Raw genomic sequence first — 107,500 nt, 5'->3', positions numbered from 1 at the left:
GTTAGTACGAACAGGGATCAGCTGTAATCTGCAAAAGGGAAGGCCATGCTATTTACAGATCTTAAACATTTGACAGATAAAAGTTGAGCAAAGAAATCCGAATGGAAGGGATCTGTGGAAGTAGAAGATGGGTTAAAGTCTGATCTCTGAATCTGGACCTCGTGAAAGAGGTAGCAAGTGGCAAGGTACTGTACTGGAGAAAACCTGCCTAAAGCATGCAAACCTGGAAACAAATGTAAAAGGATGGTAATGATCACAACCAAAAAATACAAAAAAGTATAACTCATCAATAATAAAATTATAAAATACAATTGTAATTGATTAGCTCAAATGGTGATTTGCTGACTGAAGGATCCAGATGTGCCAACCTAACTACAGGTATGTTTTTTTTTTTAATTTGCTTGTTGTATGATTGCCTATTTTAGCTGATCAGGCAACCATATACAAGGTGCTTGTGCCATATGAAGCAGGATTCAATTTTTTGTTTTGTCAAAATGTGTGTGTGTGTGTGTATACACACACATACCGACTTTATGATTAAGTGTTTAGCTGTGGAAAGGATTTCCCCTTCAACACCATCAGCTACATATTCATTTCCTATGCTGACATTAGTTACTCATTGTGTAGTTTCTTTCCATGAATCATGGTCTTGTGTCATTACTACATGAGGTTACTACCTTGTAAAGTTGACTGCTCAGACAGTTTACAAAAACACTGTAACACAAATTTTGTTCTTGGATAGCACCTGGTATTTCCTCTTTGCTTATCCCTAGAATCTATGGAAAATGGCTTACGTTTCCTTCAAACTTTGCTTTTGTTACATTTATTCAAATCCCAAAGAATCCCTCTCAACACATGGTTATGATGCTCCCCACTACTCCTCATTATCAGTGACACACATATTGTCAGTCACTAAGTGGTTAAGGTCAAGCAACTGACAAGCAGATCTGTGGTATTGAGCAGAATATTTGCTATAATGATATTTTTGCTTCAGCAACTCAACACTGGATCTGTCTGAAATCATCATCATCATCGTTTAACGTCCACTTTCCATGCTAGCATGGGTTGGACAATTTGACTGAAGGCTAGAAAGCCAGAAGGCTGCACCAGGCTCCAATCTGATCTGGCAGAGTTTCTACAGCTGGATGCCCTTCCTAACGCCAACCACTCCGAGAGTGTAGTGGGTGCTTTTATATGCCGGTCACAAAAGCAAAGTTTGAAAAGAATAGTAGTCATTTCCTTTGATTTCTAAATAGAAGCAAATAAGAAATAACACCTACTGACCAATGACAGATTAAAATGAAAAATTTTGTTACACAGTGTAATTATCTAACACATGCTTGCAAAGAAAAGTATTTTAAACACAGTTTTTAAAAACTTATCTAAATGTATTATTGGTTTCAATAGAGTGGCAGATAAAATGTGTAACAGCATTTCTTCTAGGTCTGTTACATTCTGAGTTCAAATTCCATCGAGGCCAACTTTACCTTTCATTTCAAGGCTGAGGGCAATAGATTGTAAAATTGTTAACAGAGCATGTGTAAAGAATGCTTTGCAGTATTTGTTCTGGCTCTTTATGTTCTGAGATAAAATCCCATTGGGATCAACTGACAACCTGTCTTCAAAATTGCTGAGCTAGCAGAACTGTTAAAGCAAAAAAAAAAAAAAAAAAAAAAAAGTTGTGTTGCGTTGTTTATTCTAGTTTTTCATCTTTCCTGGGTCAATAAAATAAAGTACCACACAAATAATGGGGTGGATGATATCAACTCCCTCTCCTAAAAATTGCTGGTCTTGCACCTAAATCAGAAATTATTATTATTATTATTATTATTAATAAGGCAAGGTGGCAGAATCATTAGCATGCTGGGTAAAATGCTTAGCAGCATTTCGTCTGTCTTTATGTTCTGAGTTCAAATTCCACTGAGGTCAACCTTGTCTTTCATCCTTTCAGGGTTGATGAAATAAGTGTAATCAACTTAGACTCTCCACTGAAATTGCTGGCTTATGCCTTTAGTAGAAAGGAATATTATTATTATTGTTCAGTAGTTTTATTTTTATAACGTGCTTTCACTTCACTACCGAGTGCAGCTCTGTGCGCCTTGGGTATGTGCTGTAGTTTGCTGTGGTGCTCTTATGGTTACTGTATTGAAAGTGTTTTGCGTAGGATGTGTGCTGTGCCCAGTAGTGCAATTTTCTGTATGTTATATATATTTGTAAGTCCTGGTGTTTTTGTTATGTATTTGTCTGAATATTTTTTTATTATACCTATGGCACCTACTATGATAGGAATTGTTTCTGTTTTTAGATTCCACATTCGAGTTACCTCTATTTCCAGGTCTTTGTATTTTGAAAGTTTTTCCATTTCTTTTAGAGAGATGTTGTTATCTGCTGGTATTGATACATCAATTAGAAAGCATTTTTTTTCTTCATGATCTTTGATATAGTTATATCTGGTCTATTTTCCTTAATTTCTCTATCTGTGTGTATTGGCATATCCCAGAGTATGGTTGCTTTCTCGTTTTCTGTGACCTTTTCTGGCATGTGTTTATACCATCTTTTTTCTGTTGTTATTCCATAGTGTTGGCATAGCTTCCAGTGTATATAGGTCCCAGTTCTGTCGTGTCTATGAATATATTCCTTAGCCAGGACTGGGCAGCCAGAGATAATATGATTTATTGTTTCTTGTCCATCTCCACAAATTCTACAGTTACTTGTTATGTTTCTTTTCATTATATGTTTTTGGTAATTTCTGGTGGGGAGGCTTTGGTCTTGTGCAGCAATTAAAAATCCTTCAGTCTCTGCTTTGAGTCCTGAGCTTCTCAACCATTGCTGGGATTTTTCTCTGTCTATTTCTTTTGCATTTAGTTTAGCCCAGTATTTACCATGTAGGGGCTTTTCTTGCCATCGTTTTATCATGGTCCGTTGCTGTTCTAGTTTTAGTTTGGATTTCATTTGTTTTATAGCTTTTGTTGTTTCTTCTTCTTCTTCTTCGTATTTGTTAGGTAGATTGATTTCTTGTTTGTATTTGTCAGCTTCCTTAAATACTGAAAACAGTTTTTTGTTTTGCTCGTGTTTTGTGGTTATTTGTATTAATTTTCCTTGCTTCTGGAGTAGGTATTTTTGCAGTCCTATGGTGGTTATTTTATAATAGTTTTCCAGCTGTATAAGACCCCTGCCACCTTCTGTGCGTTGTATATATAGCCTTTCTATGTCAGATTTTGGGTGGTGCATCCTATATCCTGTCATTATTTTTCTTGTTTTTCTGTCTATTTTAGATAGTTCGTTTAGTGTCCAGTTAAGGATGTTGTAGCTGTAGCTTATAACTGGGACAGCTAAAGTGTTGATACCCATTATCTTGTTTTTAGTATTGATCTAACTCGTCTATAGTACTCTTTCTTTATTTTTTCTTTCATTTGTGTATGTTGTATCCTATCTAGTTCATTGACTCCTAAATATTTATATGGTTGGCTTTCGTCTAGTTCTCTTATTTCATTGGCTTTATCTAGTGTCATATTGCTACTTTTAACTAATTTTCCTCTTTTCAGGGTTGCTTTGGCACATTTTTCTAATCCGAATTTCATATTTATTTCCTTGGTAAAGCCGTGTACTGTCTGTAGTAGTGTTTCTAGCTCTTTGTCATTTTTTGCATATAATTTTAGGTCATCCATATATAAAAGGTGGCTGACTGTTTTTCAGTAGCATTTGTAACCGCATCCAGTTCTATTTAGCAATTCAGTTAAAGGTGTGAGTGCCAGGCAGAACAGGAGTGGAGATAGCGTGTCTCCCTGGAATATTCCTCTTCTAATGGGGATGGCTTTCGTTTTCACAAGTCCCTCTTTTGTTTGGAGCTGTAGCACTGTCTGCCATTTGTTCATTGAGTGCCTTATGTATTTTATAATAATTGGTGCCACCTTGTTTATGGCTAGTGTTTCCAGAATCCACGTGTGGGGAACACTGTCGAAAGCCTTTTGGTAGTCCACCCAGGCCATACTGAGGCCTTTCTTCTTTCTGCGGCTGTCTTCAGTTATGGCTTTATTGATCAATAATTGGTCTTTACAGCCGTATGAGCCCTTGCAGCATCCCTTCTGCTCTTCTGGAAACAGGTTGTTATTTTCCAGGTGCTTACTCAATCTCTGCGATATTATTGCAATAAAGGCTTTGTAGATCGTAGGGAGACAGGTTATAGGTCTATAGTTTTGTGGTTTCTCCGTTTCTGTGGATTTAGGGATTAAGATGGTTTTCCCTTTCGTGAGCCATTCAGGCATTGTCTCTGGTTCTGCTAGTATGTTGTTAAAGTTTTCTGCCAGCTTTTTATGCATTCCTGGCAGGTGTTTTAACCAGAAGTTGGGGATCTTGTCGTGTCCAGGTGCCTTCCAGTTGCTTAGTCTTTGCAGTGTCTGGGTGACCTCTTCAGTTGTTATAGGGGCCCAGAGTTGCTCAGGTGCTAAGTTCGTTGTTTTAATGGTTCTTTTCTGGGGTTGTTGTTGCTTCACCGACCATATTTGTTTCCAGAACTCCTCCAGTTCTTCTGCTGTTGGTGCTGCAGTAATGTCTATTTTATTTTTACCCAGTTCTTGGTAGAGTTTTTGGGGGTTGGATTTGAACTGTTTGTTTTGTTCAAAGAAACCTTGGCGTTTCTCATACCGGCGGATCCTTTGTGCTTTGGCAAGGATGTCTTGCTTTAATTTTTCTTTTGCCTCAGGTAAGTCTTTTTCTGTAATGCTGTATTTGTACAGTATTTTTGTTTTCTTCTTGTTACTTAGTTGTGTTGATTGTCTACTAATTTCGTTGAGAATCGATAAATCTTTTCTCTTTTTTTAAATTTTGTTCTGGATGTTATTTATCCACAAGGTCTGTTTGGGTGGTAGAACTCCTGTTCGGATGGGTTTGAGTGAGTATCCTGCTTCTTTTGTGGCTGCAGTGGCTGCCGCATATATTATGTCATTTAGCTCAGTGATATTGCCTGTTGTTTCTGTGGTTGTTAGTTCCGTGACGGCCAGGTTTATGCTATTTATTATTGATGTTGTTTTATTGTCTATTTTGATTTTTGGGAGATATAATCTGTGGTCCATTCTAAGATCTGTGGTTTTCAGTTCTTCGGTTATTCTCATTTTCATAGTATCGTAATTATTAGGTTTCCCTTCGTTATTCCCAGGCTTTAAATTTGTTTTGCCTTCCTTTTCATTCATATGTTTGTCTGTGGTGTTCTGGATCGGTGCTTTTTGTACACTATTATACATCTCTACGGTCTGGGTTTGTTGTTTTTTGTTTACTTCGTTTTTGCTGGAAATGTTACGTTTGTCCTCGTGTTCTGCTATCTCAGTGTTTATATTATTATTTGGCATTGCTGTGCGACTATTATCTAGATTTTCCTGATGTATTTTTGCTTTCAATTGTTCTATTTCTATTTCTGATATCTTTTTTGCTTTTAGAATATATCTTCTTATGTTAGCTACTTTGTTAGGGTTCATTGTTTTATCGAGGTCTTTATTTACATTATTTTTCTTCCATATTTTATATGTATGTGTTGTTGCGTTTTCGTTTTTTGGGTAGAGCACTGCTGTGAAATAGGTGTGTAGGATCGAAATGTATTCCTCACGTGTCCATTTATGCCGTTTTGGTTTTGTTTGCGGGACATGAGGAACAACGTCAAGCCCTTTATTTTGACGGTCATCGTTTTCGTAGGGTACCGGATCGTTCATTTCTGTTGTCAGATTGTTTTGCACGTTCAGATCTTCGTACTTTTTGCGTAATAAGCTTACAGTACGCACTTCTCGGTTGTTATTCTTGGGTGGAATAATACCTGTGTTATTTAATCTGTTTGTAATTTTTTTGTACATGGTGTTTGGGTTTGGAGATGGTCTGAATTTTGATGTAACACGTGTGTTTACGATCGTTGTGCGGGTAGTGGAGGTATCAAGTTAAAATACATCATTATATTTGGAAAAATAGAAATAAATTTCAATGAGTATTACTTACTCGGATATAGTCCAACCCTTTGTCAGCTATTTTTTGGCTCCATGCGATGTCTTTATTTCCGATGTTTTTGGATAAATTTCGGAGCAGTGATTTATCGTTCTCACATGTTAAACTTCCCCACATGTTAAACTTATTATTATTATTATTATTATTATTATTGATGTAGTTCATATATATGGTAAATATTGAATGAACACAACAGAAAGCAAGATACACGATTCTTTTAACAATCTCCATTAATTTATCAAATCCTAACAAAAGTAGGCTAATCTTAATAGTTTATGACTAATACATAAAAATATTCTTTTCTACTCAAGGTACAAGGCCCGAAATTTTGGGGGAGGGGTGCAAGTCGATTAGATCGACCCAGTATGCAATTGGTACTTAATTTATCGGCCTTGAAAGGATGAAAGGCAAAGTTGACTTCGGCGGAATTTAAACTCAGAATGTAAAGACAGACGAAATATGATAGATAAAAATATTTATTTCTTTATTTCCCACAGGGGGCTAAACACAGAGGGGACAAACAAGGACAGACAAATAGATTAAGCTGATTACATCGATCCCAGTGTGTAACTGGTACTTATTTAATCGACCCTGAAAGGATGAAAGGCAAAGTCAACCTCAGTGGAATTTGAACTCAGAACGTAACGGCAGACGAAATATGATACATAGAAATATTACTACACTTCTACTTGTCCTCATTTCAATACCTTTAGCAGATTCCATTATGTTTGAACGAAATCTCTGATTTGAGTATAATTTGAATAATTGTTGCTTCCTTCCACTGGTCTGAAAGGCTTGTAAAAGGCCAGGGCATTCCTTTTGACACCTGCAACCCCTAATGTATGCAGTTAACTTATACCCTGCTTGACATTATATAATTGATGTCAAGTCCTTCTCTTTTTTTCACCTTTTTACTTGTTTCAGTCATTAGACTGTGGCCATGATGGAGTACTGCCTTGAGGAATTTTAGTTGAATGAACTGAATCCAGTACATTGTTTTTTAAAGCCTGGTACTTATTCTATCAGTCTCTTTGGTTGAACCACTAAGTTACAGGGACGTAAACACACCAACACTGGTTGTCAAGTGGTGATGAGGGACAAGCACATACACAAAGACACACATACATATATTATATATAGGCGCAGGAATGGCTGTGTGGTAAGTAGCTTGCTTACCAACCACATGGTTCCAGGTTCATTCCCACTGTATGGCACCTTGGGTAAGTGTCTTCTACTATAGCCTCGGGCCGACCAAAGCCTTGTGAGTGGATTTGGTAGACGGAAACTGAAAGAAGCCCGTCGTATATATATATATATATATATATATATATATATATATATATATATATGTATGTATGTGTATATGTTTGTGTGTCTGTGTTTGCCCCCCCAGCATCGCTTGACAACCGATGCTGGTGTGTTAATGTCCCCGTAACTTAGCGGTTCGGCAAAAGAGACCGATAGAATAAGTACTAGGCATCCAAAGAATAAGTCCAGGGGTCGATTTGCTCGACTAAAGGTGGTGCTCCAGCATGGCCGCAGTCAAATGACTGAAACAAGTAAAAGAGTAAAGAGAGAGAGTATATATATACATTATTAACCACATATACTTAATGTATATGCCCAGTGTATTTGTTGGTAGGCTACAGTGTAGCGTAGTGGAGAATACTCTCTGAAAGCACCAGGTGTTAAAACACATGAAAGTCATATATATATATATATATATATATATATATATATATATATATATATATATATATATATGCGAGTAAAAATAAATACAAAAAAAGGGGGGTTTTGTATGATTGTGTATAGAGGAATATATTATTTTGTTTAAAAGAGTTCCAACACTGTCTGTTTTGTATGTTTTATTTATATTCCTGCAAAACCAATGTGGGATATAGAATATGGAATATACAATATATCTTTCTATATATATAAAAATGAGAATGTGTGTCTGTGTGTGTGAATCCCTAAAACTCGAGAACTACGCAACCAATTTCATTCAAATTTTACAGATGCCTTACTTAGAGTTCCAGTTGTGTTTTAGTCAAAAATTTTTTATTTCTTGCAGAGTTCGAGCCCACGGCAACATAATATCTCCTCCACTATTTAAGTATTACGTGTCAAAAGTGAAACAAAAACACTCATGTCAAATACTTTCACTTTAAAATTGAAACTATTCCACTAACTGAAACAATCACATTTCGATACTGTAATGACAGATACTTTCAGAGAGAGAGAAAGAGAGAGAGAGATGTATATGTATACATATAGATGTATATGTACACGTTATTCTACTAACTGAAACAATCACATTTCGATACTGTAATGACAGATACTTTCAGAGAGAGAGAGATGTATATGTACACGTATATGTATAGATATATATATATAGATAGATATAGATCTATATGCATACATGTATATGTATACATATGTGTAGATGTATATATATATATATAGATGTACATGTAATATGTACACATATATACATATATAGACATGCATACAGATATCTATACATATATACACCCATCGCACACATACACATGCACACAAACACACACATTAGTCATTTGTTTTCTTATCCAAAACTATGTCAAAAGTACTGAATGGATCTTTATGAAATTTGGAAATTATATTCTATGCATAACGGCCATAACTCCCATGAAAATTCATATATTTTTGATGTTGATGAAATTTTAACCTGAACATAACAGATGAGCATTATTTGTAATTCAACGGTACAACAGTGTAAGACTACCCTTTCAGATATACTTACATTGTGATTTCTGCAACGTGGTGCATAAATTGTCAAGTAAATGAGACGCATCTTTGCCTCCACTGATTCACTTGCAAAGTGTTGAGTAAAATTATTTCGTTGCAGACCTCCTTTGAGTCTTGTTATTATCACTGCGACACACATAGTCCCCAGTTGGTAACATTGATTTCAAGGCTTTCCCAGATGAGAGACTGGTTGTTCTAAGACATGTATCGATTGTAAATTTTGTCTGCAATTTGGAAATTATATTCTATGCATAACGGCCATAACTCCCATGAAAATTCATATATTTTTGATGTTGATGAAATTTTAACCCGAACATAACAGATGAGCACTGTCTGTAGCTGGTCTTCTCTTGGAAGAGCCCTGCTTCTCACATGGACAACTGTATGTTGGCTGCTCAAGAGTGGGCAGCAAAAAAAACCTATTTGCATATGCTCCACAAGGGAAAACAAGGAACGTTGTTTACAACGAGGTGTTATAATCACAACAGCAAGAAAGTATGTACATGATCACCTTCTTTTACGAAACTTCATTGACTTTCATATATTTATATTGATATACATATATATACGTGTGTTTGGGTGCGTGTGTGTGTGTGTATATATATATATCTCTATATATAAAGATGAGAATGTGTGTCTGTCTGTCTGTGTGTCTGTGTGAATCCCTAAAACTCGAGAACTACACAACTCTCTTTTACAAACCCAGTGAAAATACATATATTTCATATGTCAAAGAAATTCAAGCAATACATATAACACCAAAGTTAAAAATATTCCCAACAATTCCACAATCCCCAACCTCCAGAGCTATTGAAGAAACTGTTATCATCAACTGACCAAGATTCCTAACATTTGCAAAACAAAATTAGACAATACGATGCTGTACTACAGATGACATCATTTGGAACCACAAGAGATTTAACTGAGGCAGCATTCATCCAAACTCTCAAGATCCAACCTCAGATTTATCATCGCATTGTCTCTCTACTACCTCTGTCAAATGAATCACCAAAATTGGCCTTTCATTATTTATAATCTGTACCTGTTTGTTTGGTTACGAAATAAAATACACAAAACGTGTTTCTGAATTACGTGTATTTACTTTATATACATATGAGTTGAAAACTTTCTTCTAGCATTCCACTTAATATCTATGTTCCATGCTGGCATGGATTGGAGAGTTATTAATGTAGAAATATGGTATCGTAGCTACTAACAGTTGAGGGTTGCGTAATCTAGACGGCGTTTTTAGATTTCATTATTCTCTTTAACCCGGGCAACGCCTGGTATTTCTGCTAGTATAATATACAATATATAATATAAAATAAAAATGGATGGTACTATGAAATAAAGTATTGAATGTCTTATTGAATATATGGAATATGTCTTATTGAATAGATGAAATATTGAGTGTTCAATATAAAGGATTAAATATATAAAGGCGAATATGTATTTTCTATACCTTGTGGTATTTCATATTTTCTATATATTTTATATATATATATATATATATATATATATATATATATATATATATATATATATATATATATAAAATACAAAAATGGGACAAGAGCGCAAAACATCCAGACAGTTAGATGAAACAAAAAAGGGATAACAAAATATCCAGACAGACGATACAAGGAAAACAAGGATGGTTCATTCGGAGTTTTCTTTCCTCAGTCGAGTTCCAGATTATCTTTGCAATTTTGGCTGGTTATACTCGAGATTGCTCCAATCTGGCCAGCCCCAAGGAAAAAATAAGCTAAGAGCATTACATTCCTTGGAAGAAAGCAGTGAATGTATATGAAAACAAGGATGGAAAAAAACCAGAGAAATGTTACACAAATACAAATAACAGGACATAACAACAGGTGTCTTTTGACTAAGGATGAATTTCTCAAATTTCTGAGCTTGTAAAATAATCTTTTTTTTTTAACTTTCTGAGCACAGTGCACAAGTAAGTTTTTATTTTATCTTCAGCGTATCATGAAATCAAAAAGCCTGAAAATACTGGTTTGAATTCTTAACCTAATAACAGAAATCATCCAGCCACATATAGACTCTGATGTTTTATATTTTGTATTCTTTTGTGTTTACAGAAGTTATCATCACCATCATCATCATTTAATGTCCATTTTCCATGTTGATATGGGTTGGATGGTTTGACAGCTGGGGAGCTGCCTGGGTTCCATTTGTCTTTTCTGGCATGTTCTCTATGACTGGATGCACTTCCTAACACTAACCAATTAACAGAGTGTACTGGATACTTTTATGTGACACCGGTATGGTTGCCTTTTATGTGGCACCAACATGGGTGCTTTTACATCGTACAAGCACAAGTGCTTTTATATGTAACCAGCATAGGGGCTTTTACATGACATTGGTACAGATGCTTTTACTTGGCTTCAGCACAGTGTTTTTGTGTGGCACTGGCACAGGTATAAGTTATTGAAATTTTGTGGTTTGTCTACTTATGAATTTATTTAATAGTTCTGACAATTTCCAACTTCTTCAATCATTAACTTAACAGTTGTTTCCATGTAGTCTGATAAAAGACTGCACTATCAAGGAATTCTCTACACGGTGATTTGTCCTGCTAGAAATAGCATCTAAAACTATCTCAGATCATACCTTGCAATCTTTAAAGAGAAAGATACCTTGTATAAAGTAACCCAGATAAACTGTTTCAGAAAGAAAACAAAAGCTGGGTGTTCCAGTTAGCTGTAATGTGGATGACTTGAGACTGAACTAGAAAGACTTATATGCCAAGTATTTATAGAATAAAGAAATAAATATTCTATTAATTGGAATTGGAACATTTTTATGAAACATAGGTTTATAAGTTTGTGGTCCTCAAACTTTTCCCTATGAAGGATCTTATTTGTTGTAAATCACCCCCCCCCCCACTAGATTTTTTGAAAGGTCTGTCTACTCATTTGCCAATTTTATTAACTAACGACAAATTCATTTTCCCAGCTTCATCGCATCATCATCATCAACACCTTCATTTAACGTCCGTTTTCCATGCTGGCATGGATTTCATCTCTCAGTTGAAAAATATATGTGACTGATTTATTAAACATTTTTACACTGCAGCTTTTAAAATTTTGAATCTCTTTCATGACTATATTTCTACTGAAATCCTCCTCCTTTTGTTTCAATTAATATTTAAAATAATTAAGAATTTTGTAAAATAATTTTGCTGGTGCTTGGAACTTAAATTAGCATGAAATTTTGTTGGGAGATTTTAATTTAGATCATTTTAAAACAGGATGCTTGTGTCCTAGAATTAGGGATGGTCTCAAGCAAACTAGTTATCTCAGATTCTAATTTCAATCTTTGTATACTGTAACTTAATGTTAATAATTGGTATAGGGCCTAGTGCATTGATTTGCCTGGTGGCCTATAATACTGCTAATGTCCTGTCAGTCCTACTTTAGTAGTACACCTGGTTTAGATCAAACTATTCACATTGTGTTGTGTCATAGAACAAGGCAGTAACATAGTTTGCTTGACTGAGCACAGAACAATGTCTGCACTCCTCATAGTAGGATGGTTATCAGTTATTGCTGTGTAACCCAATAGATTTTTGATCAATGACATTCCAGTGTGTCTTCCTTTACCCAAATGATTTCTAATGTGTCAACCCTTTAGCATTCAGATTATTCTGTCGAATGTTATGATTATTTATTCACATTGCTTTGAATTAACCATACATTATCTTGTACCTTCAAGATTTCAAAGATATGATTGTTTATTTTTATAATGACATTGTAGGGCAGGTATGAGAGGCCAGATCTAGCCAGTTCAAACATAAAATATGTAGAATATTTGGGCCAGATATGCTTGATTTAAATCCTATTCTGTGTGTAGACAAACATTTTATACAATATTTTCTTAGAATAAAAAGTATCAGCCAAACTGATTTTGATCTTTTGTGTGACTAAATTCCCTTTTTAACCGTCTATGAAGACGCTGCTTATAAAGCTATTTTTACTAAGGCTTTCAATTAATCAAATAGATGCATTTTTATAACTAATATATATAGGCGCAGGAGTGGCTGTGTGGTAAGTAGCTTGCTTACCAACCACATGGTTCCGGGTTCAGTCCCACTGCATGGCACCTTGGGCAAGTGTCTTCTACTATAGCCTCGGGCCGACCAAAGCCTTGTGAGTGGATTTGGTAGACGGAAACTGAAAGAAGCCCGTCGTATATATGTATATATATATATGCGTGTGTGTGTGTGTTTGTGTGTCTGTGTTTGTCCCCCCCACCATCACTTGACAACCGATGCTGGTGTATTTATGTCCCCATAACTTAGCGGTTCAGCAAAAAGAGACCGATAGAATAAGTACTAGGCATCCAAAGAATAAGTCCTGGGGTTGATTTTCTCGACTAAAGGTGGTGCTCCAGCATGGCCGCAGTCAAATGACTGAAACAAGTAAAAAGAGTAAGAGTAATGTATTCTTGGCAAGTTAGTCTTAAAAGCAGGATCTTTGTGGACAGTTAAGAGGGTACTTCATCACTGACAAAATCCCAACAATGGATTGTCTTTTCTTCCTATCTATGAAGATATTGTATACAAGAAAAAATTGCTTACTTCTGTCTACATCTACAAGTACAATGTTGGTTAAAATCTACATTCTGCAATACAGTATAGCAATGTATTTGAGTACATCATCCTATACTTCATTTGTTTTTAGATGGTAGGTTGCAATTTGAGGGAAATTTGGTTACTATTTCTTGTGTGTCAAGTGACCACATAGAGGCTTCCTCACTGGCTGGTAGCATTAGAAAGGACATGTAGTTATATATATATATATATATATATATATATATATATATATATATATTATTATAAGATCTGGTAATTAGTCATATATTAATATATTAATTAATATTGATTAATTATCAGGGGGCCAGCACATTTAAAGAATCATGTGCTGGCCCCCTGATAATATATATATATATATATATATATATATATATATGTGTGTGTGAGAAAGTTGGTATGTGAAAGCACGTGGTTGGATGTATAAAAGATAATAAGAGTGAAAAAACTACAGAAGGCTTGTGTTACATGGTTAAAGTATATATTTAAATTATGTCAGAAAAATGTTAGAAAAATGTTATAAAATCTTTTTGGTATATAAACATTGTATTTTGAGAAATAACCGGTTTCATGTTGTCTTTTCAAATTTCTCTACTTCATTGTGTCATGTTCGTTCCAGTCTGAGAAAGAAGAGTTCTGGATAGGGGGAGGTAATTAGGGATTTCTTCCGGTATAGGGGAGATAATCGAAATCTAGGAGGTGTTAGAATTTGATTAATTTACCATGGTTTTGTTCTATATTTTTTTCCCCTTTTTTTCTCGGTGGGGTGATGAATTTCCTTATTTAAATGTGTTAGCAATGGTTAAGTTTGGGTTTGTATTTTTGAATGAAAAAGGTTTCCTTATTTAATCTAATCTGTGTTGGTGTTTTAATGGCACATTGATAAAAAGGAAAGATTATAAATTGTGGTAGCATTTGTTTTGCGCATTTCTCAATATGATCACTAAAAGGTATCATTCGGTATTCTGGGTGTGCAATCTGCTGGCGGTGCAGAGTGCATCTACGTCTGAGCGATAATCCTGTGGACCCTATGTAGTTCTCGTGGCAGCCCGAACATCTTATTACATAAATAAGATTTTCTGAGGCACAAGTAAAGTTAGATTTAACTTTGAATTTGTGTCCCTCTTTGAAGAGGAATTCTGAACCTTCTAGAATGTTTGGGCATGTTGCACAATTTGGTCGACCACATTTGTTTACTTTCGCATCTGTTGTTTCGGAAAATAATTTTGCCTTTGTGAGGATCTTTTTCAGTGATTTTGGTTGTTTGTGGCTTTTGATGATTTTGTGTGTGTGTAAAATTTCCTTTAATTTGGGGTCCTTATGTAGCATCGGTATGTTTTGGGTGATGATGGTGAAGGCTTCTTTGTTTCTGGGGTTGTATGTGGATATGTACGGCAGTATTTTCGGGGAATGTGTGTTGCTGTGTTTAACTTTTCTTAAGTTTTCTATGTTAATTTGCGATGCACGTCTAGAGGATGGAATCAGACGTGCATCACAAATTAGAATATAGGAGCCCACACGAGCAACTGATCTGCAAGTGAATCTCTCTCTCTCTCTCTCTCTCTCCCTCCCTCTCCCTCTCCCTCTCTCTCTCCCTCCCTCCCTCCCTCCCTCCCTCCCTCCCTCTCTCTCTCTCTCTCTCTCTGTGTAAACTTATAAACATCTAATTATTAAAGAGGTAATAGTTATCAGAAAAGTCATTTCTGTTCATTTTTTCAAATATATATTATTCTAAGGACTTTATACTTCTTTTTCTACTATATATATATATATATATATATATATAAAGAGAGAGAGAGAGCTACACACACAATGCACATACATACATATCTTCATGCAGGATGTATACCAAAACCATCAGAAGTATATAAATTTCTCTCATTCTCTCCGTGATTTGGAACAAAATATGAAAACAAAGCAACAGCTGGTAGCATCCTGTTTGTTCAGTATTAATATCAGGTGGCATTAGCTCAATGGACTTCATTGAGCTAATGCCACCTGGCTGTCCTAATAAGAAAATATGAAATATGTTAATTGCCAATGTGGGAGCCTCTACATAGCCATTTGACCTGCTAGAAATAACAACTAAATCTGCCTCAAATCACACACTACCATTTTGAAAGAGACACTGGATAATGTAGTCTTAAATATGCAGAAAGATGGAACAGTCATGGTTGAAAGGTTTTAAGACATAAATCTGTTCATTTAGGACTGGCCTGTTTTTTTTGTGTGTGCTTTACATAATTATCAGTCTCTTTATTTTGGGTGTTTATTTATTTTGTTTATTTAAAACATCTGCATAAACCATTGTCACATATATTCTTGATAATATATACTTACATACATAACTTTAGAAATAATGCATATCTGTCTGTCTGTCTGTCTGCCTGTCTGTCTGCATGATTGTGTGCATGTATGTGTGTGTGTGTGTGCACGTGTTGTAATTGTTTAAGCAGCAGGCCAGACCTGATCAAGGAACCTGTGTCACATAGATACTAAGCCAAACAACTATTTTTGATTAGATGTATAGGTTGTGTGTGTGTGTGTGTGTGCGTGCACTTATGTAATAGCTACTTATTATCATCTAATGTCCACTTTTCCATGCCCGCATGAATCAGATGGAATTTGTTGAGACATTTTTTATAGCTGAATACCCTTTCTGGTGACAGTCCCCACCTGTTTCCAAACAAGGTTATATTTTCCATGGCCAGACATGTTTTTCACAGAAAACTGGAAATAGACATCTCTTGTATGATGGTGGCAGGGTACAAAATACGTACATACACACATGATGGACTTCTTTCAGTTTCTGTCTATCAAATCCACTCACAAGGCATCGGTTGGCCCAGAGCTATAGTAGAAGACACTTGCTCAAGGTGCCATACAGTGGGACTGAACCTCAAACCATGTGGTTAGGAAGCAAGTTTCTTAACCTCACATAGCCATGTACACACACACACACCCAAGTCAAGCACAAAACATAAGTGTTTGATATATGAGTGTGAGCTATCCCTACTACTCCACAAATTCTTTTGAAAAGGTATCAAGATAGATTAAGGTGCCCCAGCAAAACAATAGAAGAAACAAAGTTAACAAACCCAATTAATTACAGTCTCTCAACCAGTCACTCAATGTAGAGTTCACTGGTCAACAATTTTTTCCACTGCAGAAGATTTAGGGCGAACAAAAAAAAAAAAATTTTTTATGCTGATTTCAAAACTGTCTTCAGTTTTTCTGTAGCATTTTGAGATTTTGCTATGAAATCCATTTTATTTTTGTAATTATTATTTGAAATATTTTCTGTTTTTCAGAGTATTTATTCAACTCATTATCATTTAACCTTTAGCGCACTGTGGGTGCATCATGTCACTGTATGAGTTTTCTCCTCTGTAGTGACAGGGGAAACTTTTCTAGAGAAAATGCAATGTGCTTAAAGGTTAATTAACGTGACTTGTGAATGTAAAAATTGTCATACCTTTTCTGATATTTCATATAACTAAAATACAATAACAAGATTTTCTATAGGTCATCAGTGATGTTTCCTAAGGTCATTAGGTGTTTTAGGTCTTTCAACAACTAGATAGCCTCAGCCAGGTGGTCCAGCTGGGGTTGATCAAGTCCCAGCTCATGTCCAGCTTGCACCACCCTGGTAGTATTTCTTTTTCCAGGGCTTGCCTCTCCTGATCCATAGCCACCTTTAGGCAACCTTTGATGCCTCATCAGCCAATTTGATGGCCTTCTGCCTACTGGCCCCTATCAAAATTTATGTAAATGTGCCAGATATATTTTGGTTATCACATAGGTGACCGAGATAGCTGTGGGCACTATATTCAATATGTTCTGTTTGTTCAAACAGACAATGATTGGTTGAACAAAAAGAAGCCATCGATGATGTGGAGAGGATAAAGAGATCATCACATCAACTGTTAATTTTGTAGTTTTCATATAACTGAACTTTCCACAAGGAGCAACTATATGATTGTGTTCAAACCTATGTTAGTCATAGACCAATCCAGCTTGATGAAACAATACCTATTCCCTTCCCCCAAACTAGCTTCTGCAGATGATCAAATGGACAGTGATAAAGTTGCAACTAGTGGAGGTGCTAGACCTCTTAAAGAGTCTGAATACTTAGCTGAAGAAAAATTTGAGCCGATATTATTTACTCAAAAGTATCTAGAAGATCATATAAGGGACTTATTGCTGTCTAAAGAAAAGACAAAACTTTTTGCTTTAAGTCTGAAAGAAGATAATTTATTTGCTTAAAATGTAGAAAGAAATTACTATTGAAAATGAAATTTTTATTTAGCAACATATTTTTACAGGACTAAAGAAGAATGCAAAAAATAAGTTATATTTTATAGTTCTTGTTTATTTTAAACATACCACCAGAAGTGTGGAATTCTACTGTCCTAACTGGTGTGACAATTTAAAACAGATAAAAAGCATGCATTTAATACCATAAGTTTGTGAAGTTCAGGTTTTAATGTGGCAGTAATTTATACAGAATAAAAGTAATAATTTTCAGTTACAACATTAATAAAAGAAACAAATTTTGTCATAAACATTGTAGAAGTAGCATTATATATATATATATATATATATATATATATAGATTCAAGATTGAATATGGTACTTATGTTTAGGCACCAGAATATAGTATGGTATGGTATTATACAAAAACCATTCCAAAAAACTATGTGATCAAAAAATCAAAATAAGCAACACGGATTTCAAAGATCTTTGAAATCTGTGTTGCTTATTTTGATTTTTTGATATATATATATATATATATATATATATATATATATATATATATATATATATGTATATATGTATGTATGTATGTATGTATGTATGTATGTATGTTCTTGAATTAAAGCCTTTTCTGTGCTACATGTGGCCATGTAAATGGAAAATATGAAAATATTGCATTGCTAAAAATATGTGGAATCAATATAGGTGACCTGGTTGAAAGACTAACTTGGTATTTTGCTGACTTGAATTTTTTTAGTGGTGTGGCGCACATGATGATAAGCTGTGTCTCAAGTAGCCTGCTTCCCAAAAACGGTTGCCCGTGCCCGATCTATTCAGTTGGTCAAGTTCTGTTTAAAGAAAGAAAAAATGGACAGCTGCATGCTACCAAGAAGGGAGAATGGGCAACCTTGAGTTTGTTTATACAGTCTGTATATGGCTGGGGGAGATTATACTCTGGTTAATCTAATAAAACTGGTGAGAAACAATGAACACTCCAAACCTCCCTTGATTTCATGGATGTCACTTCATACACACACACACACATACACACACACAACGTATATAAATTCACACTTAATAAGTGTGAGTATATTGACAGAATATACTGATAGAATAAGTACCAGGCTTAACAAAAAAGTTAGTAATGGTGGTGGTGGTGGTGGTGGGGTGCCAATTCATTCAACTAGGAATTCTTCAAGGCTGTGCCCCAGCATGGCCACAGTCTAATGACTGAAACAGGTGAAGGAGAAGAAAAATATTGTCATACTGTAAATACTTAAATCATTATCATCAGACTCATTAATGCATAAAACAAAATGCTTCGTGGTATTTCTTCTGGCTCTACATTCTCAGTTCAAATTCCTTTGACTTTTCTGTTTATTCTTTAAGATTGATAAAATAAGTACCAGTCAAGGATTGGGATTAATGTAACCAACTTATCCACTACCTCCACAAATCGCTGGCCTTGTGCCAAAATTTGATACCATTATTTTTATTATTAGTATTCATACTAGATATCATTCCAACATAACAATATTACATTATAAACTTGCTTGACTGAATTCATTTTGTAGAAGCCAATCATTATTCTTCAAAGTAATCACTTCAATATAATCATAAATACACATTTAACCCATATTGAGTTAAATTTAACCTTGTGGTTTCATCTTTGAATAACAGCTGCTTAATATAGACTCAATTGTAGATTAATTAGCAATGGATTAATTATGAAAGTATTTAAGGTGGACAACAACCCACTTATTGATTGTGTTGCTAATGATTGAGTCAACATGGAAAGACTAATGATAATTAAATTAAGTTAAAGATATGATTATCATTAGAAAGGCAGTGAAGCAGCAGAAAGAAAATATGCTGAAGTTAAGCCATTCCAGGAGTTGATTTTGTTGTTTCTATGCCCTGAGCCTAAACCCTTCGGTGCCAATAACAGATACTGAACCTAAAAAAAAAAAAAAAGAAAAATCACCTCACAAGTGATATACTGTGATTATTCCAATTGTGAGCTTCCCATTTTATTTTTTTCCTGACATAGTCTCCTGGTCTGCATTCCCAATACTCTTTTACTTGTTTCAGTCATTTGACTGTAGCCATGCTGGAGCACCGCCTTTAGTTGAGGAAATCGACCCCAGGACTTATTCTTTGTAAACCTAGTACTCTATCGGTCTCTTTTTTGCCGAACCGCTAAGTTACGGGGACGTAAACACACCAGCATCGGTTGTCAAGCGATGTTGGGGGACAAACACACACACATATATATACGATATATATACACATATATATATATATATATATATATATATATATACGATGGGCTTCTTTTCAGTTTCCATCTACCAAATCCACTTACAAGACTTTGGTCAGCCCGAGGCTATAGTAGAAAACACTTGCCCAAGGTGCCACGCAGTGGGACTGAACCCAGAACCATGTGGTTGGTAAGCAAGCTACTTACCACACAGCCACTCCTGCGCCTACATTTAGTGTGCAACAGGTAAGAACGAACCCTAGCCACTTGCACAATGTGTCCTTTTTTTTTTATAAGTGCATTGTGAGATTTAAAAGAGGTTTGGTTACTATTTCTAGTTGTTTAAACAACCATGCAGATGTTCCCACGGAGTGTATGCATATTTTACAGGAAAGTAAAACAGTAAAATATCAAACTTCTATTTCATGCATCATTATTTACTCCATCGTAAGGTGGCAAGCTGGCAGAATCGTTAGCACACCGGATGGAATGCTTACAGGTATTTTGCCTGTCACTATGTTTTGAGTTCAAACTATGCTGAGGTCAACATTGCTTTTTATCCTTTTGGGGTCGATAAATTAAGTACCAGCGAAACAGTGGGGTCAATGTAATCGACTAGTCCCTTCCCACCAAATTCCAGGCCTTGTGCTTTTGTAGAAAGGATTATTTACTCTATTGTCGCGAACTGGTAGACATTTGCTTTGAAGTGAGAGCAGAAAGTGAAAGATGTATGTACGTGTATATGAAATGGACGTGTGTGTGTGTGTGTGTGTGTGTGTGTGTGAGAGAGAGAGAGAGAGAGAGAGAGAAGGTGTGTGTTGTCATGTATGTACTTTTTGGCATGTATGTGTAAGTGGTAGGGTTCGTCCTTACCTGCTGTGCACACACAAACAAACACGTACACCCATTACCCTTTCATATACACGTACATACATAAATACATATGCATACATCTTTTTTGTATGTGTGTGTGTGGTAGGGGGTGTACTTGCGTGTTTGTGTGCGTGTGTGACTGACTACAAATACATAATGCTGAACACGGCGCTTTTTAGTGTGCAGCAGGTAAGAACGAACCCTAGCTACTTGCACATATATGCAAAAAAAAAATGCATACATAGCACACACCTTCACTCATTCGCTCTCTCTCTCTCACTCACACACACACACACACACACGTCCATTTCATATACACATACAAGCACCTTCCACTTTATCCTCTCACTTTAAAGCAAATGTCACCTTCCACATGTCATAAAACAAAAGTCAATGGCCTCTGATTCATCTATTGCGGCCTCGAATTCAGACATGGCAATAATGCAGAGAAAGTTATCGAACCTACAGATGATGACATCTGTTTTACACCATTATTTTTTTACTTCAGCGGGATAAGCTTTGAAGTGGTGAGTATTAAGTGTATCGGTCATATTAGGCACCTGATTCCACTTGACCCAAACATGCATTTTATTGCATATCTCTTAAAGACACAGTCATAACTTAAGTAATCGTTCTAGATGCTGCGAGCCATTTTCGTGCCAAAGTCGTGTCATTAAGCAGCAATGTATAATCGTTGTGATATTGTCTCCAAGTGCGCCATTGGGTCCTTTCTCGTGACACGTGAAAATGAGATTAAAGAGAAGTTGCACGACGTGATGTACCAGCCAACATTTTGCTAGCACAGCAAAGTTATACTTATTTTTAAAACTGATTATAGGATTCATCAGTCTCGATGTTTATCACGTAAGTTGGAGGAAATTTATTACAAGCTTCATAAAATAATACAGCCATGAATGCTGTGACCACTCGCTTTTCAGATTTACGGTTATTGATCAGGATAACAAAAGGATAGAATGATTCATGATGATGTATCATAACAGTAAATATGATAAGTTGCTTCTGTTTCCAATGCGCCGATTGCACTTCATCCTGAAAGGCACAAGTGTAATGTCGATGAAATCCATTTGTATGATACAGTGCACACTGTATAGAACTATTGTATGCAATTTATCATCATTTTAGGTCTTTTCTTGGTCGATCGTAACGAATTCATGACAAAGAAACCTTGAATGTTGGGTAGCCATTTTATCAACCATTTTATCTCTCACATTTTTGTCAGCTAATAGTTTTTATTTTATTTTATCCTTTTCTGTCGCTGGCATAGGCTCGGGAACAGGGGATGCAAGTGCACTCCCTAAAATTTTGGTGGTAGTGGTAGTGAGAGCAATGAAAACATTTTAAACATCCTGGAAAACTGGGTTTGCATCCCCTAAGCAAATTTCGTTCCAGCACTGAGTCACTGGGTTACTTCGACATCATAAATTAAGGTCGATACCATTCAATAATGCGTCATTTTTGCATAGTGGGCACTTCTTTATCCAATCATATACGACCTTTGGAAGGAATTACTTCTTAGAGTATTCCAGTGTTGCTGGAACTTTGCGATGTAGGTTAACGAACAAAAAATTAAATCAGTGTGATATTAACACGAATGGACATTATACAACATCTAAGAGGAGTGTTCTTTCTTGACAAACAAAATCGAATGGTCTATGAAGAGCTGGTATATCTTGGATATCGTAACGAAAGTCATTTCCTCTGTCTGTCTGTCTGTCTGTCTCGGTCTCTTTCTCTCTCTCTTCATTTGAGCAGGAGACCGGATGACCATCGTATCGACCTTACCAGCATCACACACGTTATCTAATCATTTAAAGAAAGATTTATAAGGTGATCTTCATACTGCAAATCACTTAAACAATATGTACCTGCAAGACTGCGAAACTACTCCAGAGTTGTGTCCTGTAATAAGTGCTGAGAGAAAAAATTTTCAACAGGTCGTTCAGGGCAGAAAGTCCTGCTATTATACATGTGACAGTAAATGTCATTTAAAGACTTTCTGATCAAAATAGCTGGAATACACACACACACTCGCACGCACACACACGCACACACACACACACACACACACGATGGATGTCAGCTTGTAAATGAGTATGACCATCACTGACAAATCAATATCTGTGCAAAATTTTAGGTCCAACGGGGCTTGCTCAACATCTCATGAACCCTCTGCACCCAACTGATATGATCTAGAGACGTGCCGGGTCAAGCTACTTAATGCAAATAGAGGTCGCAGTCTCGGAAATGTGGAAATGGTATGATCTCAAGTCCAAGCAAAATATTCCCCGAAATGTCCTAAGCGACCTTTTTCTAGAGACATGCTTTAAGAAAAGATGTGGGGTGCCTAACTCCTAATGGTCTTCCAGCACTCCTGACATTAACCTGGAATTTAGATACATACATACATACATACATTATTACAGGGTGTTTCACCCGATAGTGGTAGCACCTTGAATAAAGCCGCATGGATACGTATAGCCTGGATGAACTTATAATGCAATTGAACCAACTGGATGCCACATCTTAGCATATCTAGGCAGCAGAAACACGTCTCGGACAGAGATTTAAAGTGGATGTATTGTTTGTAATACTGTAGTAAACAAGCTTTTGAGGATGTATAATTCTACATTCTTATTTTTAATGTTTTGTTTACATACATAACCAGTAGAGAGCATCGAAGAATATCGCCTTGTCCTCGGTTCCAAGATTCGACAAGGAAGGCAAGGAACTCAGTCCCATCATTCATGATAAGGAGGAAGAGTTTGGAAGCTGGAGACAGTGGGAAGAGCTAAAAAGAACTGACAAAAATGCATAAGAGAAGCCCGATTCTCCCCCTCCCCTCCGATGAATTGCAGTTCTCAGTTCTTCGGAAAAGAAAAAATCTAATAGAACTACTAAATGAACTGGAGAAAAAGGAAGGAATATCGCAATGGGCTCCGATTTTGTGGAGTTTCCAGGTGACAGACAGCTAGCAATAACTACAAATCTATAAACTACAAATGTGCAAATTTGTATAAGATGGTGATTTCGTGCCAAGTCCGACAGCAGAGATGTTTTTAGGGACCTCGGGTATAGTAATTTTGACGAGTTATAGGAGGTTATTGTTATGAGGGTTAATAGTTTTCATGTTCTTTTGAAGTTAGGTCATATATTATTTTAATTATTGTTGAATGTAGTTTTATATTTAATTTTAATTTTTATCAAATTTATACGTTTCATTGTATGACATACTTATCTATTTTCTCCTACTATATGCTATAACACCCGTTCTTTAACGTTTATTGCATGCAAGCACGAGTCTTTGAAGTTAATAATAAATAAATTATTAATGTTAAAGGCGCCGAGCTGGCAGAATCCTTAGCAGGCCGGGCGAAATGCTTAGTAGTATTGCTTTAAAAAGAAAAGAAAAGTCAAGGCGGCGAGCTTGTAGAAACGTTAACACGCCGGGCGAAATGCATCGTGGTATAACGGCTCTGTGAATTATTGTGAATACTGTTGTGTTACTTTGTGAAAACTGTCTCGGTGAATAATTGTGATTTTTGTGGAATTATTACGGTCGTATTTCACGTGAGCTGCTGCATTTTTCCCAGCTATGGCAAGTGGTAGTGTCTCCAGTATGGAGAGCTACGCCAAGGCCACTGCGGTGAGGAAGCCAGTGCAGCTGGAAACCAAGTTAATGAAGTTGGATATGGAGGAGGTGACCAGAAGCAGGAATTTGATAGAAGTTGAGGGAAACTCGTACAAATTGTGTCCCCCAAAAGAGACTAAAGAAAATAAGATTCTGAGGACAGTAGTGTATCGTACACAGGCTGTCGAAACCGGTAAAATTGAAATGGTGACGGAAATCGAGGAGTGCCTGGGTGAAATTGTCAATGAAGCCACGTACATCAACAGAGGAAGAAAGTTCGGTACGGTTGAGGTGAGGTTCGCCACTATAGAAGAGGCAACCAAGCATGCAACCAACATATTAAGAAGTGAGAAAATAGCATTGCTACCAAGTAATAGAGGAAGAAGAAGTGTAAAAATACGAATTCCCAGAGTTACACCAGATATCAAACCAGAGTGGTTGGTTGCAACTAGGGAGGAGCCGGAATTAGGACCAGTGGCGAAAACAAAAGTGCGCAAATGGTGGGGATTTGGACTCGAAATGTGGCTTTTTGCCACATTCAAGGACATAGAAAGAATTCCCTACCAGATAGAAGTGGAGGACGAGAAAATGTTAAATGTTGTAGTCGAGGGAAGGAAACCAAATTGTTATATATGCGGGGAGAGAGGTCATATGAAGGCCAAATGCCCCCTATATGAGTTCACACAGCCACAGCAAGAGAAAGCACAAACAGAGGAGGAAATAATTGTAGACCACACTGAGGAAATAAAAGAGAGACAGAAGTGTGAAACAGAGAAAACAAAGGAGAAGAACGAAAATGGAGCTACTAACCCTAAAAAGCGAAGAAAAATAAGTCAAAGGAACGGTCAACAGAAAACAAAAAAGAGATAAAAAAGCCAGAAACTAATAATGTACAAGAAGAGGAAGAGAGAACGGATAAAGATGTGAAATACAAGGGGCTTTTGATAAAGTACGAGAATTGCGAGCAGATGGAGAGAAAAGTCGAGAGGTTAGAAGAAATAATAAGAGTGAAAACGCCAGAGAAATGTGCTGAAAAATGCATTTTGACACGTGAGGAAAGATGCTTCGAGTGCATAAAAGAACTTGATGAAAATTTAATAACGAAACGGATATGGTTGGTGGAGACACCACCCCCTAGAACTGATTATTTGCAGTTGTTAAGGACAGACGTAACAATGATTAATGGAAGAAAGGTAACGTGAGTGTTTGAATTTTTTGAGTTACAAAACCGTTAAAATGTTTACATGACGTTGAACGTAAAAGTGAAAAACTGGATAAATGTAACCACCCGACTTCGGGGATCGAGTGGACATTGCGCCTCATTTTTGTTCATTCTTGCATATTATCATTTTATTTTAATTACCCCGATTTTATGTTTGCGTTTTATAACTGTCTTTATGTTTTGTGGTGTCTTAAAAATTCTTTGTGTAGCCCTTTATGGGTAATAAAGAAATCGGTATTTCGTCTGCCGTTACGTTCTGAGTTCAAATTCCGCCGAGGTCGACTTTGCCTTTCGAGGTCGATAAATTAAGTACCAGTTATGCACTGGGATCGATGTAATCGACTTAATCCCTTTGTCTGTCGTTGTTTGTCCCCTCTATGTTTAGCCCATTGTGGGCAATAAAGAAATAAGAAACGTTAGCACGCCGGGCGATATGCTTAGTTGTATTTCGTCTGTCTTTACGTTCTGCGTTCAAATTCCGTCGAGGTCGACTTTGCCTTTCATCCTTTGGGGATCGATAAACTAAGTACCAGTTGCGTACTGAGTCGATCTAATCGACTAGCCCCCTCCCTAAAAATTTCGGGCCTTGTGCCTAGAATAGAAAAGAATAAATAGATTATTAATGCTATTGAGACGGCGAGCTGGCAGAATTGTTAGCACAGTGACAAAAATACTTTGTTTTGACTTCAAATACCACCGAGGTCGGTTTCATCCTTTCGGGGTCAATGAAACAAATACCAGTTGAGTGCTGGGTTTAATATAATCGACTACCCCTATCTCTAGGCCTTGTGTCTATATTAGAAAGGATTGTCGTAGTTTGCTTTGAAGAGATACGCTTTATTAAGTAGGTGGATGGGTGGATAGTGGGCAAATGGCTAAGTGGGGCAAATTGAATAATTTCTGATTTATTTTCTCCCTACGTGTTTGAAACCGTTTATATTGTAAATATTGCAGTCATTATTTTGTATTGTTGCATCATCTTTGGAAGTAAAAATTAGTCAGCATAGATGTTACTAAAGCTGAGCTTGAAACAGGTACTTTTTATTTTTCAAGAAAATTTCCCCCAAAATTCGACTCTATTGTAATTGAGGTTGCTAATAAAATATCTGGGTAAGTTTTGGTGTTTAACAATGAAAATTCTTTTCTCTGTTGGATTCCAAATCAATTTTTTCCCACGCTATTATCTAATTTTATAATTTCAATTCAAAAAAAAAAAAAAAAAAGAGAGGAAGTCTTAAGTGGGGCATAATGAGTAATATTCAGTTTCAATAATTCCTTATTTTAACTGCATGGTGCATAAATATAGCAGAATAAGAACCATTCAATCAGATCATGAAGAAGCTATTGAGTATATATTTTTTGCATCTCTGATCTTTCTGATATCTGAGGATGGATATTGATGTGTATGAATCTTTTTTCAAATGTAATCCAGGAGTATTGAAGAAGCAAATTTACCTTACTTTGTCTTACTTATTTTGCCCCATCTAAATTTTTTTTTTTAATTTTTACTTGCTCAAAAAGAACGGAGATAATTTCCTGAATATGTTATAGTGTATTTAGGGCATTTAGAGAAGGTAATTTGTTTAGCGGATAGAGTTTCTGTAAAGATTTTTTATTTTCTCAAAGTAAATATTACTCACCCAGAATAAATTTTCTCCCGGGATTACTTAATAAAAAAGATATTTTTGTGTTTTTGTTCATTTTTATTAACAAAAGATTTTAGAATACTTAACACCCAGGTGTACAATCTATCTGAAGGTGACACTACTAATTTAAATTATTGCCAAAGGTTGAAAGTCTCAACATCTCAACATACCCTCTGTCATTTAAACTACATTAGAATAATGTTATTCAACAGGACATTTGCAACAATACTTTGGGAAAGAGTCATAAATCTTTCTGTAGTTATTCGTTCTTCATGGGACTTCCGAACGAACTTTCAAGAACAGTAAGATCGAGAATTAATATATAAAACTTCGCTGCATTCATAAGAACATGATGTCATTGCATACACAGAGAAGAGCAAATTAAACTAATTCTTTTCGAAATATTAAACTATAAAGAATTAATTAAGTTTGCTCTTCTCTCTGTATGCAATGATGTCATGTTCTTATGAATGCAGAGAAGTTTTATTTATTAACTCTCGATTTTCTTCCTCTTCAAAACAAATGAAATTAATGGATGTTTCCATTTTTTCTCAAATGAATCATCAGTAGTTGCAGTTCATATTCTAATTGGTTTAGAAACATTTTCTTTGAATTTTCCCCTGGAATAATTGCCGCGGTGTTTTTCGAATTCATATGCAGTCGTGTCCTAACTTTTCGAGAAATCTCACTTTCGTTGTATCTGTTGCTCACGGGATGTCTGCGGCGTTGGCGGTGGTATTGATGTGTAAGTTTGGACGACATATCTCCATTTAACAACTTCATGGTAACATATTTCATCACAGTTGTTTCTGTTGGATGATATAAGCGGCTTAATACGAGAAGCTGGCGTATAGTCAGTTCTTTTTTTAGACTTTCAACTGACTGGGGATGTTTCTTTACCAGAAGTCGTTCATAATGTTTGCGGTCTAGAACGAGTAATTCTACTTCGCCAGCTACTGTTGTTGTGTCCAGATGTTTACTGGTGTCCAGTACTATTTCCAGGGAACCTATGTAAGTGGGAGAGATAAAAAGAGTGTAAAATAAAATATAATGATACATTACACACTAGTGTAAAGAAACTAGTTAACCTTTAGAAATTATTTAAAACGTACAAGAAAATCCATTTGTATGTGTGTGTGCGTGTGTAAAGAGATTTATGGGTGATTAAACTGATTTTGATATCTTGAACTTCGTAATTGCTTATTTGACGTTCGTAAAATCGATTTTGTTTTCGTTCCAATTTCACTTCAGCTCGATTAGCATATCTTGTGGACGCCCTGCCGCTCCTCGTTTCATTGTAAATCCCAACGAAATACTTACAGATCAGCCGATGATTAACGGAAGGCATACGGTTATGATACTGGCTCAGTCTTTGTCAGATTCAGCAAGTTGTATTGCTTGGTTTGCCCACCGTAGATTGTTGAAGAATTTTCACCTGTGCCCAAGGCGAAACTTTATTTAAAATAAGTCAAACAATTTTCCTCCCTTTTTATTCACTGTTCGCAGAGTATACAACTGATATTTATGAAATGTTTTATTGAAATAAACTTTATGGATCACTATGATTTTACGAACGTCAAATAGGAAATTACCCTTCAAATATTTATTTTATAAGTTCTAGAGAATGAAATACAAACTGATTCAAGTGTTAGCATGAATTCAGAGTATTTCCTTTCCGAACTAGATATACACTACAAACAACTGGTATATAAAATCAGGCTCAAGCTGGAGACTAAAACAGTTTGATCCATAAAATATCCCCTACACTTGTTTTAATTATCCTATACAAGTATTTTTTAAATGTTAGCCTCAGAGAATAAAGAAATAATATAAGCTAAATTTGTCAACCTTAAACTTAACGATGCTTGTTTTCGGGTGAAGATAGTAAGAAAACTAAAGCAGCTTGTGTATATCAAAGATTCTGATGACATCGCTATAGAAACAGATACATTTAATCTCCTTGTTCACTCAGTCATGTCATAATTATTTTACCCACACTCTCCTCTTCGGATTGAAACAAAATGGTCTTGGGTTAGAAGGAGCACAACTCTTCAATATCAGCTCTCAGAAAAAAAAAAAAAAAAAGGAAAAGCATTTGTATTGAGCAGCTATCAACAAATTCAAACTAGTCTTTGGCAAGCTAAAATGTAAGATTTACATAACACAAATGAGGTTACTGTCAGATGAGGTTAGTGGTATGAAATTCTTTTATTCACTAAATACCAAGGGCAGTGGAAAGGCTGCAACAACATAAATAGTTGTGCCCCAACATGACCAAACTTCAGAATCTGGAACAAGCAAATAAATATAAATTAATTTTAATTATTTTTTTTTCTTTTACTTATTTCAGTCGCTGGACTGCAGCCCTGCTGGGGAACCATTACGTTTTTCATGCATAATTATAGACACAATAATTTCTAAGATCTCACCAATGTGTTCGTTGGAACTAAGAAGTGATATTTTCTGCACTCTGGAACGTCGCTGTCTGTTGTGGTGGGCTGTCTTACCATTTGATCTGTTTCTGAAGATATAATGTAGATATAATTAGGCAAGCGCACGCACTCAAGCAGCCCCCTCCCCCCGATTTACTAGAGTACCAAAACTGATGGTAATGAAAAGAAAGCATCGTAATCAACTGAATAATAAGTTTCACGAACTGTAATTAAACTAGTGTTAACATGTTTTATGAATTATATTAACCTGGTGAATGAAGTAAGCAGTAAAATGCTAAAGAGAAATAATTATATGGTAAAGAAAAGACAATACCAGAAAATAACTAATGTTATTTTAAACATTCAAGTAAGTACGGGAAAAAATTCTGGACATGACTCAACCATAACTTGCCAGCGTATAAGACACACGTTTTTATTTTTATATTTTATTAAAAACATTTTTAAATAGTATATCCTTGCGAGAGGTAAACAAACTTTTTTAAACAGCTAGTCGTGCTACTTCAGGCTGATGACGAACAAAGACTCGGAAACATGTCCCTGAATGCAGGCTAAGTTGGGTGGAGGAGTTTGTCTCCCCCTCGCAAGGATAAGGACACAGGAAATGTGTCAAGGCCTAATAGGAAGCGGTTCAGCTTCCTAGGGCTAAATAGCAGTAGTATATTCCCTTATTGGGACTGTCACGTTAAGTTGGCAGTATACAACTATTTTTTAATGCCCTACTTCTAATACGGTTGCATTACAACTGGGAGACCGAGCATCACAGCCGCCTTAGCAGCATTATAGTTACAAATACATGCACTGGTCCCAGTGGCGGTTAGTAGATAAAATTAATTGGGGTGCTGCTTCAGAAAATTTTAGCCGTTATTTTAATATTGTGTAAAAGGAAACAAACATATAAAAAGATCTGATCCTACCAATTTTCTTTATCTATCTATCTACCTATCTAAATACTCCCCCCCACACACACACACACAGTGCTCTCTCTCCCTAGCGTGAAGCTTCCTATCTCGGACATGTGAGCATGCGCACAACAGCCAAACACCGCGTCGCTAGAACTGTGAGGTGCACTGTTCTATACAAGGATTTTTGTATTTTTTTCATAAACTATGGGACGGCTACTGACATTAAGCTTAAGGATTATATAATGTACAAGTATAAAGAAAGAATTAAAGATAAAAGGACTCATTATATTGAATGTTATCGATAGGGGGTGCTGAAGTTCCTCAGTGCTTATACACGATCCGCCACTGACTAGGCCCTATAGTATCAAATCACAGCATAGATGAGAATTGGGTCGTTAGACATGCGAGAAACCCGGGCCTACCGAATGCTGTATGCTAAGGTGCAGGATAAGCTTAAGTCCGCTAGGTACAATAATTATTATTAATAACAGAATATTGAAAACAAGTCAGATTATCAGTGTGTTAGCGCAAACTTACGAAAAATTACATACGGTACGCCGACAGTTATGCGGAGATGTCGCATCATCTCATTTAACCTCCTTTTCTTCCATTACCTACACCTGATATATGTCATACACAAGGCCGGCTCATGGTATCGGCAATTCGGGTAGTTCAGCTTGTCCGGGGCGCTAGCAACCCTAGGGCCGGCCCTGGTCTTACATTATTCAATGACCATGTTACATTTAAGAAATATTATCTAAAGGAATGTTAAACTTTTATCCGTCTACCAGCTATTTGTAATGAATGGACGACGACAAAACCATAGCGGTTGTGCACTACCCTGGTGGCCAATCGCAGAAACACTAAACATCATCACCAAAAATACAACTTTTACAACACTCCTGATGAAAATATAAACAACTATACAGTTGATCTGAAAGAAGATAAAATTGAAATCGGTTCTTATATAACGTAGATTATCTACGATAAATTTATTGTGTCATACTTTATAGACTTTTGAAGAACCATAAATACTAGAACGTTCTCTCATATGCAGCTCATGAGGGAACCGTCTGCTTTGGAAATTTCGGCGAAAACAAATGCCATTGTTCTTGATAACAGCAATGCATTTGAATGCATCTGTTACAAGAATATCTTTGTTAAATTGCAGTCGAAGGTCCAGAAGTTTACTATTAAACTGAACCATTGGAGTGTGCGCTGATCACGTGCTCTTTTTCCATTTTGGTGTTCTCGAAGGATCGATTATGTTGCCCACACACATTTTTCTGTACATTAACGATCTACTCAGTGTCATTTCAAACAATATTCACTTCTAGATATTTGTGATGACTGTCGTAGACACAGATGTGGGTTTTGTAATTTCTTGCTGAACAACCTGCACAGATAAAGTTACAGTGATAAATTGTTTGTGCTGTACATTAATTCAGTGCCTCGTATCAAATCAACATTACCTGTGAAGGTGCAGGTTGTGCCATACGTCAGATGTCGAAGTGATCGTAGAGTAACGTGAAATGAGGTGCTTTGCTCAAGAGCACAATGCACCGTGCGGTCCAGGAATCGAACCCACTATCTCACAATCGTGAATGCAACACCCTAATAACTAGACAACGCGCCTTCACTATAGGAGTCCCACTTTCATATCTATGACTTCCACTGCGGTACTCCTCTCATTGGAATACTGTGGCCCCATTGGAATACTGCTCGTATGTCTGTGACCTCCACTGCATCTATGTCAATGATCTTTATTGGAGAATTGCCTACTTATCTGGGGTGATACTACAGCTACATATGCAAACAAATCAGATGATATCCAAAAGAAAGCAAGAATACTGATAGGCAAAATATCCAACAGTAATGCATAATTCTTCTTGCTCATGAACATACTATCTCTCCTCTCTGTTTCTTCTGCTACAATAATATCCATTTATATATTCATACTTAAATCCATAAATCTAGTCATACATACAACCACTTACATATATGCGTAAGTACATAAATTGATGTACTCATGTATACATTTAAAATACGCTCACATACATACATGCATACATACTTCCATACATAAATACATACATACATACATGTTTGGACGCGAATGTGGTTAGAAAAATACACGAGAAAGAGGATATCTATGGACCATTGATAAGGAGTTTGCAAATCCAATACCCAAGATGCATTTTCATCTTTATACCTTTTATTATTGGGGCAACGGGATACATATAATCCTATCTAGAGCAAAGTATGACGACTCAGAATCTTGGTTAGCAAATCAGTTCCTTAATTCATATACTGCAAATGATCACGATATCTGGCACTATAAAAATCTGCAAAGATCTTCTTAAGATTTAAAGGATGATGGTTAAAATAAGATACTTTCCTTCACAACTTTACTACCAAGTAGGTGACCGGTCAAAATTTACTCTAAATTAATAAGACAAAGAGAACATACATACATACATACATACATACATACGTGCATACAGATATGTGTATCTGTGTATGTATATATGCAGAGCCGGCCCTAGGGTTGCTGGCGCTCCGGGCAAGCTGAACTTCGGCGTGTACAGGCTGACGGTCGTGGAAATTTCCTTGTCTTTGTCACGCCCTCCTTGGCGCCCCCTAGCACATGGTGCCCCAGGCGACTGCTCGATTGCCGGTACCTTGAACCGGCCCTTTATATATATATGTACTTACATACTTATATTCACGCAGCATATGTGACGAATCAGTTGATATCTAAATTCAATGAAAAAGTTCTGTTTCTAGGTTAGAAACAATTTTTCTCCATTGCTAAGAAATTAAAAAATAAAACCAGGAAACGTGCACACGCACACACACACATACACAATCACATACATTCATACAAACATGTGAGCATGTGATTGCGTGTATGTGTCTGTGTGTGTGTGCACGGTGGTAGCGAAACCTTATGGTAAAGCAACCTTGAACACTATTTTATAAAAAGAACGCCATATGTTGAAATGACGTCACACTGAGTTTATAAATATTGAAGAGGAAAAATATAAGTAGCAAATAAAAATAGTTTAGAAATCTATTAATAGTACACTCTACCAACTCATAACAATATATTTCACTCCCTTTCATTAATTCAGTTAAACTCACAATTTTAATCATCACGCAAACCGACCGGACTAGGAATCACTTGAAAGACTAACACTCGGCTTTTATTTGACTGACTTTTGTTTAAACAACTTCATATATCTCCAATCCGCCACCGCACTCCTACATACACCCATACAAGCTAATATAAAACACTACCTGCATCAAAGCTCAAGGAAAAATAGAAAGAATCAGAGGTTCTTCCCGAACCATAAGCTCATAAGGCCAGTTTCCCAGATACTGAGGTGTATATCTTCCCCACCTGGACGGGACACCAGTCCGTCGCAGGATCATTCCCTTTTGTCGGCAGAGTGGACTGGATCAATGTGAAATGAAGTGTTTTGATCAAAAACATAGCACATTGCCCGGTCCAGGAATCGAAACCACAATCTTACGAACATGAGTGCAACACCCTAATTATTAAGCTACGTGCCTCTACTACTGCCTATATATTAACTACAGTTACCCAAAATCCATCCACTACTACACGCGCGTGCACACGCACGCACGCACATACACTCGCACACACACAGACACAGACAGACAACGCTCTGATATTTTCCACCTCGAATGAAACTACTACCGGTCATTGTGAGTCCTTGAAACTGGATACCACGAACGGTTGGAACTGTTAAATCGCTGCTGTCCCCCATCGACATCGTGAAGTGGAAAAAAATAGTGTCTAGACTATCACAAGTAATCAGTGACTCTATGCAACAATATCATCACTGATTAATGTCATTCACCTTTTTTTCTCATTTTAGAGCAACTTTATGTCTGGAGACAGCTCAAAGAAGCCCTCTATCCTGACTATTTGGCTCTTACCGTGAAGCATGGTGGTGGCTCTGTGATGATTTGACCAGCTATATCAGAGAATTCTCTTGCTTCTTTATTTGTTCTACATGGCACAGTTAACGCCAAGTATTATCTAAATATTTTGGATGTTTATGTCCACCCTATAGTACAAACACTGTTCCCTGATTATAGCGCAATATTCCAGAACATTACTGCTCCAATTCGCATGACTAATGTGATTTAAAACTGGTATGAAAAACATAAAAAGTGAAGTAGACCACTTGGGTTGGTCTTCACAATCACTGGATCTCAATATAATCAAACATTTATGGTGCATTTTGGAGCAGCAAGTGAGGAGACGCTCTCTCCCACTATCGTCGCAGAAAGTTCTAAAACAGGTATTAGTTAAAGAAAGACTCAATATTCACCCAACAACACTTCAGAAGCTCTTCGAGTCAATCCCTCGACATATCAAAAGCTGTGGTCGATGCTAAAGGTGGCCCAACCCCATAGTAAATAAATCTTCTATATAGTAAGGTGTTTCCATTTTGCGCTACCGCTGCGCGCGCACACACACACACACACACACACACACACACACACACACACACACACACACACACACACACACACACACACGTGCGTACGTACACGCGCACGCACGATTTTATTAAAGCAGAAAAATACTTCCCAAACTGATACACAGAGTTTTACGCGATCGTTAATCAGACAGCTTATCACAGTTGTCTGATGAGCGACCACATGAAACTCTGACTAACTGTTTGTGGAGTTTTCTTTCAATTTCCGTCTACCAAATCCACTCACAAGGGTTTGGTCGGCCCGAGGCTATAGTATAAGACACTTGCACAAGGTGCCGCGCAGTGGGACTGAACCCGGAACCATGTAAGAAGCAAGCTTCTTACTACACAGCCTCGACTTTTATTGAAACCGAAGTTGAGTGTTTGACTCGTGATCTGAGTTTCACGCACTGCGATCTTCAGGCGAAACATTATACTCTAAAACAAGTATTGAGCACTCCTTTCTCACTCGATAGACATTAAGCAACGTGTATATATATATATATATATATATATATATATATATATATATATATATATATATATATATATATATATATATATATATATATATGTGTGTGTGTGTGTGTGTACACATGTTTATATGAATAAATATATGTGCATGTATTATGTGCATACCTATTGACATGCATACACACTCATATATACATGAATGTGGTGTGTAGATGTGTGGATTTGTATAGTTGTGTGTGCGTGCGTGTGCGCTATGAGGGAGAATGTGTGGGCGTAGGTATCTGTATGATCTGTATGAATATCAGGTATACATATAGTTAACTAGATATGTGCGTATATATATATATGTATGTAACTATATGAAACATATGTATGTATGTATGCATGCATGTATGTATGTACGTACGTACGCACGTACGTATGTGTGTATATCTGCTTGTGTTGAGCGTGTGGGGAATTGTGTATGCCTGACCATTCATTTATCATTGACTTTGAAAGCAGACTTAAGGGATGCCTGTGTAGACTTGCTTTAAAGTAGGCGATAGATAACGAGACCGAAGCAGCGAGATAAGAACAAGTTGCAGACAAGTAAACAGATTTAAGTCACTCCTTATCAGATTGTCAATTTATCCCGCAATTATTTCTTCACTTATATCTTACGTTGATATTAGTTCGGCAAAATTCGATTCTATTTCTGTCCATAACTCCGGTTGTTGAGATTTATGAAGCGATAAATCCATTGAAACTTCCACTTCGCCTCTGAAAATAAAGTTAGATAAATAAATTGATATTTTCTGTTTGTTTGCTTGCGTCTTAGTTTAAGCCTGAAGTCAGCCTTTATTATTGATAAAATCAATCAACAGAATCCTAATCGTAACCATCTCGCCTTTACATTTTATTTTCCTCGTGTTAAATATATCTAGGATTACATTATTTAACGTGTCATTCATTCTTTCCCTTTTTTAAAGATGATAGTTTGCGATTTGAAAGATATTTGGCTGCTGTTTCCAGCCGTCGGATTTGCTCTCACTGCACGGTATTTGAGATAAATGCATTTTCTACTATGCTATGCTATGTCACCGGCATTTAGTTCCTTGAAGTCGTAGGGGCGTCGTCGAAACGTACGGCATGCCTTAGGTATTTTAGAATTAGTGGAGTTCGTCCCCCTCATGATCTAATCACAATCGAATTCTTCCAGAAGAAGAGAAAGGGACAGACTCTCCGAAAGAAAGAATTAGAGAAAGAGAAGAATCAATCCCATTCAAGATTGGTATTTTATTTATCGATCCCTAAATTAAGAAAGAGCAAAATGCGTCAGTTAATGCATTACTCACTGTTCGCTATGTATCAGAGATGACAGGTTTCGTCTAGGCATGTAATAGCAGGATACGTCATTGATAAGCCTCAAGAAGGACGAGACACATCTGGCATTCCTGTGAGTCACTGCTGGGATGATGTTTGTCTCGATCCGATATATATTATATTTTTAACACACCCTATTTATAAAGAGATGTTCTTTCATATAAACCCCACAGCATCATACCTGTCAATGATGTATATACATTAAGTATGATATATAAATGACTATTTTAATTTAATGCTGTTCAATTGCGTGCACCTAGTTCCACTTATATTAAGTTACTGTTTGAGCCCTAAGGTTAATGGCATTGTTTGGTGCAAATCTTAGAATCTTAGCCAAGGAAAAGTCTCAAAATTGAAATTTCAGAGAGGCCGAAAGTTAGAGATACGTCTACATGTTAGGTATATGTAACGAGTCTATATAGTCTGTATATATAGTCTTTCTCTACAGAGATAAACAAAGTAGACTCGCCAACATCGACCTGCTAAGAATAGAAGCCAAATCAATCTCAAATCATATACCGTCATCAAAGTGGTACATCACATTATCGTGTTTTAGATCAGCGGTTCTCAACTTTTTTCTGCATCACGGACAGGTTTCATGCGATACAGTTTTTCTTTTTCGCGGACCAGGGGATCATACGCATGACAAAACTCAATAAAGTGCATAATATATGGAGTGAGCGTATGCTTTTGATCACTAAAACAAATCATTTGTGCAGGTTGTCCAGCAAAAACTGAACACTGATACATTGTCTTCGACAGAAGATTCCATCATATGATTTAATTATTACATATATAATACATTACATATATAATACATTACATATATAATACATTACATATATAATACATTATTATATATGATAATTATTACATATACAGTATAATACATATATAATGCATAAACACCCAGCAGACTGCAATAATCAATAAAATAGAAATAAAACTTTAGAAAGTATTCTTTCGGTGTGGGCCGGTGGTTGGGGCTTCTGTGCTAGATATACCATGTCTGTAAAAAGAACTGGAGGGTCACATCTCGAACACCTTCCATTATGGATTTGCTCGATCAGTGGTGCTAATCTATCGCTTGCTTTAACACTACTTCCTGATCCGTGTTTAGATGTCTTTAGCGGAGTCTACTCGGCTGCAAGCATTAAAGTTAGGTCTCCTGTCTTGATGATATTCCCTTCCTTTTCTTTCCACATTTCTCGGAGGCTCTGAAGAAGTGTCATGGACGCTCCTTTTCATCTTCACAAAAATCCTCAACAATAACTACTACTAGTGCTGCTACTACTTCTGCTGCTGAAATCATATCATGTATCTGGTTAGTAGGTAGTCTGTTGAGTCTGAGAAAGACGATTACGTAATTTCTTTGCTGAAAGACCAGCACAGATGACTAATTTATAGTGACCAAATGTTTGTGCTGTACACTAGCTCAACCCCCTCCCATCAAATCGACATTGCTTGTACAGATACACCGTGTGGCACGTCAAATCTATCAGTGATCGCAGAGCAACGTGAAATGAAATGCTTTGCGCAAGACCACACACAACGTACCTCCCAGTCCGGGGTTCGAATATACGATCTCGCGGTCGTGAGTGCAACACCTTAACCACTAAGACACGCACTTTCACGTCCTGTATCTACAGTGATTCAAAAGGGGAAGAAACACACTCGTAGTGGAAATAATGCTATCCTCTCTTTATGGATTGTTTACCGGGTCAGTTGACGCATCCTCGTTAATTGCCTTGTCAGAAGAACAACTCAACCAGTCGCAGTGACTTGAGAATAAGTCAGTTAAATATAAAGTATTCCTAGCATTCCTGATACGAAGTCGAGACCCAGTGATTAATCCAGTCGGCCATTGTGTGTCTATTAAACTACAGAAAAATAATTGCTATAAACATAAGCTATAAAGTACTTACTTTAATATGAAATATATGTTTTGAACGGGTTGCCCCTGTCGGGCAATAACCGCCCCGAACTGATACGACTCCTTTCGTAGAGAGATAACCAGTTGTTTACGATGTTTGGGTGACCATTCTTTGAAAATAGGATTTCTTAAGACAAATTGTGTTTTTTCTTGCCATTCTAAATTGAGTACTTCTCGGACAGTACGGTTATAAAGGAGTCGATTCAGAACAAGTAGATCGCATTCTTCATCTGCCAATACTGACGCCGTTCGTGTACAGTCACGTATCAATGCCACATCACCAAACACAAATCCTTCTTCTGTGAATCAGAAAAACAAAGACCGATGTTTATCCAATTAGATATCAGTGTACTTCAGCTAACTGTTATAAGTGGTCTGACCAATAAGTATATAGACAGTAGCCATTGTAACGAAGCTAAAACATGCAGATTGAAGCCACCTGGAACAGATTGACCTTGAATTCTGCTGTGCATGCGCACTACGTTTTAGCGTTCTAGCTCACTTCTGATGTTTACAGCAGTACTTGGAAGGAAGGTGTGTAGTATGTGATCGTCACATTGACCATAACAGAGAAAGTTGAGCAGAGAATCTACATAAAGTTTTGCCAAAAGCTTGGCAATACCTGATCAGAAGCCTACGCAAAGTTTTCAAAAAGTTTTCATCGTTCTCGACACAATCAAAGAGATGTTGAACAACTGAAACCCGAGTGTCTTTTTGGTCAGCTGAAAGCAGTTTTGACACAAACTTGGCAGACACGCGTCTCATACTTAAATCTTCAGTGATAATGAACTGAACTGAACCGTATCTAATTTGCACATTCTCTGATAACTCACAGCTGATGATTCGACGATTTTCCCTCATAGCTGCACGCACATCTGCAATGTTTTTCTTAGTTCTGTTGGTTGCGGATCTCCCAGAACGTTCGTCAATATCGATTTTTTTGGCAATCGTGGAAACGTCTGAACCACTCTTACACTTGTATGCGGCTCAGGCACTCCTCCCCATACACTTTCTGCAACTTTGCGAAGGCCTCTGAGCAGGTATCGCCATGACAACTTTCTCTGTCATGGTCAACGCGACGATCACACGCTACACACCTTCCTTCCAAGCATTGCTGTAAACATCGGAAGTGAGTTAGAACGTCGAAACTTAGTGCGCATGCACAGCAGAGTTCACGGTCAATCTGTGCCAGGCAGCTTCACTCTGCGCGCTTTAGCTTCGTTACTATGGCAACAATCCGGATACTTATTGATCAAACCTCGTATACAATATAAAAGAAACGACAACAAAAATCTTTAAGACATAAATTAGTAACCAGCACACTATTTCTTTCAACAGAAACTCTCGAAGTCTTCGTCGTCGTCCTCCTCCTCCTCCTCCGCCTCATCGTCATCATCATCATCATCATCATCATCATCAATCATCCTTGTCGTGGCTTTCGTTGTCGTCAGCGGCAGCAGAATCATTGTCGTCGTCGCCCATTGAAGAAAGAAGAATAAAGATAAGTAAGCCATTCTAGCAAACATATCAAATCAGATGACTTTTGTTATCTACTGTATACATAGATAAATTATGTATACATAGACAAATTAAGAAATGGAGTTAAACGCAGGTGTTATTCAAATCTTTATACTTCCGACATATGTCTCGAAGAAAACATTGATATTATTCCGGAGGGAATAAAATGATGTAAAACAATGCAAACATTTCGTCAGGGAAAAAAAAAGAGAAACAAAACACATCAATAAACCATTTTAACCGAATGTGATTACCGCGTATATGATGAAGAGGAACACTGGCAAGTTATTTAAAAAAAAAAAACAGTTGATAGATTTATCGTCAAAGGCAATTACACCACAGTATTAGATTTAAATCCTGTTGGCAGATTGACTTCGCTTCCCACCCCTCTGAAGTTTATAAAATAAGTATCAGCAGTACAACTTATCTAACTCGTCCTCTACAAAATAAGTCTCGTGTCTTGCGAAAGAAAGATCATTATTTAATCAATTCTTCCATTCTCTGGTTAAACAATGGATAATATATGATTTATCTATTAATACACACACACACACACACACACACACACACACACACACACACACACACACACACACACACACACACACACATGCACGCACACAACCACAATAATAGCTTAGGAGTGAAATTTAGGAGTTCTCGGTTTTCTGTGAATCGATTTTGATAAAACTTTTTCCCAGCTGGTTTGCACACTATGGCAACACCATTGTTATGTTTTCATTATTCCGTGTAACATTCTTTCTTTTTTATTTCAGATTCTTCCGTTTTGGGGTGAACCACGCTAATAGCTTTTAAATGAAAATAACCCATCTAGACAATTTTTTTCCCAGAAAATGAAGGGTAACGATACATGTTAAGCATACGTTGAGTATATATTTAACAGAAAACCAGAATAATGTTATAACATTTATCGACATAATGAATTATTTAGCCACATGAGCGCAAAGAAAGAAACGATCCAAGACTGTGACAGCTAAGGATTTAAGGAATATTGACCGCAAGTTACGTGGGAAACCTAGACGAACAAGCAAAGCCATTTTCACCGCCTCCGGACTTCCTCATATAACGAAAACCACTAGAAATCGCATCCTCGGGACCATGGCTTCCGTGTGAGAACCCTTGAAACTGCCTCCTCACATGAGTTTAAGGTTTCAATGGGCCCAAAAGTACATGACGTTAGACATGAGTTGTGTTCTGTTCACTAATGAAACCAGGGCCACCCTTGACGAACCTGACGGCTAGGCAAATGGTTGGGTCTATTTTGGAGATGAGCGTCACCAACGTTTACGACGTCAACAACAGGGTAGAGGAGTCATGACAGTTCCGTTTCAGATGATTGTAACAACGGTGAAAAAAATGTTAATGTTAATTTATTGATGTAGTCAACAAAATCCAAACCAAACAATGCGCAGACGCAAAATTAAAATTATAAATGGCGACAATCTACCCATCGAACACTATCACCCCTCTACCCTGCCCCTCCAACGCACCATTCTCCGAGCCTTCCGGTGACTCCAGTCCGCCCCCCACCTCGCACATCTTCCCCAACCTACCCCTTCCCACCTTCAAACAAGCCCACAACCTGCGTGACCTCCTGGTCCACAGTTTCTTCCCTAACCCCACCTCCAAACCTGGCTCGTTCCCCTGCTCCCGCTCACGCTGACGCACTTGCCCCTACCTCTCCAACTCCACCATCCTCACAGGCACCCATCACTGTCCCTATCATATCACCGACTCTTTCATCTGCACTTCTAGCAACGTCATTTACTGCATCTCCTGCTCTTTCTGCTCTTCTCTGTACATCAGTCAAACAGGACACCGTTTGGCTAACCGGTTCGCGGAGCGCCTCCGAGACATCAAACTCAGCCTGACACCCCGGTCTCACGCCATTTATGCTCTACAGGTCATTCACTATAACACTTGTCTGTGTTCGAATTGTCTTTGCACTGGGGCCTTCCGGACTCCCGCTTTCGCCGTGAACAAGAATTAATCTTCTCTCTTCGCTCCTTTGCGCCACATGGGCTCAACTTCCGTCCTCTCTTCATCTGACTCCCCTCCTCTCCTCGCTTCATGTGATACCTACTTCTTCTCTTCACTCCTACCCACTTTCTCTCTTCATTGATACCCCTCCAACCATTCCCCACCTCCACACACCTCCAACCCCTACCCCACACTTCCACCTCCACACGCCTCCAACCCCTACCCCACACTTCCACCTCCACACGCCCCACCCCTATCCCCACACTTCCACCTCCACACACTCCACCCCTACCCCACATTTTCCATCCCATATCCACATCCCCACCCACAACCCTACCCCCACGTTGCACATCCCACACCTCACCATACCTCACACCCTACCATACCCCACACCACCACACCGCACCACACCACTCCACTCCCACTAGTAATGAACACTTCCCAGCACCCACACTACATACCATCATCCGCACACCCACACACCATCATCCGCACACTCATGCACCATCATCCACACACACACACACACACACATCCACACACACACACACACATCCACACACGTCAAAGTCACTAGCCGCTATCCACACACACACACCAGTCGGTGGAAAAATTGTTTTACATGAAATCTGTCAGTGGAAAAAAAAAAAGAAGTTTGGGAACTGCCGTCATATGATCACTTCAGTTATAAGAAAGTTATCGTGTTAAAATCCAACCTCACATACTTCCCACTCCTGTTTTGTTATTTATTACTCTACGCACTTCTCATTTAAATTATTTATTGCATTATATCATAACGAATACATATTTGATCCTGTCGTTTTACGAATATAAAACATGATGAACATGGCAATACAAGCATAAAGTTGTAACCTGCAGTTTGAGTTGAGTTCATGTGGAAGTGATAGTTTATCCTTCCTTCGACACTTATGAGAAAGTAAAAGGAGAAAGTGACACACGACTTGGAAGTAAACTAGATTGAGGGGTAGAATGAAGGCAATGCACAAAGGAAAGTAGAAAGAGGGAGAAAGTAAACAAAGGTAGAAAATGAAATAAATGAAAACAGAAATAAAGAGAAGAGCTAAATAGAAAAACGACAAAGGGGCAATTGTTTAATTGACAAAGACTGGATGCTTTAATTCAGCGATTTTCAAACTTTTTGACTTGCGGACCCCTTTATATTTCAGGCTTTACCTTAGGGACCCCCTTATAAACGCTTATGAAATTTATACATAAATATTTCCTTAAAATATCATATATTTTTACATTTATTTATTTAACAGTATTTAACAAATAGGTTTATTGTCAATTAAAGGATTTCGATTAAAAAACATATATAAAATCAAATTGCCCATAAAAAGTATTTGCTGTCCACGGTCCCCCCTGTCTTGTCCTTGCGGACCCCCTGTGGTCCGGGGACCACAGTTTGAAAACCCCTGCTTTAATTGACCCTAAATTAATGACCTACGACAAAAATGCATTTCTTTTTTTTTGTCAGATGAAAAAAATGCAGGTAGACGATATAAGCTGAATCACTTGTCTTAGCTAAAGTTTATGGCAGACTCTCATAATTATCTTGTCGTGTCTTAGGAGGGTCATTACGCCAATAACAATAACACACGCACTGATTTAATAGTACTTCTTTACTGTTAGTCAATTAGTTAATTATCTAACCAACTAACTAATCGATCGTGTGATTAATGTGCTGGCTAAACTATCAATCAGTTGTTTGTTAGTCAAATGCTCTTCCGTCGCTATTCGCGACTTCTCTGAGTATTAGAGAAAGCCTTGGAGCAAAAGAGCAAGTCACTGAGACGGTCGCGAATAGCGACTAAAGGACTTGCTTTCAGTTGTGTTTTCTGCTCTGTAAACTTTTTTTTTGTTTCCACGTAATACACTCATTTCCACGATAACTCAATTCCGCGACGACTCAATTAAACGACAGCTCAAATCCGCGAAGACTCGCTTCCGCAACGACTCATTTCCGCAACGACTCATTTCTGCAACAACTCAATTCCGCGACGACTCACTTCTGCGACAGTTCATTTCCGCGCCGACTCATTCCGCGAAGACAACTAATCCATGTGCAAATATTTTTATAATGTTCTATATTTAAAAATTTTTTTTTTTTTAGTATATTTCTCTCTAGCCACTTGTTCACTTTTCATGCACACGGGTTGTACACTCCTTTCGATTACATGTTTTTTTTCTTTTCTCGCTACATGTAAATATTTGTAATGTTTCGCAGATCCGTTAAACTTTACTGTACTATTCAACGTTCATAGGCACATGCTCGCGTGCCTGCACCCAGCTACATACACGTACCTCAGTATTGTGCCTTAAATGCCTTGTTTCATCATGTCTGTACCTGCTCAGCACCTTTACCTGACTCTTCACATGCCGGATGTCTCATCATGCTCTCTGCGCCTTTTTTTTTCAGACACAATTTGCCTCTGTAAAGACTACAGGTTGGTCATGGTATACAAAGAGAAAGTTTGCCTGTCTCTCTCAACGCGCCACCATGCCATGCTTCATCGTTCTTGCTTAACCACAGCAAATGCCCACGACCACAGCCCCAGACTCATTTCGCCCCCGCACTTCTTTCAAGACATTTCTCACTGCATGCACACCTGCCTGAAAACTTTCACCTCATATCATGGATTGAGAATGCATTCATTCACTCGCCTCAGCTCCTTTCGCAGCTGCACAATTCTGTTGCTCATGTATATGCAACTCATGCGCACGCTCACTCAACGCTGCCCCAGTGATGTACTGACTCCACTATTCGCATGTAAAGCAACACTGAACTATTCGGATTCACTCGAATAGGCGCCTATCCTGAATACAAACCGCATGATTCTCTCTCCTGATATATACGATTTTTCTCGGCTTTGCATCACATTCATCTGCAACAAAATGCTTCATACTTTTCACAATTTTTAACGTTGTATTCGCATTTTTTGCACAGTGTACAGTCCTACAATTGTTTTCATTTGTTGTTGTTGGCACTCCGTCACTTACGACGTCGAGGGTTCCAGTTGATCCGATCAACGGAACAGCCTGCTCGTGAAATTAACGTGCAAGTGGCTGAGCACTCCACAGACACGTGTACCCTTAACGTAGTTCTCGGGAGATATTCAGCGTGACACAGTGTGACAAGGCTGACCCTTTGAATTACAGGCACTAAAGAAACAGGAAGTAAGAGTGAGAGAAAGTTGTGGTGAAAGAGTACAGCAGGGTTCGCCACCATCCCCTGCCGGAGCCTCGTGGAGCTTTTAGGTGTTTTCGCTCAATAAACACTCACAACGCCCGATCTGGGAATCGAAACCGCGATCTCATGACCGCGAGTCCACTGCCCTAACCACTGGGCCATTGCGCCTCCACTTGTTTTCATTTATGGCAGTTCTAAAATGAAAACACTGTATGTTTTGTACCATTACACATGCACTCCAGTCTCGCACACGTCCTGTATATTTCTAAACATGCACTCTCTTGGCCTTTTCTACACGCATTTTCCTTTAACTCTCTTTCCCTAGATCGTCCGTTTTCTTTTCTTTTCTTTTCTTTTTTTTCTTAGAAATTTTCTACGGAGAGTAAAGTAGTGCAGCTGAAGGTTCGAAAACGAATCTACACACCTGTTGCTTGTCAGAAGAATGTCTGATGCTTCGTGTTTTATCTCTATGCTAGGAGATTAATGAGAAACACCTGACATCCGAAGACGTTCGGTAGTCGAGGAAAGGTCAATCAATTGTTTTAGGTTTGGCCTACTTCTTGGCCGAACTTTATATAACCGATTGAAGGATTTGCTTCTCTCTGGATTTCAACCGACTAACTGAGAATATGGAATTTCTGTCTGTCTGTCTGTCTGTTTGCCCGTCTGTCTGTCTGTCTGTCTGTCTGTCTGTCTGTCTCTCTCTCTCTCTCTTTCTCACTCTGTTTCTCTGTCTGTATGTGTGTCTCTTTATCTTCAGTTTTCATCCGGTTAACCGAAAGCATCGGCCGAATGGAAAGGGACAACGCAATTCTTATCCATTTTTCCTCGCTGTCAGCAGACCGTTAACTTGGCTTCCACACACAGCTTTCAACACCCACTAAGAGCACGTGAGCAACAACATTGATTGTCACCAAAACTACTACGGCTATGTTTGTTATACTGACTATTTCTACAGGCAAATAAAATCTGTGAATATTATTCTTTTCTCTTCGATGTTGCTATTACGCTGTCTCATCCTACTTTCGACCATCTACATATAGTGACCCCGACGCAGAACAAGAATTTCCATTTCTACATCAAGTAACTTTTCATCTGTACGCTACAATTAGTAAATCCGACGTAAGAACCACATACGCCCGTTACATATTCTTTCTGTTCTTTAATGTCAATAAAGTTGTTATAATGGATTTTAATCACTTTATTTTCTTTGGCTTAGAGTTTTTAGAAATAATTGTCCTTGCCCGTCCAGAGATATCTAGTTTATGTGCAATCCAGCCCCCAGAACCAAACGAGTTTGACACCCCTAACTTTAACGGTTTCTTTTTTCTAATATGTTTCCCACTTTTCTTCCACTTTTTTACATTCGCAAACGTTCATATTGATGTGCACATGCGCATACTGATACACATCCCCGTGTTTAGGATATTACTCATCCATCGTCTACATTTTGTTTTACTACTCTGTGCTCTGACCTCCTATTAACCCTATTTACACTTGATTATTTTCCTCTCTACTAATTCTTCTCTCAAATCTATTTCCTCATCCACATAAACTTCAAAATTACTCTCTCAGTACTACTACAGCCATTAAAACAAATCCTCTATTCACCGAAAAGTATTACTCAAAACGTCAGTCTATTTGTCTACAATGATTTATTGCATTTGAGTAAAAGTAAACATTAATCTCATTATCACACATCAATGAGGCCTTTAAAAGTTTATTGGCATTCCCCGTTGGACTCCAGACTAACAGATAAAATATGCTGCAAATAGATATCTATAATTCTTTGTCGGCGTTACAGACATTAACACAGATTCAAAACCTTAAATATCCAAAAATAAAGAGCATAATAAAACTTACGCTGGGAAAAAATATGTTGTCCGAAAAGATTTCTTTCTGGCTTGGGTTTTGAACAAACTCGATCAAGATATTGGCAAACGTTTTCTTCCATTTCTGGTAGTATATAAATAGATACTGACCCTTTGAGTGTTGCATACATTCTAGAATAAAAAAAGAATATAATGTGAAAGAAATGTATTTGTTGATAATTGTCTACCATCATACAAAAAATAGAGAAACTTTATCAACTCGGAATATTTAGACATAGAAAGTATACGACAAATTAATTAACATTTAGAACTACTTTTTCAAAAGTGATAAAATACCGACGTGTCAGGTAATGCCCTCGAGGGTTCTTGGCTGTTTCAACGTCTTAACCTCGCCACCGCCCATAGTTATGTCGCAAGTGTGTTGGTTTGTTTCGGTAGGTTCCGTTGAACCTTGTGGTGTACGACCAATTGAGGCACTTAGTGTTGAATTGATGTTATTTTTTCTTTCTTCTTTTTTTTCCTTTATTTCTCCTTTTTCTCTCCCATGTTTGTGTTTTCTTCGGTTTTAGATTTGTATTTTAATGTGGGTTTCTATTGTATATGTGCCATATAAAATAACAAAATAGAGAAATTTCGTTTTGGGATTGGCACAATGACCCTCCTAAGATAAAGGAACAACAAAGGAACAATTATCGTTAATAAATATATAGATTTTTTTTTAAATGCTAACATTATTGGAGTATTTTGACCAAATGCAACCCTTAGCTAGATGAAAGAGGCCATGATATTCATGCTTTTCTCAGTATTTGAAATTAAATAGCTTGAACAGAGCGTTCACTGACTGCTGTATAAAACTAGTTTTATATTTTTGACTTAGTATAAAGGCCGTATGTTTTAGAAGATGGAGAATGAGATGGGAACTAGCAACGTTCATATAATTTCCAAATCCATCAACGGGATAAGTGATGTGAAATGGCTCATTTCAGAGATTAAAGCATTGTTAAAAAACCACCTCGTTGTTAAAAACCACCTCGAGATCACACCTCATGCTTTACGACACTAATATTGATTCTTTAGACAAGCAAGATAAGTTTTTTTTTTTGTTGTTGTTAAAACGAGATATTTTCGAGTTACCTCACTGGTATATTTTTAACACCGAGAATAATGAACAACAAAGTTAACCGCAGCTATTTTACTGCACTGTGCTAACTTCCAGTAGAGATCAGACTTAACTCAGGTGCTGTGATGCAATTATTTTCCACTCGTTGGTTACAGTATTCGTCACGATTTTTATTAATGAAATATCGAGCAAAAACAACTAGAATAAATACCAGAAGTTGTGTCTGTATCACGAATTATATATATATCAGTTTACTAGAGTCTATTGTACCTTCAATCATTTTATGTTGCGTAGCTGGGCAATTAAAACTCAATTGGTTTTCAGTTTACTTTAGCTAATAAATAGAAACCAATTCTTAAGAAACTTAACCTGTGGTAGTCTAATATGTCATCCAGGTACTGTGGAGCAATTTTTCTACATCAAACCATTAGCTTCTTTTATTCTCACCTGCTTCATTCTCCGAGTTTGTGGGACGAGGGAATACTTAAATATATGCTTAGAAACAAGATATAAAGTCAGAACACTTCAACACAGATATTAAACAGATTATCCACTCACTACTGAGATTTCACATATGAGTGAGAAATTTGAAAAAAATAAATAAGCATCAAGTAGGACAATGTCGTGAAAATCGAGATAAATTGCTGATATAATTTGGTGGGTTACCCAGAAACTAAATGTGTTATAACCTTGATGCTTGATATCAAAGCAAGGATTTCAGCACTACTGGTGAGAAACCTGGTAATTAATTCCAAATGAAAACATTAATGATGTATAGTGTCTTTTCCTGGCGTCAAGTTGAGTGCCTTTTTGTAGTTTTTTTCTCAAATATATGTGTGTATGCAGTATGTATGTATGTATGTATGTATGTATAAAATGTAACTATTTGAGTTACCCTTTTATTTTTGTTGATTTTGAAGTAAAATATTTTCTTTGATAAACAGTGTTTTAGATCAGGGGTTTTCAAACTTTTTGACTTGCGGATCCCTTTATATTTCAGGCTTTACCTTAGGGACCCCCTTATAAACGCTTATGAAATTTATACATAAATATTTGCTTAAAATAACATATATTTTTGCATTTATTTATTTAACAGTATTTAACAAATAGGTTTATTGTCAATTAAAAGATTTCGATAAAAAACATATATAAAATCAAATTGCCCATAAAAAGTATTTGCTGTCTACGGACCCCCTGTCTTGTCCTTGCGGACCACAGTTTGAAAACCCCTGTTTTAGATGATGAAAAGATAGTTTGATCTCGGTCTGTTGCTGGTTGCTGACTTTTATCGACTTCGCGAAGTAAAGAAAAATAAAATCGACTTCAACATAGATTTGAAGTAGGAACTATGAGGCATTGGAACTAGATACTAAAGCCATCTCCATTCAACTATCTATTGTCTGTCAATATTGATGGTTCTTTTGTGACATTGTATAATCCATTCGGTTGTACACAAGTCCAGTGTACTCCACATATACGAATAAAAAGAACAAATGCTTTTATTTTAGACCCACGATAATAAGAGTTATTTTAGACTCAAGAATCCACCTATCTAGAAAGTAATTCTGTGACCGGAAGTAAATCTTTATGACTGATGATGTGGAAGATCAATTGAGATGTGTTGTACTGAATGCTATGCGCAAAAAATTTCTCGATTGAAAGGTCTTTCTTAGAGAAAGGAACAGATCTAGTACCAGAAGTTATTGCTGTTTTGCCCCAGATCAGAGCCGATTGAACAAACATAACCAAAAATGCTCAAGACATGGCCATTCCGACACCCTGCTCCCTCAGGTATTACATATTCAGGACCTCACCTCAGTAGCCTCCAATAATTGATCCTATCTTTTTCCAGACAGTATTCTTTTATTCTTTTGTTTCAGTCTTTGCAGTTATGCTGGAATAATGCTTTCATTTAACTCTAAGATTGCATCTCACCTGAACGGTGTAATTTGAGACAGACATGGTGGCTATTTCTGGAACAACCAACGAGAAATTTTTTTTAATTTTTAATTCATTTAAAAGAAAATGTTCTTTTCTACTCTAGGCACAAGGCTTGAAATTTTGGGGGAGTGGGTCAGTCGATTAGATCAACCTCAGTATGCAGCTGGTACTTAATTTATCGACCCCGAAAGGGTGAAAGGCAAAGTCGAACTCGTGCTAACGTTTCTTATTTCTTTTCTGCCCACAAGGGGCTAAACATAGAGGGGACAAACAAGGACAGACAAAGGGATTAATTCGATTACATCGACCCAAGTGCGTAACTGGTACTTAATTTATCGACCCCGAAAAGATCAAAGGCAAAGTCGACCTCGGTGGAATTTGAACTCAGAATGTCACGGCAGACGAAATAACGCTAAGCATTTCGCCCGGCGTGCTAACGTTTCTGCCAGCTCGCTGCCTTTTTAAAAGTATATATTCTTTTCTACTCTAGGCACAAGGCCCGAAATTTTTACTAAAGGGGCCAGTCGATTAGATCGACTCCAGTACGCAACTGGTGCTTAATTTATCGACCCCAAAGGAATGAAAGGTAAAATCGAACTCAGCGGAATTGAACTCCGAACGTAAAAGCAGACGAAATACCGCTAAGCATTTCGCCCAGCTTGCTAACGTTTCTGCCAGCTCACCACCTCTTTAAGAGGAAATATTCTTTTCTACTCTAAGCACAAGGCCTGAAATTTTGGGGGAGGGGGCCAGTCGATTAGATCGACCCAGTATGCAACTGGTACTTAATTTATCGACCCCGAAAGGATAAAAGGTAAAGTCGACCTCGACGGAATGTGAACTCAGAACATAAAGACAGACGAAATACCACTAAGCATTTCGCCCGGCGTGCTAATATTTCTTATTTCTTTATTGCCCACAAGAAGCTAAACATAGAGGGGGACAGACACGGACAGACAAAGGGATTAAGTCGATTACATCGACCCCAGTGCGTAACTGGTACTTAATTTATCGACCCCGAAAGGATGAAAGGCAAAGTCGAACTTGGCGAAATTTGAATTCAGAACGTACCGGCAGACGAAATACCACTAAGCATTTCGCCCGGCGTGCTAACGTTTCTGCCAGTTCGAAACATGCACCCAATTTATGGGAAAGAATGGTTGAATGAAAGAACTTGCAGAAGATGGTTTGCAAAATTCAGAAGTGGAGATTTCAGCCTTAAACACAAAGATCGAACTGGACGTCCAGTTGAGTTTAATGATACGCTCCTTGAGGCATTACTTGAAGAAAATCTTGCATTATCAGTTGAATAATTGGCAATAAAGCTTAGTTCAAACCATACGACTGTTTATCATCATCTTCAACAACTTGGAAAGGTTCCTAAACTTGGAAAATGGGTGCCTCCTGAATTGTCCGAAAGCAACCGCAAATCCAGAGTTGACATCTGCTCTTCTCTCCATTCTCGCGAACTCATTTCACCCTTTTTGGATAGATTTGTGACTGGTGACGAAAAATGGATCTTCTATCGAAATGTTAAATGTCGTAAACAGTGGCATGGTAAAAGGGGAAAAGCTCAACCACAACCGAGAAGGGAACTTCATGGAAGAAAGGTTCTTCTCTCTATCTGGTGGGGTTGCAAAGGAGTAATTCACTTTGAATTGTTACCACCTAATGTAACAATCAATGCTCAAGTCTATTGTCAGCAATTAGAGTGTTTGAACCTAGCTTTGAAAAAAAAAAGACCCGCTTTTGTGAATCGAAAAGGAGTGATGTTTCATCAAGACAATGCGCGACCCCATACTGCAAAAATCACACCACAGAAGATCGAAGAGCTTGGTTGGGAAAAAATTCCTCATCCACCTTATTCTCCTGACCTTGCTCCTTCAGACTACCATTTGTTTCGTAGTTTACAGAATCATTTGGGGCAATTACTTTCGCAAGCCAGGAGGAGGTCGAAACTGATATTTCAGAGTTCTTCGCTTTGAAACCAAAAGAGTTTTACATTGATGGGATTAAAAAGCTTGTGAATAGATAGAAGGAAGTCATAGATAATCAGGGAAAGTACATTGATGATAAAATTTCAATTAAATATAACATTTGATCATTTGTTTTCTTTATTCAAAATTCGGACAGACCTGATATTATCATTAAGGTGGCTAGCAGGCAGAATCATGAATTGTTAGAAAGTTGGAAAAAAATGCTTCGCAGTATTTCTTTCTGGCTGTTTACGCTTTGTATTCAAATTTTACTGAGGTCAACATCGCCTTTCATTGTTTGGGGGTTTATAAAATAAAGTACAAACCAATGGGGTCGATGTAATCGATTAAAGCTGCATCACACAAAAAAAAAATGTTGGTTATGTATCTAAATTATCAACAATTATTAATACTTTGTTTCCCAACCCCATTTATTGTTGATCACTTTTGTGGCACCGTTGTTCCATAATAAATTTGTCACTAGAAAAGGATACTTGTGGTGCTCCCTTTCTTTAATGCCCTTAGTACGTGCTCATTGTGCTTAACGCTTAATCCGAGTATGGTAGGAACCTTAACAGCATTAATTTACTAAATTTTTCTGTTTCTAGCGCACGTGAATTACACCACCAAGTCTCTAGAAACAAATGATTATTTGTGCCTATTAACCTGTATATCTATTCTTGTTGTTTTCATTAAGTTTGTTGGAAAGTCTGTCTACTTAGCGTTATACACCAGTCCCTTTCACCCTATCTTTCTCTACCTCATATATCTATCTATCTATCTATCTATCTATCTATCTATCTATCTATCTATACACACACACACACACATAGATATATTAATAATAATAAAGTGTATGAAGACTTGTACACCCACAGAATTTATTTTATAGTTATATACAGCATATTATGAGGACATACACATGTTTCCGGTGCAGCGACTACTCAATGCTGCAAATGCAACCTTACAAACTGTGAGTAGTCGCTGCAGCGGAAACACGTGTAGGTCATTATAATATGCTGTATATAACCATAAAATAAATTTTATTGATGCTCAATTCTCCATACTCTTTATCATTATCAATATTTATATATACTCCAGACAATTTTTACCGTCCAGCGTAGAATACACGGAATTACCCATCGGAAGAATTCACGGAGTGACTAACAACTAAATATAGACACAGGCGTTGGATACTGATCGTTGTGGTTAGCCGTCAACTAGAACTCAGCTGAGAGCTAATACGGTTTCCGCCCGGATAATATATCCCTCCAAACTCATACATACATACATACATACATACATACATATATATATATATATATATATATATATATATATATATGCGAGTAAAAATAAATACAAAAAAGGTGGGTTTTTTGTATGATTGTGTATAGAGGAATATATTATTTTGTTTAAAAGAGTTCCAACACTGTTTTTTTATGTTTTATTTATATTCCTGCAGAACCAATGTGGGGTATAGAATATGGAATATACAATATATAATATAATATACAATATATAATATAAAATAAAATAAAATAAAAATGGATGGCACCATGAAAGAAAGTATTGAATGTAGATGAAATATTGAGTGTTCAATATAAAGGATCAAATATATAAATATATAAATATAAATATATAAAGGCGACTCGAGTTTCAGGGCTATTTCCCTTCGAAGGGAAATGATGGCTTTATTATGCAGTTTATACTATGTGTGACGAAACTCAGTTTCTTCTCAGACAAATGCAGATACTTATTTTAGTTACCGGGCAAAGAACGAAAATCTACCTCAGATCTGTCAAGATTTTTATTGAGACTCTTGGAATTTCATTTTCGTGAAATGAAGAAGAGTAGAACGAGGTAATTTGCGGTTGCTAGTCTGGTATTATGCAATTCTGATATAAAATAACATCGGGTACAAATATGCATTTCATTGCTGTAAGATCCTTAACATACAATCTAGTAAAAGCCTTAGTCAACCCAACAGAAGGGTAATTTTTCCCCTCCATACGGCTACACCCCGGAATAGCGAATTTCTAATGAGTAAACAGTGAGATCAAATTCAGAGAGAAACGCAAAGACAGTCTAGTACTGCCTAATTCAGTATTTTGGTAACTTCCGCAGAAACATTGGTGCCAACCTGTAAGAACACAACCACACAATCCAAGACTAGCGGAGAAAATTTTTCAGTCGAGCGGGGATTATTTTTCACGAAAATAGGCTTTAGGAAGAATTGCCGTTAAAATTAAGAGACACAATGATAGATAGTTTACAGTATATTGCGGTTCTAATGGTTGTATATTGATTCGTTCGGAAATTATTTAAGATTTTCTAATCCTAAAGTTCAGTCATAAGCATATCGTAAACTTTTATAACTTTTCATCAGAACGTATTGTTGTATATAAATGAGATGCCTTCTGAAGTTGGAAGGTGGCTTGATTACTAAGTTCAGGACGAGTAACTAACAGGAAATAGAATTTAGTATCAAAGATGGAGTGATAAACTTAAGAAGGCCGGTTGAAAAGTTCATAGGCTGACCAAGATACTCTCATAGAGTGTATTTATTTTTCAACATAGTCCACACGATTTTTTCACTGGTGTTGTAGTGCTTGGATCTCATTGGTGGAGACGCTTTCATCTGTTGCTCAAAAAGTCATCAACAGCAGAGATCACTGCGATACTGGTTCCCAGCCAAGTATTTTTTTGTTTTTCATGTTGGGGAAACAGGTGATAGTCAGTTGGGGGCCAAATCAGGAGAATAGGGATAGTAATCAACCAGTTCAAAGCTACAGTCACGCACAGCAACCATTGAAAGCAAGGATCTGTGTGCTGGAGCAAGATCCTTTTCGTCAGTTTTCTTTGGTGTTTGGTTTTGATAACCTTTCGTAACTGCCTCAGCAAGATAACATATACCCTTTTCGAAGATAGTCAAGTAACATAATGCCTTTTGCATTTCAAATAACAGAGGTCGTCGCCTTCCCTGCAGATGAAACGACATTTGCTTTTTTGGAGCAAGTGAGGAGGGGAGTTGCCACTGCATGGATTGTCACTTATCCTGATTCAAGGAAACCAGCTAGATCTGCCTGAAATAATATCAGATTTTCCCGTGATATGATCAGCCTGGTGCTCTTTTGATCAGGTGTCAGAAGGCGTGGTACCACCGAGCAGAAACCTTCGTCATACCAAGTTCGTTATGTAGAATATTCTCAGCTCTCTCCCGGGATATAATAACTTTTACTATTTGATTTATTGTCAATCACCTGTCATCTATCACCATGTGCTGAACACAATCAATATTTTTCTGCAGGGCATCCAGACCTTGGGTCATCGTAAGTACATGTGATATGTTGTTGTTGGCACTCCGTCGTTTACGACGTCGAGGGTTCCAGTTGATCCGATCAACGGAACAGCCTGCTCGTGAAGTTAACGTGCAAGTGGCTGAGCACTCCACAGACACGTGTACCCTCAACGTAGTTTTCGGGAAAATTCAGCGTGATACAGTGTGACAAGGCTGACCCTTTGAATTACAGGCACAACAGAAACAGGAAGTAAGAGTGAGAGTGAGAGAAAGTTGTGGTGGAAGAGTACAGCAGGGTTCGCCACCATCCCCTGCCGGAGCCTCGTGGAGTTTTAGGTGTTTTCGCTCAATAAACACTCACAACGCTCGGTCTGAGAATCGAAACCGCAATCCTATGACCGCGAGTCCACTGCCCTAACCACTGGGCCATTGCGCCTCCACACATGTGATATAGCAATAGCGAAACTACTACATAGAATGTCTTAGTCATATGCTAAGGCCTTATATTTATGATGGAATGGTATCAAACCAAATAAATTAATTTCAAGATAGTTGCTTTTCATTCAGAATCTCTTAAATTAAAATGTCAACTAGTATTTTTAATGGCAATCAAATTCCTTTCTAATGTTATCCATTCACTTTATTTCATTCACTTTGACATTCCATTACATAATTCTTCCTAACTTGCTGACAGAAGTATCCTCATGCCTTCTCACTATTAAAGTAATTAACATTAACTAAAACTAGAGTCGTCTCAGCAGCATTATAGCCCCCTCCCTGTGGGCGTGTGGGTGGCGGGAAAATCACAATGCAACGGGCCCCACAGTATTTATTTATTGACAGCAAACAATAGCATACATAAATCAGAACTGGATTCCTAGACCCATGAGGCCCCCGGGAAACTTCCCAGTGTGCCCATGCCTTATGACTGCATAGAACAGACAGGGCTATAACAAAGAGGAAATAAGTGTTTCTTGTAGATTTACTCCGTCGATACATTTTGATTCTTAGTCGTTGATGTTAGACTTGTAATAAAGAAATAATCTTGACAAAAAAATAACTTTAAGAAAATCATGAACATCGTAACCTATATCAATTCTTCTCTTCTATAAATCAAAAGCCGTATGTGTATGTAAAAAAAAAACAAATGATAGATGTTAAATAGGGAGACAGGGAGGTGGGATCAGAAGGAAAATAGAGCATAAAATTGCTTCCTTACTACTTTTGTTATGTTGAATTTTTAAGCAGTTGATATAGCGTTTAGTTTTATATCGATCAATACCACTCTTCAAAATGGTGATTATCATTATAATCGAGTGAGAGAGCAATCCGTGCCATCAAAGTGACACTGGGGTACAAATATAAGAAGCCCAATATACCCATCATGGCTACTCGTCTGATAAGACAGGTAGCCATGATGCACATGCATCACAACCATATATGTACGACATAGGGATCTTATATCAAAATAAATAGCGTGTGACCTTGCAGCTGGAGCCCAGTTAAAACTTTCTTCGTGCTGAGTAACCCATTCCACTCAAAAGGTCCCTGAATGAGGGTTGTTTAAGGATGATGAACGAAACACTCGTGTTTCAAGGGGTGAATTGTTCGAACCCCAAAGAATTCCTCTCAACAAATGGCTATAATGTTCCCCACTGCTCCTGCTTGTGACCAGAGATGCACATATTGTCAGTCACTAAGGGACATGGTCAACTGGTTGAGGTCCAGCGACTGACAAGCAACTCTGTGGTATCGAACAGAATATTTGCTGTAGTCCATCTTTTTACATCAAGACAAAACATGTAAATGATAACACTTCCAATCAGTTAAGATCAGAAGCCATGAGAGCCACTGCCTGGTACTGCATGAGGGCATAATGATAATAATAATAATAATAATAATAATAATAATAATAATAATAATAATAATAATAATTAGGCACGGAAGTGCCGTCAGCTGAGCATGTCCGAGATGGGCGCAGGATGACGAGATGATCCTGCATGCACTCGTCCAGTGCCCGAGCATTGCTAACCTGAAGATTTATGATGAACACCTGCTGTCGCGTGTGGGACAGATCCGGCTGTCAACTGAATCCATCGTGAAGATCGCCTCGCTGCCTAACTTTAATCGGGAAGGAAAGGCTGATTTTATATGCCTCGTGGCCATGGCGAAAGAGATTGTGTGGTGGACGAGATTGAAGGGGCTGAAGACAAACACTTTTCTCTTTGGCCAATCCCTTTGGCTAAGTTTCACTTGAAAAGGAAAATAAAGGTAGAGAGGGAAGTGTTGTCTTCTAGTCAGTTTGCTGAAAGGTGGCTGAAAGTGGCGAGAATGATACGAGTAAACGGGCCTGCCCTGAGCATACTCCTGTAGTTGGAAAAAAGGAAAGGAAAATCAAGACACCTGCCCCAAAAGTCAGGGTACCCATGGTTTTTTTTTTATGAGGTTTTTCCATGAGCAGCCCTCGAACGTTTCCTCTCTATTGAGGATTACACATTGTTGATTTCTCTTTTTCCTTTTTTTTAAATTTTGTTAGTCTTGTTTACTCGCAAAACTCTTACAACACACACTCATACACATTCTTTGTTTTGTCCTGTGCTGTCCATGATGTTTTTCTTAAATGTAATCCCTTGTGGTTAAGAAAAAAAACACATTATTATTACTATCATTTTAGGTGGCGAGCTGGCAGAATCGCTAACACGCCGGGCGAAATGCTTAGCGGTATTTCGTCCGTCGCTACGTTCTGAGTTCAAATTCCGCCGAGGTCGACTTTGCCTTTCATCCTTTCGGGGTCGATAAATTAATTACCAGTCAAGTACTGGGGTCGATGTGGTCGACTATCTTCCTCCCTCAAATTTCAGGCCTTGTGCCTATAGTAGAAAGGATTATTATTATTATTATTATTATTATTATTAATAATAATAATAATGATAATATTGAATTACTCGAATTTAAATAACATCGATAAATAAAACCATAAAAAATTTAAACAAAAAACATTGACACTTTTTCTAGATGTAGGAAATAAATGAGAAGGATTTAGTGGTTTGGCAGAGAAAATGATTTTAACAAGACAATCACTAGCTGACAAGAATAAATAAAAATAACCTGATTGATGTATTTCTTCTCTAGTTCACTGGATGTGACTAGAATTCTCATTAGTATTCTTAAAACTTAGATATAAAAATCAAGATCAGTCCAGACTTGTAAAAAAAAGCTGTAGAAGTAACTTGAGAAGAATGCGTCTTTTTTTTTTTTTTTTTTTTCTTTTCTTAAATGTCATTCTTAAGAGCGGAGAGAGTAACCGTAACTTTGTTCAGGCTTTAAAACGACTGATGGATAAGGATAACTGTGTGAGGCTAATGTATTTCATTTTAAGGCTGGAGTTTAGAAGTTCGCTTTGCAAGCCGATGTTTTTGAGTTTGATTTCATTACACGGTATTTGGGTAAGCGTCTGTTACTACGGCTTCGAATTGACCAATGTCTTTTGAAAGAAATTTGACAAAAGAAAACTGAAAAGCCCCCTTCCATTCTTGATGTTTCAAAGTGATTCGTTTCCCCAACGGCTCTCTGCGAGTACTGTAGAGTGGTATAGTAAGTTACTAGTTAATAGTACCAGGCAGCGCTGCCAGTGACTGTACGTTCGTATAAAACTGTACTTTTGGCCAAAATTTCGATGTGCTGTACGTTCAGGTGAATTTGCTGTACGTTCAGGTGAATTTGCTGTACGTTTTTGTGATCTTACCATTGGTTTTTAAAATTCAGGTTTTGACGCATTGATTGATTGATTTTTCACATATGCGTGTTTGTGAGCTTAATAAAAATAAAAGTACGTCCAGTTTGCTTTCGCAAACGCGTCTGCATGCACGCACGCGTTGACTGAGGTCAAGGGCGTCTGTAATTTTGGGTGGACGTATATACGTCCTGTTTACCACGCCATAGTTGTCATAACATAAGAAGTTTTCTCACAAACTGAAGGTACATGATTGTTTTGTTTTTTTAAGTTTGATAAATTAGACTCAATTTTACAGTGCTTATTTATACAATCCCGCCGTATCAATCTGAACACAAACATGGATTTCTTAACCCAGATTTTAAACGGTATGTAATGTGTTTAATAATTTGATTAATTCAAATAAAGCTTACAGAACTATAACTGGAGCAAGATATGAGTGATAGAACTTTGAAAACAGAACATTCCTCAGATAATGACCGTGAAGCACCAGATAAGAAGAAGGCTAGATGGGCATCGTATGAAAGAAAACTTCCGCAAAAATTGTTGTGCGATGAAAAATTTTCTAGTTGGTTGGAGCGAGGCAAGAACGATTCAGCTAAAGGTAAATGCATATTATACAAGTGTGAAATTACCGGTAGTTTCAGCCAAATTTTACAACATGAGCAGACAGAAAAACACCGCAAGAATGCAAATCAAGCAAAAAAAGTTGACCAATTATTTCAAGGCCTCATCATTTTCTTCCCATTCCAAGAAAGGAACAGCTGCTGAATTAAAATACTGTGCATTTGTTGCTGAGCATAATCTCCCAATTTCTGTTTTGGACCACTTACCTGGCCTTGTTGCAAACGCCTGTCCTGATTCTAAAATCGCCCAGGATGCAAAGTGTGCCCGAACGAAAGGCATATACATCTTTCTTAAAGCCATTGGCCCCCTACAGCATCAACGCTTTATTTTTAAAAAAAACTTCATTCATCAAAATTCTCACTCGTTATTGATGAAACAACTGATGTTTCAACACTAAAACAACTTGTCCTGGTTTCCAGATATTATGATGCTGAAATTCAAAAGACAGTCGACGATTTTCTTACACTTATAGAAAAACAGGATTGCAGTGCTACAGGTATATACAACTGTCTTCTATCATTTTTAAACGAACACGCTATTCCTCTGGAAAATTTGATTGGTTTCGCCTGTGATAATGCAAATGTTATGATGGGAAGCAAAGGAGGCGTTCAGCACTTGTTGAAGCACAACAGGCCAGATCTTTTTTGTGTAGGCTTGTGTTTGTCATTCTTTACACTTATGTTCATCAAACCCATGCAATGAATTACCGAATTCTGTCGAAGAATTGACAAGAAGTATTTATGCATACTTTAGTCACAGTCCTAAGCGTATCAATGAATTTAAAGATCTGCAGAAAAAAGCTTCAATTGATCCTCACAAAATCCTGCATGCAAGTTGCACTAGATGGCTGTCTCTCAAGCAAGTTGTGCAGCGCATTTTAGAGCAGTGGCCAACACTGCTGGCATATTTCACACAAGCAACATTAGAGGGTGGGTGTCCGATTACGGCTCGACGAATTCTCACTGAAATGAAGTATCCTCTTACAAAGATATATTTAGCATTTCATTTTAAATGACGTTAACAAACTTAATCTGGAATTCCAAGCCGAAGGCTATCGGATGCATAAGCTTAAAAAGAGCTATCAACGCTGGAATGTAGGGAATTTTGAGCAATTTCATCAGACCTGATTTACTTTCTGTCATCAGTGTGTGTGAGATTAATGTCAACTATGAAACGACACACCAACCATTAGATTGTATCTACTTTGGCGCTGTAGCTGAGAGAATTTTATACGAAAATGCTACCACCATTGCCCCTGATGAATTGTTGACTTTCCGACAGAATGTACTACGATTCTTTGTTAGTCTTTCAAATCAAATGCTCGAGCGGTTTTCGTCTTACGATATGCAGAACAATTTGGGATTACTAGAGGCGTTGGACCCAACGAACGTAATTGATGGAAGGCCAAGGTCAATTATACCACTTATCATGCGATTCGCAAGTCTTTGTGATGAAAAAGATTTCGAAGAAATTATTCAGGAATGGCGCCACTTGCTGTTTCACAAGAGAAATGTGGTGATAAGTACCACTATCCACTGTTGTCATCTTTTATGCTCAGTCTTCTTTCTTTACCACACCCCTCTGCATTGCTAGAAAGAATTTTCTCTGATTACCACAATATCAAAACTAAAAATCGAAAATGATTGAAAACTTCTACGCTTAATGCTCTTAGGTAACTTAGGTTACGAAATACCGATTGTACGACGTGGGAACCGGATGAACAACTTTGTAAAACATTATTTGAAACAGAAATTGGTACAACAGAGAACCTCCTCACGAAGATGATTTTTCTTTTTGATGTGCAAACATTTAACGTTTCAATGAATGTTTTCCAAATTAAAAAAATGTATAAAAAGTTCGTTTTGACTGTATTTGGGGGCTTCAGTAAAATTTTGTACGCTTTGAAAAAAACCTTTGGCAGCGCTGGTACCAAGTCATCTTCTGATTGAATTATATTTGGTTATGTCCCTTTATTTCGTCGGGGTTGTCTTTGTCTCTTATGAATGAATTACTAAGTAACTGTACCAAACTGTATTTTTACCGTCGATACTACGGCCATAGTGTATGCATGATGAAAACAATGGAAGTGAATTATCATTTGGGTAAACAGTAGATACAGTAAGAGACTTAATATATTAGCCGGTTTAACACCAACACTTGACCATTGAGTACTTTGGGCAGAACCCGCTATGTTGCAAATATTCAGGCTGGAGCCTGGAAGAAAATTTCTTTCTATCCTAGAAAATCCCAAGCAAAGTTATGAGTGTTGTCTTTCATAATCTAATTTGGGACAGCGTTTCCAAAAGAGAAATGGGTGCCACTAGAACGCTGATCATACTGTAGGCACAGTTACCTCTCCTGACGGTAGCTGTCTAAAAAGCCCGCCGCTACGTAGAACAGCATGTAACTTTGGGGTTCCGGGACTTGATCCTCTCTCTTGTCACCGCGACCAACAGCGAACGAAGACGTGACTTCCTTAGCTGTTGCATGAGGCACGCAAAAGTTAATAGTCTTTAAGCAGCTATAACATAGGATACACAGAAGCTGAACATGGCCTTTCACTTGTAAATATCTTTTGTGATTTATTCAACTTGTGCATATATGTGACCTGGAGTAAAAGCATTTAAAAGCTACAGCTTGGTTCTGTGAATATTCATTGTACAGTGGTCTTCCGTCGAATGACATCTTCTATTCCAGCTTTCCGAACGGAGTCGTTATTAGATGGTTTCACCACGGGAGACCACGACCATCTAAAATGGTGACCCCCGCGGGGGAATATCTTCATAATGAAATATTCATATAAATTGCTAACCCTCCACGTTCGTACATATTCTAAGTTTGGTGATCCTTCTTGGAAGAATTTCTGAACCTGTGGATACATGCATTCTTTTTTCTCCTTTTCGACTTTGTCTACGCGGCTAAACCGCCATATTGTCTTCTCTTCCAAAGTTTTTGGCGCCATTTTTAAGCGGGAACTGCTCATCACTTTTTCCTCGTGTTGCAACTGAAATTACAACTTTGTTCTTCCAAGACACAGCTTCCCAGGATAATTTTTCTTCTTTTCACATAAATGAAGTTATATTTAACAGCCAGTGTTATCCGGAATTCACACGGATAACAATTGTACAGTGTTCTTCCTTTGAATGACATCTTCTATTCCAGCTTTCTGAACGGAGTCGTTATTAGATGGTTTCACCACGGGAGACCACAACCATCTAAAATACAATAAAGTTTGAACCCTGGTTACAATATTTGTAACAAACACATTAGCTGTTTGATAATTTTGTTGTATTCTCCTTGAGTGGAGGCGCAATGGCCCTGTGGTTAGGGCAGCGGACTCGCGGTCATAGGATCGCGGTTTCGATTCCCAGACCGGGCGTTGTAAGTATTTATTGAGCGAAAACACCTAAAAGCTCCACGAGGCTCCGGCAGGGGGTGGTGGCGAACCCTGCTGTACTCTTTCACCACAACTTTCTGTCCCTCTTTCTTCCTGTTTTTGTTGTACCTGTATTTCACAGGGCCAGCCTTGTCACACTGTGTCACGCTGAATATCCCCGAGAACTACGTTAAGGGTACACGTGTCTGTGGAGTGCTCAGCCACTTGCACGTTAATTTCACGAGCAGGCTGTTCCGTTGATCGGATCAACTGGAACCCTCGATGTCGTAAGCAACGGAGTGCCAGCAACAACAAAATTCTCCATGAATTTGGTCATTCTTTAGATTTTTAAGAACTAAGCCTTGATTTAAATTAGTAAAACAGGTGTAAAAAAAGTTGTGGTTCTTTAGTCCGGGCTCACCAAATGTAACAGGTTAAGTTACAATTAAATTGTTCAAACTCTGTCAGAGTAATAATCAAAATGGAAACGAAAAATATTGCTTACACAATTTATTTGCACGCCATTCGCGACCTTTTCCATGACATGAGCTCTCCCTCTCTTCTCCAGGTCAGATTCAGGTCTGAACACAACTGATTGATTGATTAATCAAATGATTAATCAAACAATAGATTAGATTATTGGTTAAATAGCTAACCAATTAACTAATGAAGTGTAATTGAACTAGTGTGTGTGTTTATTATTTGTATAATGATCCTCCTGAGACAAGGCTTTAATAGTAGTCGGCAGTTCAGTCGTACAATCAGGAAGAGAAGAACGATGCTCGCAAACCCATAGATGTATGTCTCTTAGTGAAAACTGCTTGCTAGGAAGCGAAAGAGGCACAACGTGTGGAAGCGTAGGAAAATTGACCACTGATGTTCTCTCACAGTTCCTATTTATACCTATGGGTAAAACTGAATGTATGTTCGAAACCAAAGGGATATATATGTCTTGTCTATTATAACCTCCAAATGACCGTAGGGTTCTAACTCAAAGAAAGGAACCAAGATAAGTTTGACAAGCGGCCTCTTAAATTTCCAAATACTAACGCCGAAACAAAAAAAGAAATACCTCGTAGGAAAATCTAAATTAAGATTTCGATTCTTGACTAAGAGTTCAAGAAACGGTCTCTTACATAGAGTTCATATATTTAACTCATATGACAGTAAAGACTAACTAGAAGTAATATGCAACGAAGAGAGAGAGAGAGAGAGAGGGGGGAGGGAGGGAGAGAGAGAAACGTAGTCCTCAATTAATATTAATTTCATTTTTGTCCGACAAGTCAAGTGAAGCAACTGTGGACATGTTTCGGTGTTATTCTAGTCTCATCAGTGAAACATCGGTTCATCGTGCTTACCGAAGTAATGATGAATGCATTACTAAATAGATACACAAAATTGTACATTTGTTCTCGATACTATGCCCGCTGTTAAATAGATGCTGAAAGCAATGCAAGTGAGAGTCTTGATCCTCTTCAACCGACCTATATGTATCTTGTAATAATAGTAGTAGTAGCAGCAGCGCTGATCGGGCATAGTGTGAGCATAAGCCAGTCGCTAATATTGATTGTTCTATCATAAAGCTACGGCTTTCTAATCTTCTCAGGGTTAACTCGCTTCGGTATTTGCTATTGAGAAAAGCCGAGGAGCCAGAAACACGTCTAGTAGTCCGATAGAGGGTGACACTGATCAATAAGTATGATACATAGATGACAATTTTAGTAAATACTGCCTCGATTGCGTCTACTTTAGATATACGTATATATGTATATGCCTATGTGTGTGTGCGTGCGTGCGTGCGTGTATGTGTGTGTGTGTGTGTGTATTTTCTTCGTAAATCCTTTTAATTCGATCATTTTCTCCCTTCCAGTTTAGCTAGTCATTTGAGCTTGTAGGCGCAGTTACCTCCCTGGACGGCGGCTGTTTAAAATAGCTCGCCACTAGATGGCGCAAGCAGTGCTAAGATTCGGACACGAAGCCCTCGCACTTACTCTTTCGCATCGAGACACCGGAGCGTAAAGACATGACCTAGCTGGCTCTCGTATACACGCAGACAGCTAACAGACATGAGGTAGTTCACAGGAAATGAACATGGCCCTTCACTTATGAACTCTTTCCATTATCATTCAACTTGTATATATTTGAGACCGAGAATAAAGGTATTTAAAGTTACAGCCTTGTTCTATGAATTCATTGTACCGTGTTTCTTTATCGAATGACATGTTACAGCCTTCTGAACAGAGTCATTATTAGATGGCTTCACAGTGAGAATGGTACCACCTAAAAGCTGATGCTTCCCTGATTACGTTTCAAGATGTCTTTTATTCGTTTCTCCAGCGGCTTTGCATCTGTACTGTAGAGTGATATAGTAAACCACTATTCAGCCCTGAATAAGACTTATTTATCTACATCCCTTTATTTTATCGGATTTAATTTTTTTTTTTTTTGCTTTGTCTTCTATCCTTTTGGAGTCAAAAGTAAAATAAAATAAGAGAATACGAGTCAAGAGCTTATAATATTTCGTTTTCGTATTTTGTTTGCGAGATTCTTAATGTGAACCTGTGTGTTGAAACAGATATTGTTGTATCTCGTGAGGGATGTTATGCCTACAATAAACACACGTACTGGCTCGATTTCACTTCTTCATTATTACTAACCAATTGGTTAGCTATCTAACCAACTAACTAATTGATTGTTTGATTAATTAATCATTCGGTTAACCAATCAATCAGTTGTGTTTGCCAATGTTCTTTCTTGGCCATTCACGACCTCTTCAATGACATGTACTCTCTCTCTACTCCAGTTTCCCGTCTGAACACAACTGGTTGATTGATTAATCGAATGACTAATCAAATAGTAGATTAGATTGTTGGTTAATCAATTAACTAATGATAATAAAGAAGTGTAATTGAACCAGTGCGAGTGTTTATTATTGGCATAATGGTCCTCTCGAGATACAGCAAAATACTTGTCAGGAAAACGGATTTTATGGGAATGATGTGATCGATTAAATCGAGTCAAGTATTTGATTAGAACTCTTTTTTTTTTGAGCTCATAAGGAGAAAAGTAAAACCTGGTGAGATTTCTAGTACGGAGGTGAAATATTGTAAATAATTACGGCAAGACAATTTGTTTGTGGTACTTGATACTTGTAATAATGGATTTATGATTAGTCATAAAAAAACCTACAGAATGATATAAGTATAGCAGAGGTAATCACTGAGAAAGTGAGCCTGTATGCAGCAGATTGAAGTACTAGAAATAGCAGCAAATATATTCTTCAGGTTACCTCCTACAGTCTTATAGGAAAACGCATTGGGTAATATAGTCTTTGATATATATACACACTTGACAGCCACGGCCGTAACATCTTTGATCGTAGAGCTGCTCGACTGTACCATCTTTAAAAAAAAAGATATACTAGATTACGGGATGGTCACGACTGAAGCATCTTTGATGGCTGAGAGTCTTTTCGCTCGGCCTTGACCTAAAATTAAACAAGAACATTAGTAACATGTGAGAAGACAGGGTCGATTTAATGTTACAACAAAGTATAGGACTTTTATTTTTATTTTTAGAGTTTATCTTCTCACTTATGTTACTACTGTTCTTGTTTAATTTTAGGTCAGGGCCAAGCGAAGAGACTCTCAGCCATCAAAGATGCTTCAGTCGTGACCATCCCGTAATCTAGTATATGTAGGACTACGTTGCTTAACGTACCCTTTTTTTTCTTTTTTTAAGATGGTACAGTGTGATTTAAAGGAGATTTAGTGGTTATTTCTAGCAGTTCGAGCGATCACGTTGATCAGACATGGGTAGCTTTTTTCAAGAAGCGGATCACAGGAGACACGACTCATCGTCCGGTGGATCCCACTACTAAAAAATTTCAAGTTAATTTTTCGTGCCATTCAGAAAGTCCCGCGGACCGCACTTCACCCACGATTGACGTAAATGCTCCTTCGTCGACTCCTCACAGGATGTGTCATATAAATCAGAAGTTACTTACGCGTCACCTATATCTCCTTGCTTTATAATAACATCATTTGCACGTGACCTTTGGAAGTGGCAGTTTTTTATCAAGTCTTTCAGGATTTCTAAACGAAAATAAAACAAGATGAAACATTAGGTTTATAATTGAATTAATTAATTGTTTCCTCAAATTATTGACAACTAATACGAATAAAAAAAAAAAAATAAAGCAGGACTTAGATGATCTGCCAAAACATTCGTTATCTCAGGATCTCATGTCTATGCAATTAGATTTAAAATACGTTGGATGTATAAAAAGTTAGATAGTTGACATAGAGACTTTAGTCTCTCTCTATCACCTTTCAACAGCATTATATATGAAGAGACATTAGAATAATTTTACAGCATAATAAAAATAAGTTTTATTTTTTTGATGATGCTTGATTTCACAATTCCTGTCATTCAGCTTAGCAGCCGCTGATTAAGTTGTAATTTGGTATTGGAAGGTTAAGGGCTTCCTTGATGCCTGCCAGAGAAGCAAGTAGCTATCACCATCGAAGGCATCGAGGTGAAGTTTGCTTCGTTGAGGAGCGAGGAGTTGTCACGTAGAAGGTCTGTCGCGCAACTGCCTAACAAAGTAAAACTCACTCTTTAAGTACCAGTTTTACTACGCATGCGCACTCGAGGGACTTCCGGTGGTGAAGTCCCTTGCGCATGCGCAGAATAGTACTTCCTCAATGGCGGCTATAATTTCACGCCACTACAGATGTTAAGTAAGTAGACATAAATGGATCTCAGTCGCCTTCGACGACTGAGATTCAGTTGTTCGATCAATTGATGTGCCTGTTCATTGAGTTAGTGTGTGAATGGCTGAATATTCTACAGACACCTGTTCCTCTGACTGAACTTTCTGGCAGAAACAGCGTGATATAGCGTGTGACAAGGTGGACATTTGAATTACAAACCATTGTAGCAAGTGGGAGAAAGTTTGCTTTATGTATATGAACATAATTTATTGCTATATCAATACAGAAAATGTTCATGCGATACAAGAAAAGGAACATTCAGATGAAACATGTATGACAAGTGCAGAAAGGAAGAAATTCAATATTCGGGCTAATTTTTGTACATCAATACATATTCTTGTTGCAGTAGTGTGTTTTCTTCTTCCATCGTGTCAGGCTGAATATGTAGAGGTAACACCACCAAAGATCGGAATCACCCTCAAGTTTTCACCATCAAATGAGTTATATTTGTAGGCTCTGTTCACAAAAGGTTTTAGTCATACCACCAGAGTATTACGTGAACAACAGCCGTTGATTGAACCGAACAAAATTTGCGCACATGATTGACTTGTGGTTTCTATGTGGCAAAACGTGGGGTCGAATCCAACTGTTACATCTACACTCTTTGAAGTACAATCCATCCGACTGGCCTCCATATGGTTTTCGTCTACCAAATCTCATTCACAAGGCTAGGCTCGACCCATGGCGATCTTAAATGACACTTTCCCAAAATGCTATGCGCTGGCATAGAACACAAAACCATGTGGTTAGGAAGCGAAATTCATAGTCTTTTACTTATGTTATCATTGTATCTAAAAAGGCGATAAGTTGGCAGGACCGTTAGCAAGTCGGGCAAAATATTTAGCGGTATTTCGTCTGTTTCTACGTTCTGAGTTTAAATTCCTCCGAGGTCGACTTGAGTTTTTAATCCTTTCGGAATCGATGAAATGAGTACCAGTTGAGCACTGGAGCCGATGTAATCGACTAGTCCTCCTCCGCCAAAAAATTTCAGGCTTTGTGTCTATGGTAGAAAGGATTATTTTTGGATCTAAAGACTCTTTATGTTTTGAGTTCAAATGCCATCGAAGTCAACCTTTCCTTTCATACTTTCAGGGTCGATAAAATAAAATACTAGGAAACTAATGGGGTCGATGTAATCGACTTACCTACTCCCTTCAAAATTGCTGGCGTCGTGTCAAAATTAGAAACAATTGTTGTATCTAAAGAAGACCTCGTCATTGGGAAAAGAGTTCCTTAACATTCTTCATGGCACACCCATTAAAGCTGAATATATAAATTCAAGAAAAAGAACTTCGTTAAAACACAAAGGAAATCTCCACGTTCTCAACCATTTTGGCTCTATGGCGCATTTCGTATTGAAAGTAAAAACAGTCGCACTTCGTATGGAAAGTTAAGAAGAAAAAAAACGTTTTAAAGCTTAAAATTTTGAAGAACAATATGAAATGAACAACTATTAATATCTTTTATCTTTTACTTGTTTCAGTCATTAGACTGCGGCCATGCTAAGGAACCACCTTGAAGAATTTTTAGTTGAATGGATCGACCCCAGTAAAAGCCTGATATTTATTCTATCGGTATCTTTTGCCGAACCTCTATGCTACAGGGAGGTCAACACACTAACGCTAGTTATCAAGTGGTGCAGGGATGATGGACACACACACACGCACGCACGCACACACACACACACACATACACACACATATACACACACACACACAGATATGTGATGGGCTTCTTTCAGCTTCCGTCTTTCAAATCCACTCACAAGGCCTTGGTTGGCCCGTGGCTATAGTGGAAGACACTTGCCCAAAGTGCCATGCAATAGAACTGAACCCAGAACCGTATGGTTGGAAAGCAAACTTCTTACCACACAACCACGCCTATGAAAACCTTAACTAATTTATTTACAAATCCGTGCGTCTTCTCTAGTCAAACGACGTTCGCATGTCTTAACGATATTTATACTTCAGCTAACATATTTATCATTTCACGCACGAATGTAGCCGATAGCACGTTTCACTTGGAATTGACGTCAGCTAGATAAGCACATGTAATATATTTTTTTTTCCTTTGTACCCAAATTTGTGTCTAATTGCACAGTGACTAAATCTAAGATTTTGTGAGTTTCTATGGATACCTCGAACCGAAAAGAAGTTAAAATGACCTTCCATTATTCGATACACCGGTCCTGGTTAGGGGTTTAACAAGTAGTTTGCTGATGTGCACACTATTCCATTTTAGACAGTCAAGATCTTGATCTATACCTTAGTCTCAGTTGTGAAGGTTAAAGCCGGGACCAAGGTGCCGCGCAGTGGGACTGATCCTGAAGCCACGTAGTTGCGAAGAGAGCTTCTGAATTACACAGCCATACCTGTTTCCATGTAATAAACCTCATCAATTAATCATTGTTGGGTGTTTTGCTAATTAATGGTTTATGTGTTTTCTATGCAACATTTTAAAGGTTTACTGAGGTGGTCCAATTTTAGTTTTTCTTTTTGACACAAATACACTGTTTGTCTGTAGAATGACTTATGAACCTTACAAAATATCAAGAAATGTTTTTATAACATTGATAAAATATTTAATTGAAAATTATTGTATGTTATTGGTGCAGGTGTGGTTGTGTGCAATGTGGTCTTGGTTTCAGTTCCACTACGTGACATCTTCGTAAAGTGTCATCTACTATAACCCCAAGCCGACCCAAGCCTTGTGAGTGGATTTGATTGACAGAAACTGAAAGAAGCCCGTCGTATGCCTGTGTGTGCGTATATATGTATAAAAAGATAAAAGATATTAATAGTATGTATGTATGTGTGTATGTATGTATGTATGTATGTGTTTGTGTGTGCATGCATGCATGCATGTATATGTGTATGTGTGTATGTATGTATGTGCGTTTATATCTATATGTGTGTGTCTTTGTGTTTGTATTGGGTTTGTTTCCCACCACCGCTTGACAGTCGATGATGGTTTGTTAACGTCTACGTAACTTAGCGATTCGGCAAAAGAACCCAGTAGAATAAGCACCAGAGGTTGAAAAAATAAGTACTGGGGTTCATTTATTCGATCAAAACCCTTGAAAGTAGTGTCCTTGCATGGCCGCAGTTCAGTGACTGACACAAGTAAAAAAATAAAAGATAAAACATATCAAACTACGAACCTGAAAACATAAGAAATATGATTATGGTAATTTTAAGAATTCTTAATATAATGGTTTCAACTTTTGACACAAGGCCAGCAACTTCGAGGGGGAAGGGGCGGGTAAATCAACTACATCGACCCGAGTACTCAACTGATACTTATTTTATCGACCCAAGAATTTTAAATATATATATTTTTTAAATCCAGATTAATATCAATATCACCTAAAAAAGATTTTAAAATTTTTTTATAAGAATTTTAAAACAAAATTAAAACAAATATTTCTGGTGGTATTGACATTGATCTGGATAGAAGAGGTGTTGGAAGGGTGGTTGTAAAAATGAATGGGTGTGTTGTTTAGGAGAAACCTATTGCTAATGCATTATATATATATCTTTTGTTTGATTACGCCTATTTTTAGAACGTTTACGCAGGTTTCAATAGCTCAACAAACGTACTTGAACACGTCATTCTGATCTCATTCATGGTACTCCAAACTTCATTCATATGATATGACAACATGAATATATGCATATGAACGGTTGTGCGTGTGTGTGTGTGTGTGTGTGTGTGTGTGTGTGTGTGTGTGTGTGTGTGTGTGTGTGTGTGTGTGTGTGTGCGCGCGCGGAGGTGCCTGGCTTAGTGGTTAGGGTGTTGCATTCACGATTGCGAGATCGTGGATTCAATTCTCAGACCGGGTGTTGTGTTGTGTTCTTGAGTAAAACACTTCATTTCACGTAGCTCTGCGAACACTTCGTCATCTGACGTTTGGCACGTCGCGTACCTGTACAGGTAATGTCGATTTGGTGGCGGGAGTTAGCTTATATACAGCATAAACATTTGATCACTATAAACAAACCATTTGTGTGGTTGTTCAGCAAGAAATTGCAGAACCTTCACACGTCTTCTAACGACGGGAGGGTCGTTGGACGACACAGTAGATCCATTCGGAGGTGAAACCCCAGTTGAGGAGTCCGGGAATTGTAGGGAGCGTGGAGTTATCCCTTAATTTCCATTACTCCCAGTTCTGTTCTGGCCTAAAACATTTGTATCTGTCACGGATCCATCTGTATGTTCAATAGATTTCCCAAGGGTGGAGGAGGTTCACATTATTTCTGACAAAACTGTCGGGAAAGCAGCTCTTCTCGGAGAAAGATACATAAAACTTGCAATCAAAATAGAGCTAGTCATTTTGCAACGCTTGTCACTGGAACATACTATGAAGAACAAGCGAGTGGCGCACGCACACACACACAACCGTTCATATGTATATATTCATGTTATCATATTACCATATGAATGAAGTTTGGAGTACCATGAATGAGATCAGAATGACAAGCTTTTGTTACTTAAATTCAATGACGTACAGATGTCTCACTGTCGTGTCATTTCTTGATCCGTTTCGTATCTTATAAAGTTCTACGGTGATGGATGCGTGGTGAAAAGTCATATCCACGTACATGCAAAGATGAAAGTAGATCAGAGTAATCAGGCTGACTATGAGACAGTATCATCTGACAAGATGAGGCAATCGTTATGTATGTATGTATGTATGTAGGTAGGTAGGTAGGTAGGTAACCCAGCGGTCCACTCTCCGTATGTATGTGACCTTATCTATCTATCTATCTATCTATCTATCTATCTATCTATCTATCTGTCTGTCTGTCTGTCTGTCTGTCTGTCTGTCTGTCTACACACGCGCGCACACTCACACGCACACACACACACACGCGCATATTGGCTTCAAATTTTGGCACAAGGCCAGCAATTTCGGGGAAGGAGTGAAGTCGATTACATCGACTCCAATACTCAACCGGTGCTTACTTTATTGACCCCGAAAGGATGAAAGGCAAAGCCGACCTCGGCGGAACTTGAAATCAGAACGTATAGACGGACGAAATGCCGCTAAGCATTTCGCCCGGCGTGCTAACGATTCCGTCAGTTCGCCGCCTTTGGCTTCATATATATTGACAGCGAGTCAACGGCCATCCAGTTGAAACAATTGGGAATGCGAGACCGCTTGCTTTCGTCACAGCAACCTTTCAATAACTCAAGTAAGACGGAACGACTCACTGCTGTAGTGATAAAAGAACTCGGACATTACAAAAATGACATAGCAGCACCCTGCATAACACATGTACCGGATTACTCATAAATCAAACATCATGGAACTAGTTACAGATGCATCTGGATCTGCCACCCGGAAAATTAACCCAAGTAATCAAGGACAAGCATTGCAATTCGCATTCGGCACGAAGCTTCTAGATAAATTCCCTCGATGAATCAATGACATACTTGAAGATGTGTAGTAGGTGGATTACAATATTAAAGGAGTAAACTCCGGATATGACTTGCCCAGATGAACTAACAGAGGTATGAAGAGATGCCATAAGGTTAAGCGCCCTTTATGGACGTGAAACCCAGGGTAACCCCATACACCAGCCATAACTATTTTTATCTATCTATCTATCTATCTATGTGCATGTGTGTGTGTGTGTGTGTGTGTGTGTGTGTGTGTGCGTGCGCGTGTGTGTATTTAATAGCATACCTTTATATAAAATGCCGACCCTTTTACTAATGATAGAAAATGGGGTATCAAAACTATGAGAGAAACCACTGATAAATGTCAACAATCGAGTAAATATCTGTACCTACACAGAAGCATACAGACATACAGAAGCACTTTAAAAATCTGATACAGTTGTAACGTATCGGTAAAAGTGTTAGCATCTACACAAGGCGCGCACACATATCAAACATCCATTTTCCCAGGAATCAAACGGAATTGTACAGCTGGATTCCCTTCCTGTTGCAAATCCCAAGAAAGGTAATATTTCCCCATGCCCAGATATGCTTGGAAACAAAAGGCAAAGACACAGCTTACATGACAGTGACACCTGCTGGCCACAATCACGCTATTTCAAAGAAAGGATACAGCAAAATACACACACGCGTGCGCGTATATTTGTATATATATGCATTCATGTATATATACATATACACATACATACTCACATACTCACATACATACATACATACATACATGTTGTTGTTGTTGGCACTCCGTCGCTTACGACGTCAACGGAACAGCCTGCTCGTGAAATTAACGTGCAAGTGGCTGAGCACTCCACAGACACGTGTACCTTTAACGTAGTTCTCGGGGATATTCAGCGTGACACAGTGTGACAAGGCTGACCCTTTGAATTACAGGCACAACAGAAACAGGAAGTAAGAGTGAGAGAAAGTTGTGGTGAAAGAGTACAGCAGGGTTCGCCACCATCCCCTGCCAGAGCCGCGTAGAGCTTTTAGGTGTTTTCGCTCAATAAACACTCCCAACGCCCGGTCTGGGAATTGAAACCACGATCCTATGACCGGAGTCCACTGCCCTAACCACTGGGCCATTGCGCCTCCACTCATACATACATGAGCCATCAATGGAACTGTAAAGATATGTAAAACTTTCCAAAAATTTAGCACATAAATACATATGTATGCATCTAGACATAAAAACGCATCCATAAAACAAACATACAAATCTGCGCATACACTAACACCAAATACTGCACACACACACATATGCACAAATACCTAGATGATGTTAATAAAAGTTCCAATGAAGAAGCCTAGAATCTATGTTAGAGTCCGACTCTTTCTCTATGGACAAGAAATACAGAAATAAAACTGATTGATAACATACATACATACACACACACGCACAAACACACACAGACATACAGAGTGTGTTTGTGTGTGTATGGTTATATATATGAGTGCATCGACGAACGGATGAAGGGCACTCAACATATTTATTGGGAGTTACATTTATGGATCAAAATAGTTTGATTCAAATTCCGTGGTACTCAAAATTTCAAAGCACGAAATGATGCTTATCGTCGGCCAATGCAAATTTAAATCTCCAAATTTCCAAGGGCTGACGATAAGCATAATTTCGTGCTTTGAAACGATAAGTACCACGGAATTTGAATTAGACTGTTTTAATCCATCAATCCATCCATCCATCTATCCATACATACATGCATACATTCATCCATCCATCCATCCATCCATCCATCCATCCATACATACATATGTATATATATATATATATATATATATATATATATATATATATATATATATATACATATATATATATACATATATATATATATATATATATATATATATATATATATATATATATATATATACATACATATATATATATATATATATACACACACACACATATATATATCCACCCCTCCCCCGCTTCTCTCCCACCCTCCCCCGCTTCTCTCCCACCCTCCCCTCACATTATCTTGACCACCAACTAACACTCTTTTTCTCACTTCTTTCACCCTTTCGTCACTTTTCTTTCTTTTATTCACTCTTTTCACTTTTCTTCTCTCCCTCTCTTCTTTTCTCTCTCTTATCATTATTATCTTTTTTGTCCTTTTTCTTTTTTCTCTCTTTTTTCCTCTCATTTTCTCTTCCTGTCTTCATTTTGATCTTCTCATTCTAATCATACACATCTCTCCCCCACCTCATCTATCCACAAATACTACCAATACATTCTCAAATTTTCATTCACACCACAAAACTCCTTCGAATGAGCAACACAGAATCCACGGCTCCATACTTAGAAAAGATTAAACATGAACTGCTATTGGAACTTCCATACTATGTACAGGAAATTTTTTTACCATTTCTACACACCACTTTACTCGAATAATGGAACTGCAACTACAATATTTTATATTTTACTTCTACTTTCATTCTCTTATTTCCCTCTATATTCCCTATCTCTTCTTTTTCCACAATAATTCCTTATTTCGAACTCAAACATTTACCTCTATTTTACTATCTCACATCGTCTCTGATGGAGGGATATCCATTATATCCCAGAAACAGCTGTAAGACTATATCTATATCTCTTTCCTTATAAATGTCCTGAAAACTCCTCACAGCCTTGGTTTTGTTATCTCTTTTTGTCTAATATACATACATACATACATACATATATATATATATATATATATATATATATATATATATATATATATATATATTGACAGGAATGGTAACAAAAGAAAGAAAGAGACCTCGATATTATGCAAATAGAGGAATTTATCTGTAAAAATATGTGACACTTATTCAGTAGCCATGATAAAACTTCGAGTTTCGGATGCCAGTGGGGGTGGGGGTCCACTCCAACATCTCTTCAGTTATCCAGCCACTGGAAATTCCTTTGAAAATTCCTTTGTTTTTAATTTCCCTTTGTGTTTAACGATCATTTTTCAAAGGAATTTCCAGTGGCTGGATAACTGAAGAGATGTTGGAGTGACCCCCCCACACCCTGGCATCCGAAACTCGGAGTTTTATCATGGCTACTGAATAAGTGTCACATATTTTTACAGATATATATATATATATATATATATATATATATATATATATATATATATATAAAGGTTATTTGCCAACATAATGTGGCAGTGCTGGATGGGACGAATGCTATTGTTGTTTAGCCCCAGGAAACGTTGTTCACAGCTAGCTATACGACACAATATCTGTGTCCTTATATTTTCGAACAGGGAGCTTAGCACCCCCATCCACCACAAAGCAATGCCTGTAGACCGGTTTCTAAGTTATTGCCCTTTATCAGCCCAGAGTAGTACCTCAGCTAGACGGCACTGCTGAATTCCCGTTCGAAAATATATAATTTTCAAAGTGACACATAGGCGCTGATCTAATAAATAGAAACATTATTATTTCTAAATCTCTCAAGGAGAGATATTCAGTAGCAGTACTTTAAAGTAAAGACTATTTGCCAACATAATGTAGCCGTCCTGGATGGGACGAATGCTACTGTTGTTTTGCACCAGGAAACGTCGTTTCCAGCTGGCTATACGACACAATATCTGTGTCGTTTCCTGGGGCTAAACAACACTAACATTGAAAGAGAGAGAGAGAGAGAGAGAGAGAGAGAGAGAGAGAGAGAGAGAGAGAGAGAGAGAGAGAGTGAGGGAGAGAGAGAGAGAGAAAGAGAGAAAGAGAGAGAGAGAGAGAGTGTGTGTGTGTGTGTGTGCGTGCGCGCGCGCGCGTATATTCCTTATGCATTCCAAAATTGGGTTGCCTATTTTGACGCATAGGGCATCAAAATATTCAGTAATTTTGGGGCTACCAAATAAAATATATTTTCGTTTACATATATTCTACGTTATCTCAACAACCAGCTATAGTTATTTGAAAGACACTGCTCTACAACGACCAGGTTTCATTAGAAAGTGAAAATAGTTTCACACTTTCAGTTTCAACCAAAATTACAAAGTGTTGCATTACGAGAGTGACGATGTTTCAATAATGAAAGTCATGTTTTGCCGAATTGGTCACATCTGTACTATAATAAAGAAAGCAGCTTATCATCTGTAATGCGATAAGGCTATAATATTGTTTCACTTTCATTCTTTCACTTTTAATTCTAATGTGATAACATTAAGATCATCTTATTTCTATTATATTTGAAATAAATGAATAATTTACATCCGAATATGAACAACATTACGCATCGTCAACTTTCCATCTTCACGGCCACCACAGCAGAATGCTGTGTCAGTGTATGTGTTGACTGACATAACGAACGGCTGGAGGTGAAACTCTTGACAAAAACAATGAGGCGGCAGCTCCAAGGTACATAAAAATACACATTTACCGTTCAATTACCAGTTAATAATTATCGCAACAGTTACAAAGTTGCAACGTATTTACAGTTACATGTACTTCTATTTGGTTAATTTATACTGCATACAAAAATAAAAACATACTACATACATACAAATGCTTACAAAAATAGGGATTAATGTATAATTTCTTTCTATGTTGATAATTTTTTGTTTACAATATTTGAAAAAAATATGCCACTAAAGAAAAGACGTAATCTCTCCAGAAACAAATATAAGGCGAGAGTCTGAAGAGAGAAGTGAGATGATATTTTCTCAAGATCAGCAAATGCATGAAGCAGCACTTAATGCTGGATCATTAAATCAATGTTTTAATGATTAGACAGAGGTCCAGTAGAATAGCTCTCGCAAACAGACTACGTACAAATTCATTCTTCACAACTCTTGAAACTGTTTTCAGATATGATCCATCTCATTCTTATAAAAATGATAACTCTGTCCAAATTGGTGTGCTAAACACAAATTGCTGTTTCTGTAGAGGCTTAAAATTTTCAAATGAAACATATGGTATGTGCTGCTCAGGTGGTCAGGTAACATTGCCAGCACTAACAGCCCCTTTCAACCTTTTATAGATCCTCTAGAAGGCACTGCCATCAAGTCAAAGGATTTTCTGAACAATATCAGACAATACAACTCTGCATTTCAAATGACATCGTTTACTGCATCTAAGAATGAATTTACGCCGACGTCAAAGTTCAAGGGCAAGTCCATCACCTCATTGGGTCCTTGTTACCCACAAATGAACAACCACAATTCCTCCAGATTTACTTTATGAGTGATGTAGAACAACAAACCCGAAAGAGGTGACAAAATTTCAGATGATGGGTCGTGTTAGACACCGCGCCGACTGCTACAAAAGAGAGTGTAGTAGATATGTATCCTGTCGTAGTGAGTTGGTCTGTTGGGTTTGAGTAAACTGCAGAGACTCGGTAATCGGAGTATAATTTCATTTATTTAGCATAAATGATACTGCGTTGAGCGGACATCGAAACATATCATTACATTACAAACGTGTATAACTAGCTACGAGTTATATGCGGAGAAAGCATGTATTTGGTTCAGCTTGGTTGATAGCAGTGAAAACCGCTTTTCTGGGTTGTTGCATATCTCAGCTGAGTTGATAGCAGTTAAAACCGCTGTTCGTACGTTCGAGTCTGAAATTGGTTTCTGGATAGTACTGGATAGTAGAGGAGCTTTATACTGTAGTCTACTACGTTCTTAAGAGAATATACCATAACTATATATATATATATATATATATATATATATATATATATATATATATATATATGGCTTCTTTCAGTTTCTGTTTACCAAATCTACTCAGAAGGATCTGGTCGGCTCTGGGCTATTGTAGAAAAGACTTGCCTGAGACGTCTGTCCAGCCTGCACATCTGCACATTTATGTGTGTATGTGTAAGAGAGAGAGAGAGAGAGAGAGAGAGAGAGAGAGAGAGAGAGTTTATTTACATTTCTAAGAAAGCTGAAACGGGTATTCTTGACAATTCACGTCCACAACCTTCCGTTTTGAAGAGGTAAAATAAGTTACCTGTTACTTGGAAAAAGAAATAAAGCTAAGTGTAAGGTAGGTCAAGCATAGAAAAACTGACTAATACGAAAGAAAGAGTATCTATCTATCTATCTATCTATATATATATATATATATATATATATATATATATATATATATATATATATATATATATATATAAAAATTAAAAACGTAAAAATAAAAACAGAACACAAAGGATTCCGCGGTACACGTGTTTCAAGCTTTATAGTCGTTGCATCATTATATTGGTATATAATTGATAGACAGGATGGTATAAAGCTATCTTCAGCCGCAAATATATTCTTTCCCAAGTATTATTATTATTATTATTATTATTATTATTATTATTATTATATATATATATATATATATATATATATATATATATATATATATATGGTCTACCTACATACGAGGGAGTCCTGAAAAGTTCCTGGCTTTGGGTAAAAGAAAATACAAGAGGATCAGTTAATTATGATTTTATTCAATATATTCTCAGATTCACACTTATTGCAGCGGCCTTTCGATTTTTCTAAGCCCTGTAAAAGAACTCAGAACGTCTGGCCTCCAACCAAGCCTATCGAAACGTCTTTAAAGCCAGGAACTCTTCAGCACCCCCTCGTAAGTGTACCACTCCATAACTGACTTTGTTCCTTTGTTTCAGAAAAACTGATATTCTTTTATGAAATCTCTTACAAACACGCTACAGATGGTATACATTCTGATTATATTGGAATTTGTTCTAACAGGTTTTTTCTGGAAAATTAACAGGAGTCAACTTGGATCTAGTCTTTCTCATTCGCAAAATGAGACTCCCCACCCCCGCCACTTAATTTTGCTCAGATTGCTTTCAATTTTGGTGTATCGATGCAACTCACAATTTTGATTACGACCAACCAATTACTTTATCTCGTAAATTAAAGAACCTGATGTTATTTGGAATTAAATTTGGGAAATTTGGGTAATTTTAGCCAATCAACAGGCAGCGTGGCATTAGCAGCTTGTTACCATGACAACCGCACGCTGTGCTGTGATTCACTGTTGTCTATATTGATTTTTCACACTTAGTATTTTTACCTATTTTTCATTTCATATATTTTTGGGACTCATTGACTCAGTTAGGTGGATTTATGATTTCACTAGGTTAATTATATTCATAAAAGTTTTAATTAGGAGTATTTCTTAAACCGTTAGCTTTACATTTCAACAGCTTAACTGAAATTTAGCCCATGTAACAGGAACTGAGAGGGATATCGTGGAACAGAGAAACTGTGGGTGATACAGATAATTTGACCATATTTTTTTAATTCTGCATGCAAAAGCATATAAGATACAAGCATCCTTTTCCTTGGGACAAAGTCTTTGTTGACCAGTGTTATTTTTATCGTAGTTTACAAATCCGAGCATAGAAACATTACTCAACTTTGGAGTTTTGGAGACAGACGCCCCTTTTCACACACACGCATACACACATGCACTTATATACTAATGACGTACATAAATACATGGCAGTATGCATAAAGTAAACACATGAAGACAGATATATTAATATAACAAATTTTTTTAAATGATAAAAACGTACAATCATTGAAGAGACATAAGAAACAGTAAGATGATACATGTTGATTTTATTAGGTATTTCTGTTTATTTTGAAACCTTCAATGAAATTAGGTATTTCTGTTTATTTAGAAACCTATAATGAACAGGTCAGACGCTAAGCTAAAAAAATTCACCTTAAAGTTGACACTGATCCTCAGTTTTTTCGACTTTTAAACCTCTGTAACTTTTTCTCCAATTTTTTCTCCGCAACATGATACCTTCAAAGCAATGAGACTAGAAGGCTACATTATTATAGCCGATTTTCAGATTTTTTACTTCCTTTTAAAAAATGTACATTTTGTGAATATAAAAAGCTAGACCCATCAACTTTGTTTTCTTATAACTTTCAGAAAAATGGTTACTTTTTCATAAAATTTTCTGTAATTACCTTTCAGATTGTGTAGATTATGATTATATCGGAATTTAATATATATATATTAAAAAAAAATTTTTTTTTAATGGCGGCTCGCACACATACTTCAGAATATTTTTCAAAAACAATTTCAAGTTTCGTTTCGTAGATGCAAATATGATGCATGTCTGCGTGCCCGTCAGTTTTCTATTTTTCATATTAAATTCCGATATAATCCGAATGTAAACCAGTTGAAGCATAATTGTAGAAAATTTCATTAAAAAATATCCATTTTTTTCTGAAAGTTATGAGGAAACAAAGACGTGGGGGGGACACATTTATGTTGGTACGCCATATACATATACATACATATATATGTGTGTGTGTGTGTGTGTGTGTGTGTGTGTGTGTGTGTGTGTGTTTATGTGTGTATTTATATAGTTTATAAATGTTACGTGCACGACAATATTTTGAAAAAGTCTAATCATTCATTTCATATGTATCTATGTAGGTGTGGATGTATGTGTTTGAAACCGATAAATATAATTTACGATAAAAATTTGCAGTTTCATTTTGATTAAAATACCAGATACATTCGTTTAGCGTCTCCGACTGTTGTTTCTGTTTCCTTCTACCAGTGTAAAACAAAATGCATTTTAATAGATGTAGGATATATATATTGGGTTGGGCAAACTGTTCGTTTGCTTTTTTTTCCCGTTGCGCATGTTTACTCGTTAGATATCTGACCTCGTTTGCTTCTGTTTGAGCTTGCGACGAGACATGTATTTTGTCTGCTTGAGATCTTAATCTTTTTGACCTGACTCAACTCTATACTGTTTTTCTCCCCCCATCGTTTTCTCTCTCATCCTTTCTCTAATTCCCTTTTTCTCCCCTTCATCGTTTCCTATCTGTCTCTCTCACTCCTCCTCTTTCTCCTGTTCTCTCTCTCTCGTTGCTCACACGTGACCATTGTCCATCTTTCTTTTCATCATGTGATTATCTTTCTTTTCCTCGTGTGATCATCTTTCTTTTCTTTCAGGATTGTCCTAAGGACTGGACGTATCCTATCTCTCTCTTCTATCTTTTCTCTTGTCACTGCCTTTGAGTGTGAAGTAAAATAGGTCCAGCTATGGATTGTTACATCCCGCGTCTTTAACATTTAAGAAATAATCGTTAATTACACAATGGTCTTATTCTTGACAATTACTGGTACTGTTTGTAGGAATGAATGAATGAATGAAGGAAGGAAGGAAGGAAGGAAGGAAGGAAGGAAGGAAGGAAGGAAGGAAGGAAGGAAGAAAAAAAGAAAGAAAGAAAGAAAGAAAGAAAGAAAGAAAGAAAGGGTAATAAAGGAAAGAAGGAACGAGAGAAAGAAAGGCGGGATGTTGGAAAGAAAGGGTGAGAGAAAGAATGAAAAAAAGAAAGAAAGAAAGAAAGAAAGAAAGAAAGAAAGAAAAAGAAAGGGTGATGTAAAAGAAAAATGTAAGGGTGAAAGAAAGAAAGAAAGAAAGAAAGAAAGAAAGATATAAAGAAAGAAAGAAAGAAAGAAAGAAAGAGAGAAAAGAAAGAGAGAAAGAAAAAGAAAGGGTGATGTAAAAGAAAAATGTAAGGGTGAAAGAAAGAAAGAAAGAAAGAAAGAAAGATATAAAGAAAGAAAGAAAGAAAGAAAGAGAGAAAAGAAAGAGAGAAAGAAAAAGAAAGGGTGATGGAAAAGAAAAATGTAAGGGTGAAAGAAAGAAAGAAAGAAAGAAAGACAGAAAGAGAGAAAAGAAAGAGAGAAAGAAAAAGAAAGGGTGATGGAAAAGAAAAATGTAAGGGTGAAAGAAAGAAAAATGTAAGGGTGAAAGAAAGAAAGAAAGAAAGAAAGAAAGAAAGAAAGAAAGAAAGAAGGAAAGAGAGAAAAGAAAGAGAGAAAGGAAAAGAAAGGGTGATGGAAAAGAAAAATGTAAGGGTGAAAGAAAGAAAAATGTAAGGGTGAAAGAAAGAAAGAAAGAAAGAAAGAAAGAAAGAAAGAAAGAAAGAAAGAAAGAAAGAAAGAAAGAAAGAAATAGAGAAAGAGAGAAAGAAAGAGAGAAAAGAAAGAGAGAAAGAAAGAAAGAAAGAAAGAAAGAAAGAAAGAAAGAAAGAAAGAAAGAGAGAAAGAAAAAGAAAGGGTGATGGAAAAGAAAAATGTAAGGGTGAAAGAAAGAAAGAAAGAAAGAAATAGAGAAAGAAAGAAAAAAAGAAAGAAAGAAAGAAAGAAAGAGAAAGAAAGAAAAAATGAAGGTTGATAGAGAGAAAGAAAAACAAAACAAGAAATTATTGATGGAAAAAATTCAAAACGAAGAGGAAAACAACGAAATAAAGTCGGAAAAGAAACTTAAAGAAAGCAAGTCAGATAAAAGATATGAAAATTGCTGGAATATTTACCATGCTTTAAGTTGGAAAATAATTTGTTCTGTTTCCGAATCCAAGGCACCAAATCGTGACATTCGAAATCAGTTCTCTGTTCCTGTGGTTTTGATATCACCGCAATTACTTTGTCATAGACACTAGGTGCCATTCTTCACTGATTCTTTTACTCTTGTAAGTAAAGGAACGAATAATGATAAGTTCGAATATTAATTAAACTCTCAGCAATCGATTCGAAATTGTGATGTTAATTTTTGTTTTGATTTTCCACGCCAGTGCATGAGGCTAATTAACAGGCCATGTTGTCAGCTTAATATACACACAACTAACTGTTGCGCACCACTCATATAAACAGTCTGTTTGTCATTCTTTCTCTCTCTCTCTCTCTCTCTCTCTCTCTCTCTCTCCTTTAATCAATATGTTCTCTCTATTAGACAGTCACACGCACACATATCTTTCTTTCAAGAGTTCGTAACATACACTCTCTTAACGTTACCCTTTGTTCGTTCGTTTCTTTCTTTCTTTCTCTCTCTCTCTTTTTCTTTCTTTTTCTATCTTTCTCCCTTTCTTTCCCTCCTCTCTCTCTCACACACATACACACAAGAACATACGCACGCGCATCCATCCACTCACGCCCCCCCACACACACACACGTACGCACACGCACACGTATACGCACGCACGCACGCAACACACACAAACATACACAAACACACACACACACACACACATACACACACAACCGTTGGTGCTTTCTCTTTATCCTCTTGTTCGTCTTCTTTCTTTTGCAGTAAACCTACACAAGCGTGATCCTCCCCCCCCCCTACTCAAACACCCTCACTGCAACTTTGTTTCTACACAACTTTCTGAAAAAAAAGTATATTTTTAATGAAATTTTCTAAGAATATGTTTCAGATGGCATAGATTACAATTATGTCGGAATTTGTACAGGAAATATATTTTTCGGAGCGGAGGGAGAGAGATTTCGAGTAATTCACACGCTCCAACTTTGTTTCTTCATAACATTCAGATGGTACAAATGGCAATTATATCGGAATTTATTGTTTAAAAGAAAAAAAAAAATGGCGGCGGGGATGGAACAGATATTTTACGCACCTCGAATTAGTTTCTTCGTACGTTGTAGTGATGTTGGTTACAATTATGTTGAAAAATAAATCATTTTTGAGGATCATTCCATCATTACCCTCCTGGAATTTGTTAAGTGAAGAGTATTTAATAAAATGAAATTTTCCAGAGTCACTAGCATCATTTGAAAAAGAAAAAAGAAAAGAAAACATGTATAGGCGCAGGAGTGGCTGTGTGGTAAGTAGCTTGCTTACCAACCACATGGTTCCGGGTTCATTCCCACTGCGTGACACCTTGGGCAAGTGTCTTCTGCTATAGCTTCGGGCCGACCAAAGCCTTGTGAGTGGATTTGGTAGACGGAAACTGAAAGAAGCCTGTCGTATATATGTATATATATGTATGTGTGTGTGTGTTTGTGTGTCTGTATTTGTCCTCCCAACATCGCTTGACAACCGATGCTGGTGTGTTTATGTCCCCGTAACTTAGCGGTTCGGCAAAAAGAGACCGATAGAATAAGTACTAGGCTTACAAAGAATAAGTCCCGGGGTCGATTTGCTCGACTAAAAGTGGTGCTCCAACATGGCCGCAATCAAATGACTGAAACAAGTAAAAGAGTAAAAGAGTATCATCAAACGCATATCTATTTCACGAGCAGACTGTTCCGTTGAATCCAGCTGGAGTACTCGTCGTAAGCGACGGAATGCTTATCTTTCGTCACTAATAAAGGTAAAGAGGTAAAAGACTCCCCTTGGTCATGAAAGACCATGGGATTGCACCTAGAAAGTTACCCTCCGAGGCACAAGTCAGGGTAAGGTTGCTTATGGAAGACCAGCAGTCACCCAAGCATACCAGTTTCACCTCTCCACGCCACTGATGTTCTCCGAGAGAAAGACAAAGGCTGATACAGATTAGCGCCAGTGACGTCACAACTCATTTCTGCAGTTGAGTGAATTGGAGCAACGTGAAATAAAGTGTCTTGCTCAAGAACACAACACACAGCTCTGTTCGGGAATCGAACTCACTATCTCATGATTGTGAGCACTACGCTCTAACCACTGAGCTACACGCCTTCACAAAGGCAAAGTCGACCTAGGTGACATTTGAACTCAGGACATAAAGACGGACGAAACGCCGCTAAGCATTTTGCCTGACCCGCTAACGATTCTGTGAACTCGCCGCTTGTTGTCACTAGTGAGACGCTAATATCTGAATCTTTCTTCACACTGTTCTGTCAACTTTTATCAGCTGCAACCACTCTGCCATTCTTCATTGATAATAAATTCAGGAGAGATTTGTTTGACCGTTGACTGAACACTATTCAATTTTTTTTCTCCGTGTTTTTCTCCTTGTCTCCGTATTCTTTCTGTTGAAGAGCGTAGCTCGAAACGTCAAAGACTTTCCGTATTCCCGAGCGTCATACTAATATATACTTTTGTTATTTACACCACCTGTCCTCGTCTGTTGTTATTATTTGTATATTCTCCCATATATATATATATATACATATACATGTACATATACATATACATATGATGCTCAGTATAGAAAATACGTAGTAGTATTCAAATGATATGAACTCACACTCCGAAGTCTTTACTGAGAGCTAAGTCCGCAGAGTGGCTATAAGAAGAATCCAGATGAACTGATATGGAGATAGTGATACAAATAAACACCTTTGGGCTTGATATATAAAATACACACACACACACACACACACACGCTTGTATGTACATACATACATACATACATACATACTGGGAGAGAGAGGGAAAGAGAGAAACAAAAACTGAAGCAGAGAGTTATTATTTTGGGTTTCCCTCATACCTAGTTTGTTATTAGAAAGATCGCAAAACATTACGGCAAAATACACTGATCCATTGACATAAGAGGGAAACCGCTGCACCGGAATGCTAAGGGACATAACTTTTCTCCCCATGTATTAGAGTTATTTCCCTTGACACTTTTTTTATCGTCAGCAGAAGTAAAAATTCCGAGTGTAGATGACATATAAATTCTTTTAGCTATGTATGTTGCTGTGTGTTGTGTTCTTGAGCAACACACTTTATTTCACGTCGCTCCAATTCACTCAACTGCAGAAATACCATCTCGGACCTCATACCCTTGACCTCGCGGAACATTGAGAATGTGACGGCTGGAAATAAAGACGGGTAGAGTAACACTCGGCTAGTACTTATTTCAGTTGAGTAGACTAGAATAACGTGAAATGAAGGTCATTAATCAACGATACAATGGCTTAATCGGTTCAGAAATCGAACCTACGTATTTATTACCGTGAGTCCAACAGCCTAACCGCTAGGTCACTTGAAATATCTCACAGCTCGAGTAGTTCTTCATGAAAAAGTCGGGTTGTGACCAAACAGAAAAATGGTTTTGTATATTATATTTATTCACTGATTCTCTAGTCTCGCCTATCCTCTTTGACAGTGAATAATAAAGGTGAAAGCGTGTGGCTACGTGGTTAGGGCATTCAGCTCAAGAACGCAAGGTCATGAGTTTGATTCCTCGCGGCGCGTTTTGTCTTGGAACAAGACTCTTTATTTCACATTGCTCCAGCCTAATCAGCTGGTCAAAATAAGTAGGACCTGTATTTCAAAGGGCCAGCCTTCTCACATTCTGTGTCACGCTGAATTACCCTGAGAAGCACGTTAAGGGTACGCGTGTCTGTGGAATTTTCAGCCATTTGCACATTAATTTCACAAGCAGGCTGTTCGAGTGATCCACCCGTCGATAAACTGGCACATCCGCAAGTTTAATAAGAGAAGGACTGATTTTTTTACTAGATAAATCATTTTGAGAAAATATTTTTAAAACTACAATAAAAGATGTATATGAAAGTGATAGGACAGTTGGATTAAACGACTAATATTCTAAAATGAATTCAGTTTATGATTGACACGTCACAACTTGTCAAATCTTGTGACGCAAATTTGCTTGTAATTTACCCTAAAGATGTCATCATTGTCATCAGTGCTTATCAAATAACATTACCGTTGACATGATAGCTATTATTTCATTACCAGAGTAAGTAAGCTAAGTACTGGGAAATATATATAAATAAAGAAGAAAGTAATTGCAACAAAGATGGTATATAAATCAAGCTGACGTGACAAGGTATCTAATGAACGATTAAGCTTATCAAGAAAAGGTGTTGACATTTGTGTTTAGTGTCTATAATAACAGCAAAACTTCAGCACAAAAGATTAGGTGACAAATAAAATAAGCATTCGCAGAAAAACAGACCTTGACATTAAACACCTCCCATACATAAATAAGTGTCAGCATATTCAAATCGTGGAAGAGAAGAAAGCTAACGTGGAATAAAAGATGAAACGGGGAACAAATATTAATGGACAGCTAATATTTTTTTTTTTTTTTTTAGTATAAATAGGAGATAACTCCAGACGTGTTTTAGGATCTAGCTTCCTCAGCAGAGTATGAATGTTCTGTGGTCATACAATATACCACATTCAAGCTTTTAGAAGATTATTTTGACCGCAGTATTTATTTAATTAAAACTCATCCGTTGAATACACACACACACACACACACACACACATATATATATATATATATATATATATATATATATATATATATATATATATATATATATATATATATATATATATATATATATATAAAATCAAAATAAGCAACACGGATTTTAAAGATGATTGCAGTACGCACGTTTCATGCTACTCCATTTATTTAAGTAATGCGAGCATTACATTAAATGCAATATGTAGAGCAATCTTCAGCTGCACAAGAATGTAGAAAATTACAGTAGAATAGACATATTATAATTGTGGTAACATTTAATATCAAAGTGGGAAGAAGAATACACAAAAATCCATATCTTGACATATAGCTCCATTTTTTTAAATCAAATTCTTCCACTGAAAAAATACCCAATTAGCGATATTCGATATGACAATTTAAATTAATTTAATTTAGTTCCTCAAATTGAATTAATTGGGTATGGAAACAGCTGTAGGAGCAAGGAATTTGATATTGTACAGTACAGAATTGAATATGTTCAAATAAACTGATGTCTATACGTCAATTTCTCCGTTTCCTTTTTTTATGTTATATATATATATATATATATATATATATATATATATATATATATATATATATATATATATATTAATAGTTATCGCCAAGCCAACATGGCAGTCCCAAAATTAGGACGAAAGCTGCCGTGAATTAGCTCCAAGAAGCCATCGCCTCTAGCTAGCTATGTGACACACGAAACCTGTGTCCTTTATAACCTTCGAACAGGGGAGGTCAGCAGTGTCCCCCTGCTGGTTTGGCATCTGCAGACTAGTTTCAGGGTGTTGCCCCTTAGAGAGAGAGAGAGAGAGAGAGAGAGAGAGAGAGAGAGAGAGATGCAGGAAGTAAATTGACACCTTTAATTTTCAAAATCTTTTATTTGATACGCAAAGCGAACAATTGAAATATAATCGATAGGTAGGACTACATACTTTAGTATTTAGTTGACATTCCCTTTGCAGTTTTTAATTCAGAAACTTCTTTTGGCATTGAACTGGTGAGCTTTGTGATTGTCTCTTGTAGAATTTCTGCCCACTTATCAAGTAACAATCGAAGCAGTTCATCTTTAGATTGAGGTTTCTGTCGGGTTTTTGTATAGCTCTATCTAGTATGCTCCAAATATTTTCAATTGGGTTCATGTCAGGAGATTAGCTCAGCCAAGGAAGCTTTTTGATTCTATTTTCAGTCAGCCATTGTTGATTCATTTTCTCTGTGTGGCATGGAGCCCCATCTTCCATTAAAAAAAAAAACTAATTTTTCGTTGTTCTCCTATGAATACATCGAAGTAGTCCTTGCTTAAGTATTTCGATGTATTCTTCAGAGCTTATGGTTCCAACACATTCTATCAGCTCAGAATGACCATTGCTGGTGACAGCGCCCCATACCATTACAGAGATACCACCATGTTTCACAGTTGGTTGGAGTCGTTTCAAATCAAATTCTTCATTGGGGAACCTCTAGACCCAAACACATCCACTGTCTGAAAATAATGCAAATCTGGATTCATCTGAGAAAACCACTCTATCCCAAAATGAACTGGATTTTTCTGACATCTCCATAGCCCATTTCTTTCTTTTCATGATATTAATTAGTTGAAGGAAAGGTTTTCTTCTAGCTGCTCGTCCATAATACCCAAGCATAGGCAGATATGTAACACACGTTCTTGGACTAACTTCTAGCTGTTTTGCATTGTCAGAAGCCTTCGAATGGGGGTTTGTTTTCTACAATTCTCTTCAAACAGCGAAGCTTCCTTTCCGTGGGCCCAGATCGGCCGGGATGAGAACCTGTTGATTCTTTTCCTTGTCTTTTGAATTGCACTATAATTCTATTAACAGTAGTAAGAGGAATTTGAAGATTTTCGGCAATTTTTCGCTGGCTAAGACCAGCCTCAGATTGCCCAACAATAAGACCTCTTTGAAAATCTGAGAGTTCTACTGATTTTTTTGTGCGTGGCATGGTTACACTTCGCAAATGTTTAATATAATGGCACCTGGAATGAAAAAGAATAATTACATTGCAAATTCTACACCGCTGGAAACATATTAAGATGCTTAGATCAGAAATTTTGAAAATCAAAGGTGTCTATTTACTTCCTGCATGTCTGTGTATATACGCACATACTTGAATGTAGGCGTCTCTCTGTGGTTTTACCGATCGGTGCGGAGGTATGGGCGCAACAAATCTAAACAGGATTGAAAATTGGTCATGTAACAGCCCAAATTGGTGATGTAACAGCCCCTTCTCAGACTATACCCACTCCAGACAACCAGATCAGAATATACCGCTGTTCAGACTACACCCCATGCTTGTGGACAAATAGCACAGATGTACCTCGCTTATAAAAGTTACCTCAGAGCATGTATAAATTTTGATATCACTCGATGAAGAATTAAAAGTTACATGTAAATTTCGATTTAAACATAGAATTATCAAATGCAAAATATATTATCGTGCGTTCCAACAACCATGCTCACACACACAGAAGACGTCTCAACGAACAAGAGCTAATGATGTATATATACCACCTTGAATAAATGTTGTTTGTGTTGATAGTCTGGAGTTCAGCGTTCCGTTAATTTCTTAATTTTATATAGGAAAGTCAGGTATACATCTAATGATGTATAACCCACTTTCCTATAGGTGTATATTCTGGGCTGGCTGTCTGGATCGGGTATAGTCTGGTATAGACCTTCCTCGTTTGCTTGCTGGGCCCTTCTCTTCTCTGGTCTGTCTGTTGACCGTATTTATAATAAACGTGGCAGCTAGAAGGACAGACATACTGCAGCAAAGTTTGTACCTAAATAGGTCAGCTCCTGTCCATTTGAACTTCGCCTGACATGGCTGAGGTCGTAGGTCAAAGGGAGATGATCAATCACTTTTTGACAGGAAAAAGAAAACCTGTTTTCGCGCCTGTTGATCGTGGGGTTTGGACGACCGAGAATTCTTATATTCGGTTTCGAATCTAGGCTTGGAGAAGGAAGTGTTAATTTTTACACATACAACGAAATGGCGTAGTAGTAGTAGTAGTAGTAGTAGTAGTAGTAGTAGTAGTAGTAGTAGTAGTAGTAGGAAGTATACGAATTGTGTGCGTGTAAGAAAGCTTCCAATAATGTGTAGTGGTTATATGCGTATCATGGTAAACAGATGCAAAAGGAATGTATATGCCTTTGAAGTAAACAAAGGAGTGAATCGATTCATAGTTTAAATAATTTATTCACTGGACTTAATTTGTGGTTGGTACACATAATTCTTCACTACATGCAAAATGTTGACAACTGCTACGAGTTGCTAGAAATAGAAACAGGGTACATCTGTGGAAATGATATGTCAGAAATGAATATGTTTGTGTGTGCGTGAGTGTACGTAGTTCATCTGAGACAGTAGTCTACCGCGGAACTTCGAACATTGCCCTGGTCTCTGCGGTCGCCAAAACCTGTTGTGTTGTATACCTTCCTCGTTTGCCTGCTTGGCCCTTCTCCTTCGTCTGTCTGTTGACCACCGTATTTATAATAACCGTGGTAGCTAGAAGGACAGACATACTGCAGCAGAGTTTGTACCTAAATAGGTCAGCTCTTGTCCATTTGAACCTCGCCTGACATGGCTGAGGTCGTAGGTCAAAGGGAGATGATCAATCACTTTTTGACAAGACAAAGAAAACCTGTTTTCGCGCCTGTTGATCGTGGTGGTTTGGACGACCGAGAATTCTTATATTCCGTTTCGAATCTAGGCTTGGAGAAGGAAGTGTTAATTTTTTACAAATGTACAAATGTATGTTTTACATAAATGTAAAGACAAATATCATAAGCCAATATTCTTTCGTTAATAAACATAACAATTTGTTCCTTGATGGTAAATCAGGCATAACTACAGATTCCTGCCCCAGCCCCGAATTTGGATGATCATAACTTTCAGAAAAATGGATATTTTTTAATGAAATTTTCTACGAATATGTGTTATATCATGTAGATTCCGAATATACAAAACTTTTTGGGGAAAGAGTTTTAGGAGGGTCTGGAGTAGGGAATTTGGAAAATTCACCGGCGTCCACTTCAATTCGTCTTAACTTTCAAGAAAATAGATATTTTTTAATGAAATTTTCTACAAATATACCTCGGACTATGTAGATTTCGGAACATAGGAATTTTGAGGAAAACAATAGGGGGTTACTTTTGAGGACCGTTCCCCACTCGGAGGTGTTTCGGAACAAGTCGTCCATATTTGTTTCATTTTTTCCGTTTTCTGCGTTTGTGCATCCGTAGATTTCTAGTACTCTCACACATACAGACACACACACTCATCTATATGTAATTTTAAAAGTTCAAATGGGGAATTATTCTATTCAATGTCTTTCTGTTAGAAACGTTTAGACCTTTAAATAGTATCTTTAGCATAATGAGTTTTCTGATGACAGCGTCATTGCTTGCTGCTTCAAAAAAGCTAGCGGCGGACTCAGGCTCTATGGGTGTTGATTCTTCGAACAGAGTGGTGACATTTAGTAGAGATGACCCGGAAATTGTTCCTCTTCGACTACTATCGCAAACAGCAGTAGCTTTCTTCAAGCGAACACACGTCATTGATTGGTTGAAATTACCCAAATACGACAACTTTAACACGAAATAACTTCTAAAATAGGAAATTTTGTCAAAAACGTTCAGCGTAAACCGTATTCTACGTGAGAAATTCTACCAGTATTCGAAGTTTCAAACTGTTTAGCTAAAAAAATATTAATTACAAAATCTGTAATCGAGATGGAATAGATCCGGATTAGGTTCTGGAGTGCTAAATCAACAAGTTGTTATTTTTAAATCCCTGAGCAAATATTTTAGTATAGGTTGACAAAAGAGGATTAGTTCGAAGCGATAAGGAGAGAAACACTGAAATAAATCGGAAATAAAATGCCGAAGTGATTATTTGTCCTTTCACAAAGAGACGAAGCCGAGCTTGATGTTCAACTGCGGAAAACTATTTAGAAATAAAATTTGTAGCGTGACACAAGAAGCCAGCGCCATTCTGTGCGAGATCTCACCGGCAGCCATTACCATATCCGAGACAAGAGCGAGATCTCGCCTACAACTATGTTGCCATGTGCGAGATTCTCGTGGGCAACATCTATTTAAGGAGGCGTGTTAAGGAAATTTTCTCTCTTCACTTTCTCGCTTACGCTGAGAAACACTGCAAACTGGCAGCTCACAGTGGGTTCTTATCCTGCTCTAACTTTATCCGTTATCTCCAGAGGTAATGTACCTCACGTGAGCGGAACAATAACGGACCATGCGCTGCCATACAGATGGTCACTGGGAGTGAGAACTAAAATAAACAACTATTGAATTGCATCCGCTTGTAAGCTTCTTCTTTCCATTTCCAGATCCTCAGACTACAGAAATAATTGTAATGGGAGAAGGTGATACTCCACAGGTATCATGAACCTTCTAGTCCCATTATAAATTAATTATAATCTAATACACTACCACACGCTGATTCAAAACAATACCCACGCACGCGCACAAATCCATGCGCACGCGCATATATATGAAGTAGAAGCAGCTCAAGGTATATAAACAAAATCGAACACACATACATAGGGTATGTGTGTTGTTAATTCGTGGGTCGATTGCGGTTTTTAGGCGTATGAGAATATATTCTCTATGCGCTTGGTGTAAAAAAACACTTGAAAGTAAGTTACAGTCAAGCGAGACAACTCACATCAGGTCCTTTCTCGGAGCGACAGACATTGATGCTTCGTAATTGTTTTGACTTATCAATGTCGCATACCGAGCAAGACCTGCTGCAAGCCATATCGCCGACTATGACTATTTGCCAACCCACGAACTAACAACACACAAACCTTGTATATGTGTATTCGGTTTTGCTTGGATACCTCAAGTTGCTTCTTATTCATACTTGAATTTTTTCCGTGGCATGAAACGTTGGGACATGCCACCAAATGGTGTCTTAACTATGTAGAATATAGTCATAGTCGACTTGCAGTGTGCCTTGTTCGGTATGCGACATTGATAAGTCAAAATAATGTCGAAACATCGGTGTCTGCCGCTCAGAGAAAGGACCTGATATGAGTTGTCTCAATTAACTATGACTTACTTTCAGGTGTCGTCCAGAGTGGATGTCCCCACCCGGTCGCTCCAAGCTATGCTTTAGGTTGTACTCCAGTTAGTCGAATGGTCTTCTTTTAAATGCGGTCTAAACTCTTTGTGTACGCAACAACGACATCGCGCCAGACATGAGAACATTATTCTAATGTGGGTCTTAATTGCGCTATCTGGAGAATGAATATAGAATGCTCCTATTCAAAATCTAGGTATTGGCATCAGACGAGTAAACAAAAGATGCAAGTATGAAAGTACTGGATAGTCCCCGTCCTGCATGGTCTTTCATACTGCAGTGATAAGACTACTTTGATGTCTGATGGATAATGATCAGTATGCATTTTGTAAAGCCAGTTGTTACCTATGATGTAGACTGTTAATGGCTAGTTTTTGTAGAACCTTTAACTCCATTAACTACAACGAAATTGATACCTTTATGTGCTAATAGAATAAATATACTGAGAATACAATATGAAACATTTATCAAGCTTGATAGTTGCAATTTCTTATGCTTCACACATTTGCCTGGTTGACAATAACTCTTTTTTGTTCAGATCCAACTTGTTTACATAGTACTCCAAATGTTCTTTATAGCCAACTTGAAATTCCTTGAGAACTATTCAAAGATTGATGGTCTCCGTGTTCTTGATAACTCTGTTTATTGGTTCAAATGACTCAAATGTTATCTACCTTGGCTTTTATCTGATAGAGCAGTCATGGCAAACTGGAACCTGCAGGACTCTCTGGCTAGCACACCATGAGAAACTACCTTGAATTTTTTTTTAGTCGTGCATGATGTTGAGCCATGTCTCATGCAACCTGCTTCTCGAAAAAGGTTGCCCGTGCCTGTGATAGAGTTTTTGTTTAAAGCTGGTTGCTCTAAAGTCACATTCATCTGATGTGCCTATCAGTCTAAAGAGAACTAAACTAATCATTTCCAGTCGACAAGAAATTACATATTGGTTAAAGAATTATTATTTATCTATATGCTCTATATATATATATGTTTTTGTTTTTTTACAGCAGATCAAGTTTAAAAACATGACACATAAACAACTGACTAGAGTAGCAGGAGATCAGTGGACTAAATTATTTATAGTATTTAGATTTGTGGATTTAGGTTCTGAATTTAAATCCTGCTGCGATCGATTATTGCTTTAACACGCCCCAGTTCAATAAAATATGTATCTGTAAACATATTGGAGTTGATTCATTATGCCACTCCCTTTAAAACATTGACTTTCAAGGGAATCGAACTTCAACCGCAAGAAATTCAGTTAAATATCACGGGTAAGCCACCACAGGATCATGTGATTAATCTGTAAATCAACCAATCAGCGTGCAGCTGTGGCGTGATACGGTTGCTCGAATAATGTAAAATTCGCCCTCTTTTCCCACTATAAAAATGACTAGGCGCCTAACTCAATCAGTCGGCCTCGGCAGACCACTGAGGCCAGACGGCCTCGATCATTCGTGCAGACCACTTTAAGCACTTGCGATAGGTAGACCACTAAGACCAAACCATCTCGAGTAAAAAGCAACTTCGGACACTCACGCATGATGTACCCCAGCTAACCTTCTACAAGACACAGTGCACTTCTCTCCTACCAGACAGTAGTTATATCATCAGCATCTTTCTTTTGTAAACAACCAACGCAATAAATCATGTCCAGCAATTTAAATATGTTAAAAGTTTAAAGTTCGCGAGTTTGCTTCATTTATTATTCATACAGCTTGCAAGACCACACGACAATGGCATCAATACAGCATACACCAACAAGCAACCACCTTGACATTAGTGACTATCCTCCCTCATGCCAACGTTGTCTCTAAAGAAAATTAATTAGGATTTCCACATTCTATGACAAACACCCTTCATTTTATTCCTTACTTAGATTAATGTTACTATACCACCATTCCATCTCTCCATCGTATTTAATCATTAAAATTCAGCTGGTTATATATTATCATCTGATGAACTATCAAAATGCTTTCTAAGTGTCTCTGTGTGAATTAAAATCCAAAATGGAAATTATTTCTTTCGATTACCCCTGTGAAACTTCGGAAAAAGAAAATAAAGCCGAATTTTATGACGTCAGGTTAAAGTTATAGCCTGTCTCATGATCGTTCTTTTTGAAACTACGTAATGACTGTGGTTTTCGTGGATTATTTGAAGTTGTATGTCCATATAGACCACCTAACCACATATCCTTTTTAGTCAACCTAGCACTCACCCCTACCCTTATCGCGTCAGAAAGGTGACAACAAGCCAAGGGTCAATGTTACTGTCAATATTCCCTGACCACGATCCATATGTTGTGGTACGAACTTGAGAGTAGGTGTATGGCGCGTCAACCCAGTCAATCACCTCGCTCTCGCTCTTGAAAATCAGGCAGACATTTCTGCCCACATCGACGTAGTTTACATTGACCTGCCCTGGTCGATGGAAATCGTATTTTTTCACACATCTTCATATGTTCTTTTGAGGACACTTGAAAATCCCTTTTTCTCGTTTGCGAAACAGAAATAAGTTACTTTCCTCCTTTCTTTCGCTCTTGGTTAAAAATCTCAGGTAAGGAAGCATTTGTTTTGGCAACGTATTTGTGCCATGCTGTACTTTTCCTCCGCTTGTTGATTACAGTGTATAAACGTGGAAAGCCATTCATGTCTGAGGAACCCTGACAAAGGACTCCTTATCAAGCATTGAAGCTTTTGAACTTTCCTAATCAAATGGGTTTCCCCTCAGCAGGAAAGTTCATTAACTTTCTGTAGCCATAATGTAATTCCCAAACAGAATTAAGGTGACGCTATGTGTTAAATAGTTAGCTCTTCGAATTACAGGCACAGTCCATCTGATGAGCTTCGATACACTTTCCGTTTCTATCAGGAAAATTTGATCAATTTGTGGCTTCTGGATAAGGCATTGTACTAAGATTCCACGCAATGGGATCGAACTCAGAAACTCACGGTTGCTAAACGAATTTCTCAACAATTCTTCCATACCTGTGCGCCATATTTATGTTATATCTATCTATGCTATGTACGCGCGCGCACACACACACACACACAAACATACACACAATGGGATCGAACTCAGAACCTCACGGTTGCTAAGCGAATTTCTCAACCATTCTTCCATACCTGTGCGCCATATTTGCGTAATATCTATCTATGCTATATACGCATGCGCACGCACACACACACACAAGCACACCCGCACATGTGCTAAGTTATCTATGTATATGCATCATGTAAACTTACATTTTGAATCCTCATTGAAATGAACGCTAATTCACTATTCTAAAAAGTTGTAAAATAAACAATGTTTGCATTCTGAAGTTTAAAGATGTTAGTAATAATTTTTCAACCACCAAATTTAAATCTGGCTTTCGCTTTCATATGACTCACTTCAATTTATTTTTAATAGCTATCAGTTCTATATGTTGCATATTACTGTTGATGTAGATCGGTCGTCTGTTTATGTTTAAAGTAACAGGATTTGAACCAGACTCAACAAAAACAGCTTTCCACCACCTGAGATCTCGTTACAAAATCTAACATAGAAATAGTCGGCTTTCTCGTTTACCTCAACATCCTGCTCACTTTAAATTTTAAACTGTTCCAGCTGCAGTTATATTATTTACAGGAGGAGACCTACATATACACTGCATGGCGCATACATGCGTTATGTCGTGCAATCTTCATCAGCTTAAAATTAACTGTCTTGAAGTAAAATTACCTCGTTTGTTCGGTACCAAAGTTCGTGAATGATAAATTCATATCGCAATGCAGGGTGATTTGGCGTTTCTTTGGAAATCACAGCTTTAAATGTTTCGGATTACCAAAACTAGAAAATAGGTACTAGATCTTCTGATAAATTTACATCCTAACTAAATTATCTTGTAGTAACGCCGTGCGCATGCGTAGTCTCACGCATGCGTAGAATTAAACAAGCAAGCGTTCCCGCTCAATTCATTCTCTTTCTTGCTGGCCAGCAATAGAGCATGGACGTGTCAAGAGTGTCTCCCAACATTCGAACTCTGGAGACAGTCTCTTTACGTGTTAAGCTGTCTCTCTACATCTTTCAGACTTACACTCGACGGCTCGCTCACATCCACATAACAACGTCCCAACAACAGAAGCTGTAACAACAAGAACTAAAGATGTATATATTTACCACCTGAATAAAGTGTTGTTTAAGTTGATAGTCTGGAGTTCAGCGTTCCGTTATATATTCTTAATTTTATATAGGAAGGTCAGGTATACATCTAATGAAGTATAACCAACTTTCCTATACCGGTGACCCCCGACGTGATTCGAACACGCAGCCCGCTGAGTTGAAATAACCCACTTTCTTATAAAGTGGTGATTCGACGAAGAAACAAACGCAGCATGGACTCTGGACTACCAACTTATAACTGGTGAACCCCGACTAAAGAACAAATACGGCCATGGAGACTGAACTACGTATTACCAACATCTCCAACCATAGTCAACACGACTCAACAAGCGCGGTTTTTATTCTCGCCTCTGTTAGAGTGGATTTTTCCACTCACGATAAAACAGACAAGAATTACAGCCTGCGACTTTCCAATTGTGTACTCAAAGAACTTGGTATAAAACTCTCGTGTACTGACTTTCTTTCTGCTGTGATATCTCACATACATATAGACGGCCTGTTTTTTATTATGTTCTTATATGTCACATTTCACACTCTCACATACACATACATCTTTTATGCCACACAATAACTCTTGTTATTCATTTCATACGGTTGTCTTTTCTATCGTCTCATTACTGGTATTTACGAATTCACTAATGTTCGTAGTATAACATAATTACTTGTATATCATCTTTGATATATATTTTGGTGTTCGACCGTGTGACACGTTTAAATAAAAAGAGTCCTCAGTTTTTCCATTTCGTCACCATTTCTCTTTTTTGAGTTCGCACGGTCGTTTTTTCATCTTGGGTTAAGAAAATTTTTCTTCGAGGTTTTCGCTAATGGTCGTACAGAGATTTGTCTGTAAAAGCGCACCTCTTCAAACACTCATCAACGAACAGCCTTTTCACCACCAGCTTCGTTCAACCAAGATTACCACCGTGACGACAACAATTACTACTACCAACTACAAGCATTCCCCCCGACGTCGCCAAGTTACCACTGTCAGCATCATTACCACCACACATACAGAACACAGCTATAGCAGTTCCTGCGCCGACGTCTTCATCAATGTACTGTCTACCACAATGTCGTGCGCCAACAACCCCACCACCAGGGACACACCAGATCAACACACTCGGTTTTATCGACTCTGTTAGAGTGGATGTTTCCACTCACGATCAACAGACCAAATTTTCCTTGTGTAAACTTTCATAGAATATTCTGTACCAGGTAAACGGTCACAACTAGCTCTGATGCTCATCTATAGCTCTGCTCACCGACCACGACTTCCTGAGTACGGACATTCTATCTCCTTGTGGGACTCTTGTACGAACTGGTTTTCTCCATCTCAGTGTTTTAAGACTTTTCACAGTCTGTTACAGACACTTTTACTATGTTCTGTGTTTTTTTTTCTCACACACACACTTGTGCACTCATACATTTTCTTTCCTTTCAGTAAAAACAAACACTCAGACTTTCACATTCCGTGATTCCAGTTCCTGGACAGTAGTCATCACGATTTGTTTTCTAATTGTCTCATTTGTTTTTTTTTTACTAGGTGGCATTTACTGCCCATATTGCATGTTTTTCTTTCATTTGTACATTGCATGCATGTATCACACGAGTGTACATTTCCTTTCTTTCATTTTTCTTTGTGTGTGATTTGTGCTACATCTTGTGGGTGGTTTTCAGTGGTCATCCTGCCTCAGGCGTTCTAACAGATTTCATTTATCGTGCGTTTCTCGCACTGGCAAGGGAGCCCTGTAGTAACGCCGTGTGCATGCGTAGAATTAAACAAGCAAGCGTTCCCGCTCAATTCATTCTCTTTCTTGCTGGCCAGCAATAGAGCATGGACGTGTCAAGAGTGTCTCCCAACATTCGAACTCTGGAGACAGTCTCTTTACGTGTTAAGCTGTCTCTCTACATCTTTCGGACTTACACTCGACAGCTCGCTCACATCCACATAACAACGTCCCAACAACAGAAGCTGTAACAACAAGAACTAAAGATGTATATATTTACCACCTGAATAAAGTGTTGTTTAAGTTGATAGTCTGGAGTTCAGCGTTCCGTTATATATTCTTAATTTTATATAGGAAGGTCAGATATACATCTAATGAAGTATAACCAACTTTCCTATAATCTCATCAATTTAACCCCTCATGATACCAGCTTGCGTGAGACTACGTTCTGTGATACGTACTTCCTGCTCTAAATCAAAATTTTCTATTACAATTTCATGCTAATTTATGTCCCAAACACTAGCTTAATAATGACAAAGTTATTTTACTAAATACTGCTTTATTTTCAAAATTAACTGCAACAAAGGCAGTATATACCGAGAAAAATATGGTGACAAAAGTCAGAGATAAAAAGCAATTTTGAGAAGTATTGTCGCCATTGGAAGAAATTAAATAGTTTTAGAATCGTGACATGTCTTTTAAAATATTTTTCCTATCTTAGGCGCAGGCGTGGTTGTGTGTTAAAAACGCTTGTTTCCCAACCATATGGTTCCGGATTCAGTAAAAACTCAATTAAAATCAATTTATATATATATGTAACGGTTGTAAGATGAACGAAGAACAGTGATCGAAGGTGTAAAGAAATATTTATTTACCGTTACTTTAATAAATGCCATACCACGACGGGTAGGTTAGTATAATAGTATAACACTACTGTTCGTAAAGCATGCAAGGTAAAGAAAGTTAATTTCGGCCTGTATATGTGTGTACACGATCTTGTAGCAGTATATAGACAGAGATATGGTAATGTTACAGAGAAAAGAAAGTGAGCTAGTGAAAGTTATAGGGTGTGAGACGTTGTCTCACACCTGCTGGGAGTAAACTTCATTTCTCCCTCTGGCCAAGGTTCTAGCTGGTCAGCCAAACTTCGTTCTCATTGAGTCGTCACCGACTGGTGACTGAACTGGTTGAGTCGTCACCGACTGGTGACTAAACTAAATTTTGCTTGGGGTTTCCTTGCTTTTATAACTATCCAGAAGGATAGATATATTATTGAGAACAATAGATTTAGTTGGTGGTCTTGTTATCTCTATTCTAGCTATTGGTGCTGTAGGAGAGGTTAGAAAGGGTCAAGTGGGGAAGACATTGTTTCGGCCTAGCTAAAGGCATCTGGAAAATATTAAACTGCTGTCAGAGAAAAACTATTGTTCCACCGTGGGAAAAGTTCTGTTGCAGTGTTGATTTAAATTTGGCTATGGTGGATCGAATCCACTTCATGCATGCAAGATCCACTACATATATATATGTGTGTGTGTGAGTGTGTGTGTGTGTGTGTGTGTCTGTGTCTGTGCTTGTCTTCTACCACCGCTTGTCAACCGGTATTAGTGTGTTTACATCTCTATAAATTAGTTCGGCAAAAGAGATCAATAAACTAAGTACCACGCTTTAAAAAAAGTACTGTGATCGATTCACCTCACTAAAAATTCTTCAAGGCAGTGCCCCAGCATGGCTGCAGTCTAATGGCTAAAACAAATAAAAGATAAAAGATACGAAATATCTATCAGCGTGATATTATACTAGCAGTTACGGATATATTTATATCCTATTTACTGATATACATTAACTTCCTTCAAGAATTAAAATCAAGGGTTGATCTTGATTGCAGTGAGGTTACCTTTTAACTCCAAGTAGTTTGATAATTTCTATTAAAAATAAAACATCAACTCGAATCAGATGTGTTTCTGGTAACAGCCATTCGCTTTCAAGTTCGGTGAAAAGGAGTTTACCTGTTTTGTATCAGTAACAACGTAAATAAATATTTTGCTTTAATCTTCTCCACATATTTTTTTACGCTATTAAGATAGTTCTCTTTCCAAAATATTTTTCCGTTTGAAAGAAACTGAGAAAACAAATACCGTTAATATACACAGCTTGGTTTAGAAATTTTGCTTCTATAAAATAATGACCTTGGACGTGTAGCATAGACTCGGGGTGAAATTCTTCTCTCCCATTCATTGTATATACGTGCATTCGAACGTAGCAGGGAACAGCTAGCCTTTGGCCGCTATTTGGATCTCGTTGTGTCCACTACTCTGATTGGTTGGTATTGGCGTAATTTGTCTCTTATTCTGTTACACCAACTTGCAGTGTATGACCAGTTGGAGGCCCTAAATAGGATCACGTGGGACAGTCTGTTTACCACCCTGTTTGAACCTACAACTCCTTACAAAAACCTAGCTTTTCCTCGTTCCAGTCTTTGGTTCCAGACCTTTTAAGGTTTAGCCACTGACCACAAAGACACAATCGCGTAAGAATGATTAAGAGAACAATTACTGATATGCTAACATGTCTGTTTGTGTGCGTCATGTATACAGAATAATAGACAGGCCGTCATGAGAACAAAATGTATGTGTGCGTGTAGGCATAGATGCATGCGCGTGTTAAGAACATATAAGGATAGCGATGAAGGAGACAGTGAATGAGTCTATAGCCACCGAAGTGAGAAGTAAGTTCATAGACACAAGAAAGACCAGTTCATTGTCAATAGTACACGGTAGTTGGAATACTGTATCAAGAAATGGCGGCCATGATGCTGAGCTGGTTACAGGTACATGTACGTGAAGTCGTGGCTGTGATGCTGCTGCCTGGATCACTTGTACAAGAGTTCATGTAGGTCGTTAACTCGTTGTTGATCTGTGGTGAAATAATTCACGAACAGTGAACTGTTGGAACCTGGGTGAATTGCTTGCTGAGCTGTGTACATAGAGAGATGATGTTGACGATGTTAAGAACATGATGGTGGCGACGAGGAAGGAGGTTGCCGTAATGCTGTTGGACGAAGTTGGTAAGTCTCAACGTGGCTGCTGTGATGGTGGTGTCATCTGACATTGTTGCTGGAATTGGCTGTCTTTGTGGTCAGTAACTAAACCTTAAAAGGTCTGGAACCAGGAAAAGCTGAGTTTTTATAAGTAGCTGTAGTTCAAATGGGGTGGTAAATAGACTGTCCCACGTAATCCTATTTAGGGCCTCCAACTGGTTATAAACGGCAAGTTGGTGTAACAGAGGAAGAGACAAATTGTGCCAATACCAACCAATCAGAGTAGTGTACACAACAGGATCCAAATAGAGGTCAAAGGCTAGCTGTTTCCTGCTACGTTCGAATGCACGTATATATAATGAATGGGAGAGAGGAATTTCATCCAAGTTTACGCTTTGCAACTGTGTGGATCATAGTTCAATTGCACAACGCAGTATCTAGGACATGTGACTTTACTACAGCATCAGTCCCATATATGGTTGACAGATGTGCAGAAAACTATCGTGTGTGTGTGTATGCATGCATGTTTACATATGAAAAACATTGCTTGTAAAAAGAATGGACTTGCAGGAAAATGCAGGGGCAAGAAGGAAAATATTCACGTCAATCTGCAAAAGTACAGGACAAGAAGTGGAAGTATAAAAATATTGCAATTGGAATTGGAATTGGAATTTAAATATGCCTCTTGGGGAATGGTCCGGATGAAAAACGTAGTGAAAAGATTAAAGGGAAGACTAAGGTGTCCTTTGGCGGCATGTTGGTTGAATCTGAAGGACCATTTTCTGTCTGCCATAGTACCCTTTTAGGTGCATGTCTAATTGGATACATACCGAATGATTTATGCTGACTCTGAGAAAGAGAAATAAAAATGGGAGAGATCTAAGTTGGCTAAGCTTTAATAAGTTGTGAGTATTGAAGAGTAATAGAGGTTTATGAATACCAAGGGTGGTGAATTTTTAGACCTTTGTCGGCATAGATTTTGAAACTATTTTTTTCTGGTAGGGATAAATTTGGATCATTTCTGTTTGGCTGCCACTTTTCAATTTCTTCAATTTTCATTTCTATTGATTTCATATTTGGTGATTTGGTGTTGTTGTATATAATAATCATTGACATGAAATATGTTTTCGCCATAAATCAATAAATAAAGAGTTAATAGCTTTTAAAGTTTGCAAATTTTGGGTAATCTTAGCCAATCGAAAACCACGGACATATAGGAGTTTGTTTCCATAGTAACAAACCAAGCTGTTTATATCTTAATAGGAGAAGGTAGGCTCTTTCCTACACCACTTATCTCTTGAACCAACAGGATACTACTTATTTGACTGTTACCAGGCAAATTAAAATACATCCTAATTACTTTTCCCTCCACCAGATAAATTCATATTTCAGAATGCCTAAATGTCACCTCAGAGGTGATTGGAAAAATTTAAGCTGAAAATAAAGTAATTTTCAAGGTTACATCACCATACTATATGATTACTTAACTCCTTCCCATCATTTACTATATTTTATTTTATAGCAAGAATCCATAAAGAATTCTCTTTATGAAGGAGTTAGAATTAAAAAGGTTGGGTATAGTTTCACATTTGAATGCAACTTAAAACAAGTTTTTATTTCTTTCTATTTCAATTCCAACTTAAACTGGAATATTTTAAATCTTCCACTTCTTATTCTGTGCTTTTCCAGGTTCATTATTTTTCCTGCTTAGATATACGTAAACTCCCTCACCCATAAACATGCACAGATCTCTCTATCTCTCTCTCTCCCCCCACACACACACTTAACTCCTTGTTCTAAGAAGAACATTGTGTTCATTGTTGTTCAATGACATTGCCCTGTCCTTCAGCTACAGGACTTACCTTGTCAACCAACACTTCTTAACAACAAAATAGAAGCCCTTTTACCAGCTATATCATTATTTGCACACTTATCTTTTCACATTCAACTAGCAAGAAGAACAAACTATATTCTTTCTCTTTTTTATATAAATATAGAATGTTCCAATTTATTCTGTGAAGGTGCATGGCTCAGTGATTAGAATATCGGGCTCATAATCATGAGGTAGTGAGTTCGATTCCCTGCCTGGGATGTGTGTTGTGTTGTGTTCTTGAACAAGACACTTTATTTCGCATTGTTCCAGTTCACTCAGCTGTAGAAATGAGTTGCAACATCACTGGTGCCAAGCTGTATTGGCCTTTCCCTTGGATAACATCAGTGGCGTGGCATGGTGTGGAGAGGAGAGGCAGGTATACAAGGGTGACTGCTGGTCTTCCATAACTAACTTTCCCCGAACTTGTGTCTTGGAGGGTAACTTTCTAGATGCAATCCCTTGGTTGTTCATGACCAAAGGGGGTCTTTACTCTTTCTAATTTGTCTTCTTTATGTGTAAACCACCGATGCAAAAACATAGCGAATTATTTCAATGTTCTCAAGATTTGTCAAACAATTATTTTTGTTTTCAAAATCACATTTACTTTTCTTTTACTATTATTTTTACTTTTTTTTTGTTTTAAGTTAGCAACAATTAGAACAATAACATAATAGCAATCTAACATTAATGGTAGTTACAGCAGCATTATCATCAGTATTATAAGGCGGTGAGCTGGCAGAATCGTTAGCATGCTGGACGAACTACTTAGCGGTATTTCGTCCATTGCTACATTGAGTTCAAATTCCGTTGAGGTCGACTTTGCCTTTCATCCTTTTGGGGTCGATAAATTAAGTACCAGTGAAACACTGGGTCGAGGAAATGGACTTATTCCCTCCCCCAAAATTGCTGCCCTTGTGACAAAATTCGAAACCATTATTATCAATGGCTATGCACAATGAGAAAAATATGCTAGCCAAAGTAGTGAGGAAGACAAACATGGTATCTTGTTTTTCAATCCTTGAATGAACTACTGTAGGAAACCTCTTCTAAAATGAAAATAAAAATGGGAATACTGATATGCTTGGCACGGTGTCACTGAGAGAACTGTCTGCAGTTTTATTCGTTGGCAGGATTTTCAACCAGTTAGTGATTTGTGTGCTTCAATATCAACAGACATAATATATTCACAACCAACCAGAAGGTACATCATTAGCTAAATAGTTACAAGTATACTAGTATACAAGTATACACACAAGTACGCAATAACACAGACTCCCTTGTATGAGCACATATGCAGACACACACATACAAATGTATTTATACTCAGCAAGGATTTGTATACTTCTTAAGACTGAAACCTATTCATTATCTACATTCTCTCACTTGAACTTGCCACAGTCATCTACTGATGGCAGGCATCAAAATATATCCACATTCTGCATTTTCCCTAGAATAAAAGAGAGCTGTTCCAGTTTATTCTGTATTTCATCTTTTGCGTTGGTTGAATCAAAATTTCCTGCAAGATCTTATGCCAAAGGATGACTTAGTCACTTGTTAAATAAAGACCTAAGAAATAAGTAAGTACAAGAGTATTACTGATCAACTAAAGCCAATGAAGGCGGCGTCTTAGCATTGCTACTGTCCAGCTGGTCGTTTCGCTCATTACACTGAGCTAAACTTAATCATTGAACAGGCCCTAACTTGGATTAATATCCCCTCAGTTCTGGAGCTGGTGGGATTATCCAGAAGTGATAAGAAGAGACCAGACGGTCTTACCCTCTGTCTCTGGGTA

At 37.5% G+C, this 107,500-nt stretch overlaps 2 protein-coding genes and 1 pseudogene across 7 annotated transcripts; 2 read left to right on the top strand and 1 right to left on the bottom strand.

The window, feature by feature from the left end:
• The first annotated feature begins 23,819 nt into the window (after positions 1-23,819).
• Positions 23,820-46,855, top strand: LOC128247323 (uncharacterized). 5 transcript variants are annotated; one of them, XM_089349103.1, is made up of 2 exons: positions 23,820-25,622; positions 41,230-42,609. In XM_089349103.1, exons 1-2 carry the CDS (start codon positions 25,398-25,400, stop codon positions 41,257-41,259), a joined length of 255 nt encoding a protein of 84 aa, XP_089205229.1. In that variant the 5' UTR covers positions 23,820-25,397; the 3' UTR covers positions 41,260-42,609. The 5 variants fall into 4 exon arrangements, 1 of the variants encoding a protein (XP_089205229.1); XR_016241064.1 differs by lacking the exon at positions 41,230-42,609 and adding an exon at positions 46,426-46,855; XR_016241065.1 differs by lacking the exon at positions 41,230-42,609 and adding an exon at positions 46,426-46,855 and having other exon boundaries at positions 23,820-25,627.
• Positions 27,334-84,902, bottom strand: LOC106878241 (cAMP-dependent protein kinase regulatory subunit). 2 transcript variants are annotated; one of them, XM_014927410.3, is made up of 7 exons: positions 84,144-84,898; positions 67,578-67,665; positions 47,529-47,668; positions 38,928-39,234; positions 36,301-36,399; positions 29,727-29,818; positions 27,334-28,304 (listed from the first exon to the last, which is right to left on the bottom strand). In XM_014927410.3, the coding sequence occupies exons 1-7, from the start codon at positions 84,274-84,276 to the stop codon at positions 27,826-27,828; spliced, it is 1,338 nt and encodes a 445-aa protein (XP_014782896.2). In that variant the 5' UTR covers positions 84,277-84,898; the 3' UTR covers positions 27,334-27,825. The 2 variants fall into 2 exon arrangements, with proteins under 2 accessions (XP_014782896.2, XP_014782897.2); XM_014927411.3 differs by lacking the exon at positions 36,301-36,399 and having other exon boundaries at positions 84,144-84,902.
• On the top strand, positions 60,004-61,394 carry LOC149136556 (zinc finger BED domain-containing protein 5-like; annotated as a pseudogene).
• Positions 84,903-107,500: the final 22,598 nt, after the last annotated feature.

The sequence above is a fragment of the Octopus bimaculoides genome, chromosome 3 (assembly GCF_046866305.1).
Source record: "Octopus bimaculoides isolate indiv1 chromosome 3, ASM4686630v1, whole genome shotgun sequence".
Lineage (NCBI taxonomy): Eukaryota > Metazoa > Mollusca > Cephalopoda > Octopoda > Octopodidae > Octopus > Octopus bimaculoides.
Note: the sequence above shows the minus strand (reverse complement) of the source record. Positions and strands in the feature narration are given on the sequence as shown.

Excerpts from the sequence above, each read along its gene's own strand:
- LOC128247323 (XM_089349103.1), top strand. The coding sequence starts at position 25,398 with ATGGAGAGAAAAGTCGAGAGGTTAGAAGAAATAATAAGAGTGAAAACG. Across the intron at positions 25,623-41,229 it reads CAATGATTAATGGAAGAAAG|ATTCTTCCGTTTTGGGGTGA; the intron begins GTAACGTGAGTG and ends TTTTTATTTCAG.
- LOC106878241 (XM_014927410.3), bottom strand. The coding sequence starts at position 84,276 with ATGGCACCTAGTGTCTATGACAAAGTAATTGCGGTGATATCAAAACCA. Across the intron at positions 36,400-38,927 it reads AACATATATTTCATATTAAA|AGGCGAAGTGGAAGTTTCAA; the intron begins GTAAGTACTTTA and ends CTTTATTTTCAG. Across the intron at positions 29,819-36,300 it reads TTTGCCGAACTAATATCAAC|AAACAGATCAAATGGTAAGA; the intron begins GTAAGATATAAG and ends TTATATCTTCAG.